Here is a 142,645-nt window from a genome sequence, read left to right as displayed (position 1 = left end):
TTGCAACAAAGATCCCGGTGCGTAAAGCCCCTGAGAATTAAGTCCTGCCCAGCATGTAGAGCAGTGTTCCCCAACCTGCAAAGGCCTCGGCACCGGGCCGCGGCTCTGTCTTCCCTCCCCCCCCCGAAGCGAGAAGCTCGCCAGGCCACAAGCAAATCGGCCGCCAAAGCGGCCGATTAGCTCGCGGCCCGGCGAGCTTCTCGCTTCGGGAGGGGAGGGAAGAGAAGCTTGCTGGCAGCCCGGAGGGGCTGGGAGGGGAAACCGCGGCCGCTGGCATGGCGGCGGTGCAAACACGCGTGCGTGGACTGCCGCACACGCGCGTTTGCACCCCTGCCGGGCACAAACGCGCATGCGCGGCAGTCCGCACATGTGTGTTTGCGCTGGGGCTGCTGCGCGTGCGCGGGCCCCCGGGTTGCCCTCTCCCACCATTTCGCCGCAGCGGTCCGCGGCAAGCAGAAGCTTGCGTACCGCTGATGTAGAGGACTTTTGCAGAACTTAGTTAAAAATGGGAGTACAGCATTCCAAACAGTAGGGGGAACAATGGAAGCTTTGTGTGGACACACATGTATTATAATCTGCATCTCCTCCACCCACATACGGCAGTAGTTAAGGGGTTGCCAAGAAAAGAACTAACTCGGTTCCTGATGTACACTATTAGTCTTCTCTGCTCACATGGAAAGCTTTCCACCTGTAATTTATTAGGTAGTTTTATTCCTTCCTTCTGCTGTAGCTTTCTTAGCCTCACAGAGAAGTTTACAGAGAAGTAACAACATTTTTTTTTTCTCACATGCTGTAGCAGACCTCAGCTTGGCACTTAGAGGTGTGCAGGTGGGGAAACATGGTATTTTTTGGATTTGGAGTTTCCTGATTTGGTACAACTTGAATCAACCAAATAACTGATACAGTATATCAGTTTGAAATCCTATACTATACTCACGAAAAATAAAAATGACTTTTTAGTGTATGGTAACACAGTAAATGTTGGGGGGGGGAAATCAAGACATGACAAGATATTAAAAATGAAGGAGTGAACATTCAGTGGTTGTCATATCAGTTTTAAGACTAAAGTAGATCATTAATGCAGAAGGGTAATGAGAGATGTGACTGAATTTGAACAGTTGATTACAAAACAAAACAAAATTATTTCCTACAATGGATATACAAGATATTACTCTAAATATAAAAGATTACTCTAGATCTAAAACAGATGTTATGGAATTTGAAATCCAAAATGATGAATATAAATGTACCCCAACAAAAGTAAATATTATCATATTTTATAGATAATGTTTTTAAAATTAAAATTAGCAGGGTGTTGGGGAGAAATGACTTTTGTTTCATAAACCCTATTACATAATTGTTTTATATAATAATTGTGATATGGAACTCCTTTTTCATTTCTATATCCCCTTCTCATCTTTACATTGTTTTCTAAAACACAGAAACAAATAAATAATTAAATGTTATTGTTATACTGTTATTTCTAGGCCGACCTTCTCTAAGTCTTGGGGCAGCTAATGACAATTAAGAATTCATACAAGAGATAAAACCATTTACCTCTAAAACTGTCAGGAGAAACGTGCTCTGTCACTAAAACCTGGGGACAGATGGATCATGATTTCAGCCCAGGCCTGGGTGGAGAAGAGAGGGGATGGCTGGGGGGCGGGAATTTAGAGGCTAATGTGTGTTAGCCTTGACCTCAACAACATGTCTGGTGGAAGAGTGCCAGCCAAAGGCTGAAAAGGCTCTGGCTCTGGGCAAGGTCAGGCACACTGTCTAGGGCCGGGGACCACCAACAAGTTGGCATTAGCAGAATGAAGCGCTCTTCCGTGGATATTCTTGGGGAGGCGGTCCTTCCTTCTGCTCCTTTCAGTGTCCTTACTACTGTTCCTTTCACTAGCTATAGACTTGTAAGAAACAACAGGTGCCTTTCTTTTAACATATGCCAGCATCCGAAATGTAGTAGCATCTATTCCTGCAATTCTTCCTGCCCCAAGCAGGAAACCTGATAAGAAAGAGATGGTATGAATTTGCTTTTCTCATGGGAACCATTGTAACGGAGATAACACTCTGGTTCTATAAAACATAGAACAGTAACTTCAACAGAAATTCAGAATGAACAGAGAATATTCCAAAACTTTTTATCTGGTACTCTCAATATTATTAGGCGGCCTTATGAGGTCTCAAGTGCAGCATATGCCATGTTTCCATTATTTTTGGGTAGATCCAGAGTCCTGTCTACAAAGTATGCAATATACATCGAGTGTTCCATTTTCTGTTGCAGTCTATTCAGTATCAGGGTAAGTAATAGCTACAAGAAGAAAAAATAGATTAAATCTGAGCATTTTGTTTTAATCTGTAATTTTATCAAGTTTTAAATTTAACTACTTTTATGTACTGGATAAGAGCCTCTTGTGGCGCAGAGTGGTAAGGCAGCAGACATGCAGTCCGAAAGCTCTTCCCATGAGGTTGGGAGTTCGATCCCAGCAGCCGGCTCACGGTTGACTCAGCCTTCCATCCTTCCGAGGTCGGTAAAATGAGTACCCAGCTTGCTGCTGGGTAAACGGTAATGACTGGGGAAGGCACTGGCAAACCACCCCGTATTGAGTCTGCCATGAAAACGCTAGAGGGCCTCACCCCAAGGGTCAGACTTGACCCGGTGCTTGCACAGGGGGGATACCTTTACCTTATTGATAATAATAAACAAATTATTAGGACTAACACTTTAAAAATGAGCTGGGATGAAAGAGGGAATGACTCTAGAGCGATAGTTATAATGTCGCACAATTCATTTTTTACTTCAGTTTTCTTTTTGTACTTGGTTAATTGCAAAGTTTCATGCTTTGAATACGTCTTTTGTTCTTCAGTACGTATTTGTACTCTTTATTGAAGAAAGTGGCAAACAGAGACTAAGGTGCTTTCTAGCTGGTGTTCTACTCTTTGTTATATTTATAATTTACTCATTTATATAGTCATTTATCTCTTACTAAATTCTAGCCATTGAGAAATTGAGGGAATTGATACTTCTAAAGAAAGTCACTAATAAAACTGTGCTTGTAAGACAGCAGTTTCAAAGCAGCTGAGCCAACTGACCTATTTGTGTGATAAATTTCTCTGAGACTAGTCACTGTGCTGATGATTATCATTAGGTTTCACTCCCTTTCTAAACAGCTTGTGTGACATTTTGTTCAAGTAAAGGCTCCAAGATTTAGCCTTTGCACTAGATTCCCCCCTTCTACTATTCATTGTAAATGAATTAGATGTGTATGGCAAATATTACAGAATCGTCCACCGGGAGGGCAGTAAAAAAAATCAAATAAATGAGCCCCAAATTTGTTCTCCATGATACTCACCAACACCTTTCCTAACACCCACCAAGAATTTTAGGAAGTAGGTGAGGCCAGGTGGGGCTCTAGCACAGCAGGGCTTCTGATTGGGCACTAATGTTTTGTTTTGCTATCTAGACTAAAAGATGTTGCAGTGCTTGTTTTATTCTGTGTCACCCCTCTTTCTAAGTACACCTCTTCTTCTTCTGTGTGTGTGCTTCCATCTCCTGTGGCAGTAATTGTGTGGTTGTGTCACCATGCTGTGACAGAATTCCAAAGATGTCCACAGGATCAAAAGCGTTGGGAACCTTGGTCTGAACATAGGGTCCTTTTTATCTGGGTCCTGGGCAAACAGGGTCCTGTTTGCAACTGTAAGGGAAAACTTGGTGATGCTATTGTAAACACAGGAGATGCCAAAAATGAAGATGAGATATGATACAGAGTTGCCAGATCCCCCCCCCCAAATGGGGTCACCTATTCCCAGCCACTGATCTACTGGTTAGTGGGGTAGACTTGCTTGGAGAAAGGAGAAGTCCTAGGCTGCCTCTCGGGTGTCAGACAGGAACTGATGTCACCACACCAACAACATCCAGGTAATGTTCTGATATTCAGCGGGAAATTCTATGGTTGGAAAACTGGGCTAAAATAAAATTCAATAGAGATAAATGTAAAGCTCTGCATTTAGGGAACAAAAATCAAATGCGTTCTTATAGAATGCAGGAGACTTGTCTTGGCAATAATATATGCAAAAAGGATCTAGGGTCTAACTAGATCAGATACTGACTTGGTAGCTAAACCAGATACAGCTAGACCAGATACAGCAGTGTGACTTGGTAGCTAAAAAGACAAATAGGATTTTGAGCTGTATTAAAAGAAGTACCGTGTCCTGATCACACAACGCGATTATACCACTTTTCTCTGGTTGGAGCTCATTTGGAATACCGTGCTGAATTTTGAGCACCACAATGGACGAAGGATGCAGACAAACTGGAGAGCACCCAGAGGAGGGCAATGAAGTTGGCGAGAGGCTTTGTGACCAAGTTGTATGAGGAAATGTTGAGGGATTTTGGTTTTTTAGCCTTGAGAGAAGATGACTAAGAGATGATATGATAACCATCTTCCAGTACTTGAAATGCTGTCATATGGAGGATGGAGCAGAGTTGTTTTCTGTTGCCCCAGAGGGTCAGACCAGAACCAGTGGGTTGAAATGAATTCAAAAGAATTTTCAGGTAAACTTGTGGAAGAACTTCCTGACAGAGCAGTTCCTCAGTGGAACAGGTTTCCTTGGGAGTGGTGGGTTCTCTTTCTTTTAATGTTTTAAAGCAGAGGCTAGATAGCCATCTGACAGAAATGCTAATTCTATAAATTTGGACTGATTGTGAGTGGGAAGGCAGGAAGAGTTGTGTCAATGCTTGGTTCTTGTGGCCCTTTCTTGGCGTGCCCAAGGAAATGCGGATCACACTTTGGGATTGGGAGGCAAATTTCCTCCAGGCCAGACTGACCAAGGATTCAAGCCTTTGGTCTATGGAAAACTACTGGGCAATAAAAACATACTGGCATGTCAAGATAGGGAAGGGACTATGGGAACAGTGAACATGAAATGACTTAGAATCATAGAATCATAGAGTTGGAAGGAGCCATACTGGCAGTCTTCAAGCAAAGGTTGGATGCACACATTTCTTGGATGCTTTAGGATGGCCTGTATGGCCCCTTCCAACTCTTTGATTCTATGATTCTATGATTCATACAGGCCATCTAGTCCAACCCCCTGCTCTACGCAGGATCAGCCCAAAGCATCCTAAAGCATCCAAGAAAAGTGTGTGTCCAACCTTTGCTTGAAGACTTCCAGTGAGGGGGAGCTTACCACCTCCTTAGGCAGCCTATTCCACTGCTGAACTACTCTGACTGTGAAATTTTTTTTTCTGATATCTAGCCTATATTGTTGTACTTGTAGTTTAAACCCATTACTGCACGTCCTTTCCTCTGCAGCCAACGGAAACAGCCTCCTGCCCTCCTCCAAGTGACAACCTTTCAAATACTTAAAGAGGGCTATGATGTCCCCTCTCAACCTCCTTTTCTCCAGGCTGAATATTCCCAAGTCCCTCAACGTATCTTCATAGGGCTTGGTCCCTTGGCCCCAGATCATCCTCGTCACTCTCCTCTGTACCCTTTCAATTTTATCTACGTCCTTCTTGAAGTGAGGCCTCCAGAACTGCACACAGTACTCCAAGTGTGGTCTGACCAGTGCCGTATACAGTGGGACTAGGACATCTTGTGATTTTGATGTGATGCCCCTGTTGATGCAGCCCAAAATGGCATTTGCCTTTTTTACCTCTGCATCACACTGCCTGCTCATGTTTAGGTTACAATCCACAAGTACCCCAAGGTCTCGTTCACACACAGTGTTACCTAGAAGCATACCCCCCACCCAGTAGGCATGCTTTTCATGTTTCTTATGAGAAGAACATGGGAACCGGTAAACCAGTAACATGTAAACAAAGTCTTCACATGCTGCCATGATGATCTCACTTCCTGTGTGACATTGGTGATGATGCCTAGGCCTTTCTCTTTCTCCTTGTAAGTTTCAGGCTCAGACTCAGGCAACCTTTATTGGTATACACAATCACAATCCAAGGAAACAAAATGGGTTAGACAAGACTACATTTCTGCACCAACAAACATAAGTAATTTATTTGGACCATGCTTCCAAGGGCATCAGGTCCCCTGGCAAATTTAATGGGATCCTTTTCTGAAAGCATTAATTTGAAGATGAGGGATTTTGAATTGACTTTGGAATTTAAAGCCATCAAATATGACCGGAAAGACGTTCGTTGGGAGGGAGAAGACTGGACATTCCAAAATAATGTGATAGTGCAGGGGTAGTCAACCTCTGGTCCTCCAGTTGTCCATGGACTACAATTCCCATGAGCCCCCTGCCAACGTTTGGTGGCTCATGGAAATTGTAGTCCATGAACATCTGGAGGTCCAGAAGTTGACTACCCCTATAGTGTGTTTGGGACTTTACAACAGAGTCTTTTGAAGGTGGGAATCTGAGGGAATCTTCCCCAGGACATACTTAAAGGAAAGGAGTTGACTCTGGCAAGAAGAAGGCCTTCCTAGCCAAATGAGAATCCAACTGATAAAGCAGGCAGGAATTTAAAGTTGGGTGAAATGCCCCAGAATTGGGGCGGGAACGGGGGGCGGGAACAGGTATTGCATGGGCTGGAAGATAAAATTTGCAGTTCGATATCCTCAAGTCTACATGACTTTTCATTCCTTCTTCTTCTCCTTCTCCTTCTCCTCCTCCTCCTCCTCCTCCTCCCCCCCCCTTCTCCTTCTCCTTCTCCTTCTTCTTTAGATCTATTTCCCGCCACTCCCCGTAGGCTTGTGGCAGGTCACAATAGTCTTATCCCCATTAAAATACCCATTAAAAGACTTTAAAAACAATCCCAACATGGCGGAAGCTCTCATTATTCCTCCCCCCTGCTATCAGAGCGGCAGGGAGGGTGGGGAGGAGATCTAACTTACTAGGTCCGGGGGGGGGGGAATGCTGGCACTCATTCGCTGACCCCGGCCTCAACCAAAAACCTGGCAGAAGAGCTCCGTCTTGCAGGCCCTGTGGAAAGCTGGTAAATCCCGCAGGGCCTGCAGCTCACCCAGGAGCTCATTCCACCAGGTAGGGGCCAGGACTGAAAAGGCCCTGGCCCTGGTTGAGGCCAGGTGCGCTTCCCTAGGGCCAGGAACAATCAGGAGAGTCTTCTTTGGAAGCTCACTGGATAACCTTTGGCCAGTATAGGATGCCAGGCTCCAGGTGGGACATAGGGATCCCCTGGAATTGCCAGTTATCTCCAGACTAGAGTCAATGCCCGTTGGAGTAAATGGATGCTTTGGAAGCTTCCCCCATGGCCTTGTGCCCTACTGAGGTCCTGTTCTGCCCAGGCTCCATCTCCAGATCTCCAGGAATTTCTCAACCCAGTTTTGGACCCTACCCCCCACAGGTGGCCAGGAGGGACCAGGTAACCCTAATCCTACACTCTCAGCCTAACCTGCATCGCATGGTGGTTGTGAGGATAAACTGGAAAAGAGGAGAACAACAGCTCTCGTGTCCCCATTGGGGAGAAATACAAGGCATAAATGAAAGACATAATTTGCGGCCCCCTTCCTCATCTTGCTGAATCAAGTTTTGCTCTCCTCTCCACCATGGTTTCCTCTCTCCCCCTTTCCCACCACTCCAGATCTTCTTTGTTTCCCTCTCCTAATTTTCCTTCTCAATTTGGAGCACCGGGTCCTTTAGTTTGGTAAATGTGAAGGCCACCCTGCATTAAATGAATGCGGCCCCTAGATGGAGCTCCATAACCAAGAATTGTTTTTCGTTCTGCTAGGCTCCTGTTGAAAAAAGACTAGGGAAGGCTGATTTTGGTGGAGGCCAGCATCCTTTCTGGGTTCTGTTTCTGAAGGATTCCACTTGTACGGAAACGTACTGGCTTTGAAGTCTACGCAAATGTACTTGCAAGTTATTTAAGCCATTTGGACAGAAAGTGTCCTGTAATGTAAGGCATAACAGAAGCTGTTCTACTGTAGCTTGATAGGAATCTAAAAGGTTGAGCAGTAGCAGAATATGTATCAAATATTAAAATGCAAATATTTATTTCAATACGTGTGCGCATATAAAACTTAAAAACAGCAACATATATCAGGCACTGTTGCACTAATCCAAAACACTTTGACACATAGATAAATGACAAGAAATATAACCAAATGCATTTCAGTCCCCCTTGGGGCCTTCTTCAGTGGTCTAATATTTAAATGCACTCTCGTGATGTAATAACGGGGACTTTAAGGTGGTAAACAAGATGAATGGAGAGGATTCCAAACTAATGAATGTATTCTCATGTTTCAGGCTCAGAGAGGACTTCTATAAGGGTTGCACTTTGAAGAATAAATATTCTAATTGGGGGGGGGGCTCTAAGAGCCAGTTTGGTGTGGTGGTTAGGAGTGTGGACTTCTAATCTGGCATGCCAGGTTCGATTCTACGCTCCCCCACATGCAACCAGCTGTGTGACCTTGGGCTCAACACAGCACTGATAAAACTGTTCTGACCGGGCAGTGATATCAGGGCTCTCTCAGCCTCACCCACCCCACAGGGTATCTGTAGTGGGGAGAGGAAAGGGAAGGCGACTGTAAGCCGCTTTGAGCCTCCTTCGGGTAGGGAAAAGCGGCTTGTAAGAACCAACTCCTCCCTTCTTCTTCTTCTTCTTCTTCTTCTTCTTCTTCTTCTTCTTCTTCTTCTTCTTCTTCTTCTTCTTCTTCTTCTGCTGCTTCTTCTTCTGCTTCTTCTTCTGCTTCTTCTGCTTCTGCTTCTGCTGCTGCTGACCCAACCTCTATTACTTGCTGTCAGGTATCTGCTAATGGCCCTCTAGTGATCCTTCTGCAAGGCACTGGGATCCCTGATCCTGTTTGTTACACTTGTAAATAACATGGGATGGGGAGAAAACTGCAAATCGGCCAAATAGAAAAGGGAAGGATCGATTAATTCGGGTAGGGAAAAGCGGCATATAAGAACCAACTCTTCTTCTTCTTCTTCTTCTTCTTCTTCTTCTAGAGCTATTTGGATACTTTTCATTAGTATGGGAGACTCTCCATTCATCTTGTTTACCACATGAGATCACCGGTGGTTGTCCTGACCACAGATGCCTCCTAAGTGGGATGGGGGGCTCACTGTTGGAAATATTCAGCCCAGGGTCAAGGATCCCCTTCTAAGTCTTCATCACACGTGAATTTGCTGGAGATCCAGGGGGTTTATCTAGCCTTAACCATATTTGCAGATATCCTTCAGAACCGAAGAATACTACTGCAGACCAACAACACCTCTGCAGTGTTTTATATCAACTAGCCAGGGGGGGCAACTTCCCTCAGTCCGTGTCAGGAGGCTCTGGGAGTGTGGCAGACAGTCTGGCTACCCCTGATCTATCTACGGCAGGGGTAGTCAAACTGCGGCCCTCCAGATGTCCATGGACTACAATTCCCAGGAGCCCCTGCCAGCATTCGCTGGCAGGGGCTCCTGGGAATTGTAGTCCATGGACATCTGGAGGGCCGCAGTTTGACTACCCCTGATCTACGGTATCTATAGCATATATGTCACTTGCAGCTTCCATTCTCGGGTGGAGACGGATGGGGCAAGCAACTGGCCTCTTCTAAATATTTCTTTTCACAATTGGGAAAGTGTCTGCCATTAATCATGAACTTTGACATTTTTATTTCTCCATTATTATTTTGAACTGCAGCCGATCTCAAAAGGACTGATTAGCTGTTTTAGCAAAGAATCGTCATATGGCATAATTTGGATACTATGACACGGTTTACTAATTTGCCACTGATTTACCTTATCTATCTATCTGTACTCTTATGATTCTCGTTCCATTTTGTCTGAGGGAGTGTGCGTGCCTGAACACAAAAGTTTACACCTTAAATAAATCTTTGTTGGTCTTAAAGGTGCTATTGGACTCAATTTTTTGATACGTTATATATAAAAACGCATAACAGATACTCTGATGACATGCGGAATGTTCCAAAGCCCCCAGACAGAGCCCCCCCCCCATGCAAGGAGACCTTGGAATCTTCAGCAAGCTCCCCCCTGCCAGCTGCCTCTACAAATTGCAGAGCCAAGCTTCAAGGGTCCTGTATGCTCTTTTGTGGACTGCACATTTCATATGCTGGTTCCTTTAATTATGGAAATTTGGGGAAACGGAAACACTGCCATATAGTTATCTCAATACTATTTTAGAGGGTGGGATGGGGGAGAGATCCTCCTGGCTGCAGTTCTAGAGGGGTCAACTTGTATCCCAAAGACCTCAGGTTTGGAGGGGAAAGGAAAGGGTGTGCAGATTTATTTTCAAAGCAACATCATGCTGTGCAAATGCACATACCAATCGGCTACTGAATTCACGCTCAATCCCACAAAACAGTGAACTTAAGGTGGGAGTTTGATTCAGTGACGGGACATCATCAGAACATAAGAGACCTGCTGGATCAGACCAACAGTCCATCTAGTCCAGCATCCTATCTTACAAACTGACCAACCCATTCCTCTGGATATCCCACAACATGGGAGTGCAGACTTCTAATCTGGCGAGCTGGGTTTGATCCCCCCCCCTCTCCCACATGCAGCCAGCTGGGTGACCTTGGGCTCGCGACAGCACTGGTAAAGCTCTTCTGACTGAGCTGTAATAACAGGGCTGTCTCAGCTTCACCCACCTCACAGGGTGTCTGTTGTGGGGAGAGGAAAGGGAAGGCCGCTTTGAGACTCCTTTGGGTAGAGAAAAGCAGCATATAAGAACCAACTTTTCTTCTTCAGTAATATCAGGGCTCTCTCAGGCCCACCTCTCTGACAGGGTATCTGTGGTGGGGAGAGGAAAGGGAAGGTGAATGTTAGTGGCTTTGAGACTCCTGATAGAGCTGTTCTGAGCAGTAATATCAGGGCTCTCTCAGCCTCACCTACCTCACGGTGTCTGTTGTGGGGAGAGGAAGTGAAGGCAACTGGAAGTCTAAAAAATTAGACTGGTCACATGCAGTCCAAACTAAAGCTGCCTTCAACTATCTTCTTAAGATCAAAGGGGGGGGGGCAGGTGCACTATCCTGGGAAGACTATTCCATAATTCTGGGAATGCCAACAAAAACGCCCTCTCTCATGTGCCTACCAAATGAATTTATTTGGTGGGGCAATCAAGAAGGCCTCTCCCTATGGTCTTCATTTCCATGAAGGAACTTATTAATAAAGATGGTCCATAAACCCTGGTCCCAAGCCACATAGGACATTAAAGCACAAAACCAACACATGGAATTCAGCTCAGGAGTAGATTGCTAGCTTGTCTAGCATATGATCCCAGTAGCTTGCCCCAACCAGCAGTCTAGCTGCAGCTTTCAACAGTCTTCAAGGGTAGTCCCAAGCAGGATGTACTTCAGTAGTCCGGTCTAGATTTAATTCAGGCATGCATCATTATGGATACATATGACTGACCGAGGAACTGGAACAACTGGAACAATATTCTTGCCAAAGCTTAGCAAAAGCTTTCTAAGCCACAGAAGCCACCTGGTTTCCTAAAGTGATTTCTATGTCAAGTAGCACTCCCAAGCAGCAAACTAGCTTTTCAGCCGGAAAGAGTTTTGAAGCATCTTTTTTTCAACTGCATGGGTGTATGTAACCTAGGAGATCCATAAGACAGGGACCATTTGTGATCAGCTCTTTTCCCGTACCCTATCATTGACGGCTTTTAACATTCTTTTCTGTAGCTGGCTGTGTTAATGCAGTCCTTGCACTTCATAAAAGGATACGTCAGATTTCCACTCAAGGGAAGAAAAATAACTACTCGAAGACTTCTGACATTCCAGTTCTATGTGTATAGATGCCTCTCTCATAATCGCTTCTGTGGTTTTGTTGCATTAGTCCTGCTCTGACCTTTTTCAATCTTTTGATCCTGGAGGAGCCTCTGAAGGAATTTTTCAGATTTTGAGGATTCCCGGAAGTGATGTCAGCTGGCCATGCCCCTGCCACACCCTCGGAAGTGACATCACCCCCTGCACCCTTAGCCCACATTTTTCTCCCTCCCCCTGATGAGAAACACCTGGAGATTTGGGGAGCGGACAGTGGAGTTTGGGGAGGGACCTCAGCGTGGTATAATGCTATAGAGCCCACTCTGCAATGCAGCCATTTTCTCCTGGGGAACAGATTTTGATCATCTGGAGATCCACTGTAGTAGCGAGAACTCTCCGGAGACCAGCTGGAGGCTGGCAGTCCTGTCAACCACCCACCCATCTGCTTGTCCAAATTGTCCCCTCCCAACCCTGCTTTTCTTAAAAAGGGGTGTTTGTGGGGAGCTCACTTATGGAAATTAATTAACTTATTATCACGTTCTGAGATCTCACAGGCTCTCCTAACACAAAGAGTTCAGTTGTAGTTTTGCAACGACTGTGTTCATATCCCCTCTTGATAAATAACAATAAAAAATAGCGCTTAAGCTCTGGGTATTTTTATTGCCTGTTTGCTATAAGCCAGAGGCTGTCCCTTTCATTATTCCAAATGCAATCTTTAAACCACATCTGCAATCGTGAGTTAAATTCCTTTTCTATGCTAAATGGGCTTATCGCTATGGAGTCACCAGTCAGCTGCCAGTGGCTGCTGCTCTCAGCTCAGAAAAACTGGAAGAAAGAAAGAGGATACTCATCAGACTTAATTTACTAGGATTCTCCACTTTAGCAACTGAAATAAATCAGTCTATTAGCATCATTAGGAGCAGATGTAGACTGTGCTGTGGAAACCAAAGCCCAGTTTACAAACCACCCTCCCATCTGCTGTCTTATAGTCAATTCATATTCCCATTGGTTTTGTAGATCTCTCATGACAGAATAGAAGCACATTAATTCTGCAATTGTTGTACAATAGAGATGCGTTTTTGCGAAGTATTTGTGTTGCAGTAAAGATTCAAAAGAAAATGAAGTCTGCTAGCAGATCAGAAATAAATAACTATGCTTAAACGCTGGCCGGCCGAAGCTGCCGATTAGCACCTCATGGCTGGCTTGAAAGTTTGAGGTACTGGAAGAAGGGATAGTTTTTAAATATTCTTTCTGCTTCTCGTTTACATTGTTCATTTGGATGGTGATGTTTTTATGCCTGGGGTTTTAATGGGATTTTTAATGGGGTTTTATTCAGTATTGTAACCCACCATGAGCCACTGGGAATGGCGGGCAATAATAATAATCATCATCATCATCATCATCATCTTTAAACAGCCCTGTGGCGCGGAGCGCCACGGACTGAATAAAGCAGTAAGGGCACTGTGGGAGGAGTTAGGGCGGGCCCTGTCCGGGATAAAAACTCGGAGGGGCCAACCAGGAGCCGCGAAGCGGCTCCTGATTGGCCCCTCCGAGTGTCCATCCCGCCCCAAGCAGCCAATTGGGAGCCGCGCAAAGCGCGGCTCTCTGTTGCCTGCTTCACCTGCACAGACAGCCACGGGTGAGTGGTGGGCCGCTCTGCCGGCCGGGAGAAGGCTCGAGAGAGCCTCGGGGGGGGGGGCGGGGGGGGCCTGGCTGCCTTCTCCCGGCCGGCGGAGCAGCCTCGGGCGTGTCAGGCGTCTGCCCGAGGGAGCCCCCGGGAGTCGCGCGGAGCGCGGCTGCCGGGGGCTCCCTGCCCGGCGGCCTGATGCAGCAAGAGGCGCAAAGCGCCTCTCACCGCATCAGGCCTCTGCCCGAGGGAACCCACGGCAGATGCTTCTGCTGGGGCCGGCCCAGGCGCTTCTTCGCTGCCGCCCCGGCCCGGCCCTGGCAGAAGCCCCTCCCGCCCACCTCCGACGTTCTCCCGGCTCCTGCCGGGCCGGCCGACTCCAGCGAGGACTGCAGCCGCTCGCCATCTGCTCGCCGCCGCCGAAAGACCAGGACTCCAGCAAGGACTTCAGGTACTCCCCCCCCATACCCACTCTCACTCCTGGGGGCTGCTAGCGCCCATTGCATTTCGGACTGCAATGGGCTATATTTCTAGTAATAATAATAATAATAATAATAATAATAATAATAATAATAATAATAATAATAATAATAATAATAGGTTCCCAAAGGCTGGCCACTGTTGGAAGTAGACTTGCAGGCTAGATGGATGGGCTCCTAGATGTACCAGCCCATCATTTTTATGCTCCTAAAAGTCCTCAGCATTGGACTCCATCCTGCTTATTCCTTAAGACTACATTCAGGAGGGCAAAATCCTATATATTCTCCATACAAGATTGTTCTTGGACCAGTTTTCTTTCTTTGATACAGCTGACACATGATTACTGGTTAAAAAGAAAGCCAGCTTGGTGCAGGGCTCTCTCAGCCTCCCCTCCCTCACAGGGTGTCTGTTGTGGGGAGAGGAAAGGGAAGGAGATTGTAAGGCGCTATGAGACTCCTGATAAAGATTTTCCAACCGAGCAGTCATATCAGGGCTCTCTCTGCCTCATTCACCTCACAGGAGAATCTTTCTTTCTCAGCCTCACCTCCCTCACAGGGTGTCTGTTGTGGGGAGAGGAAGGGAAGGCGAATGTAAGCCGCTTTGAGACTCTTCTAGGTAGAGAAAAGCAGCATATAAGGACCAACTCATCAGTAATATAAGGGCTCTCTCAGCCTCACTTCCCTCACAGGGTGTCTATTGTGGGGAGAGGAAAGCAAATGTAAACCGCTTTGAGACTCCTTAGGGTAGAGAAAAGCGGCATATAAGAACCAACTCTTCTTCTTCTTCTAATTGTTCTCTGCTATTGGACTAATTAGGACTGTGGCCGAACCGAACCTGAGGTCAGAAATTAAACAAATGTTGCTAAGCTTGACCCTGTCCCACACTTTCCATTTTAAAAAATGACATCTGGCATTACAAAGGCAGTGTGCTTTGCTTTGCCACCGTGTCTAGAAGACAGGGCAGGTAAATGGGGCTATTTCTCCCCCCCCCTTTTAGAGAGGAAATAAAGGCACAGAGGACAAAACTGCCCAAATCTGTTCCTTCTCTTTGCCCCATCCCTCTGAGGCATTTTAGCATGCAGTTCTCAGCAATTTCAAAGAAAATAGCCACAGAAGAATGAAAACACAAAGTTTAATTCATAATGACAATGTTAACTCACATCTTCCATTTTGCCACACAAGCAGGTGCAGCTTTCTTTTCCAAACTGGCGATGTGACGTGTGTGAGCCAGCGCTATAGTGAATAAAATGCTAGACCCTAAGCCCAGTCAAGATTTTGATCAATGTCGTGAGATTTCTGGTGCAGAAGATGGAGAAAATGAATCCGAATGAGTCACTCTGTCATGCAGATCTTGGAAGTTCAAGCAAAAAGCAATAAAATGAAATCACCTGGAGATTAAAATGCTACAGTCACAGAGCCGAAACAACCTGCTAGGCCTCTCTGTGGTCTTCGTTCAGGCAGAGGAATTGGGTGTGCTGTGACATCTAACTCCAAACTGATCCCTGTTGATGTTGTCCGTCCTTTCACTTATCTTCCTGATTTTCTTCCCAGTTTTCATTTCCTCCAATATCTAAACGCCCTGTTCAGCTTCATTTATCCAGAAATATGTATTATTTTTAGCTTAGTTATTTGCACTTGATATGCTCACTCCAGTTCATTCGTTAATGAATATATGTAACATTTACATTACATTAATATATATTATATTATATATATAATATATATAATATATATAATATATAACCCCCCTTCAAGGATCGCTGCCTTGTTGTGGCAAGGGGGCTTGCATAGTTCAGTGAAGCTATGAGCTATGCCGTGCAGGGCCACCCAAGACGGACAGGTCATAGCTGAGAGCTCTGACAAAAGGTGATCCACTGGAGAAGGCAATGGCAAACCACTCCAGTATCTTTGCCATGAAAACTCTATGGACAGTTCCAATAGGCATAACGATATGACGCTGGAAGATGAGCCCCTCAGGTCGGAAGGTGTCCAATATGCTACTGGGGATGAGCAGACGGCTAGTACGAGTAGCGCCAGAATGAATGAAGCGGCTGGGCCAAAGCCGAAAGGACGCTCAGTTGTGGAAGTAACTGGTGGCGAAAAGACAGTCCGATGCTGTAAAGATTTTTATTCCATAGGAACCTGGAACGTCAGATCCATGAATCAAGGCAAGCTGGACCTGGTTAAACAAGAAATGAGAAGACTGAACATCGACATTTTAGGAATCAGTGAACTAAAATGGACAGGAATGGGTGAATTTAATTCAGATGACCATCAGGTATACTACTGTGGACAAGAATCTCACAGAAGAAATGGAGTAGCATTCATAATCAATAAGAGAGTAGGAAAAGCAGTCTTGGGATACAATCCCCAAAATGACAGAATGATCTCAGTTCGAATCCAAGGCAAACCATTCAACATCACAGTGATCCAGGTCTACGCCCCAACCACTGCTGCTGAAGAGGATGAAATTGATCAGTTCTATGAAGCCCTACAACACCTTCTAGAAGCAACGCCCAAAAATGATGTGCTTATCATCATGGGGGATTGGAATGCTAAAGTAGGAAGCCAAAAGATAACCGGGATAACAGGCAAGTTTGGCCTTGGAGTACAAAATGAAGCAGGGCACAGGCTGGTAGAATTTTGTCAAGAGAATACAATGGTCATAGCAAACACTCTTTTCCAGCAACCCAAGAGATGACTCTACACATGGACATCACCAGACGGTCAACACAGAAATCAGATTGACTATGTGCTCTGCAGCCAAAGATGGAAAAGTTCTATCCAGTCAATAAAAACAAGACCAGGAGCTGATTGTGGTTCAGATCATGAGCTTCTTGTTGCAAAATTTAGGCTTAAATTGAAGAAAGTAGGGAAAAGCACTAGGCCACTCAGGTATGAACTAAATCATATCCCTGACGAATACACAGTGGAGGTGACAAATAGATTTAAGGAATTTGATCTGATAGACAGAGTGCCTGAAGAACTATGGACGGAGGTTCGCAACATTGTACAAGAGGTAGCAACTAAAACCATCCCAAAGAAAAAGAAATGCAAGAAATCAAAATGGCTGTCTGAGGAAGCTTTACAAATAGCTAAGGAGAGAAGGGAAGTGAAAGGCAAGGGAGAAAGAGAAAGATACACCCAATTGAATGCAGAATTCCAGAGAAAAGCTAGAAGAGATAAGAATGCCTTCTTAAATGAACAGTGCAAACAAATAGAAGAAAACAATAGAATGGGGAGGACCAGAGATCTTTTCAAGAAAATTGGAGATATGAAGAGAACGTTTCATGCAAAGATGGGTATGATAAGGGACCAAAATGGTAGGGACCTCACAGAAGCAGAAGAGATCAAACAAAGGTGGCAAAATTATACAGAAGAACTATACAAGAGCGAGCTTAACATCCCTGATGACCACAGTGGGGTAGTTACTGACCTGGAGCCAGACATCCTGGAATGTGAAGTCAAATGGGCCTTAGGAAGTCTGAGCAACAATAAAGCTAGTGGTAGTGACAGCATTCCAGTTGAACTATTCAAAATCTTAAAGGACGATGCAGTAAAAGTGCTACACTCAATATGCCAGCAAATTTGGAAAACTCAACAATGGCCACAGGATTGGAAAAGGTCAGTTTACATTCCAATCCCAAAGAAGGGCAATGCCAAAGAATGTTCAAACTACCGCACCATCGCACTAATTTCTCATGCTAGCAAAGTTATGCTCAAAATCCTACAAGCTAGGCTCCAGCAATATGTGGACCGAGAACTTCCAGAAGTACAGGCAGGATTTCGAAGAGGCAGAGGAACTAGAGATCAAATTGCCAACATACGCTGGATCATGGAGAAAGCTAGGGAGTACCAGAAGAACGTCTACTTCTGCTTCATTGACTATGCTAAAGCCTTTGATTGTGTGGAGCACAACAAATTGTGGCAAGTTCTTAAAGAGATGGGAATACCAGAGCATCTTATTTGTCTCTTGAGAAATTTATATGCAGGTCAAGAAGCAACAGTGAGAACTGAACATGGAATCACTGACTGGTTCAAAATTGAGAAAGGAGTTCGGCAAGGCTGTATACTGTCGCCTTGCCTATTTAACTTGTATGCAGAGCACATCATGAGAAATGCGGGATTAGAGGAGTCACAAATTGGGATCAAGATTGCAGGGAGAAATATCAACAACCTCAGATATGCAGATGATACCACTCTAATGGCAGAAAGTGAAGAGGAACTAAAGAGCCTGTTGATGCGGGTGAAGGAGGAGAGTGCCAAAGTTGGCTTGAAACTCAACATCAAGAAAACAAAGATCATGGCATCCGGCCCTCTCAATTCCTGGCAAATAGAAGGGGAAGAAATGGAGATAGTGACAGATTTTATTTTCCTGAGCTCCAAGATCACTGCAGATGGGGACTGCAGCAAAGAAATTAAAAGACGCTTGCTCCTGGGGAGGAAAGCTACGGCAAATCTAGACAGCATCCTAAAAAGCAGAGACATCACCCTGCCAACAAAAGTGCGTTTAGTCAAGGCTATGGTCTTCCCAGTTGCAATGTATGGCTGCGAAAGTTGGACCATAAGGAAGGCCGAGCGTCAAAGAATTGAGGCTTTTGAACTCTGGTGCTGGAGAAGACTCTTGCGAGTCCCTTGGACTGCAAGGCGAACAAACCCGTCAGTCCTAGAGGAGATCAGCCCTGACTGCTCCTTAGAAGGCCAGATCCTGAAGATGAAACTCAAATACTTTGGCCACCTCATGAGAAGGAAGGACTCCCTGGAGAAGAGCCTAATGCTGGGAGAGATCGAGGGCAAAAGAAGAAGGGGACGACAGAGACTGAGGTGGCTGGATGGAGTCACTGAAGCAGTCGGTGCAAACTTAAATGGACTCCGGGGAATGGTAGAGGACAGGAAGGCCTGGAGGATCATTGTCCATGGGGTCGCGATGGGTCGGACACGACTTCGCACATAACAACAACAACAACAACAATATATATAACATTTACATCAAAGCATTTCACAGGCATGTGTTCCATATGAAAGGTGCCCATTTTATCCATAATCATATTTTGCTCATATTGCATAAGAACAGCCTTCCGGGATCAGATCAATAATCCATCTAGTCCAGCATCCTGTCTCACACAGTGGCCAGCCAGGTCTTCTTGACAGCTGGCGACAGGTCACAGAGGCTGATGTATTGTTTCCTGGCTCTGGGATTCAAGGGTCTACTGCCTCTAAATGTGGAGATTCCCCTTGGTCACCATGGCTAGAAGCCACAGATAGACTTATCCTCCATGAAATTATCCATAGAAATATAATTGGAAGAGGCCTCCAGGGTCATCTAGTCCAACCCCCTGCAGATTGCAAGAAATTCACAACTACCTGCCCACCCACAGTGACCCCAATTCCATGTCCAGATGATGCTCCCTCCCCAAAAAACCCCCACAATCAATGGGGTTGAGGAAATTCATCTTCCGAGTCCTTTTACAGCTGTTTATCCCGGTGGCCATCACTTACATCCGCTGTCAGCAAATCCCACATTTAAATCATTCTGTGTGTAAAGTCGTATTTCCTTTTTCGGTCTTAAACCTATTGCCCATCAGCTTCATTGGATGCCCTTGACTTCTAGTATTTCGGGAGAGAAATGTCTCTGTCACCCCATACATAATTTTATAAACTTCTATCATGTCCCCCCACACCCTACACCCAGTCATTTTTCCTAGATTGAAAGGTTCCAATTCTCTTCAACCATTCGTCCTAGGGAAGGGGCTCCAACCCCTTCCTCACCTTAGTTCCCTTCCCCGTACTTTGTCCAGCTTTGCAAAGTCCCTTTGGAAATGCAGTGGCCGGAAGTGAAGACAGTATTCCAAAGGAGGCTGCACCATACAGGGACATGACAATATTGTCCGTGTTATTCTCCCTACCTCCGTTTCCTAGTAATCCCTAACACGGAATTTCCTATTCGCTGCTGCAGCACACTGGGTTGACACTTACACTGAGCAATCCACTGCAGCCCCTAGATCTTTCCCCCTCTTAGCCTCAGCAAGATCAGACTTCATTAGCCTGTTCTTGAAATTGTTTTTTTTTTGTTCAGGTGTGCATCACTTTACACTTACCAATACTGAACTTCCTTCGCCAAGTTCAAGAGTGCTTGCACTCTAAAGCTCACTCCTTGAATAAATCTTTGTTGGTCTTAAAGGTGTTACTGGACTTCAATCACGTTGTCCCAGTTTGTGCAAATGGGTCCTGTCCTCCCACTTGCACCAGTGGAAAATGTGTTTAGGTCTAATCCAGGAATTTGGCACCTTTCACTTGCTCAGAATACCGTGTTTGGTCATATGAACAGGGCTAGTTTGATTCCTCATGCCAGAAAGAGGCAAATAGCAAGAATATGAGTTTATTTTATCGATTTCTTTAGCGTTGCCTTAATAAGGTGCTCTTTCCTGCTGTTTCCAACCATGGCCTGTATTTCCAAATCTAACCAACCCAAGCAAACTTTTCAGGCTTTCTCTAGGAAGCCGGTATGTAGACTGGATGTCGTGATATGGATTAGAGCAGGGCTTAATAACTCATTCCTGTATGCTTCCGCTTCCGTGCAAATATTCTCTGTATCTCTTTTGCACGGTAGATATAAATGTGGAACAGCTCTATCAGGGCTGGGATGAGCCCAAGGTCATCCAGCTGGCTGCATGTGGAGGAATGGGGAATCAAACCCGGCTCTCCACATTAGAAGCTGCTGCTCTTAGGCCCATTATGCACAGAGTGGAAGGTCCGCGTTTGGGGTGGAATGGCAGCGGCTCAAATCACCAATTATGCACGCTGCAGGTGGCAACCGGGCGCAGAGTCAACGTATGCCACCGAAAAAGCTGCATTAGCGAGATGCAGAAGAAAGTGGAGTTTCCCGGGACCAGGGTGCAACCAGAAGCGGCTCTGGAGTAGCCGCGTGCATAATCGGATACTCTGGGTTTTGCCACCGTTGTGTTCCGTCCCGTGCATAAGCGTTTTGCTTTGCTTCTTCCTCCTCTGCATTCTCCATGCCGCCGTTTCAGCGGCCGTGCATAATAGGCCTTACCCACTACACCAGGCTGGCTCTGGGCGGACAGGGAACTCAGTGAGGTATACACCACGGCCTGCTAAGCGTTCATTTTCTCCAGGGAAACTGATCTCTGTAGTCTGGAGATGAACTGTAATTTCAGAGGACCCCCTTGAGGCTGGCACCTCTATTGCCTGCCATAATTAAATGGACCCTCCACGTTGAAAGATGATGTACGTCTGAATGCCAGCCATTGAAGACAGACAACATCTCCATGCCTGCTTCTGGATGTTCAGCGGGTTCAAACTGCTGTTGGAAAGAGATTGCTGGATAAGGCAGATGGTATGCTAATGCAGCAAGGGCAATGTCTATGTTTGTCGGTTTCAAAATACTATTTTTATCTTTCCTTTCTTCTTTTTTTTGTGAAAAAAGAACAACTTAGTCTGTAAGCCCAGCCAAAAGAAGCTCTTGCGTTGGTTTCCAGCTTGTTATTTAAAACCCAGTAATCCCTTAAATCTGGTCTATATATTTCTTCTTCTCTTTTTACTGGCAAGCCTGGATCATGTATTTATTTAGAGCATTTTTACCAGTCTTTCTCCAGAACAGGATTCAAGGCAGGTTACAAGAATAACACAAAAATTTACAATTATAAATCCATAAAGCCAACATACAGTATTTGCTGGCGTATAAGACTACTTTTCCCTCCTGAAAAACATGCCTCCAAGTGGGGGGGTTGTCCTATACGCCAGGTGCACTTCAGTTGGGATAGACATCGCTGCCCATAGTGGCCCATAGTACTGTAATGTAATGTAACAAACTCTATATTTTGAGTGGAAATGTTGGGGGATCGTCTTATATGCCCAGTCGTCTTATACGCCGGCAAATACGGTAGATATCTAATGAAAAAATCAGTGTTAGCGTCAAAGCTCTCCAGAGCAATTCTGTCTTGCATAACTTGCAGAAAGTTAACCACATCGATGCCTCGCTACCTTCAGGAGAGGTGTTCAACAGTAGTATGCACTGAATAGGATTAAGGCCTGCCATCTAGTAGTGACTAACTAAATTTTGGGCACCCCATTGAAGAGGGATGTAGACAAACTGGAGCATGTCCAGAGGAGGGCAACCAAGATGATGAGGGGTTTGGAGACCAACATGTATGAAGAAAGGTTGGGGGAGCTTGGTCTGTTTAGCCTAGAGAGGACACGACTGAGAGGGGATCTGATAACCATCTTCAAGTATTTAAAAGGCTGCCATATGGAGGATGGAGCAGAGTTGTTCTCTCTTGCCCTGGAGGGACGAACCAGGTCCAAAGGAATGAAATTAATACAAAAGAAATACCATCTAAACATCCGGAAGAAGTTCCTGACAGTCAGAGCAGTTTCTCAGTGGAACAGGCTTCTTCAGGAGGTGGTAGGTTCTCCATCTTCGGAAATTCTTAACAGAGGCCTGGATAGCCATCTGATGGAGAGGCTAATTCTGCGAAGGTTCAAGGGTGTGGCAACTTACAGTGGATGAGCGAGAGGGTTGTGAGTATCCTGCACAGTGCAGGGGGTTGGACTGGATGGCCCAGGAGGTCCCTTCCAACTCTATGATTCTATGACAATTTATGAACTACCATTCATAAGCACCTTTGAGTATGCTTTCCACCAGTCAGCTGTAACAATATTATCATTTAGTCAGTTTGCTAATCAGTAACCATGGGGGGGTTTGTAAAATGCCTTGCTAAACCCAAGGAATAATCCATCTATGGCGTCCCCAAATGTAGGTGGGTGTACCTGTGCCCTCCTTTACAAGAGCTCTTTTGGACCTAAGTCAGCAGTTCAAATCCTTCTCTTTCCACCAGATTCCTCTGCTTCTCTCTCTGGGAACTGCATTCTTTGCGATTACTGATTGCTTTAAAGTCTCTTTTCCCTGGTACCAAAGTCAAAATGACCAACCTGAAGTTTTCCAGTTCCTCCTTTTTCCATCCTGACGAAAAGCACCTTTGCTCATCTAGTTTCATGGTACTTCCAGTCTTTCTCAAACATGAGAGAGGTTTCAAAGGTTCACCTGGACATTTCTTTGGTACCCTACACCAGGGGTAGTCAACCTGTGGTCCTCCAGATGTTCATGGACTACAATTCCCACGAGCCCCCTGCCAGCATTTGCTGGCAGGGGGCTCGTGGGAATTGTAGTCCATGAACATCTGGAGGACCACAGGTTGAATACCCCTGCCCTACACTGCAAATTTAGCCAGCCCAGACAACTCATTTAAGATAGCTCGATATTCTGTGTTCAGTGCATTCGTCTTTGAGCTGCAATCTTGTCCTAAACCAGCCGTGCTGCTTTTACTACGACTACACCTTGGTTTTCATTTTGGAAGAAGTTAAGTCAAAGCAGGACTTAATTCTGCCCTCCCTTTGTCCATTCTTCATCCTCATGGAGCAGCATGTCTGCCATTTCCTTTCTCTTCTTACTTCAAACTTTCTTGAACTTCTCTCCCTCCTTTTGTTTTTACCATTTCACGCCAGCTCATTTTGAATTTTAGCTTTCCTGGCACTATTTATTTATTAAACATATTTATCAGCTGCCTTTATTGATTGACTGTATTTGTATTCCGCCCTCCCATAAGGCTCAGGGCGGTTCACACAGAACGTAACAGAACAATACAACGAACTCACTGATCATAATAAATGAATAGTAATATCAATGTACAGAGAATACCAGCATATAAGCAATTGCAAGCCAATTCTCTCTCCTTCCCAAGTGTTTTCAGTCTTTGGATTTCTGATACTGAGCTACTTGCTCATTCAAGATTGGGTGAACCTTATTATTTGCATGCCTGTAGCAGTTTTCTTCTGCTACCACAATTCTATATCTAGTTTCAAGGGGGAAGCTATATTGGGGTAAGACTCTCGGAATCTCATTCTCCAGAAATCATGTTTCTCTCTTTAGGTGCTACTGGCATTGAATCTCAGTTCTTTATCTAGGTGTTTCTTAAACCCACAGGGATCAGAAGCTGAAACAAAAACCCAACAGTAAGCCCATCTGATAAAAGGCCCATCTACAAATTTAAATGCTTGAAACATTTCCTTTTCCAGCATTCAGGGTAGTGACTAGGGTGATACAAGCAGTATTCTTGCCCCTGAGCAAGCTGTTTTGGGATTAAGAGTGGGACAGTCTCAGGACCACTGGAAAAAAGATACAGTCCCAAGCCTTGTCAGATTTCAGAGCTAAGCAGGGTGGGACCTGTCTAGTATTTGGATGGGAGACCAACAAGGAATACCAGGGTTCCTATGCAGAGATAGACAATGGCCACCTAAGGAAATTTCTTGCCATGAAAATCCTATGAAGTCATACCAAGTTGGCTGCGACTTGATAGTACTTCCCACTACCACCAGAAAGCTGAACACCTTGTTGACAAGTTGGTAAAATGCAGTACGGATCCTAATTCTGTCAGGTGGATCAATAACTGGTTGACAAATCGTACCCAGAGGGTACTTGTTAATGGTTCAGCATCTTCTTGGAAAAGAGTATCCCAAGGATCTGTCCTGGGGCCTGTATTGTTCAACATATTTATAAATGATTTGGATGAGGGATTAGAGGGGATACTTATTAAATTTGCAGACATCAATGGAATACAGGATGATCTTGATAGGCTCGAGAAGAGGACTAAACTGAATAAAATGAAGTTCAATAGGGAAAAATGTGAAGTTCTGCATTTAGGTAGGAAAAACCAAATACACCAATATAAGATAGGGGAGACCTGTCTTGGCAGTAACATGTGTGAAAAGGATCTAGGAGTCTTAGTAGACCATACATTGAATATGAGTCAGCAGTGTGACTCAGTGGCTAAAAAGGCAAATGGGATTTTGGAGTATCATGTCCAGATCACGGGTGATGATGGTACCGCTTTACTCTGCTCTGGTTTGGGTTCACTTAGAGTACTGTGTTCGGTTTTGGGCACCCCAGTTGAAGAGGGATGTTGACAAACTGGAACGTGTCCAGAGGGCAACAAAGATGGTGAGGGGTTTGGAGACCAAGACGTATGAAGAAAGGCTTTGGGAGCTTGGTCTGGAGAGGAGACGCCTGGAGAGGAGACTGAGGGGATCTGATAACCATCTTCAAGTATTTAAAAGGGTGCCATATGGAGGATGGAGCAGAATTGTTCTCTTGCCCCAGAGAGACAGACCAGAACGAATGGGATGAAATTAATTCAACAGAAATTCCATCCAAACATCCGGAATAAGTTTCTGACAGTTAGAGTGGTTTCTCAGTGGTACAGACTTCCTCGGGAGGTGGTGGGTTCTCCATCTTTGGAAATTATTAAACAGAGGCTAGATAGCCATCTGATGGAGAGGCTGATTCTGTGAAGGCAAAGAGGTGGCAGGTTACAGTAGTTGAGCCATTGGGATGTGAGTGTCCTGCATAGTGCAGGGGGTTGGACTAGATGACTCATAGAATCATAGATTCATAGAATCATAAAATAATAGAGTTGGGAAGGACCTCCTGGGTCATCCAGGCCAACCCCCTGCACTATGCAGGACACCCACATCTGAATCACTCAGGTTTTTCCTACCTAAATGCAAAACTTTACATTTGTCCCTAATGAACTTCATTTTATTCAGTTTAGTCCACTTCTCGAGTCTATCAAGATCATCCTGTATTCCATTGCTGTCTTCAGTTGTGTTTGCTACCCCTCCCAGTTTAGTATCGTCTGCAAATTTAATAAGTATCCCCTCTAATCCCTCATACAAATCATTTATAAATATGTTGAACAACACAGGACCCAGGACAGATCCTTGGGGTACTCCACTTGTCACTCTTTTCCAAGAAGATGCTGAACCAACTTGTCAACAAGAATATCATGTGGAACCTTATCAAAAGCTTTACTGAAATCCAGATAAACTATGTCCACGGCATTCCCCTGGTCCAGCAAGGCAGTGACTTTCTCGAAACAAGAGATAAGGTTGGTCTGACATGACTTGTTCTTGCGAAACCCATGCTGACTCTTAGACTTCACAGCTCTCAGTTCCAGCTCCTCAAGGACCGAGTGTTTGATTATTTGTTCCAAAATTTTGCCAGCTACAGATGTCAAGCTGACGGGTCAATAATTACCCGGATCCTCCTTTTTTCCTTTCTTGAAGATGGGGACATTTGCCTGCCTCCAGTCTTCTGGCACCTCACCTGTTCTCCAAGAAGTGTCAAAAATAATGGACAGAGGTTCAGAGATGACATCTGCAAGTTCTTTTACTACCCTTGGATGCAGTTCATCTGGCCTAGAAGACTTTGTTTCATTTAAAGAAACTAGGTGTTTATGGACTGTTCCAACAGTGATCCTAGGCGACCATTCCAGTCCCCCGTGTTGTGTTATGTTTTTGCCACATTGATCACTATGTCCCTCACAAGAGAAGACTGAGGAGAAATAGGAGTTAAGCAGTTCAGCCCTCTCTTCATCATCTGTTATAATTTCACTTTCTTGTCCTCGCAGTGGTCCTGTGGTGTCCCTATTCTTTTTCTTGCTTGAAATATAACTAAAGAAGCCTTTTTTGTTCTGTTTAGCATTTCTTGCTAGCCTAAGCTCATATTGAGCTTTAGCTTTTCTAACACTCCCCCTACAATTATTGGTTATTTGTTTATACTCATCCTTGGTAATAAGGCCTTCCTTCCGAAATGACTCTTTTGTATTCCTCAAATCTTCTGACAACTGCTGGTGTAGCCAACTTGGTTTCCTTAGGATGCTTCCACCTTTTCTTCTCAAGGTAATTGGTTGTGATTGAGCCTTCAGTATTTCACTTTAAAGAAACTTCCAGCCCTCTTGGACTCCCATCTCTTTAAGTCTTTCTGACCACGGGACTCTACGCAACATACCTTTAAGTCTGTGAAAATCAGCTTTCCTGAAGTCCAGTCTATTTGTACTGGGGTCTCTTCCAACTGTATCTTAACACCGCTCCGCGGGAGAGGTATAAATAAAACGATAAGGGGTGTGGGGGAGGGCTCGGTCCGAGATGGGGGGAGCAAAGATTGGCCCCTTGCCCCTGACTAACGAGTCGGGAGGCGTGAAGCGCCTCCCACCCCACCCACCCCCAACCTGGGCCCCCTTTGGTCGACAGCCGCCATTATGTGGCTGACCACCCACGAGGCAGGTAGGCAGCCGTCCGGCCAACACTTCGCCTTCCCCCCACCCTCCTTATCCCTCCTGCCACGTTGTTTTCACTTTCCTTCCTTCACCCCACCCCCACGCTCTGCCGCCGCTTTCCCGCACCCAGCCACCCACCCTTCTCTCTGCCGGACTCTTTCCGCGCCGCCCCCCCTCGCTTCTCTACCACACACTCTGCCACTGCCTCGACCCCACACTCCACCACTACTTTCCCACCCCCACACAACCACCCACCGACCCTTCTCTCCGCCAAACACTTTCCCCGCTGCCCCCTTGCTTCTCTACCCCGCATTCCGATGCAGCCGCCGCTTTGACCCCGCACTTCGCCGCCACTTTCCCACCCCCAAACCAGCCACCCTCCCTTCTCTCCTCCAAACACTTTACCCCTGCCCCCTTGCTTCTCTACCCCACATTCCGCCGCCGATTCGACCCTGTGCTCTGCTGCCGCTTTCCCACCCCAAACACCAGCTACCCCCCTTCTCACCCCCAAACTCTTCCTCCGCCACCTCCCCTCCCAACTTGCACCCCCACACACCTGCCCAGCGCATCCTTCTCCCCCTGCCCCATCAACCTTCCTCTCCACCTACCTTCCTGCCTGCCTTCATTCCCTCCCTTAGCCCCTGGGGAGGGGGGCCTCCCGCACCCAACCACTGACCCCTAGCGCCCGCTGTATTTTTCATACAATGGTCTTAATTTCTAATTATTCTATGGTTCTATGATCAGTCCTGCCTGTTTCCAACAGTGCACCCCTCCTCACCTTTGCAGATGAAGCAGCTGCCATCCAAAATACAGAAACACACCACTACCTTATAAGAAGAAGAAGAGTTGGTTCTTATATGCCGCTTTTCCCTACCCGAAGGAGGCTCAAAGCGGCTTACAGTCACCTTCCCTTTCCTCTCCCCACAACAGACACCCTGTGAGGTGGGTGAGGCTGAGAGAGCCCTGATATCACTGCCCGGTCAGAACAGTTTTATCAGTGCTGTGGCGAGCCCAAGGTCACCCAGCTGGTTGCATGTGGGGGAGTGCAGAATCGAACCTGGCCTGCCAGATTAGAAGTCCGCACTCCTAACCACTACACCAAACTGGCCAGGATTTCTCACCTTTTTTACCATTGAGAAACCCCTGAAGAATTCTTCAGGCTTCAAGAAACCCCAGGAGTAATGACAGCAGGCCACACCTGATTGTCCCACCACCACTGGAAAGCCACTGGAAGGCCCACCATCAAAGCAGCAATGGCCTGATCATCTCAGCCTACTGCACTGGAGTCACCACCAAAGAGACAAAGGCCCAGTTTCCTCCTCTTGTCCCCACACCCCATTGGATAGGCCCGCTGCTAAAGTGGCGAAGGCCCTATCACCTCCCCATCGTCCCTCTGGACAACCCCCCTCCCCGGGTTAAGAGTAAGTTAAAAACTTACCTTTCTGGAACCCAGTCACTCCATGGCCAATGAGCCTCAGCTACCAAGGATGTTTATGGCCAAGAACCCTCCCCCTTCAGACCATTTTGGGAGAGGGTTGGGTTAGCACAGGGGTAGTCAAACTGCGGCCCTCCAGATGTCCATGGACTACAATTCCCAGAAGCCCCTGCCAGCGAATGCTGGCAGGGGCTTCTGGGAATTGTAGTCCATGGACATCTGGAGGGCCGCAGTTTGACTACCCCTGGGTTAGCAGGACCATATATGGTCATCTCATGGGACATTTTTAAAAATCTGTAAAAGATATTTGTTTTAATTCTTTTTTTCCCTCCCCCTCAGGGGCCACAAAACCCCTGTGGAGAAACCCCGACATAAGCAAACAAAGCTACAATGCTTCTTTCGAGGAGTCTTTTTTTTATTAAGATAAATCCAGCAAAATTCCTAACAGTGGGTATATTCAGCGAACCTGCCTTTTTTTTTCTAAAAGAATTTTTTTTTTGTATTTCATTTAAAAACATGATTACACTTTCCCCCCTCCCCATTATTCTTCTTCTCCAAAATGTGACAAAATAAAACTACATTTGGGATACAACAAGATTTCCAGCTTCTTAGGACTTTTTTTTTTTCTCATGAAAATAGCTCACCTTCTTTATAAAAGCAACCCACAGAACCACCGGAATGTCTGACGCAATTATTTTGTGTACTTTTTTTTTTTTTTGGAGACCTCCCCACGTTAAGAAACCGTACAACACGTAACAAGGGTGAAATTAAACTCTGAAGTCTGCCTGACTTCCACACGAAGGGATTACATACTGACAGGAGTCAATAGCTACCACCACTGATTTTTTTTCCAGGTACCATACAAACTATGACAATCACAAAATTTTTAAAACAAAAAGATTTTTTTGTGTGTGTGTTTTGTTTTGTTTGTTGTATGTTTCAGTCCCAAGTAACAGAGATGAAGATGTTCCATGATTAAATTCATGCTAAAAAAACCTGCATTTATAAAATAGTTGATAAAAATATTCCTCTCTTAACAATACAGTATGGAGGTATGGGTACCAAATGACGGAAATGAACAGGGCAAAGTTTGTTACTCAGACTTGGCTTCCTTATCGTCGGATTCGTCAGCAGCTGGTGCCTATCAATGGGGGAGAAGGGAAAAAAGAGAAAGCCTGTTTTACAAGTGGGAAATATCCTGTTCTATTGTTTAATAGGAAGTGCCAGCTTCTATCTTTGGTACAAACAGGACAAAGCTAGATTGAAGTGAAAATTATACCTGGCTTGGATTAGATTCAGTGATCCATCAAGAGATCTTTCACAAATTCTCCTCCCCCTAGCAGCTCTTTCTGACCCTCATAAATTCAGAAGGGTACAGTGGGGAAAAGGGATGCAATTGCCCCTTGACAGATTAATTCCCCATAACAGCATCCTGACTGGCAAGGCTATTAGTCTGAGAATGAATGCTTTCAAATTCTGCTCACAATACTAAATGTGACCCTTTAAAAGAACAGCAAAAATGTGTAGTATATTCACAATACACCTTCAAATTCATAAACCCAAAACACACAGAGAAAACACAGCTCCACTCCCCTTCTATTATTGTGTCACATACACAACGAATGTATTTACATATATGCAAATCTGAGACTCATAGGGGATGGAAAGACTCACTTGACCTTTCTACCTTTCCTAAAATGCTCTTTCCACTGCAGCAGGTCAGATTTTAAAAGGCTTAATCCCCCCCCCATCCCTTTTATTTCGTTTCTAAGGGGAGCAGAATCTGCCCCCCACCCCATTACAGAGCCCCCTCCCTCAAATTTCTTTCTTCTGCAAGGCCTCTAATTCTAAAATGTTATATCACTCTTAAATCAGTGGCATTTCGAATGTGCAGTAAAACCACACTGCCACCCCTTTTAGGTGGGCCCGTTCATATTTTAACGCTCATCCACGTCACAGTCTTGCCTGATGTCAGGGGACAAAAATCTACCCTTGTTCCCAGACCTTTGGCATGCACAGCAGACTGAGAAGACTGAGGAGGCCAAGCCCTTCCTCCTTCACTCTGCCTTGCAGTCCCTTTTGAAATTATGAGAATCACATGCGTAGGGACCTTAGGGCAGTGACCAATAATGGCCGGGTCTCAAGTCCAGCCACAATCAGTGTCCCTCAGCATTCCAGGACACTTGAACTACATACTGCAGTGTTTCCCAACCCCTGGGGCGTGGACCGGTACCGGTCCATGGAGCCCTCGGTACCGGGCCGTGGCGAGAGGCACCAGCGGCTGCACCTCTCTCCCCGCCCCTGTGGCGCAGCACTCACTGCACCGGGAGCGAGCACAAATGTGCCCGCACCCGCGCCTCCCTCTCCCCACCCCACGGTCCCTGGCGTGAAAAAGGTTGGGGATCACTGTCATACTGGATACAGTTCTTCCTCTCCCAGATCACACAGCTGCCATGTACTCTACCTCGTTAGTTTTGGTATCTCCGTTTTCAGAGTGGTTTTCTTCTTTAGCATCTTCTTGCTTGGTTTCATCTTTTCCTTTGGCTCCCTTCTTCCCTTTTGTTACTTTTTTGTCCTCCTTCTTATCATTTGCTCCTTTTTCTTTCTGCAACAGCAATCCCGTTTTTGAAAATGTAAAATCAAAGGCGAATAAAGGAGATTGCATTCAAGCGTCAATCCATTTCAGAGATTAAGGCTCCACATTTTGAGTAAGATAATGGAGAGACATAATTTGCTGGGAAATACAGATTTTGTGCTGGGAAATGCAGATTTAAATAAGAATAACCACGTCTGGCTGGATAACAGCAAGTCTCTCTTCAAGTATCATGGCCGTTTTCATTAAAGAAAAGGTAGACTTATTTTTAAAATTCCACTTAAGAGATCATTTCTTATACTATAATTGTTTAAGCATTAAACACAGGGTGTTTTTCTACCTGGATACAGAAACTGTTCAATCTGTCACTGGTCAATATACTAAAGTTCACAATCTGCCCATTTAGTCTGCCAAACAATCCATGCAACAATCACCTCCAGGCTCGATCAGTGCAACTCATTCTATGAGGGCCTTCCCTCGACCCTGCTCTGGAAACTACAACTGGTCCAAAATGCACCATGGAGAGCCCAAATAAGACCTGTCTTTCGACAGCTGCATTGGCTTCCAGTCAAATTCCCGATCCAGTTCAAGATCTTGGTATTAATCTTCAAGGCCTTACATCATCTGGGCCCAGCCTATCTGAGCAAGTACCTGTCTGAGTACATTCCGCAGAGAGCACTTTGCTTAACTACTGCCTGGCTGAGGATCCCTGGTCATAAAGAAGTACGTCTGGCCTCAGCCAGGGCCTCGTTGGTAGTGCTTGGTGGTATAAACTCCCTGGAGAACTCTGGGCCTTGATGGAGCAAGACGGAGCTCTTCTACAAGGTTTATGGTTGAGGCCAATCGAGAAACAGTAAAACAGTGGCCTTGGGCTCACCACAGCACTGATAAAACTGTTCTGACCAAGCAAGAATATCAGGGCTCTCTCAGCCTCACCCACCACACAGGGTGTCTGTTGTGGGGAGAGGAAAGGGAAGGCGACTAAGCCGTTTTGAGACTCCTTTGGGTAGGGAAATGTGGCATATAAGAACCAACTCTTCTTCTTCTCTGTTTTTTACTATTTTTATTGATTTATTATTCGTTGTAATGCATTGTTGGAACTTGATCCTCTTGTTCACCGCCCCAAGACAGCGAGTCCAAGAGGGGTGGTATACAAATCAAACACTAAACAAATAAACAAACAGCAAAGATCAGCATGACCACACTGATCAGATGCCAGAGGCTTAAAACAGAACAAAAATTATTTGACCGGTTTCCTGAACATAATTAAAGAGAGGAGCAGTCCCTTTAGGCATGAACTGCAGGCACAAGACGCCCTACAGAGAAGAGGCTGCTGCAAATAGCACTGCTATGGGTGTTTATGGGTGCTACGATTAATATATTAATTTTAGAGTAAGAAGGCCTAAGCTGGAACTCTAGCAAAGTCAAAACAGGTGGAGTAGGAAGACTGTATTAAATATGATCTGGCCTACACATGCATGAGAACAAGGTGGTAGAATCTGGAAGTTAGAGACTGCAGGTGAAGGATACTTAAAAAAACCCTCATCTTAAAAAAAAAACCCTTCCAAATCAAATGAACACATTAGGGACAAATGTCCTGCCTCAGCCTTCTGTTTGTTCTGCTAATAGTCTATTTGCAGGAAATGTCTTTTACATAAAGGAACATTCAGAGAGATGACGTTGCCCCTCCCTTTTCAAACAACTGGAGCTGTGCAATCTCCTGCCCCATTCACGGCACGTAGAGACCAGTCCTGAGAGCCAGGCGTGTTCCATGGCACTTCATCTTCTGTAATGCGCAGAACATTCCACAAACAGCATGCTAAGGGCCCTTTGGCAGGCAAGTCAAAGTCAAAAGAATTCCCGGAAGACAAAAAGGTTTGAAAAATGCTACCCAATTATACTGGCGTTTCACTGATAACTCTGGTGGCTAACTCACTAACTAAACTAAATTTATTTGGTTGGTGGGTTAACTCGAACTCAGGAAAAAAGGCTCAATAATTTCAAAAATATTTTAGTTACACCCAGCATGTGAATTCAGCTGAAGCTTTGGCAACTGTCATCACCCCCCCCCCCCCGCAATTCCATATGCAACCTATCCAAATCAGTGGTCTTCAGCCCATAGAGATTCCTGAAGCCCTATAAATCTGCCATATTTGTTCTGCCACTTTTTGGAAGGACCTGCTGCACAGAAAGCAAGGGCACTTTGCCTTCTGAACTTCGATAGGGTTGTGAGTGTCCTGCATAGTGCAGGGGGTTGGACTAGATGACCCAGGAGGTCCCTTCCAACTCTTATTATTCTATGATTCTTTGCAGACATACTAGAAGTCATGGGAAGACAGTTAAGGCAGAGTCATTTGCCTCTACGATTCCAATCCTTGGCTTGTTTCTTACAGCAAAACCCCCCAGGACAGTCAGTTTGCATTTTCTGGCTCCCTTGGCCTGCAGCTCCTTGTCCTGACCATCAGAACTCTCCTTACATCTCCTCTGGCTGTGATGTTTCTCCACTAAGCCCCACACTAGACCTACACATCACCAATACTGATCCCAGAGTCTCTCAGAGAGCACTTCAGAGCACTCCCCACCCCAACAATCCCAGGTGCCAAATGTGTGGGGTGCAGTAGAGAGTTTGGCTATCTGCCTGGTGTACCCACCTTCTATCGCACCGGCCGACACCCTGCTGAACCTCCTGGTGGCTGAGCGGACTCTGCAGTTCCCCGGGCCGACTGTCCTGGGGGACTTCAATACCCATGGAAAGAAAGCTGGCTTCTCGCAGGCCTCATACCTGGGGTCAGGCATGGCAACACTAGGAGTCTCCCAATTTGTTTTGGGTCACACCTACCAAGCAGGCCACACACACACCAAGCCCGACATGCATGAGTCTAGTACAAAACCCTGGTTGAGGAAGCCTGACTTAAAGGTTAAAAATGAGTCCTTGGCCTTCAAAGATGAAAACCACCGAGTTAGATACTACATTTCTATCCCACCATTCCTTTCAGGAGCTCAACATGGCATAAATGGTTTCCCACTCCCTGTTTTATCCTCACAACAGCCCTGTGAAGCCGGCCAGGCTGAGTGACTGGCCCAGGATCACTCAATAAGCTTTATAGTACAGTGGATATTTGAACCCAGGTCCCCTCGATCCAAGTCTGACTTTCTAACCAGTTCATCACTCTGGCTTTCGTAAGCAAGTTCCGGAGTGCGGGCAGACAAAATATACTTGAGCTCTATTCTGGTTGGGACTTAAACAATGGCAAATGCGTTTAAAAGAATCAAACTACCGTGGCTCTTTCACAAAAAGCATGATTACTTTTAACCACCCTTCTGGAAGAGAATGAATGATTGTGTGGATTAGATAACACAGCACTGGCTAGTTATTATCTTTCTTGTAACCACCAAAAATAAATGGCCTCTAGTATTCATTTGTCAGAATCAGGGGTAGTCAAGCTGCCACCCTCCCGATGTCCATGGACTACAATTCCCATGAGCCCCTGAAAACGTTTGCTGGCAGGGGCTCATGGGAATTGTAGTCCATGGACATCTGGAGGGCCGCAGTTTGACTACCCCTGGTCAAAAAAATTTTTTTTACCTTGGGTGCTGCTTTTTTTGGCTTTGGCTCTGGTTTAGGCGGAGCAGGTTTCTGCAAGAGAAGCAAACAGCTGTATGAGGAATGTTGCATGTGAACACAGCCATTTTCTTTAAGTACAGAATAGATACAGACCTGACCATAGTCCCTCAATCCCCGCCCAACTGAAATTAATGTTGTCCAGGAGGATCTGTTGTGCTTCTGTGACACCCACAGAATTCAAGACGTCTTCTGCAAACCAAATGCCCAGTTGAACCAGTTCTTTCTTTCTTTCTCCAGTCAATTGGTTCGCAGTTTTGTTGAGCTTGTCAGCAGAATTTTGAGAAAAACTAGGGCAGTGGTTCTCAACCTACCAATGCCACGATCCTTTAATACGGTTCCTCATGTGGTGGTGACCCCCAACCATAAAATTATACAAGGGTTCTTTCACAGAAACTAAACCAAAACTGACCAATGACATGAAGATCCATTGTTCATGATTGTATATACATTGTTTTTCCCCCCGGGGTTTCTCAGTTCAGTTCTGCCTCTTGTCCCACCATGCTGATCTTGCTCTTTTCTGCTGCTCGACAGACGAATGCTCTATCTCAATCTACCCCGCAAGGCTGTTGTGTGGATGACGCCCCCTTGGCCAAGCTGCTTGCCCTGCTGTCTTGACCCCCAGTTGAGAACCACTGAGCTAGAGGGTGCCACCACAAAATGGCTGCCCCACCACTAATTCCCCTCCCCCAATATTTTAAAAAATCTTAAAGCTTAAATTCAGTGAAATATTTATAACAGGAAATGGAAGATTTCAAGTTTTACAGGGCGTAAAGAAGAATTTTCAGATAATGGTATATATTATCCACATTTGCTGGCATTTATCCAAGTGAAGAAAAAAATGGCTTACCATGTTTAAGTCTTCATATTGGGAAGTCCCTAAACCTGTGTACAATGAATGTTATTTGAGGTATGTGTGTGTGTGTGTTGAAGTGGAGGGGGGGAGTAAAGGTATTTCAGATGTAGCAGGTGCTAGGAGCTCTTCTCAGTCACGTGAAGAAATGGCATGAAAGGTAAGCATTAAGGGGACAGAGAGAAAGAGGAGCAGAGAACGGGAAGAGAAGCTAGTAAAAGGGGATACAGGAAAGAATAAATTGGGGTATGAACAGGATAAAAAAGGAAAGTTGTCAAGGGAAAGGGGAGGGAAGTGCCTGAAAATATCACATTCGCAACCATTAAATCAGGGGTAATCAAACTGCGGCCCTCTAGATGTCCATGGACTACAATTCCCAGGAGCCCCTGCCAGCGAATGCTGGCAGGGGCTCCTGGGAATTGTAGTCCATGGACATCTGGAGGGCCACAGTTTGACTACCCCTGCATTAAATCTTGGGCTCAATTTGGAAATCTAAATGCATCAAGATTTTGCCAACGGGCAAATTTGGAAGTCACAAACAGGCATTGGGGCATAATCCACGACATAGATTTGTCAACTGTTTGCAGGATTCCATGCCTCTCTTTACAGTATGAAACACAGTGAATGCTGCAGAGTTGCCATTTTCAGCATTAGGTGTGTCTTTATCCCAAGGTTGGCTTCCGATGTCACAGCTAAAATGAGATGCAGATCAGCAACTTCCACCTTAAGAGTGGAAGAGCGCCACACCATATCCTCTTTCACTCCTCCGTAAGAAGATGCTCTGCTTGGTAGGCACTACTAGAATCTACTTGTGTGAAAGCTCTCAAGTCGTCAGCAGCAACATATTGGAAACATTAACACTGAAAAAAAACCAAACCGATAGAGCTACTCACAGCGGATAACCTAGCGGATCGTCTCTTTGGCTGTGCAAAAGAAACACAAACAGTAAGTAAATTCGATTAAAACAAGGAAAAATTCACATTCCAAAATCACCTGCAAATTTAGTTAGGGGGGAAAAAAGCCCACTAAATTCACTGGAACTTTAGTGCTGCCACGTAAGGCGAAGGGCAAACGTTATAACTCTACCCACTCCAAAGAGGCCCCTAACTGGATGCAATTTAGGATGCAGAAAGCTTTGCACAAGTACATTCCTGGCATAAATCAAGCCCCCAGGGCACAGGTAGTCAAACTGCGGCCCTCCAGATGTCCATGCACTACAATTCCCATGAGCTCATGGGAATTGTAGTCTATGGACATCTGGAGGGCCGCAGTTTGACTACCCCTGCCCCAGGGCATAGCAAACAGCCCAGTTCTCAAGAGTTGTTGGTTCATAGGGAGCTGGGTGGACAGGAATGTGCAGCTAAGCAATTGAGATATGCTACAGTACCCCCCTGTACCCCCCTTGTCCATTCTTGTGTTGCATGGTGTAGAACAGTGGTCCGCAACCTTTTCTAGGCTGTGGACCGGCGACGGCGGGGAGGGTGATCGCCCGGACGCACATGCCATGCGCGGGAGTGCCGCAAATGTGCATTTGCGGCCGCGCATGGCGCAAACGTGCATGCACGGCCGTGCAGAGGCAGGGAGCCGCGGCCCAGTGCCTGGTGGTTGGGGACCACCGGTGTAGAAGACTATCCTAGCCCTGAATTAGATTCATTAGCCATTTTAAGGACGGTTGGCCCTGAGCTATTTCAGCAGTTGACAGTCACTGATGACACAGGACTAAGGTAGAGCATTGCCTTCGCTCCGATAATGATGCAGCTCTTTGCTCAGAAATGGCCACAGACCCTATTCGCTTCCAGTCCCTGCTAACTACTATGGGGGAAAGCAGCAGTAGGCTCCAGTTCAATGAGGGCCCATTCCAGCGCCAGCAAAGGAAACTCCAGGCTAGCCAGTGAAGACTCTCCAGGGCAGGGATAGTCAAACTGCAGCCCTCCAGATGTCCATGGACTACAAGTCCCATGAGCCCCTGCCAGCATTCACAATTGTAGTCCATGGACATCTGGAGGGCCGCAGTTTGACTACCCCTGCTCTAGGCTGTAGCCATTGTTATTATTTAGCAATAGCCACAATGCCTAATATATAACCATCAGTTGTACTAGAATTGTATTTTAAGAGTGCTGATGGTCAGAAAACAGCCCAAGACTATGTTTAAGAAAACTGCAGCTTTTTTTACATTCTCAGTCAGAACAGCTCTACCAGGAATCTTAAAGTGGCTTCCAATCGCTTCTTTTCCTCTTGCCACAACAGACACCCTGTGGGGTAGGTGAGGCGTAAGAGTGATCTGACATTAATACTCGGTCAGAACAGCTTTATCAGTGCTGTGAGGAACCCAAGGTCACCTAGCTGGCTGCATGTGGGGGAGCGCAGAATCAAACCCAGCACACCAGATCAGAGGTTTGCACTCCTAACCAGTACACCAAGCTGGCTTGGAGACCAATAAGATTTTTGTCATGCAAGGACTGAGGGATTTCCATTCCTATCTGTATCTGATGAAGTGAGGTTTGATTCTCAAATACACATCCCCCACCCCCAACCAATCATATTTGTCTCAAAACTGCTACTGAACTCAATTCTAGCTCTGCTACTATAAACAAACTTGGCTGTTCTCTGAAACCCACTTCCAGCAAGCTCCACTGAAACCTGTGGGGCTTCTGTCTGAATAGAGTTGCGTATGCCGCTGATTTCACAAGGAGTGCTTAAGTCGTTTGCACTGAAATGTACAAGATTTACGAACACCTATTAATTTGCTGGATGACAAGTGTGTCTTAATATCTACTATTTAAATGAGCATTATTGTTGTGGAGCCCACCCCTGTAACACAAGGGTGAGCAAACTGTAGCCCTCAAGATGTCCATGGACTACAAGTCCCATGAGCCCCTGCCAGAATTCGCATTGTACTCAATGGACATCTGGAGGGCCACAGTTTGCCCACCCCTGCCGTAACAAATGGATGGTGTCTGAATTCCCTTCTTTGTGAATGCCTCTGAGATTAATCAATCTCCTACTAGAAGGAGCCGGGTGCAGAAGAACAGAGGTGCATGTTTTATAATGAAACCATGTAAACAAACTTACCTCCTCCTTTACCTCACCTTCAGCTGCAGCCTATATTTTAAAAAAATGAAGCACATACAAAATGTCAGTATTTGCATTTGCATGTGTGTTTTCCCCTAAAAGGAAATGGCTGACAAATGCCTGCAAACAAATCTCTAGGAGTCTAGGACATCAGTCAACACAGAAGGCCCAGTTAAGACACAGAATTGATAGTTATTATTTTCAGCTTTACATGAAAATCTACGGGTGCAATGTCACCTCCACCTCGGTCTGCATTCTGTACAAGGTGTGGCGTAGTAAAGCAAATTCCAGAACCTCTGGCCGGCCGCTGACAGCTCGTCCTCCTTATTATGCCAGTGAGATCTTTGCAATGTCTCTCCTCCCTGTCTGGGACACAAGAAGCCCTTCCCGCCCTGACACACATTCTGCAAGACATTCGCAAAAGTTAAGGAAATAAAACCACAAGCTTGCTCCTCCCTTTCCCAACTGAAGTGTTGCTACCTAGAGGCAATTCTAAAGCTGACCTCCAAACTCCCCAAGCAAAGACTACAACTCCCACAATGCCCCCCGGCACACAATTTGTTTCTGCTTTACGTCTTGCGTACAAATCCGCCCCCGCCTTTTTTGAAAAAAAAAAGTTCCCGCCAAATTACCTAGAACGTTACAACAAGCTTGTTTTTCTTTTAGGGAGGGGGGGCAGACCAAGGGCATCATTTCCCCACCGCACCCACCAGGGGCATGCTCCAGAGAGGAAGCAACTGAAACGGAATTCGATCAAACTGAATTAGAATCGGCCGCGGGGGGGAGGAAAAGGGTGGGCCCGGGGGAAAGCACCATTGCATAAGCGACGCTTTGCCCCAAATCCCTCTGGCCGGCGGGATCGTTGCAGCTTTTGCTGGGGAAGCAACCTGTGCGCGACGCATGAATCCAATGCACGCATTAACGGCCAGTGGCTTTGAAGGGAGGGCGAGGGGCTTGATCGCTTTGCACGTTCGGCTTTCTTTGCAAGCGCTAAAAGCCAGCCGAGGGTGCCCCCTTGCAGCCCCGCCCCGCCAAAGTTCCCTGCAGGGCTGCTGGGAAATCCGCGCCTGGCCAGCGCTTTCCCTGCAAGGGCAATTTCCAAACTCTGCGCCGCCTAATGGCTCCGGATCTCCATTGCACAACCATCTGCTATGACAAGAAGTAGGAGGAAGGACAAAAAAAAAAGAGAGAGAAGAACAAAGGCAAACGCAGGAGAAAAGGGCCCCGCTCCGGCGCCCAATCTTGCAAAGACTGCACGGCTCCTGACCGTCGGGGCTCGAGCCGGGGTTCAGAAACCTGCATGGGTTTCGTTGGATGGCGTGGGGGGGAAGGCACGACGGCGGCTTGCGCGCCGTCCACGGAGGCCCCAGCAAGGCAGCGCTATGGCTGTTGCTAATCCAGCATGGAGCCCAGCGAGAGCGGCGGCGGCGGCGTCCAAAGCAAACAGCCCAAACTCAACTCCGGCCGGGTCTGGGTCGCCTTTTGCAAGCGTCTCGCGCCAGCATCGCCTCCGCTCGGCTGCATGCGCCGACATATTAAAATGCAAACACACACACGCACACGAAAACTACACAGCGAGCACCCGAGAGCGCGCGCGCGCAAATCAAGACATTTTATCTCCCTCTTCCTCCCCCCTCCAGCCAGCAAATGGGCTTCCTACTCTCGCCTCCCTCCATTTCTCTTCCCCGCCGCCGCCGCCGCCACCGATATATTTTGTTTCTTTGCTTACCTTTCTTTTGGGCATAGTTGGACCTGAATAGCTGCTTGCAAAACAAGAGAGACGGGTGTATATAATATTAAAAAAAATTAATGCAGAGAGCCCTCCTCCCAGAAACGATATAGATATATATTTAAAAAAAGCAAAAGCCCCACGCGCAAAAATTAAAAAAAAAAAAACCACCCAAACCCTCTTGGAACGGCTCTTCGTTTTAAGAGGGAAATAAAGAAGCTCTCCCTCCCTCCCTCCTGCCACACTAATATTAGAGACCCGGAGTTAAATTGCAGCAGAAACTGAACCGAAAAGAAAAAAAAAATTCCCCCCCTCTTTATTGCAAACAGTAAAATACACCAACACTCAACCAAACTGCATGAATGGGGAGCGCGAGATGGGTCCGGGCGCTGACTGATGCGCGCCTTGGCCAATCGCAGAGCCGGGCCGGAACGGGGGAAGGGGGGGGGTTGTGGGGCTTCGGACGAGAGGCGGAGCTGGACTCTTAGCGCGAGATAGACACCCGCGCGCACATCCCGGGCTACGGCGGCCAGACGTGCGCCGGGCGCTTGCGCCGTTTGCGTAACCCAGCGGCTCTTCCTGAATACGCTCCCCTCCCCGGCCTAATGGAGCAGACCGCGCGGGGGCGGCTTCCTCGTAGCCCTTGCGGCGCCTTCGTGTGCGTGGGGGGGTGGGGGGTGCGGAGAGACACTGGAAGGGCTGGTGGCGATCTCCATAACGCCCTTGGGCGCGAAGCACCTGGAGAAGAACGAGCGCGAAAAGAAGGGCGCTTTTTGCAAGCCACCCGGGCCCCCTCGCCTCTTTGCGCGGTGCAACGGCTTTGCAGCAGCCCGGGCTTCCCGCAGGAACTTCCCCGACAAAGTTACCCCCGGCCTGCAAGCGGAGGGTGGGGGGTGGGTGGGGTGCAAGGCTTTCTTTCCCCAGAGCCACCTGCAACATGGCTGCCCTGGCACCTTCCTGCCTTCCCGCTGCAAGCGGGTGGGGGAGGAGAAAGGGTGCAGCGTCAGGGGGGTGGGTGGGGGCTGCAACGGCCTGGACACTGTCCCTTCGCCGGAGGGGAAGGAGCAGCTGCAAAGTGCCACAACGGCCGTTTATGCACTGGGAACTTCACTGCCCTATCTCCCAGGCGGGGGGGGGGGGTGCATGGGGCCAAATGCTCCCCCATGTGGGTGCAGGAAGAGGTGGGGCAACCTGCCACGACTAAAAGTCCAGCCTGCAGCCCGGCATGAAACCCCCAGTGCATAAACGGTCGACATTGCGCAACCTCCCTTGGGAATGAGCTATGCATGCTCCTGGATGCCTCTAACCAGCGGTACAGAGAGAGACTGGCCAATCTCAATTAGTAGGTGCAGGTTTCCTTTTTTTTAAAAAAATAAAATTTGTTCTGTCTTAACGGATTCTCCCAGGCTTGGCAGCCTCCCAATAAGCGTGTTTACACAGAGATAATTGGGACTCACACCTAAACAAATATGCTGAAGTTTTGCCACCTGGAAATGCCAAATATGCCGAAGTTTGCCATTCAAGGAAATGGGGTGGAAGAAATGAAAGGCAATGTTGCACCTGGAATCTCTTGTAAGCAGGTTTTCTGGGAAAGGAGTTTTCCCAGATGTGTGTAAAACAAAATGGGAGTCCAATGGCAGCTTTCAGACCAACACAGATTTATTCAAGGTGTGAGCTTTCGTGTACAGCCACCCTTCCCCAGACAATGGAACAAGGATCATACGAATATCGATATAAGGAGAAAGTAAATTAGTTGCAAATTAGTAAATAGCACCACAAGTCCAAATATGCTGTTATGTAGATGTTCTATGTTCAGAATTTGTGATGTTGGTTAAATATGGATAGAACATTACTGACCTGTAATGCAATTATGGTTAAACTAGTTTCAAAGCCCCTTTATAAAAAGGGGCTTTGAAAGGGGAGCAGGGGGAAGGGTAAGGGATACAGTCCCACCCACCCCCTGTCCTAGAGCCTCCCCCCGAAAAGCGGCGAGTGAGAACGCGAGGTATACTCACCGGCTTCGCGCTGTTCCTGGCCGTTAAAGGCGCGGGCGTGGCGGAGGAGGCCGGGCACCATGGAGTAGACACGGGCCAGAGAGGCGCCTGCTGGCCAGCCCCCTCGCCGAGACTTCTCAGCGGCTGTTGGCTGGCTCGGGGGACGTAGCTGCTGCTGCTGCTGGGGCTGGTGGGTCCGGCTGCGGGAAGGCAGCTCGGACTCCGTCGCTGAGGTCCGCTCGTCGCGCCGTAGGTGGAGGCGAAGGTCCGTGGGCGAGGAGACGCGGGCCCGGAGAGGCGGCGGCTGGGCAGCCCCTTCCCCGACGCCTCTCTGCTGCTTTTCTATGGGGGACGCCGCTGCTGCTGGGGCTTGGGGATCCAGCCGCGGGAAGGGCGCGAGGCACTTCCTGTTTCGTTGTTCTCCGTCGGGCGGCGGGGCCTTCGTCGGGCGGGGTTTGTTTTCAGCGGCTCTGTGAGGCAGCGTGGGCGAGGAGACGCAGCCCCGGAGAGGCGCCTGCTGGGCAGCCCCTTGCCCCACGCTTGGTTTTCTTCGGCCTTGGGGGACGCGGCTGGTGCTGGGGCTCGGGGATCCGTCGGGCGGCGTTTTTTGAGAGTGTCTGTTGGGCAGCGGTTTTTTCTCGGCGGCTCTGTGAGGCGGCGGCCCCTGGGCAGCGAGCCCCCGACAGCCGCGCTCCGCGCGACTGCCGGGGTGCCTCTCGCCGCGTCAGGCCGCCGGGCAGGGAGCCCCCGGCAGCCGCGCTCCGCGCGGCTGCCGGGGGCTCCCTGCCCGGCGGCCTGACACATCGGAGGCGCTTCGCGCCTCCGATGTGTGAGGTCAGCGGCAAAGGAGCAACTGCGAGCCGCGCTGCGCGCGGCTCGCAGTTCCTGGGGCTGGGATTCGAAGGGACCAATTGGCAGGCGCTGCGCGCCTGCCAATTGGTCCCTCCGATTGTCTGTCCAGAGGAAGGGTCCAACCCGGACCCTTCCTCATCACGGACACATCCCGCCCTAGAACCCCTTAGCGCTTTATTTAGTCCGTGGCGCCCGTGGCGCCACGGGCGGTGTTAAGATGAAACATGCTATTTGGGGATTAATAGGTTGTAGCAAATTCTTTTTTGGGTAGTGGATGTAACAACTTTGCTAATCACCTCTTAAATTTGTCCAACATATTAGGGTGGGGGAGTGACTAAAAATTAAGCAATGTGTTTTATAGGTAGCTGAGAGGAATATATGGACTTCTTCGGCCTACAGATGATGTGGCAATGGATTATCCATGTCCCTTGCTCCCTGTCCCTTTCAACTTAAGATTCAAGTGGGTAGCTGAGGTAGCACAATAACACCAGAGTCCAGGAGCACCTTTAAGACCAACAAAGATTTATGCAGGGCGTGAGCTTTCGAGTGCAAGCACTCCTCCTCAGACTATGAACTCCTTACATCAGGGGTAGTCAACCTGTGGTCCTCCAGATGTCCATGGACTACAATTCCCATGAGCCCCTGCCAGCAAACGCTGGCAGGGGCTCATGGGAATTGTAGTCCATGGACATCTGGAGGACCACAGGTTGTAGCATAATAACATCAGAGTCCAGTGGCACCTTTAAGACCAACAAAGATTTATGCAGGGCGTGAGCTTTCGAGGGCAAGCACTCTTCCTCAGACTAAGCTCACCTTGAATAAATCTTTTTTGGTCTTGAAGGTAGCTCTGGACGCTGATTCCTTTGCCGTTAAGACATTTTAAAAGTATGCCTACTTTGAACATTTCTATTTGTCATTTGATTAGGGAATGGATGAACACTCCACCACGCAGCACAGTGTTTGGGGTGATCGTAAATCTCGGTCTGCGAAGACTTATTTTAGTGTGAGGCTTGTAAGTATGACGTTGGGGAGAATAGTAAGTGCAGAAAGAGCTCAGGGTAGTTGCAAGGACACTTCATTGAAGGTCAACAACCTGCCTCCTACCCTTTGTCACCATCGGGAACCAGCTTGGAGTAGTAGTTAGGAATACTAACGTCTAGTCTGCGGAGCCAACTTTGATTCCCCGCTCCTCCACATACAGCCAGCTGAGCTCGCCACAGCACTGATAAAAGTTGTTCTGACCTCAGCCTCACCCTCCTCACAGGGTATCTGTGGTGGTGGGGAGAGGAAAGGGAAGGTGATTGTAAACAGCTTTGAGACTCCTTTGGGTAGAGAAAAGTGGCATATAAGAACCAACTCTTCTTCAGTAATATCAGGGCTTTCTCAGCCTCCCCTCCCTCATGGGGTGTCTGCTGTGGGGAGAGGAAAGGGAAGGTAAGCCGCTTTGAGACTCCTTCGGGTATAGAATAGCGGCATATAAGAACCAACTTGTATACTCTCCCTCTGGGTATCGGTGAATTTCTTAGGCTATTTATAGACCATCTGAAAAGGATCCTTGCTACTGCATTTTGAACCAGCCAAGCTTTCCAAAATGTCTTCAAGGGGATCCCCGTGTAGCATAAATTACAGAAGTCAAGTTGTGATGTTCAAAGGAATTGAGAGGATTGCCAGTCCTTGAAGATCTGGGCTGGCTCTCTCCACAACATGCCCCCTCCTTTGGCCCTTGCTGCAGAATTGCAACAGGTGGCAGTTCTCTCCCCCACCCGCCACCCCCTCTGCCATTGAAGAGAAATGGGTAGAAATGGCTATTTCTTGCTGTTGACCACTGGGTGCCTTCTTCCCCACCTGTTGCCTGCAGAGGAAGGTGGTAGTCACATGCCTGAGTAGGGAACAGGTGGTTATTATAAAAGCGGTTATATAACACCTGGAAGAGCAGCCTCCACTTGCTCTCCTGCAGCCATTGTATATAGGGATTGTCATGGGTAAAGATAAGGATGTCTACAGAATTATACCCCCTTCAAGGATCGTTGCCTTGCCGTGGCAAGGGGGCTTGCGTAGCTCAGTGAAGCTATGAGCTATGCCGTGCAGGGCCACCCAAGACGGACAGGTAATAGCGGAGAGCTCTGACAAAAGGTGATCCACTGGAGAAGGAAATGTCAAACCACTCCAGTACCTTTGCCATGAAAACCCAATGGACAAGTTCAAAAGGCATAACGATATGACGCCAGAAGATGAGCCCCTCAGGTCGGAAGGTGTCCAATATGCTACTGGGGATGAGCAGACGGCTAGTACAAGTAGCGCCAGAATGAATGAAGCGACTGGGCCAAAGCCGAAAGGGCGCTCAGTTGTGGAAGTAACTGGTGGCGAAAAGACAGTCCGATGCTGTAAAGATTTTTATTCCCTAGGAACCTGGAACGTCAGATCCATGAATCAAGGCAATTTGGACGTGGTCAAACAAGGACAAGACTGATCGACGTTTTAGGAATCAGTGAACTAAAATGTAAAGGAATTAGTGAATTTAATTCAGATGATCATCAGGTATACTACTGTGGGCAAGAATCAGAAGAAATGGAGTAGCCTTCATAATAATAGAATAGGAAAAGGAGTCTTGATATAAAATCCCCAAAATGAAAGAATGATATAAGTTCGAATCCAAGGCAACCTTTCAACATCACAGTGATCCAGGTCTATGCCCCAACCACTGCTGCTGAAGAGGATGAAGTTGACCAGTTCTATGAAGCCCTACAACTTCTAGAAGCAATGCCAAAAAATGATGTGCTTATCATCATGGGGGATTGAAATGTTAAAGTAGGAAGCCAAAAGATAACCAGGATAACAGGCAAGTTTGGCCTTGGAGTACCAAATGAAGCAGGGCACAGGCTGGTAGAATGTTGTCAAGAGTCATAGCAAACACTCTTTTCCAACAACCCAAGAGATGACTTTACACATGGACATCACCAGACGGTCAACACAGAAATCAGATTGACTATGTGCTCTGCAGCCAGAAATGGAGAAGTTCTATACAGTCAGTAAAAACAACACCAGGAGGTGATTGTGGTTCAGATCATCAGCTTCTTGTTGCAAACTTTTGGCTTAAATTGAAGAAAGTAGGGAAAAGCACTAGGCTACTCAGGTATGAACTAAATCATATCCCTGATGAATATACAGTAGAGGTGACAAATAGATTTAAGGAATTAGATCTGATAGAGTGCCTGAAGAACTATGGATGGAGGTTTGCAAAATTGTACAAGAGGTAGCAACTAAAACCATCCCAAAAAGAAATGCAAGAAATCAAAATGGCTGTCTGAGGAAGCTTTACAAATAGTTAAGGAGAGAAGGGAAGTGAAAGGCAAGGGAGAAAGAGAAAGATACACCCAATTGAATGCAGAATTCCAGAGAAAAGCTAGAAGAGATAAGAATGCCTTCTTAAATGAAGAGTGCAAACAAATAGAAGAAAATAATACAATGGGGAGGACCAGAGATCTCTTCAAGAAAATTGGAGATATGAAGAGAACGATTCATGCAAAGGTGGTTATGATAAAGGACCAAATGGTAGGGACTTCACAGAAGCAGAAGAGACTAAAAAGAGGTAGCAAATTATACAGAGGAACTATACAAGAGCAAGCTTAACATCCCTGATAACCACAATGGGGTAGTCACTGACCTGGAGCCAGACATCCAGGAATATGAAGTCAAATGGGCCTTAGGAAGCCTGAGCAACAATAAAGCTAATGGTGGTGACAGGATTCCAGTTGAACTATTCAAAATCTTAAAAGATGATGCAGTAAGAGTGCTACACTCAATATGCCAGCAAATTTGGAAAACTCAACAATGGCCACAGGATTGGAAAAGGTCAGTTTACATTCCAATCTCAAAGAAGGGCAATGCCAAAGAATGTTCAAACTACCACACCATTGCACTCATTTCTCATGCTAGCAAAGTTATGCTCAAAATCCTACAAGCTAGGCTCCAGCAATATGTGGATTGAGAACTTCCAGAAGTACAGGCAGGATTTCAAAGAGGGAGAGCAAATTGCCAATATACGCTGCATCATGGAAAAAGCTAGGGAGTTACAGAAGAACATCTACTTCTTCTTCATTGACTATTCTAAAGCCTTTGATTGTGTGGAGCACAACAAATTGTGGCAAGTTCTTAAAGAGATGGGAATACCAGAGCATCTTATTTGTCTCTTGAGAAATCTATATGCAGATCAAGAAGCAACAGTGAGAACTGAACATGGAATCACTGACTGGTTCAAAATTGAGAAAGGCGTTCGGCAAGGCTGTATACTGTCGCCTTGCCTATTTAACTTGTATGCGGAGCACATCATGAGAAAGACAGGATTAGAGGAGTCACAAATTGGGATCAAGATTTCAGGGAGAAATATCAACAATCTCAGATATGCAGATGATACCACTCTAATGGCAGAAAGCGAAGAGGAACTAAAGAGCCTGTTGATGCGGGTGAAGGAGGAGAGTGCAAAAGCTGGCTTGAAACTCACATCCGAAGATCATGGCATTCGGCCCTCTGAATTCCTGGCAAATAGATGGGAAAGAAATGGAGGTAGTAACAGATTTTATTTTCCTGGGCTCTATGATCACTGCAAATGGGGACTGCAGCAAAGGAATTAAAAGACGCTTGCTCCTGGGGAGGAAAGCATGGCAAATCTAGACAGCATCCTAAAAAGCAGAGACATCACCCTGCCAACAAAAGTGCGTCTAGTCAAGGCTATGGTCTTCCCAGTTGCAATGTATGGCTGTGAAAGCTGGACCATAAGGAAGGCTGAGCATCAAAGAATTGAGGCTTTTGAACTCTGGTACTGGAGATGACTCTTGCGAGTCCCTTGGACTGCAAGGCGAACAAACCGGTCAGTCCTAGAGGAGATCAGCCCTCCCTGCTCCTTAGAAGGCCAGATCCTGAAGATGAAACTCAAATACTTTGGCCACCTCATGAGAAGGAAGGACTCCCTGGAGAAGAGCCTAATGCTGGGAGCGATCGAGGGCAAAAGAAGAAGGGGACGACAGAGAATGAGGTGGCTGGTTGGAGTCACTGAAGCAGTCAGTGTGAGCTTAAATGGACTCCGGGGAATGGTAGAGGACAGGAAGGCCTGGAGGATCATTGTCCATGGGGTCGCGATGGGTCAGACACGACTTTGCACCTAACAGGAACAACAGAATTATAGGTTTTTTGTATTATTTTACATCACAAATTCATATTATCCAAGTGATTAAAATCAGTTCTTTAAAAGCATTTCATTTCTTCCAAAAGAGGAAATTGGTGTTTTTTGCAGTAATCCCCACACATTCTCTTCATTGGAAAAAAGGGGGAAACTCCTTTCCGGTGGATTAGTTTGCTCCTAATTTTTTCCTTCCCCCTGCCCCCGGACTTCCACATCTCAGGAGGTTTTCTTGACTGAATTCTATATATTTATTTTATTTTATTTTAAATTATATTTCTATCCTGCCCTCCTGTAGACTCAGGGCGGTTTACATAATAGGGTAATACATTATAACTGTAATAACAATAATAATAATAAGAACTAGTATTGACTAGCAGTTACATAATAATTAGTAATGCAATATAACTTTTTCAGCCGGGATGGTCAGTTGGGGATCAGGATGTGGACGGATGTCTGGGGGGCCAGCTGAATGGGGATTAAATCTGTCAGCCTCAGTCAAATGCCTGGTGGAGGAGCTCCCATTTACATGCCCTTCAGAATTGCGGAAGGGCCCTGATCCCTTCAGGGAGATTGTTCCACCAGGTAAGGGCTAGGACCGAAAAAGCTCTGGCCTTGGTTGAGGCCCGATGTGCTTCTTTGGGGCCAGGGATCCGCAGCCAGTTGGTGGTGGTGGCAGAACGTAATGCTCTTTGAGGGGTATAGGCAGAGAGGCGATCCCTCAGGTATACTGGGCCCAGACCGCGTATGGCCTTGAAGGTGATTACCAGAACCTCAAGCCTGATCTGGAATTCAACTGGGAGCCAGTGAAGTTGTTGAAGGGCAGGCTGGATGTGGGACTTCCACGGTGTGTTTGTGAGGCTCCTGAATGCAGCATTCTGGACCAGTTGCAGTTTCCAGGTCAAGGTTAAGGGAAGTCCTGCGTAGAGTGAGTTACAGAAGTCCAGTCTAGATGTGACTGTCGCATGGACCACTGCAGCTAGATGTTCTGGGGCCAAGTAGGGCACTTATAGCTTGGCCTGGCGGGGATAGTAGAAAGCCTGCCATGCGACTCATCACCCGTGCCTCCATGGAAAGGGAAGCTTCAAGAATCACCCCCAGGTTCCTGGCGAAGTGAGCTACTGATAGTTGCACTCCATCCAGGTTAAGTAGGCATTCTTCCTCACTTGGACCCTTCATGCCCAGCCACAAGACCTCCGTCTTTGAAGGGTTGAGCTTCAGACGACTCTGCTTGAGCCACTTCATCACTGCTTCCAGGCATCTGGCTAAGGATTCAGGGAGAGAATCAGGGTGGTCATCCATCAGGAGGAGGAGCTGGGTGTCATCTGCGTATTGGTGACATCCCAGCCCAAACCTCCGCACCAGCTGAGCAAGAGGGCGCATGAAGATATTAAATAGGATAGGAGAGAGGACTGCCCCTTGTGGGACTCCACATGTGAACTGATGGCAGCTAAACAGTCTCTCTTCTCTGTCTGTGACCCCGGAGAAAGGAGATCAGGCATTTGAGGGCTGATACCCTCTCCTTACACACACTTAAATCTTTTGCACGTAAGACAGGATTGCCAACAAGATTGTGGAAAGATATCTGTACCTGTAATGAAGATTTAGTATGTAGTAATGGGTAGTTGAAGTTACTAATGGCATGAAGATTAATATTATAGAATCATAGAATCATAGAGTTAGAAGGGGCCATACGGGCCATCTAGTCCAACCCCCTGCTCAACGCAGGATCAGCCCAAAGCATCCTAAAGCATCACTTGTTAGGTGCGAAGTCATGTCTGATCCATCGCGGGCCCATAGACAATGATCCTCCAGGCCTTCCTGTCCTCTACCATTCCTCAGAGTCCATTTAAGTTTGCACCTCCTGCTTCAGTGACTCCAGCCACCTCATTCTCTGTTGTCCCCTTCTTCTTTTGCCTTCGATAGCTCCCAGCATTAGGCTCTTCTCCAGGGAGTCCTTCCTTCTCATGAGGTGGCCAAAGTATTTGAGTTTCATCTTCAGCCTTCTAAAGAGCAGTCAGGGTTGATCTCCTCTAGGACTGACCGGTTTGTTCGCCTTGCAGTCCAAGGGACTCGCAAGAGTCTTCTCCAGCACCAGAGTTCAAAAGCCTCAATTCTTTGACGCTCAGCCTTCCTTATGGTCCAACTTTCGCAGCCATACATTGCAACTGGGAAGACCATAGCCTTGACTAGACGCACTTTTGTTGGCAGGGTGATGCCTCTACTTTTTAGGATGCTAGCTAGATTTGCCATAGCTTTCCTCCCCAGGAGCAAGCATCTTTTAATTTCTTTGCTGCAGTCCCCATCTGCAGTGATCATAGAGCCCAGGAAAATAAAATCTGTCACTACCTCCATTTCTTCCCCATCTATTTGCCAGGAATTGAGAGGGCTAGATGCCAAGATCTTCGTTTTCTTGATGTTGAGTTTCAAGCCAGCTTTTGCACTCTCCTTCACCCACATCAACAGGCTCTTTAGTTCCTCTTCACTTTCTGCCATTAGAGTGGTATCATCTGCATATCTGAGGTTGTTGATATTTCTCCCTGGAATCTTGATCCCAATTTGTGACTCATCTAACCCCGCCTTTCTCATGATGTGCTCCACATACAAGTTAAATAGGCAAGGTGACAGTATACAGCCTTGCCGAACTCCTTTCTCAATTTTGAACCAATCAGTGATTCCATGCAGAGACCAGACCACACCTGGAGTACTGTGTGCAGTTCTGGAGGCCTCACTTCAAGAAGGACGTAGATAAAATTGAAAGGGTACAGAGGAGAGCGACGAAGATGATCTGGGGCCAAGGGACCAAGCCCTATGAAGATAGGTTGAGGGACTTGGGAATGTTCAGCCTGGAGAAAAGGAGGTTCAGAGGGGACATGATAGCCCTCTTTAAGTATTTGAAAGGTTGTCACTTGGAGGCGGGCTGGATGCTGTTTCCGTTGGCTGCAGAGGAGAGGACACGCAGTAATGGGTTTAAACTTCAAGTACAACGATATAGGCTAAATATCAGGAAAAAAATTTTCACAGTCAGAGTAGTCCAGCAGTGGAATAGGCTGCCTAAGTAGGTGGTGAGCTCCCCCTCACTGGCAGTCTTCAAGCAAAGGTTGGATACACAGTTTTCTTGGATGCTTTAGGATGCTTAGGGCTGCTCCTGCATTGATCAGGGGGTTGGACTAGATGGCCTGTATGGCCCTTTCCAACTCTATGATTCTATGCCCAGTTCTCACTGTTGCTTCTTGACCTCCATATAGATTTCTCAAGAGACAAATAAGATGCTCTGGTATTCCCATCTCTTTAAGAACTTGCCACAATTTGTTGTGCTCCACACAATCAAAGGCTTTAGCATAGTCAATGAAGCAGAAGTATATGTTCTTCTGGAACTCCCTAGCTTTCTCCATGATCCAGCATATGTTGGCAATTTGATCTCTAGTTCCTCTGCCTCTTCGAAATCCTGCCTGTACTTCTGGAAGTTCTTGGTGAACATATTGCTGGAGCCTAGCTTGTAGGATTTTGAGCATAACTTTGCTAGCATGAGAAATGAGTGCAATGGTGCGGTTGTTTGAACATTCTTTGGCAATGCCCTACATTGGGATTTGAATGTAAATTGACTTTTTTCCAATCCTGTGGCCATTGCTGAGTTTTCCATATTATCACTAACATTCCATTAATACAAAATTGCACAGACTAGAAACAGGTTTTCCACCTTATCTCTTTATGAATGAGATGTCTAAGAATCATAGAATAGAATCATAGAGTTGGAAGGGGCCATACAGGCCATCTAGTCCAACCCCCTGCAGTTAGAATAATAAATGCCACGGATCCGGAAGCTGTGCATTTTGGAAAGTCTGGAAATTTGGCTTGTAATGATTATATATAATATACTGACACAGAAAGAAGAATACAAAAAGAAATACATGTAGAAATTGTTGTGACTGCTGTGGGGAAAGGAAGGGAAGGGGATTGCAAGCTGCTTTAAGACTCGTTAGGATAGAGAAGAGTAGGGTATACATAACAATTCCTTTTGTTGGAATATTTTCATTGACTTTTGGAATACAAACTTCTTCATGGAAACTGGGGGGTGGGGGGGTGGGATTGAATCTGATGCAATGCTTGGACTTAACAACCAGGACAGTTGACAAAAAATATGGACTATATCAGAAAGAATTTTGTGTCGGTACAGTTGAATATATTCGTGTACTGTTTTCCAAAAAGCAGATAATCTGCATGAAATTTAAATTAAGATTAAGCTGCTGACTGTCTTACATAATAGCAACTTGGAGAGGAAAAGCACAATGAAGAATGCAACAAGGTCTGCAAATTACAAACGTGATCTAAAATATGATTGAATTATATATACCTAACATTTGACATTTTTTCCAAATCCTTTTGCAGTGGAACCAAAGAGCTTTCTTTCTTCATCTTCAGAGAAGGGCAGCAGTTGCCCCTAGCAGTTAGTCAGTGATGTTCAGTGGTCTTATCACATTACTAAACATTTCCCATTATTTATGGAGTTAATTGGAGAGGTAGAATGGTTTTTTGAAAATATTTTCTTTACAGATTAATTATTAATAAGGAATGAAGATGCTCAGTCATGCTGATCTTTTGGTAACTTGAAATAATTGATTTTGCTCTGATTCAGAATGTTTGACCTGATGGAGGGGCGAGTTGTTAAAATTACTAATTATGGCCTATATTTGTGTTCCCAGCCTCAAAAAGATAGATAAGGCAGGCGGCAGTTTAGCTTTCTTGACGCTAACTTGTTCTGCAACTTTGATGATGTTTCAGCTAAGAGTGGAAGATTGAATCCCTCTCCTAATTAACTGTGTACAATAGAGCATCTGCTTATCTATCAGCAGGTGGGCTGGAGATAAAATTGTCTCTGCCTGGCCTTTTGGACCAAGGAGTCCTTGGAGCTTAATGAGAAAGCTTCTGAGATTGCTGCCATTGCCCTGGAAGTCCTGTTGTCTTCTTTTCCAAAGTGTCTGTCTTCCTGGGCTTGCCACCAGTTTGCCTGGTTGGTTTGTCTTAGATTACGCACTCTAAAATTGTTCTGGTTAACTTTGCCAAATATTGCATTCTTTGTTCAAGTTCTTTTTTGTCAGGTTTCATTTTTGCAGTGGGTTCTCGTGATTGGCATTGCTGTAGACCAGCCTTTCTCAGCATTTTGACTGTGGAGAAACCAGTGGGCTTACTTCAAACACAAACGAGCAGTGGGATATCTAAATATAATTTCACCAAAGCCGAAGAAAAAAAGGAGAGTACTGGTAATTGGAGACTCCCTACTAAGAGGAATGGATCATCATGTGGCTGGGCCCGACCCCCTAACCCGAGAGGTGTGTTGCTTGCCAGGGGCGAAAATTAAAGACATTTCAGAATGGCTGCCCAAACTCCTCAAATCTATGGATCGCTACCCATTTGTGATGGTCCATGTGGGAACGAATGACATGTCCGTGAATACCATCGCTCCTATTAAAAAAGACTATCAAGATCTGGGGAGGAAGCTCAAGCAAATGGGGGCACAAGTGGTATTCTCTTCAATCTTGCCTGTCAAGGGAAGAGGAATGCATCGGGAGAGGAAGATAATGGAGGTGAATCACTGGCTGCGTAGTTGGTGCCGGCAGGAGAGATGTGGTTTCTGGGACTATGGGATAGGCTTTCTTGAAGAAGACCTACTAGCACCTAATGGACTGCGCTTGTCGAAGTTGTGGAAGAATGTGTTTGGCAGGAACCTGGGGAGATTCATCAGGAGAGCTTTAAACTGTAGCCACAAGGGGAAGAATACGTTCAATATGGTGAGTGTAAGGAAGGAGACTGATCAGGGGCAACCCAACTAGGAAGGCCAGCTCATAGGGGACCAAAAGTAAAAGGATTCAGATGCCTTTATACTAACGCCCAAAGCATGGGCAATAAGAAGGAAGAGATGGAACTTCTCATGCTGATGGAAAGGTATGATCTCGTAGGCATCACAGAAACTTGGTGGAATGATTCTCATGACTGGAATGTAATAGTGGATGGATATGAATTGTTCAGAAAAAACAGAATAGATCGAAGAGGTTGAGGAGTGGCACTGTATGTGAGGAAAGGGCTTACCTGTCAGGAAATTCTAGTGAAGGAGAGCATATCTACAGTGGAAAGCATCTGTGTGAAAATAAGCGAGGGGAAAACAAACAGTGCGGTGGTTGGTGTCTGCTACTGACCACCTGACCAACGAGAGGATGTGGATGCTGCACTTTGTGAGCAGTTTGGGAAAATAGCCAAGCGGCAGGACCTTGTAATCATGGGTGACATCAATTTCCCAGATGTGTGCTGGGAAATAAACTCTGCAAAGCGTCCTCAGTCATGCAACTTTCTGACCTGCCTGGCTGACAATTCATTTATCAAATGGTAGATGAACCCACAAGAGGTCCATCCATACTGGAATTAATACTGACCAATAGGTAAGAGTTGGTGGATGGGGTGAAGGAGGTGGGGACCCTAGGGGGAATCACAGAATCATAGAGTTGGAAGGTACCATATAGGTCATCTAGTCCAACCCCCTGCTCAACGCAGGATCAGCCCAAAGCAAATGTTCTTATGTTGTTGAGTGAGTCCACGGATGGGAATGGAAACCTGTCTCCAGAATACCATTACTAGCAAGAGATATTCGATGAGAATAGAACAGATAAGTTTTTTGAAAACCTGGAAGGGTTTCCCAAATGGATGGAAGTTAATTAATTTTATATAGTATGTATGCGTGTGTGTGTGTTGGCAATTTGATCTCTAGTTCCTCTGCCTCTTCGAAATCCTGCCTGTACTTCTGGTAGTTCTCGGTGCACATATTGCTGGAGCTTAGCTAGTAGGATTTTGAGCATAACTTTGCTAGCATGAGAAATTAGTGCAATGGTGCGGTAGTACTTTGAACATTCTTTAGCATTGCCCTTCTTTGGGATTAGAATGTAAACTGACCTTTTCCAATCCTGTGGCCACTGTTGAGTTTTCCAAATTTGCTGGCATATCGGGCGTAGCACTTTTACTGCATCGTCTTTTAAGATTTTGAATAGTTCAACTGGAATCCTGTCACCACCACTAGCTTTATTGTTGCTCAGACTTCCTAAGGCCCATTTGACTTCACATTCCAGGATGTATGGCTCCAGGTCAGTAACTACCCCATTGTGGTTATCAGTGATGTTAAGCTCACTCTTGTATAGTTCTGTATAATTTTGCCACCTTTTTAAAATCTCTTCTGCTTCTGTGAGGTCCCTACCATTTTGATTCCTTATCATACATATCTTTGCATGGGTTCTCTTCATATCTCCAATTTTCTTGAAGAGATCTCTGGTCCTCCCCATTGTATAGTTTTCTTCTATTTGTTTGCACTCTTCATTTAAGAAGGCATTCTTATCTCTTCTAGCTTTTCTCTGGAATTCTGCATTCAATTGGGTGTATCTTTCTCTTTCTCCCTTGCCTTTCACTTCCCTTCTCTCCTTAGCTATTTGTAAAGCTTCCTCAGACAGCCATTTTGATTTCTTGCATTTCTTTTTATTTGGGATGGTTTTAGTTGCTACCTCTTGTACAATTTTGCGAACCTCCGTCCATAGTTCTTCAGGCACTCTATCAGATCTAATTCCTTAAATCTATTTGTCACCTCTACTGTATATTCATCAGGGATATGATTTAATTCATACCTGAGTGGCCTAGTGCTTTTCCCTACTTTCTTCAATTTAAGCCTAAAGTTTGCAACAAGAAGCTGATGATCTGAACCACAATCAGCTCCTGGTCTTGTTTTTACTGACTGTATAGAACTTCTCCATTTCTGGCTGCAGAGCACATAGTCAATCTGATTTCTGTGTTGTCCGTCTGGTGATGTCCATGTGTAGAGTCGTCTCTTGGTTTGTTGGAAAAGAGTGTTTGCTATGACCATTGTATTGTTTTGACAAAATTCTACCAGCCTGTGCCCTGCTTCATTTGGTACTCCAAGGCCAAACTTGCCTGTTATCCCGGTTATCTTTTGGCTTCCTACTTTAACATTTCAATCCTCCATGATGATAAGCACATCATTTTTTGGCGTTGCTTCTAGAAGTTGTTGTAGGGCTTCATAGAACTGGTCAACTTCATCCTCTTCAGCAGCCGTAGTTGGGGCATAGACCTGGATTACTGTGATGTTGAAAGGTTTGCCTTGGATTCGAACTGAGATCATTCTTTCATTTTGGGGATTTTATATCAAGACTGCTTTTCCTATTCTCTTATTATGAAGGCTACTCCATTTCTTCTGAGAGATTCTTGCAAAAGTTGAACCATAAGGAAGGCTGAGCTCCTGGGGAGGAAAGCTATGGCAAATCTAGACAGCATCCTAAAAAGCAGAGACATCACCCTGCCAACAAAAGTGTGTCTAGTCAAGGCTATGGAATAAAAATCTTTACAGCATCGGACTGTCTTTTTGCCACCAGTTACTTCCACAACTGAGCGTCCTTTCGGCTTTGGCCCAGTCGCTTCATTCATTCTGGCGCTACTCGTACTAGCCGTCTGCTCATCCCCAGTAGCACATTGGACACCTTCCGACCTGAGGGGCTCATCTTCCGGCGTCATATCGTTTTGCCTTTTGAACTTGTCCATTGGGTTTTCATGGCAAAGATACTGGACTGGTTTGCCATTTCCTTCTCCAGTTGATCACCTTTTGTCAGAGCTCTCTGCTATGATCTATACATCTTGGGTGGCCCTGCACGGCATAGCTCATAGCTTCATGGAGCTATGCAAGCCCCCTAGCCACAAGGCAGTGATCCTTTAAGGGGGATACACACACACAATAATATGACCATATACGGTCATGTCAACATGCCCCTCCCCCCAAGTAGCCATTTATGGGCTTGGAAGAGGAGGGGCCCCAGGTGGGCATGTGCACAGCTATGCTTCTAGACCATATTTGATACAATTGTGCCACTTATGGAAGCTTGAATAATGTTTCAGGGGTTTCTCAATAGTAAAAAAGTTGAGAAAGTCTGTTTTACAGAATCTGCTTTTTGAGGTGAGGTGGTTGGCTGTGCAGTGTATCTTCTTTGTTCCCAGATTAGAGAAACACATTCTAAACTAAAGGTAAAGGTATCCCCTGTGCAAGCACCGGGTCATGTCTGACCCTTGGGGTGACGCCCTCTAGCGTTTTCATGGCAGACTCAATACGGGGTGGTTTGCCAGTGCCTTCCCCAGTCATGTTCTAATCTACCAGTCCAAATTATTATATTATACTCTTCATTACATTACAATCCACTATTCCAGTCTACTACTCCAAATAAGAAATAAATCAAGTTTAATATGCTGTACACTAAATTGCTGCTTTCCCTTTGCATAGGGACTAACAGAATCCACTTCAATGGATTTGAAGAAATGTCCATGGGCAGAAAAGCTTCTACCCAGAATAAAACTTTGTCGATCTTAAAGCTGCCAATGGACTAAACCTTTGACCTTTTCCTTCAGACCAACACGGGCAACCGCCTGAATCTAGCTGTGAGCTATGTTAGGCTGAGGAAGTAAAGGTAAAGGTAAAGGTATCCCCTGTGCAAGCACTGAGTCATGTCTGACCCTTGGGGTGACGCCCTCTAGCGTTTTCATGGCAGACTCAATACGGGGTGGTTTGCCAGTGCCTTCCCCAGTCATGACCGTTTACCCCCCAGCAAGCTGGGTACTCATTTTACCGACCTCGGAAGGATGGAAGGCTGAGTCAACCTTGAGCCGGCTGCTGGGATTGAACTCCCAAGCCTTATGGGCAAAGTTTTCAGACGGCTGCCTTACCACTCTGCGCCACAAGAGGCTCAGGCTGAGGAAGTACATCTGGCTAAAGATCACCCACTGAGCTTCTATAGTGTGAATGGACATTCATACCTGGGTCTCCCTGAGCCTAGTCTCTTACGAGCTATATCACATAGTCTGCCTTTACTGTTTCATATTAGATACGATGATGCATCAAATGTGCCGGCCAAGTGTAGGGAAGTGTAGTTGATTTAAAAACAACTCTTGTCCTATTGATGGTGTTATCTGTCCAGTCGTGTCGGACCCTTGGTGATTCTAAAGGAAAGTCTCCGCCATGCGCCCCTGTCTCTGACTGCTTCTTTTAGTTGGTTCCTGGTCATCTCTGTATCGGCTTTGATCGTGTCGAGCCAGCAGATCCTTTGGCGACCACATTTCCTTTTGCCGCTTGACCATGCCGAGCATTAATGATTTTTCTAGTGAGTTTGATCGCATGATGTGTCCAAAGTAAGTGAGCTTTAGCCGTAATATCTTCCCTTCTAATGACAGTTGGTTTGCTCCTCTCTAAAACTATCTTGTGTGTAACTTTGGCTGTCCATGGTATTCACAGCATTCGTCTCCAACACATAATTCGAAAGCAGCTATTCTCCTCCCGTCTTCCTTCTTCAGGGTCCAGCTTTCGCCTCCATAGGTTGTTATGGGGGAAATAACGACGTTGACTAGTCAGCACAATTCTGTTTTTTGTTTCTTGTTAGCTGTTTTAATGCATTTCTTCAAACAGGCCTCTCTGAAGGTTTGGTGCTGCTCCAGTAGGTGTCCCTGTTTAGTTACAAAGTAATTCTCCAAGAGGACTCAACAAATTCACAGATATTTTATTTCCAACCCCTTCAGAAGACTTTTGATAACGTTCTTGAAGCAGAATGCATAAAAATAATTTTCAGCCCTTTTCACTTTCATTAAGAATTGGGTTTTATACCTCGCTTTTCACTACCTGAAGGAGTCTCAAAGCGGCTTACAATCTCCTTCCCTTCCTCTCCCCACAGTCACCCTGTGAGGCAAGTGGGGCTGAGAAACCTGCTCTGTGCAAACAGCTCTAACAGGCCCAATGTCACCTCGCTGGCTACATGTGGAGGGACGGGGAATCAAACCGGGCTCACCAGATTACAAGAAGCCACTCTTAATTATGACACAAAGCCGTTTCAGCTGGAAAAATAACACATTATTTTTCCCAATTAGCAAGCATATTTTTCATAGGGCTGCACCTGTATGGACCTCAGAACAAACCCCCTTACATATACTGGGGTGGATCCAACCATTCTCCAGGTAGCCTCTCTCCAACCTGAGGGAAATTAAATTGCTCCATCTTAACTTTGGCAGAAAACTCCTTAAGATGGAGTTTTCTGCCAGTGGACTGTTAAGAAGGGGTTGGATCCACCAAGGAATGTGGAATGGTGTAATGTATCGTATCTTAGAAGCTAAGAAGGGCTGGCGTTTGAATGGGAGACGACCAAAGAAGAGTTGGCTGAGGAAGGCATTATCAGTGCTTTGGCAAGCCCAAGGTCACCTAGTTGGCTGCATGTGGGGGAGCACGGAGTCAAACCCCCACAAACCCCTAACCGCTACACCAAGCTGGCTGTCTGGTAGTCTCTTGGGGCCATTCCGCACAAAGACCAATGTTGCCAATTGCTTTCACAAAGCAGAAACGCTATTTTAAATAGTGGAATCTCGACGTTCTGCATACCTGCATTTGTAGTGGAATCCAGGAGCGTTTCATTCGTTCCCCACAGGTTTCCGGTCTCGCAGGAATCGCTAGAAAGGAAGCAATTTTTTTCTGTGCTTGTTCCCACCCCTGGCCGTCAATCAAACGGAACAGCCAATGGGCGGTTGTTATCATGCTCCCGAAAAGCTCCTTTCCCTTTAAGCACAGGTTTAAAAACACACACACACACACACACACTGCAACGAATATGCGTTGATTCGTTGCAACGGAGAGACCCAGCTGGCGTGTGAGCTGGCGAGTCATCGTTACTACGCTCCCCCAAGTGGACCCCCCCCCTGCACGGGCGCGATTTTAGGCCAAAATTAAAGGGAACTGGCGAACAGGGGGCTGTGTTGTGCTTGGGGACTTAGGGGAGCTTTAAAGCACTTCTGTGGAGGGACTGTAGCTGGAGAAGCCTCGCTAAGTGAATGAAGCCTCGCTGGTTCGTTGCTTTCTCCGCTCCGAGGAAAAAAAATGGTGATCGCTTTGCTGGAAGTTCGGAGGAGAGCCAGGGGGAGGGACTTTGTTGCAACCACTACAGTGAGAACGCACAGGTCTTTTTCGCAAGTGTTGCAGGTCTACTTTTCCCGATTCCCCGAAAATCGCTACAACGAAGCAATTTTGGCGCTAGTGTTGCAGGAGTGTTGCAGATTGCTCACGACGTCATGTGGAACACAGTTTTAGTGGTGAAAACAAAATGCAAGACTAGTGCTATATTAAAGTCCTGTGGAATGGCCCTTGGTGTTGACTTCTTGACTTGTTGATGACTCTGCTAATTGGGCACTCCTTTCAGTGCAACCCGTGGCTGCAGGAGCTCTAGTTGCTACTCAGACTGTGTTCAGCAACTACTGTAATTCAGGGCTGCTTCTTTGTAGCAGCACTCCACCTGACTCACCTGGCCCGTAGAGTTAGACTGGCACCAAATTCACCTCCTTCCCTCAAATATGTAGTGCTTACATAATAGGAGGTGTGTGTACAATGCTGCCTTCTGCCATCAGCCCATTGTTCTGTCCATCTCAGTATTATTTATTTGGACTGTCAGCAGCTCTGGAGGATCTTGGAGAAAAAGAAAGTGCTGGCACCTCAGAATCATCAATGAAACTATAAAAGATGATGAAGAGAAGGTTGAATTGCTTAATTCCTATTTCTCCTCAGTCTTCTCTTGTGAGAAATCGTGCTCAATGTGGCAAAAATATATCACAGCGGGGATGGGGGGCGGGAATGGTGGCCTAGGATCACTGTGGGGGCAGTCCATAAACACCAAGGGCTTTTTTGCATATCATAAATTCAGCATCATGCTTACCATGAGAAGATGCTATATTCCAGCTGTTCTGTATGACATCGCCAATCTCCCGCGTCTGGCCAGCAAGCTGCTCACTGCATCCACCATTTTAAACTGTGAGTTGTTGAATCCCCAAAAATGGATTCACCAATCTAAAAAGTGCCATCACCCGACGAACAACCAGCAGGCCACCAGCAACTAACTAGGCATGTTTACTACCCCCTTAAGCACCACAGGTAAGGTGGCCAACTTTACCTGTGGTGCTTAAGGGGATAGTAAACATGCCTAGTTAGTGAGGGATATAATTTAGTATATGTACTGCCGATTTACCCCATTATATATTTGACTGCTTACTTTACACTCAACCCAGGGCCAAATTCCTCAGTGAGATCTTATGGGGCTCTAACCTTCCCTCTGTTGTGGACAATCTATCTTCTATCTGACCATGTTGATAATGTAACATATAAAGCCCCTCTATTTGCTTTGGCTGCGAGGAAAATAAGGGCTGACATTATTACCGTTAAGGCAGGCCCCTAATACACTTGCACTTCTGTAGTCATGGATGCTGTTTCAGTTCTTTGGTCTTAAATTTTATATTTTTATACAGTTCCTTTTATTTTCTTCTACTGTTTATAAATTTGTATTTTATATTTTGTAAAGGCCTATGGCTATATACAAATAAAATTTATTTATCTATCTAGTGAGCCTCTTGTGGCACAGAGTGGTAAGGCAGCAGACATGCAGTCTGAAAGCTCTGCCCATGAGGTTGGGAGTTCGATCCCAGCAGCCGGCTCAAGGTTGACTCAGCCTTCCATCCTTCCTAGGTCGGTAAAATGAGTACCCAGCTTGCTGCTGGGGGCTAAACGGTCATGACTGGGGAAGGCACTGGCAAACCACCCCATATTGAGTCTGGCATGAAAATGCTGGAGGGCGTCACCCCAAGGGTCAGACATGACTCAGTGCTTGCACAGGGGATACCTTTACCTTTTCCTTTATCTGGTGAGGGATATCTGTACTTTCCTCTTTGGGATGGCTAATCTGCTTCCTCATTTGTCTCATTTGAGACTCTCTTTTACTCCCTGTCAGACACGTAGTTAGAACCCTTAATTTTCTCACTATATATATCTAGTAGTGTAACAAAAGAAAATCAGCTTTGCCAATGCCAATGATACCCCACAGCATGGTTCTCGACTGGGGGTCAGGACCCCTTTGGGGGTCGAATGACCCTTTCACAAGGGTCATGGCAGGGCAATCAGCTTGCCTAGGAGGGGGGCACCATCCACACAACAGCCTTGCAGGGTAGATCGAGATAGAGCGTTCGTCTGTCTGGAGCAGCGGAAAAGAGCGAGATCGGCATGGTGGGACAAGAGGCAGAACTCAACTGAGAAACCCGGGGAAAAACACAATCATGAGTAAAGGATCTTTACTCCATTGGTCAGTTTCAGTTTAATTTCTGTGAAAGAACCCTTGCATCATTTTATGGAGGAACTGTAGTAAAGGGTCGTGGCATTAGGAAGGTTGAGAACCACTGGCCTTGTAAAGGCCTATGACTACACACAAATAAAATTTATCTATCTAGTGAGGTTTGCTGCCAGTCCCAGCAAGCAACACTGGCCTCACCAGACCAAAAGTCTCTGCAAAGGAACTGCTCCCTCGTTCAGAGTGTGTTTTGCGAAGCCAGCCTGTATAGAAAAGGATTCAGCTTAACCTTCTTCTTTGTCCACATCCCTGGAATACTGGTGCCCAACAAGCGGATAAGTGGTCCACAATGGTGCAGTCCTGTACATACTTCCCTAGGAGTAACACACAGAATTGGCTGTAGCTCCTTCAGTTTCTTCAGATGAAGTGAAACGATCCACTGCATTTGCAAAGGAAACATAGAAGGCTGCCAAAAATAAGTCTCTCTCTCCACCCACCCACTCCCATCAGCATATTTCCTGTTTAGGAAAATCAGACGTTTCTGGTGATTCCTAGAAGTTCTGCTTCTGGAAGGGCCAGCGTTAGATCATCTGCCTCACGTTCAGGGGTTCTCAGGTGTGAGCAAGATGCCTGGGCCATAACAGCTGCAGGACAAGCAGAAATTCGCCTGGTGAAGGAAGGGTTTTCCAGCATTCCATTCCCAGATGGGTTTATGTGCTGAACTTCTGCTTGGCACACAGTTGTTAAAAGCACAAGGATGGCCTGGTGGTAGACAGGAAAACACTATGCGCATGTCAAGACAGATCTCATTAGATCCACTTTGCAAGGAAGAAGATTTGGTTTTTATGCCCTGCTTTTCACTGCCCAAAGGAGCCTCAAAGGGGTTCCCATCACCTTCCCTTCCTCTCCCCACAACAGACACCCTGTGAGGGAGGTGAGGCTGAGAGAGCCCTGATATTCCTGCTCGGTCAGAACAGCTCTATCAGGAGTCTCAAAGCAGCTAACAATCTCCTTCCCTTTCCTCTCCCTACAACAGACACCCTGGGACATAGGCTGAGACAGTTTCTGCACTGGGAACTTTGCTCCCATGCAGGAGCACAAACCTGGCGTAGATGAGGTGCACCAGGCTACATGTTCCCCCTTGAGGGAGCAGAAAGAGGTGGGGCAACTTGCCCCATCGCAAACTCCAGCTTGCATCCTGGTGCAGAGCCTTTATTGTGGAAACCATCTGAGTGCCCTGATATTACTACTGGGGATTACTGGAGGCCCTGTATAGCCTGGAAAAAACAGAGTTTGGGGAAATCTGCATGGTGATCATTTATAATTCATGGAGAACTCATGGCTGCACCTGGAAGTCGGCATCTCCAGGTCCTGGGGAAGTGTCAGAAGATGAAGTCAAGTCTGCCATGATGCTCCCAGGGGGACCTTGGACCAGTCCCTCTCTCTTAACGTACCACACTGGCTGTTCTGAGAATAAAGGAAAGAGAGGAAAACCAGGCTCCTGGGAAGAAGGGCAGGTAACTAGCACAGTACACAAAGGTATACCCAATCGACCCCCAACACACACATTTCCGCTGTCATCAGGGATGAAATCAGAGTCCAGGGGCACCTTTAAGGCCAACAAAAGATTTATTCAGGGTGTGAGCTTTTGAGTGCAAGCACTCTTCCTCGGACTATGAACTCCTTACATGACAGTGGGGATATATAGCAAAAAATCAATTCTGTTACATTAGTAAACTGCGTTACACCTCCAAATACAGCCAATGCTATATATCCCCACTGTCATGTAAGGCAGGGGTAGTCAACCTGTGGTCCTCCGGATGTCCATGGACTACAATTCCCATGAGCCCCTGCCAGCAAATGCTGGCAGGGGCTCGTGGGAATTGTAGTCCATGGACATCCGGAGGACCACAGGTTGACTACCCCTGATGTAAGGAGTTCTTAGTCTGACAAAGAGTGCTTGCACTCGAAAGCTCACACCCTGAATAAATCTTTTGTTGGTCCTAAAGCTGCCCCTGGACTCTGATTCTATTGTGCTACTTCAGAGCAACACGGCTACCCATTTGAATCTATCCATCAGCGATGAAGGCAGCTAAGAGATTAAAAGGATATACATTAAAAAAAAAATCCCCCACAGCCCTTAAAACCAAATGAAACCGCCAAGTTAAAAGAGCCAGTCACACACAGGGCAGGCAGGCAGGATCACGAGGTTGCCAACTCCAGGCTGAAGGCCTTGGCCAGGCGCCGCTCTCTCCTCGAGGCCCGGGAGGCACCCAACGAGGGAGCCCGTCCAAGCGCAGTGTGGTTCGCGGGCCGCCCCCACGGGCGTCGGGGGTAGGGGGGGGGGTTGCGTGTGCGCGCGCCCTGAACAAAGGAGCCTTTCTTTCTCCCTCCCTCCTTCCCTGCGTGGAGCACCGCTGGCGTGGCCAATGGCGCCGCGCCGCCCTCCCTTTGGCTGGGAATTGGATCGAGGGCGGGTAGGCGGCTGGCTTCTTCCGGAGCTGGGAGCGAGCGGTTTCTCCGGGCGGCGGCAGCAGCAGCAGCAGCAGCCCCGGGCAGGAGCGCAGGAGGCGGGGCGCGGGGAGGGTCCCTCCTCGCCTTTGCGCGCTCGCCTCGCTCCCTCCGGCCACTTCGCCGCCGCCGCCGCCCGAGCAAGGAAGCGCCCGCCCGCCCGCAGGATGGTCATCAAAGTCTACATCGCGTCGTCCTCCGGCTCGACCGCGGTGAGTCGCGCTGCCCTGCTTGGTGCGGCCCCCTCCCGAGTCGCCCCGGGAAAGTTTGGGGGGGGGGGCATGGCGGGGACGCCGCTTGCAAGGAAGGATGGGGAGGGCCGCCGGGCTCGGCTGCCTGCCCCGCTGGGAATGCCCGAGTGTCCAGCGGCGCAGGGAAGAATGGGTGGCAGCTTTCGGCAGTCACAGCTCGCTTCTTCAGGGACAGCCCGAATGCATCGGTTCGGCTTCCTCGATGCTCGCGGACTCTTCGGGCTCTTGTCTCCTAATAAGGACTTGCGGAGGCCGGGTGAGCCCCGGGTAGGCTCTGCCATCGCTTTGCAAATGCCGATTGTGTGCGGTGGTGTAGGGCGGGGGGAGGGCATAATTTTGCTGCTGGGTGTGGGATTAAGCTGGTAGGGGTTGTCAACCTGTGGTCCTCCAGATGTTCATGGACTACAATTCCCATGAGCAAATGCTGGCAGGGTTCATGGGAATTGTAGTCCATGAACATCTGGAGGACCACAGGTTGACTACCCCTGCACTAGAAGCTGCTGGGACTGGCTGCCACCCTATCAGCACGTACTGACGCTTTTTACCTGGGAGTCAAAACTATGAAGCACGGTGGGACTTCTTTCATTGAGGGCATCACTCCAAAAAGTTTTCGCTGGTAGCTGGAGAACAAACCAGGGCTTTGATCTAGAGCGGTTTGGGAGGGGTCTGCCTCCCTGGAGAAGCTGCTTGAACCGCCTTTTGTCTGGAACTCTGTGAATGGGACCCTGCTGGTATTAGAGCATGTGCAGAGTTCATGGCCGCCGCTCCGAGAAGCATGGTTCTGGATGTAGGGAGGGAGGATCTCTAGGCTTGAAAAAAGCAGCTGTGGTCAGTCTCTCTCTGTCAGGAAACCTGGTGGGTTGGTTGATTTCATTCCTCCCCTCATGGTGGTCTCCATCAGTTTAGTTTCGGAGGGTCTCCAGAACAGCTAGGACCAAGCCCAGCAGCCCTTCGAGGCCAGCAAGTTCTCCAGGATAGAATTTTTCAAGAGTCCCAGCCCTTGTGTCCGACACCAACTTAGGGCCTTTCCCTCTCCCATTCTCATCACAATCCTATATTGTGAGGCTGAGAGAGGGACCGGCCCAAGATCACGCAGGGAACATCCCGGCTCCTAGCCCATCACTCTGACTACGAGGCTACACTGCAACACTGTTGTTTTTTTTTTCAATAAAGTACAGAAAGGCTTCTCTCTTTCCTCAGGCGTAGAGCTCCAACATGCCTGCCTCCTCTCACGGCTTTTGTCTCTCGGCTGCCAGATTCCCCACCCCCGCCCCTGTCTTTGCATCTCTTCTCAATGTTCGCTCATGCATCTCCCCTTTCCCCAAAGCGCTCGGAGCTGCCTGGATGAAGTTCCCAGGCCACCTTCTATTCTGGTACTGTCCAGGCACAGGTTTGTGAAACTTCAGCAGGGCAGTGATGTCATCTGCACCAGAGCCTTGGCTGGTAGCCAGGCGTGGAATTAGGGAAAGCTCCGAGATTTAGCTGGGGAGGAGATTGGGCTGCTGGGAAGGAGAGGAAAGGTTTAGGGCAGGGCTAGTCAAACTGCGGCCCTCCAGATGTCCATGGACTACAGTTCGCAGGAGCCCCTGCCAGCATTTGCTGGCAGGGGCTCATGGGGATTGTAGTCCATGGACATCTGGAGGGCCACAGTTTGGCTACCCCTGGCTTAGGGCCTGTTCACACACAGCTATCCTGTGCCTACTGGAATAGGCAGCAGCTTGGAGTCGGCAGGGTGCTCAGCGAAATCCAGACAGGATGCCCCACCGTTCGTCCGAGGAGAGTGACTAGCTGTTGTCAGGCCTTCCTTGCAGAGAGCAGACAAAAAGAAAGGCTTCTTTGCATTCAAATGTGGAATTCAATGTCAGAGGATGTCAGGATGGCCATGGGAGTAGACAGCGTCAGAAGGGTTAGGCACATTAGTGGAGAAGAAGTCTGTCAGTGGCTTCCACCCACAGTGACTAAAGGGAACCTCCATGTTCAGGACGTGCCAGTGGCACGTTTAAGACCAACAAGGTTTAATCCTGGGTAAAGGTTTTTGTGTAAGGTGCCTCAGGATTCATATTTTATTCTGTTGCTTCTGGCAAGCATGGCTTACCCACCTGACTCCCATCGCTATGTTCAAAGGCAGTCAAGACACTGAACTCCAGAGCCAGGAAGCGACATTAGGGAAAGTCCCTGTTGTTGGTTCTCCAGAGGAACAGGCTGGCTACTGATTTAAGTGGGTAGCTGTGTCGGTCCACAGTAGCACAACAAAAGCGGGGTCCAATAGCACCTTTAAGACCAACAACAGTGAAAGCTCAAGGTGTGAGCTTTCAAGGGCAGGCACTCTTCCTCAGACTAATGAACTACCATCATGACCACTGTTATGATGGTAGTTCATGAGGGCCTGCCCTCAAAAGCTCACGTCTTGAATAAATCTGTTGGTCTTAAAGGTACTATTGGATTCTGATTGTGTTTTGCCCAGGTGCTATCGGACTTTGATTTGGTTGGCTACTGCAAGGGTAGTCAACCAGTGGTCCTTCAGATGTTCATGGACTACAATTCCCAGGAGCCCCTGCCAGCGAATGCTGGCAGGGGCTCCTGGGAATTGTAGTCCATGAACATCTGGAGGACCACAGGTTGACTACCCCTGGGCTACTCTGTGGGACAGAATGCTGGACTAGGTGTCAGACGCTTTTAGTTCCTAAAAACACCCCATGTAAGAATAGGGGCTCCCCATCCAGGAGATAATCAACCCTACTCTCACAACGGGAGAATTTCCGGAGGGGGGGGGGCTACAAGAAGCAATGATATGCACACTTTGAAAAAAACATCTTTTGACCCACGAGAGCCCAACAACTATTGACCCATCTCATACTTAACATTTATGCGGGAAAGGGCTGTCGCGGACCAAATATCGGCATTCCTGGAAGACACTTCAGTGCTAGACCCATCTCAGTCAGGTTTCCGGCCTGGCCACGGGGTAGAGACAGTGCAAGACATCGTAATGGGTGACTTCTGTTGCCAGGTGGACCGAGGGAGGTCGGTGCTGCTGGTACTACTAGATCTCAGCCGTGTTCAACACAATTGATCATAAGCTTTTCAGTGGCTGATCTCATTCCTCCAGCGTCTCAGGCAGAGGGTAGCCATAGGAGAGAGATCATCAAGCTGCTGACATCTCACAGTTTTTTTCCAATATCTTCATATCTTCATGCACCATCTTGCCCAACTGGTACAGAAGTTTGGGCTGGAATGTCAGCAATATGCAGATGACACCCAGCCCTTCCTCCTGATGGATGGCCACCCTGACTCTCCCCCAGAAGCATTAGCCAGCTGTCTGGAAGCAGTGACAAGGTGGCTCAAGCAGAGTTATCTGAAGCTCAATCCTTCAAAGACGGAGGTCCTGTTGCCAGGCAGGAAAGGACCATGCGAGGAAGCGTTCCTGTCCACCCTAGATGGGGTATAGCTCTCAGTGGCTCACTCCACCAGGAACTTGGGCGTGATCCTGGACACCTCCCTCTCAATGGAGGCTCAGGTCAGGAGAGTAGCTCAGCTGTCATTCTCCCACCTTCCCCAAGCCAAATTACTAGCGCCCTACGGGGCCCCAGAGCACCCAACCACAGTGGCTGCCAGTTGAATTCGGGATCAGGCTAAAGGTTTTGGTAATCACCTTCAAGGCCATATGCGGTCTGGTCCCAGTGAAATCCCCACTCCCCCCCCAAAGGCAGTGGGGTTAAAATGTGCTTCTTCCCGGGATACTCTGCCCCCTAAACTCAGGAAGCACAAAGATTGGGGGGGGGGGGTTACTCAAGGTTGAGGTATCCTGTGTATGATCAGATGAACCATTACAGGGATAGTCAACCCGTGGTCCTCCAGGTGTCCATGGACTACAATTCCCATGAGCCCCTGCCAGCAAACACTGGCAAGGGCTCCTGGGAATTGTAGTCCATGGACATCTGGAAGACCACGGGTTGACTACCCCTGAACCATTACACTGCCTCCCCCCCCCTTGTTTTTCGCTTCTTTCTTCTAGGCCTGGGGTAGTCAAACTGCGGCCCTCCAGATGTCCATGGACTACAATTCCCAGGAGCCCCTGCCAGCGAATGCTGGCAGGGGCTCCTGGGAATTGTAGTCCATGGACATCTGGAGGGCCGTAGTTTGACTACCCCTGTTCTAGGCTAATTACAATCTGTTTCAATTGATGATACTGTCTAAGGAGGGTTAGAGAGCAGTTAGGCCTCCACTCTCCAGGCACTGTACCCCTGACAACTCTTGCCTTTCCTGGAACAGTTATGGGGGGCAGAGGATGCTTTTCCCTCCCTGCACCATGCAATTAACCCCGAGGAGCACCTGTATTTCCCACCAGCGTACGGATTCTACACAATGACCGGCTGTTGTTAGCATAATTAAATGGGTCTTATGCTTGGCATGCATGCCAAAGGCCTTGGCTTTAAAATGGGGGGGGGGGTGACTCTTGTATGAATAACCTTGTAATTAATAGTGAGGTATGAGAAAAGTAGCCAAAGGGAAATGCTTTTAAAATGCACTGCTTTCTCCCTTTTCTTGGCAATGCAATTTATTCAAAAGCGGACGGCGAAACGTTGCTCAGAATCTTCCTGTCTCTTCTAGTGCCCCGTGAAAATGTTTTCTGAATAAGCTACACAGCAACGGCTGGCTGGGGCGGTGACTCATGGACCACAAGAGAAGCGGTTTCTGCTTCCCGCTTGTGCAATAAGCCTGCCTTCCTCCCATGCAGAAAGGCACTTTGCAGCCTTTGCAGGAGGAGCATCTGGCCAAAAATGTGGTGACGTTGGAATCCAGCAGTCTCTGAACAGATGGGGATTGCGCTGCTTGACACCCACAGAGGTCATTGAGCAATCCACGTGGCTGGGAAGGGTCTATAGCAGTGGTCCCCAACCTGCGGTCTGTGGCCCGGTGTCGGGCCGCGAAGGCCAGGGCGCCGGGCCACGGTTCCCTCTCCCCGCCCCCCCCCCGCAGTAAAAAACTTCCCCCGGCCACAAGCTTGCGGCCTGGGAAGCTTCTTACTGCGGGAGGGGGGGGAGAGGGAATCAGCGCCGCGCATCGCGCATGTGCGGCCCGGCCGCGCATGCGCACTGCGTGGGCGTGCATGCGCGCTGTGCAGGTGGGGCAGTTGCCCTGCCGGTCCCCAGTCGGAAAAAGGTTGGGGACCACTGGTCTATAGGAAACACCCATAGAGCTCTACATGTCTCTGTCTAAAGGAGCTCATGCCAATATGCCTTCCAGATGTTCTCCCAAATGCATGGGACAACACAAGAAGGGAGGTCATTCAGAGGGGTCTCTATAGAATCTCCTTGGCAAAGGGGTGCGAATTCCAAGCCATCAGCCGGCCACATGTGAAATTGTGTGTGCGTGTGTGGGGGTCATTTCAGACAAGCAAAGAGTTTGTACAGATAAGACGCTGCATCCAACACGCACGCAGAACTGGGAGTGCACATCTGAAGGTCTCCTGAATCTGCTGCCTAACTGCCATATTCAGTATCGCATTCAGAAAACATGATAGAGTGGAAACTTTTTTCATGGTGTGGCCGGAGGCGGTTACTGGCAGGCTATTTTAATAGTTGGCTGTAGTGGTCAACATAACCGGTTTCCACATTGAGGAAGTGTCTTGAGGAAGAAGGTGATCAAGATCTGGCCGCCTTTTCTCAGCAGAAATGGTTGCTAACATTTGACCCAAAAGGACAGGCAGGAATGGAGGAGCAAAATGCTTCTGCATCTCTTCTTCTAAAAAAAAACAACAACAAAGCATCTGCTCCAGCAGAGATTTTTGGCTACAGGCCCTCAGGCCTGCCCCCAGCTGAAATGAAGCTTAAATCCATGACTGCATTTGCCGTATTAGTCTCTCTCCTATGCCTGCGCTGTGTCTTCGTCTCCACTCCCCCTGCATCTAAATTGAGATGGATGCTCTTTGGGATCAGGATCTGACTTACTTGTGTGTTCACTTGTAAAGTGTTGCCTGTTTTGATGGCGGCAGATATCCATGCATGAACTCATTGAGGCCTGCACCCACTCAAAATCACCTCTGTTGTCTTTGGAGGGTTCTTACCGAATAAATAACGTTTGGGATGGATTCCCTGTTGTGTCACAAGATTACTCCTCTCCGTTTAGAAAATCCCCCAGGGAGGAGAAGCAGCCAGGTATCTTCTCCCATTTGGCTGCTGCCATCCCACCCACCCTGCCCACCAGCCCAAATTTATTACCCCAATGGGTAGAGGGGCAATTTGTGTTCAATTTGTGCCAGACCTTGCGGCTACATGGAAGCGTGTTTGGCCTTATCCTGGGCCAGGTGTGTCCTGGCCCCCACCTGGTGGAATGAGCTCCTGGAGCAGATCTGGGCCTTGTTGGAGCTAGAACAGTTCTACAGGGCCTGCAAAAGGGAGCTCTTCTGCAAGGCTGAGGTCAGTGACAGCATCTGTTGGGACCCCAAAACCCCCTCCCGTTCTGATACGCCCATTAATCTCATTGCAGGCAATCTGTGGGGTAGTGACTGGAAATTTAACGTTAACAGTGATCAGACTTTCAATTGTTGCTGTTGAGGTTGTTATCGATTGTATAGTGACCAAACTTATATTGTTTTTGTCACACAATTTTCTTGGCTTCAGATACTGACTACGAGTCTAGCCAGCCACTGGTATCGTGTCTCCTGAATTCACTGAACAGTTCTTGTTTGCAATAGCTGAAAAGGAACCTGGCAGGGGGCAGCTGCTCAGGTTATGCTTTCCTGGTATCCACAACAGATTCCCTTCTCCTGCACTAGATCCTTTTCCTGACATTGCTAAACTTGAGTGCTGATGGTGTTTTTGTGCAGCCCTCAAAGTCTCTCTCAGTGCAGTGCAAAGTGCTGTTCAGTGATTGAGCAGAGTGTGCAGGAAGCTAGGAGACAAACTAAACAACAACCCAGCCATTGTAGCAACAAGCATTTGTACCACTCTTAAAATTTTGTTTAGGGATTGTCCTGGCCCCTTTAAACTCTGTCTGCCACTAGCAATGTTTTTTTTTACGTTTTTGTTCTATGTGTTACTACGCAGTAGATGTGCACCTGGGTATTTTGCTTTTTCTGCCTGAGTACTTGGCACAATGAAATGGCATCAAAGACTCCAAAATTCCAACAGAACAATGATTATATTAATAATGAATGTATGGCTCAGGGAATTTGGCAAACGGTGGCTGTCCTTGTCTCAATAATTGTCTTGCCAAGGTCAGAGTTTTTTCAGTGCTAGGGCTGGCTTTTTTACACTGGGTGTGGTGTGAGTCACTTCTTGTTTTCCCAAAACTTTAATAGGCTAGGCCTCATCCCATGAGGAGCAGATTTCCTTTAAGGGTCAGACAGGTAAGGAGGTTTTGTTAGGTAGGCTGTTTTTGCCGAAATAAGTATTTGCAGAGCTCCTAATCCTTATTCTTAGGAACATGTGGTGGAAATGCAATGGGATCAAGCTGGTACTTGGTAAATTGTGTTGTGTTTCATGAAATCACTTAATGCCTCTAGGGTCTTGTGTACAGTCACTTTCCCAGTCAAATACTGGGGATATTACATCTCTACCTCTTAAATCTTATTACACCTTAGGCTATCCTATGAAATTACAAAAGCTACCATGTCGATGACAGCTTCCTTTTTGGACTCCATAATGGTATCATTTGTTAGCGAGGCCCACATTCTTGAGTTATTGACTCTTGCCTTTTTTGCATTATACACTACTAGGGACAAAGCCCGTTGCATTCAGGAATACAGTGGGCACTAGACTGGGGGTAGGGGTGGGTGGAAGAACTCTACAGATGGGCTCTCCCTCCCCCCAGGACCTGGAAAAGCTGCAGGCTGGAGGCCCCTGAAATGGGAACTCATCAGCAGGGGCAGCTCTGATGCAGCAGGGATCTGCTGGAAGGAAGTGGAAGGAGGAGGGAGTGGTCAGGGGTGGGGGACGGAAGGCGATTGGCTGGCCGCTAGACAGACAGGCAAGCCAGTTGGAGGAGGAGGCACTTAGGGGTGGGTGTTGAGTGGCACAAGCCATGAGACCAGCTCCTCCTCCTAGCCCTTACCAGAAATATTAAATGGAATAAGTAGCTCTTTAGTTTCTGAAATCTTCTTGGAGTGTTTTTAGAGCATGCCTGTTACCATCTGAAACTTCCTTACTCCAAACCAGACCGTTGAATCATCTCATTTGGTATTGTCTATTCTGATTAGTCTCAGGCAGAGGAAGATCTTTCCAGGGATTCTTTAATAGGTTTTGCTAAAAGAGTTACATCTGGGACCTTCTGCATGTGATCTGCCATTAAGCTGTGGGTCCTCCTTTGAGGTTATGGTGTTGGAAGGGGCCATACAGGCCATCTAGTCCAACCCCCTGCTCAATGCAGGATCAGCCCTAAGCATCTGAAAGCAATAATTCCTATGCATTCATATGCAATAATTCCTCCTTACCCTATTCTGCCATTTCTGTAATAACTCAGATATATCTGAACATATAGGTTAGGTCAATACTTTATCATTCAAAACATCCGTTGCTCAAAAATTGGCGTACAACACAGAGATACATAGCAGACAGCTTTTGGAGAGAAACAAATATTTTCAGATGCCCGATGGAGGTATTTTTTTTTAAATTGCTAAGAAACTAACAGCCGTGTTGAAATCCAGTACATTTAAATGCTGTTTCACTAATCTCAGTATCATCAGTGTTATTGTAATTAAACTCAGGGCTGTGTAGAAATTGATACGGTTGTTCTCACTGACCTGTGAAATGAATGAGATTTTTCAAAGACTGATGTTTCTAGATCTTATGGCCAGAGTGTTCTCTCTGTTTAAAGCAAACAAAATCTTTTGCAGATCTTCTCTTGGAAGTCCTTCATCTTTTAACCTTTGCTAGCTGGTAGCACAGGCCTAAGTTCTTCAGTTGAGCTGTATGTCTCCCTGGGGTCCTGTCCTTTAAGTGGGACCTGGAAGTAAGAACTCCATTGCCCCCCTCCCCCCTCCCAGCTTCTGGAGCCAATAGGATTTCTGTTATCCTCTGGTTTGGTAAATCGTAGTTCTAGTATTTTTCTGGCTGTGTCCTCTTACATGAATTCTCTCCTGGGCATTGATGAAGACTGCCTGGTTTTGCAGGTGAGTGCACAGAGCTAAATCCTTTCTGTGAGTGTGACAAAACATTTAGCCTGGATGAGGGAGACTCTTGATTTCCCATCCGTCTTTGACAGCCTGCCAAGGTCTGGGAGCTATTGAATAATATTTCCCCTCCAAATAAGGTAGGCTTGTCTCCCCCCCCCCCCCCCCCCCCAGTCTGTGAGTTACATTCTCTCACTTGAATGGATTCATTTTGCCTTCTGCAGACAAAGAAGTGTGTGTACTACACTTTTAAAAATGCGGGGTGGTGGGAGAAGAACACCGTGCCCTTGCCCCAAATATGACTTCTGCTTCGGTATAAATTATGAACATTCCTTGGGATTTCTTATCACGGGCCAAGGTAGAACCAACCTGCTTTCCTTCACAATACTCCTCCCAAAGTTCTAGGAACATCTGATATGAAGAATATTCCAGATCTGTAACAACAAAAAAAAAAAAAAGGGGGGGGATCTGGAGGAAAGTGCTGGATGCCTGTGATCTCCAAGAATAAACAGGTTCTGTGCAGGGATATTGTTGGGGTGGGCATGCAAGCACACTATTGCATCAGCAAGGAGGTGGTCTAGACTCAATTTCTGTTGTGAGATTGTTTCTGCGGACAGAGTGCCCTCATGCACAGCTAGCACATGAGGGATAGAGGTGCAGATGGTACTGAGCAGTATTTTCAGTGCCCAATGGTCTTCAAGACACAGGGGTTGGAGTCAAACTTGGTGTTCTCATAGAATCATAGAGTTGGAAGGGGCCATACAGGCCATCTAGTCCAACCCGCTGCTCAACGCAGGATCAGCCCTAAGCATCCAAGAAAAGTGTGTATCCAACCTTTGCTTGAAGACTGCCAGTGAGGGGGAGCTCACCACCTCCTTAGGCAGCCTATTCCACTACTGAACCACTCTGACTGTGAAAATTTTCCCCCTGATATCTAGCCTATATGATTGTACTTGTAGTTTAAACCCATTACTGCGTGCCCTTTCCTCTGCAGCCAACGGGAACAGCATCCTGCCCTCCTCCAAATGACAACCTTTCAAATACGTAAAGAGGGCTATCATATCCCCTCTCAACCTCCTTTTCTCCAGGCTGAACATTCCCAAGTCCCTCAACCTATCTTCATAGGGCTTGGTCCCTTGGCCCCAGATCATCCTCGTCGCTCTCCTCTGTACCCTTTCAATTTTATCTACATCCTTCTTGAAGTGAGGCCTCCAGAACTGCACACAGTACTCCAGGTATGGTCTGACCAGTGCCGTATACAATGGGACTATGACATCTTGTGATTTTGATGTGATGCCCCTGTTGATACAGCCCAAAATGGCACTTGCCTTTTTTACCGCTGCATCACACTGCCTGCTCATGTTTAGCTTATAATCCACAAGTACCCCAAGGTCTCGTTCACACACAGTGTTACCTAGAAGCGTATCCCCCATCCAGTAGGCATGCTTTTCATTTTTCTGACCAAGATGCAGAACTTTACAATTACCTCATTTGCCCATTTTTCCATTGTGTTCAGATCTTGTTGAACTCTGTCTCTATCTTCTGGAGTATTTGCCAGTCCTCCCAATCTGGTGTCATCTGCAAACCTGATGAGTAGTCTCCCCACCCCTTCATCTAGATCAGTGGTCCCCAACCTTTTTATCACCGGGGACCACTCACGGGGGACCACTCACCGCCTTTTACTGAGGCCCAGTCGGGGGGGGGGTAGTTTACTCCTCTACTCTCAACCACTGCCCTAACGCTCTCTGATCGCTATGGTAATGTTTAAACATCCCTTCAAAATAAGATACAGACATGCCACAACAATGAACATAAGGAACATTTTATTTTCATGGAAATTTTAACTCATGAGAAGGCATCCTTCGGGGGCCCACCTCCAATTAGTTGAAGGACCACATGTGGTCCGTAGCCCACAGGTTGGGGATCACTGATCTAGAATAAATATGTTTAAAAGTACCGGGCCGAGCACCAAGCCCTGAGGTACCCTGCTACTCACCTCCCTCCAGCCTGATGAAACACCATTGACAACACCTCTTTGAGTGCGGTTCTCTAACCAATTCTCTATCCACCTAACTATCTGAAAATCCAGATTGCAGTCCTTCAATTTATCCATCAGAGCATCATGGGGAACCTTATCAAAAGCTTTACTAAAATCCAAGTAAACTACATCAACTGAATTTCCACGATCCAGCAAACCTGTTACTTGGTCAAAGAAGGAAACCAGGTTGGTCTGACAGGACCGGTTGGAGACAAATCCATGCTGACTTCCTTGGATCACCAAATTGTCCTCCAGATGTTTGCAGATCGCGCCCTTTAATATCTGCTCCATTATCTTCCCCACAACAGAGGTCAGACTCACTGGCCTGTAGTTTCCCGGGTCATCCTTCCTCCCTTGTTCTCGAGCAACCGAAATCTGTGCTCACCCTGGAGTTTTGGGCATGTGTGTAACAATTGCAGAATGAGTCTCTTCATGGACACAGGTGTGCATTTGGGGCTCTGGCTGCCTGCCTTCTTTAATGTCAGTGCTTTAGAGCAGCGGTCCCCAACCTTTTTATCACCGGGGACCAGTAAACGCTTGACAATTTTATTGAGACCCATGTGTGGGGGGTAGTCTTTTGCCAAGGGACGCTGCAGCCTGAGCCCCTGCTCAGCTTGCTTTCCCGCTGGCGCCTCTGACTTCCTGCCGCCTACTAGGGGGTGCTGCCAGCAGCAGCTGCGCAGTGTCACACCGAGGGGGAGCCCCAGCCCTGGCGGCCGCTGGAGAGCACCAAACTGAGCTGGCGGCAGAGTGGCAGGGCAGCCCCCAAGGCAGCAGCTGGGGAGGAGGACGAGGAGGAGCCACGGCCCGGTACTGAGTGATCTATGGATCGGTACCAGCCTCCGGACTGCGGGTTGGGGACCGCTGCTTTAGAGCAGTGGTTCTCAAACTTCCTAATGCTGGGTCCCTTTAATACAGTTCCTCAAGTTGTGGTGACCCCCAACCATAAAATGATGCATTCTTTTACAGAAATTAAACCGAAACTGACCAATGGCGTGAAGATCCATTTTTCATGATTGTATATAAATTGTTTTTTTCTCAGTTCAGTTCTGCCTCTTGTCTCACCATGCTGATCTCACTCTTTTCCGCTTCTCCAGACAGACAAACGCTCTATCTCGATCTACCATGCAAGGCTGTTGTGTGGATGGCGCCCCCCCCGGCCAAGCTGCTCACCCTGCTGCGGCCCCTGTGAAAGGGTCGTTTGACCCCCTAAGGCAGGGGTAGTCAAACTGCGGCCCTCCAGATGTCCATGGACTACAATTCTCAGGAGCCCCTGCCAGCATTCGCTGGCAGGGGCTCCTGGGAATTGTAGTCCATGGACATCTGGAGGGCCGCAGTTTGACTACCCTTGCCCTAAGCTTTGCCTCTCTACCAGTGAGCATTCTGGAGCACCATCTGCCTAAACTGATCCTTCTACTTGGATGTCTCATCTCAAAATCATTGTATTCATGACGGCAATTCCTAAGGAGGTATTATGCATTACTAAATTGCTCATTTTTCCTTCTGTCTCCCTCCCCTTAAATTTTTTGTCACTTACCAACATCCTAAAGCCTTAAACCAGGGGTAGTCAAACTGCAGCCCTCCAGATGTCCATGGACTACAATTCCCAGGAGCCCCTGCCAGCATTCACTGGCAGGGGCTCCTGGGAATTGTAGTCCATGAACATCTGGAGGGCCGCAGTTTGACTACCCCTGCCCTAAGGTGCAGATAGTACTGAGCAGTATTTTCATTGCCCACTGGTCTTCAAGACACAACCCGTCCCCCAGGTTGAGAACCACTGCTTTAGAGGACGCCTTGGTTGCTGTGACTTTAGGTACTTAAAAAATAAGAGGGAAATGGGGCATCTGGCAGGCTATGTCCAAATTCCATGTGTTCAGTGGGGCTGCCACTCTGAGAAGACAAAGGGTGGCTGTGTTCCTTTCCCCATGCTGAACTGCAGCAGTTAATGGATAACCCTGGCTACAAGCAGGCCCCCTGGCCACTGGGGAAGCTTTGTCGGTGTTTACTTTGGACCAGATGAATGCCGTTTCAGAGGCGAGTCAAAGCCAGACATTGTTTGCATGGTTCCACAGACTGCCAAGGGTTTCTTTCTCCTGAAAGGCAGTAATTGGGGTTATGATTGTGATGATTTGGGTGGCGGTTTGTGCTTTGAGACAAGCATGGGGCGGCCCTTGGAAGGCACGGTTTTGAAATCTGATCATGTTTCTGCCCAGCAGACAGAAGCTGGTGGTTTCCGTGGTTCAGCCTTGCTGCTCTGTTTTGCAAGGGAAGGGCACCAATTTCGTCACTTGAGATTAAAATAACTTGCTTTCCTATACTGATGTGGAACAAGGACATGCTCGGTGCTAAATTCTCCCCTGGTTCTAGGACTCCATCCTTGATGGGTGGTTCTCACCGCTGGTGCTAGGGAGGCAGGCCTTAAATTTACTTCCTCTTCCTGTCTCCCTGGTAGAACCGCCCTCATCTTCAGTTTTTCTCCTGCCTGCAGGGAGTGCGGTTGTGTGAGCATTAGCTCTTCACCTTTTTTTATAGAAGCTAGATTAAGACTGTTAGTTGGAATTTCTATACTAAAATCCTTCTACTTCTTTTCCTCTGTATCTTTCCCTCCCAGTTCATAGTTAATGTTGCCAGGTTAGAGTTTAAAGTTTAAAAGTTAGATTAATAGGAAATTTACTTACTGTTCAGAATGGCAACAAGTGTTTTTCAAGATGATTATTTGTTGGAGTCTGATCTCCCAGGCACGCATGGAGCTGCCGGTGGAGCTACGGGCCCGGCAGATTGCGTTCCATCGGGAACCTTACTGACCGTGGCAGCCCAGCAGCAGCCCGAGAAGCCTAGGAAGGCTATTTGCAAACCAGCCAAAAGGCTGCGTGGAGAGAAGTGTGAACGGGCTAGCAGAGGCGTTCTGCCTAAACAAACAAGCTCCGGAGGCAATTCTGACTGCGTCATGATTAGCTCTGCAGGGAGCTTTGGCCTTGAGGGCAGCCATGTGCCGAGCTCTGAGTTGCACGTGGGGGAAGGAGTCCCCCTAGTGGCTGAATGCCAAAATGACTGCACGAGCTCTATAATACAAGGTGAATCCCAAACCTCTGTTGGCTCTCTGGGACACCCATAGCCTGGCACTTCTTCTGGAGACAGACCTGCAAATGTGAGTGAAGGGCTGCCTGCTGGCATGTCCTCTGAAATGTTCAATTTTATGAAGTGTATGTTAAGAAACGAAATGAATTCGTTTTATCAGCAGAGGTCTGCTTTAAATGTGCCTTCTTTACCGCCTAGGATGCTGCATCCTCCTGTTCAATATTATTCCCCATCGCATTCTGTTCACTATGAGCAGGTTCCTCAGTCCGTTCCCACCAAAGCGGCTAGAAAGATATGCTATAATTTACCTATGTCCTCAGGATCGTCTGTGAGCGATCCAGAAGGTGAGTTTTTGATGGATGAAGAACAGGGGACACAGGCGATGGAGGAAGATATTCAGGTCCCTGAGTCAACTCAGAGATTTTGTAAAGAGGAGGATTTTCAAGATTTATTACAGAAATGTATTGTGGCTTTAGCCCTTATTACAGAAATGTATTGTGGCTTTAGCCCTTATTCAGCCAGAGGCAGCTGAGGCACCGCCAGAAAAAGATATGAAGCCTAGAGTGAAAGGTAAGGAAGAATTTTTTCCTCCTGTGGAAGTCGTACAAAAGGTGTTTCCTATGCTTGAGTTTTTTGGAAAAAAAAAAAAAAAGATTAAGGCAGAATGGCAAAAACCTATGGCTAACAAGCAATTTCTGGCATTTATATATATATATATATAAAAAAAATGTTTTTACAAACTCTCAGACTATGTGGAAGAGTTTTACAGACATTTCTGGTCGATGCACCAGTCACGGCCTTGCAGTCACAGGGTCTGGTTTCTCAGAATGGTGAGGGTCACCTTAGAGACCAGATGGATAAAAAGGAGATTTTTCTCTCAAAAAGGCACATGAGGCTGTAACTATGGCCATTAGAGCCTCGTCCACAGCTTCCATAACGGCTAGGGCTTCGATAGTCTGGACTGGAAAGCTGGTAAGATTAATTCCTGAAGCAGACAAGAAGTCTACTGAAGGTGTATCACGACTGTTAAAGGCAGTTTGTTATTTAGCAGATACTACTTTGGATGCAGTTATTTTTGCAGCCAGGGGACTTGCGTCCTTGGCAGCTGCTAGGCGTGGTCTTTGGCTGAGGGCCTGGCCTGCAGACAATCATTCCAAATCCATTGTTATTGCCTACCCCTTTCAGGGAGATAAATTGTTCGGGGATGCATTGAATAGAATTTTGATCGAAACCCGAGATAAAAAGCAAATGATGCCAAAGTTTGTTAGACGTGGTAATGATAGAAAGTTTCAAGGCTTTTCTTTCAGATCACAGAACACCCTACCAAGATTTCGGGAGAACAGGAGAGGATCCTGGGGGAATAGTCGATATTCCCTTCGTAGGGGACGTTACTCCCGATATAGCAGACAAGGCTTCAACAGACAGGAGAAGCCGGACAGGGACTCCTCCCAGAATAAAGCATGACTCCCTAGAAGACAGGGAGATTCCGGTAGGGGGTCGTTTATCATTGTTCCCTTACAGATGGTTGAAGCGCAGTCCGTCTAATGGGCTGCAGAGATAGTTCAGGTTGGTTACAAAATAGAATTTTTTGCAATTCACCCCAACAGGTGTCTGGTGTCCCCATTAAGCGCAAATCGGCTCAAGAGAGAAGCTCTGCTAAAAGCAGTCCAACATCTACTAAACATAAGAGCAATAGAAATAGTTCCTGCAGAGGAACAGAGAAAATTCTGTTTACAGTGCCAAAATCAAACGGGGATTGGCGTCCAATTCCATTTGTGGCATTACGCCAGTCAGGCGTGTTAATACATCATTTTCGGACGACCTCTTGATCCGAGCGTCATCAGCTCAGGAATCAACATCACACACAGAGAGAGTGATTACCACTCTGAAGGAATTCGGATTTCTAGTCAATCTGGAAGAGAGTTCCATGGTTCCTACCCAGTGCTTTGGAGCATCTGGGAGTTTTGTTGAACACGAAAAAAAAAAAAAAAAAAAAGGAAAATTGGTTTTGCCAAACAAAAAGATCAAAAAGACCAGAGATCTGGTGGGGGCTGTGATACGAGAAAAATCAACTTCACTTATGACACTGGCAAAACTCATGGGAGTTCTGGTAGAAACACGGAAGCATTACAATGGGGGCATTTCCACCTGCGTCCTTTACAGTCCCTTCTAAGGCCATTTCAGGAGAAAATAACAGCCAAGTCAAACATCAGAATCAGGTTGACTCCTGCCGTAAGGAGCAGCCTCTTGTGGTGGCTGAAGCCAGTGAATCTTGGTCAGGGATGTTTTTTCGTGAATAAGAATTAGTCCTATTCACAGATGCCAGTCTGTTGGGGTGGGGAGCCACTCTGGAGACTAGGCATGTTCTAGGGAAATGGTCAGCACAAGAGAGGGAGTTTCCAATAAACCTATTGGAAATCAGAGCAATTCGACTGGCCTTGGTACACTTCCAAATCAAATTACAGCAAAAGCATGTCCTGGTAAGAACGGACAATGTTGCAGCCAAGGCTTATTTAAACAAGCAAGGGGGGACGAAATCTCCCTCAATTCACAAGGAAGCGTCACTGATTTTACAATGGGCAGAGAAGACTCTTCTGTCCCTGAGAGCAGAACATATCAAAGGGATCCTGAATGTACAGGCCGACTGGCTCAGTAGACAGGAGATTTCCGAAGCAGAATGGTCCTTGAATTGGGGTGTATTCAAAATGATTGTGGATCACTTTGGCAATCCAGTGGTAGATCTATTTGCCAGTCAGGAGAATGCGCTCTTACCTCAGTTTTTCACCAGGTTTGCTCAACTCAGAGCAGAACAGATAGATGCCCTGACGGCTCAATGGCCGCAGGGTCTGTTATATGCATTTCCTCCAGTCCCAATCATTCCCAAGGTACTCAGAAGGGTCAGACAGCAAGGGGCACAGGTAATCCTGGTGGCTCCTTATTGGCCACGCAGACCATGGTTTGCAACAATCCTGCGTCTAGCGGTGGGGAAACACCTGTCATTACCGGTAATACCAGATTTCTTGACACGGGCCAGTTTGGCATTACGAGCCAGGCTGGCTACAGCTGACCGCGCGGAGACTGAACGGTCAGCTCTGCTAAAATGCAGCCTTAGTGAAAAGGTGACTAGCACCATACTGGCGGCCAGAAAACCTTCTACTGTTAGGATATATAATTATTCTTGGAAGGTATTTGTCAGGTGGTGCAGACAAAAAAAAAAAAAAAAAAGGACCCTTTAAAGACTGGGTTATGGGTCATCTTGGAATTTTTACAAGGATTGGATAAGGGTTTGAAACCATCCACATTACGTAGACAGGTGGCAGCCTTGGCGACAGTTATTCCAAAGGTTCAAGGGTTTCCCTTAGCCAAGCATCCTCACGTTACTAGGTTTCTGAGGGGAGCCACGGTAGTTTCTCCCCCAGCCGTGCATCGTTTCCCAACTTGGAGCCTGAGTGTGGTACTATCAGCGTTGCTGAGACAACCTTTTGAACCTTTACAGGATATTTCATTGAGACATTTGCGACTCAAGGTTATTTTCTTAGTTGCAGTAACGTTTGCTAGACGAATTTCAGAATTAGGAGCTTTATCCATTAGGAAAGATCTTTGGGTGTTCTACAAAGATAAGGTGGTTTTGTGGACAGATCCTATATTTAGGCCCAAGGTGGAATCTAGATTCCACAGGATGCGGGAAATCAATTTGCCTACATTCTTTCCTGACCCTAAACATCCTAAAGAAGTTTTGTGGCATAGATTAGATGTACGAAGGGCCCTCAAGGCATTCCTTATACGTACGGAGCCATTTAGGAGATCAGAGTCAATGTTCATAAGCATTTCTCCGCCTAATAAAGGGGAAAGGATGTCTACTGTGGCTATTGGAACGTGTCTCAGGGATTGTATTGCTGAAACATACAGTTCATTGGGTAGGCCTGTGCCCTCTGGCATTACAGCGCATTCAGTTAGGGGGGCTGCAACAAATGCTGCCATGATAAATTCTGCCTCTGTAGAACAGATCTGCAAGGCGGCTACCTGGTCTTCAATTTCCACCTTTATTAGGCACTATAAGCTTAGTATTCAATACAATACAATACGTTTATTGGCATAAAGCAGATTAGGAGGCTATACAAAGATAGTCAAGATGCATCGGACAGTTTAAGTTTAAAAAACTGAGGACAGAAATTTAGCCATATAAGCTTAGTGATTACAGTGCAGCGGAGGCTGCCTTTGGCAGAAGTGTTCTTTTACAAGGCTTAGATTCAGACGACACAATCCCGCCCGGGACAAAGTAAGCTCTTGCATATCCCATCAAGGATGGAGTCCTAGAACCAGGGGAGAATGCCCATTGGCACTTACCGTGAAGGGTACTTCTCCCTGGGTTCTAGGACTCCATCCAGCCCTCCCTGGGCGTCGTCTGAAATTTAGTCCAGTTATAGTCATTATGGGACAGGAAAAGGGGGAATATTGGAATTTAGTTATTCGGAACTGTTTTTTCTGCTTCCTCTTCCACTATTTCATGTTCTTATTATAAAAAAAAAAAAGAAAGAAAGAAAAGAAAAATTATTACAGAGAGTTATGGTTACGGTAGTTTGGAGTATTGTTTCTCTGAGCTTTGGAAGGATCACAACTGAAGATGAGGGCGGTTCTACCAGGGAGACAGGAAGAGGAAGTAAATTTAAGGCCTGCCTCCCTAGCACCAGCGGTGAGAACCACCCATCAAGGATGGAGTCCTAGAACCCAGGGAGAAGTACCCTTCACGGTAAGTGCCAATGGGCATTCTGTAGTCTCAGTTTACAAACTGAAACTGATAATTGTGCCCGGAATTTAGTATGTTTTTGTTTTGAGGGCTGGTTTTTCCTCTTCGGATTGAAGCTGCAGTTGCTTCCTGAAATTTCACAAATTTTGGCACATGGGATTTCATAGGGTTACAATCTTCTTTTGCCCCTCCAATTCAGTATTGTCTACTTGGGCAGCTCTTCAAGGTTTACTAACAGTCTCTCCCCTCCCACCCCACTTGCTACTTGATCATTGAACTAGAGATGCCAAGGGCTGAACCTGGACCTTCTACGTACACAGCAGGTTCTGTGCCCCTTACCCACAGCTCCCATGTTCCAGCATGGATGAAAGGTGGGTTGTGGTTTTGACAAGGTTGAGGACTGTTCCCATCAGGCACTGCCTGTTCCACCAGCATTTGGATGGGCCCAATGAGTAGTAGAACAACATTGAGTGTCCATCTCCCCCCAACCCCCCCCCCCCCAGAGCCCTCCTCTGGAATGAGAGAAGCATCTGAAGGCAATGGCTGATAAACACTGGTGTTGTAACGGAATGATCTGAGTTGCACATTAAATGTTTAAATTGTTTTTATTTGTTTTTATGTTTTATATGTATTACTAAGGGCCAAGCCTGTTGCATTCAGGAATACAACGGGTACTATATTGGGGGGGGGGAGGGTGGAAGAACTCTGCAGATGGCCTCCCCCCAGGACTTGGAAAGGCTGCAGGCAGCTGTTAGGGAACTCACCAGCGGGGGAAGCTCTCATGCAGCAGGGATCTGCAGCCTCCAAGCCTCAGAGGGAAGTGGAAGGAGGAGGGGGTGGTCAGGGGTGGGGGACGGAAGGCGATTGGCTAGGTGTTAAGCGCTGAGTGGGTGTTAAGCACTGAGTGGCCCTTAAGCCATGAGACATGCTCCTCCTCCTAGGCCTTACCAGAAATATACAGTGGAACTGATGTAATGTTTAAACTGCCACGAGCCAGCGTGCTGGGAGGGGTGGTCATATAAATTGTCTACAAGGTCACAGAATCCTAGAGCGGAAAGGATCATCCTAAAGCATCCAGGATAAGGATCAGTCCAGCTGCTGCTTGGAGACAGCCAGTGAGGGGGAGCTCCCCACCTCCTGAGGCAGGCCATTCCACTGCTGAACTACTGTGGAATTTCCCCCCCCCTGATATTTAGCTGATATTGTTCTCCATGTAGTTTAAACCTATTCCTGTAGGTCCTCTCCTCTGCTGCCAACAGCAGCTTTTCCCTGCCCTCCTCCAAGTGACAACCTTTCAAAAACTTCAAGAAAGCCATCCTGTCTCCTCTCAGCCTCCTCTTCTTCCAGGCTGAACATTCCCAGGTCCCTCAGCCTTTGCTCCTACGGCTTGGTCCCCAGGGCCCAGATCATCCTCATTATTCTCCTCTGCACCCTCTCAGCAGAGGTCTTCCAGATCACCTATTGCCTGGCTCTTTTTAACTGGAGATGCCAAGGAGATGCAGGCCAAGGAGATACATCCCTTTTTAGCTGGAGATGCATGCCACGCAGAGGCTCTTCCACTGAGACAGAGCTCCTCCCTTTGGAATGGCATTGCTTTTGGTCTGTGGACCCAGTAGCATAGGTCTCTATGGCAGAGTCGGACTAATAGAGAACATCTTCCAGTAGTGCCACAAACTTCCACTGACCTGTGTCCCTCCTTGCCCAGCTGCTGGGGTGGTGGCCTGTGTGGTACCTGGGCAATAGCTGGTGTTGGAATATGCAGTATGCTGGATTCAACAGCATATGAAGAATATCCTACCAGGGTGTCAGGCCAGGTATCCTGGGAGTCTCCCTTGTCCCTCTGAGATGTACTGAGGTCATAGCCAGTTCGGTGTAGTGGTTAGGAGTGCGGACTTCTAATCTGGCATGCCAGGTTCCATTCTGCGCTCCCCCCACATGCAACCAGCTGGGTGACCTTGGGCTCGTCAGGGCACTGATAAAACTGTTCTGACCGAGCAGTGATATGAGGGCTCTCTCAGCCTCACCCACCCCACAGGGTGTCTGTTGTGGGGAGAGGAATGGGAAGGTGACTGTAAGCCGCTTTGAGCCTCCTTCGGGTAGGGAAAAGCGGCATATAAGAACCAACTCTTCTCCTCCTCCTCCTCCTCCTCCTCCTCGTGGTGATGGTGGTTGAATTCTGACATACTTCTGCTTGACAATAAGGGCTACAGTGGAAGGAATTAAGAGTCTGTTTTCTTGCTTGAGAACAAAGGCAGAGCTCTCTTAATGCAGAGTGAGTGGCTTTCACGCTGGAAGTTAGTTTTATTATTTTGCTCATTGTATGCACTGTCAACTCCATGCTGTACTGAATAAACAAATTGCTTTTGTCTCTACTCCTAATACAATTTGTAAAAATCCCTTGGAGCTCTGTGTGTTTGCACGCCTAATGCTGGAGATCCCTTGGGTCTAGCAGATTTGTTCCTTGGCAAAGAGGCATCGAGTTAGCATATTTAGATTAGGAATTTCCTGGTGTTTTCAGATAATCTCCTCCTGTGTCCTGATTGGCTCAGATGGAGACTTCCTGCTCCTCTGAGCACACCTGCTCTCAGCATTCCTTCCACAACAGTTAGTCAGTTAGACAGAACTCTCTCTCTCTCCTCTCCTACTCATAAACTTTGTTTTTCTTCTCAATTTTACTTTTCTAAGCGGCTGGGGCTCTGCTGTCTTGCATATTTAAACTCTGCCAACGGCTGGGGGCAGCTTGACTTCTCTTGGGAGTGGGAGCTCTGGTAGAAGGTGCCAGAACCAGACAGCATGTGTGATTGAATGGGTCCCTTTGGAAAAGGAAGCTGCCAAACAGCTGGTCCGGACGGTGGCGGAGTTGGCAAAAGGAGGATTTGGTGGTGATAATCTTCTGCACGTTTGGAGCTGAGGCCATGGTGGGGTAGCAGGAGTTGGAGAGGGGGCTAATACTGAAGAAAGGAGAATCTATTCCTAACCCAACCCTTATAACAGTGATAATAGCACAGTGATCGGGAACATACATGCAGATGTCACATGTTCAACTTGCCGAAACCTGATTATTGTCTGGTTGACTAATGCAAGGCTTGTGTAATTCAAAGCCAAAGGTTTTTTTTTTTAAGTCTTTCTAATTAATTCAAACGACTTGTTTATTTCCCTGGCACGCACTAGTTCTTAGTCCTCTTAGATCTCAGCAAGAGGGAGCTGTTGGTGGTTCAGAAATATTTGGTTTATCCCCTGGGAGAAGCAAAGGAAAAAGCCAAAATTGTTTCAGAAGCGCTTTTTTCACTGTTGTCGATGTGGTAGCCCTTAGATGTGACAACGTCTGTTTGTTCGTTTCTAAAATAATGTGCATGGAAGAAGTGCCTTGTGGGTAATTTCGCTTCATGAATAATAAGCAGAGCTTCTGCTTGAAATGCTTGTTTTATTTATTTATATTTGTGGATTTTTATCCTGCACCATCACCTGACGGTCCCAGGACGGATCGCAACGATACAGAATCAAATATTCTGAAATACATTTTGAAAAGTTTAAAATATATCAACTCCAACCTCCCTCACGCCCAGTCAGAACAGCATCCAGAGGAAACTAGCCATCAGATATGTGGGTTTTCCCCAAGTGCAAAGAAACTTACAATGTAGGTGCCTGGCAAATCACCAGTGGGAGGATGTTCTGAAGCCTGGGGCCACCACAGGAAAGGCCCTCCTGCATTTCACGGCCGATTGCGCCTCTGAGAGATTCGGGACTACAAGAAAGCTCCCATCCTGAACTGGGTGCACCTTAACTTCCTGGACCCGGGACCCCTCCATCTTGTTTGAATTCAGTTTATTGATCCTTATCTAGCCACTGACTGCCTTCAGGCAGTGATCAGGCATCTCAACCACCTCACTTGAATCACAAGGAATGGAGAGGTAAAGCTGGGTGTCAATGTCAAAACATCTTTATTAGAGAAATATACAGTCTTGCTCCAGGACATTTTGGCTGCCTCTACCTCCTGCAGCAGCTATTTTGTGATTGGGCATGGAACCCTGTGTCAAAGTTCCAAAGATGCCCTTCAGGCTGAAAAATGTGGGGGTCCCTGCTTGATTATTAGGAAAGAAGTAGTTGGGGGAGCTGCCCCATGGAGCTTACAATATAGTAAGTACAGGCAGCTCAAGAAGGTTAAGGGTAGCCAAGGCAGGAAGGAGAGTTGGAAGCAGACAGAGTGCATATGAACAGGTGTGATTCCCTTCCATTTAACCCAGCTTCTGAATTCTTTTGTCTGGTATTTATTTTTTGGTAAGACATCAAGGTATGTGTTTTTGGGAAAGCACGGTGGTGCTGGAGGCAGAAGAGCTGCTTCATGGTTCTGGGCATTAGTTTTATTACACTCCGTAGGAAGAGGTTGGCTTAACTAGTATAAAACTCCCAATATGTTAGAAAGATGCTCCTCATTGTTTCAATATACATGCCCTTTGCACACAAGTATGGCTTAGCACGCCAAAGTTGACCATACCAAAATGAGGCTGGCTGAGGCCAGCAATGTATCGACTGCTCTCCCTTGGCTGTCTCCTTCCAAAAATCTTCGGACTGATCTCCAATCCCCATCCTCGATAGTTGGCTAATTTTGGGGGGGTGGGTGAGATTCTTCCCCCATTTTATATTCTATTCCCCTTGGGCTTTCTCTTCTTTACACTCATCCCTTGTTTAAAAAATTATTTCATAAAAGCAAAATAAGGCCACAAATTATCAGACATGATGTAAAATTAAAAACACTCAAAACAAAATACTGATATAACTTTCTAACATTCTAATATGTCAAACTCCAATGGTGAGAGACTAAAAAACCCAGCCCCATCTTTCCCCCTGTCTTGATATAATTTTCAATAAATGTTCTTTAAATGCAAGCCTTACTCTAAAGTTGAATCCTTTAGACACAATAAAGTCCCAGTTCTGTTCAGGGCATTCCCCAATTTTTTAATTACATTTCATCTGACAGTCATAAGAACTTTTCAAACAATTTAGTACTAAGATGGAATACATTTCTACCTCTTTCTACACGTCATAACTTTACCGGGATGAATGTTGCAGGAATTGTTTCAGCCTGCCAAATTACATTTTGGCCCTGATTAGTCCCGAGGAAAGCTGCCTTCTTTGTGTAAAATGTATGTGCAGCTTTGCAGCTTCGTTAGCCGGAAGGCCTGCTTGACATTTCTGACTCCCTGAAGAAACGCCAACTGCCTTTCGTTTACCTTTCTGTCCAGCTATTTGGAAGCAGTGCTGTCTTTGCAGCAGAAGGGAACTCTGCTCCTCTGTGAGCAGCAACTGAAAAGGTTCTGATTGGAATGCATTCAGCTCTAGTTTTGTTTAACAAACTGCATTGCAACAAATGATCTTACTATGAAGAGCTCTCTGCTTTTCATCTACGGTCTTCTGAACTTGTCCTGGAAACGTTAAACCAAGCATGGCATTGAACAAAAATTGGGATTCAGAATAAAATAACAGGATTATTTGTTTACTAGCAATTAAGCCCGCTGTATAAAAAATACAGCGGGCGCTAGCGGGCAGTGGGTGGGTGTGGGAGCCCCCCCTGATGGGCCCCTCCCTCCCCGAAGGAAGGAAGGAAGGAAGGAAGGAAGGAAGGAAGGAAGGAAGGAAGGAAGGAAGGAAGGAAGGAAGGAAGGAAAAGGGGTAAAGAAAGAGGAAGGAAGGAAGGAAGGAAGGAAGGAAGGAAGGAAGGAAGGAAGGAAGGAAGGAAGGAAAAGGGGTGAAGGAAGGAAGGAAGGAAGGAAGGAAGGAAAAGGGGTGAAGGAAGGAAGGAAGGAAAAGGGGTGAAGGAAGGCAGGCAGGCAGGCAGGCAGGCAGGCCTCCCCCCCCCAGGGCCACATTGCAGATTAGGCTGGGCGGCCGCCTACCATCGTTGTTGGTGGGCAGGCAGGTAATGGTGAGTGCTGGCCAAAGGTGGCCCAGGTTGGGGGGTGGGCAGGTCGGGAGGCGCTTTGTGCCTCCTGACTCGTCAGTCTGGGGGCAAGGGGCCAATCATTGCCCCCCTATTCCAGACCGAGCCCTCCCCCACACCCTTTACTGCTTTATTTATACCGCTCCCGCAGAGCGGTTACAGATAGTATTAATCTGGCAGTGCCCCCCCTCCCCAGTGCAGCAAGTTTTGGTGGAAAGCGGACCGTGAAGAATGAAGTGGTTCTCTCCCCCCTCCCACCCCCACCTCCACCTTGTGGATCTCCCCCTCTCAAGCCACGTTTTCCCAGGCTGCAATCTTGTTGTGAGTAACCATGATGAAGTTTCAGACTATGTTTGGAATTTCACCCCAATTGTCTTCTGGGTTACAGTTTTACTAGGAGTAGAATCTTTTGTCACAGTTGACTAAGTTTGCAAGCAATTCACAGAATACCATGGTGTGTCTTAATATCTAAACGAAGATGAGAGGGCAAGAGTTGGCTTTTGTGCCTGCTTTTCCCTACCCAAAAGAGTTCCAAAGCAGCTTACAAAACCTTCCTCTCCCCACAGCAGACCCTTTGTGAGGTAGGTAGGGTAGAGCTCTGACAGAACTGCTCTAAGAACATCCCTAAGAGAACTGTGACAGGCCCAAGGTCAGACCGCTCAATACTTGCGGGTTTTATCGCCTTCATTTAATCCAAGGGCTTCGTGGTTGGCTGTGTATTCGGAAGTTTAGCCTGCCTTTGGGTTTTGGATTATTGGTGGAAAGGCCTATTAAACAGCTGAGACAAATTGTTCTCTTTTTCTCTGCCTCCTGACACAGCTTTTCTCTGAGACGTTTTCCCACACCTTTTGCAGGAGTGGTTTAAGGATTTGTGCGGCCAGAAGCACCAGAAGGCAGTTTAAGTATTTGCAGGGCTCTAGCAGAGTCCAATTGCAGTGGGAGCTGTCAGGCTGGGGACAGAGGGGCTCCCCACACTGGAAAGGGGTGTCACTCTGTGGTCTTTAAAGCAGGAAATGCGGGGAGAAAGGCTATGGCCTTGATCCGTGGCGGGAAGGCACAGCGGGAGGCCCCCATCACATCCTACATGTACTACATCAGGGGTAGTCAAACTGCGGCCCTCCAGATGTCCATGGACTACAATTCCCAGAAGCCCCTGCCAGCGAATGCTGGCAGGGGCTTCTGGGAATTGTAGTCCATGGACATCTGGAGGGCCGCAGTTTGACTACCCCTGTGCTACATGGATAAACTGACTCTGACCTTTTGAAAACATCTCATCAGCCTTGAGAGAGAATAGCAGCTTTGACATGCTTGTGCACATTGGTTCTGCTGTCCATATTTTTAAAAAGTTCTACTTCACATGTCTCCTCTTTGGCCTGCCATACACTCTGAGCCTAGCCTACCTCACAGGGTTGTTGTGAAGATAAATGCCAGGAGGACAGACTGATGCAAGCTGCTTTGGGTCTTCCTTGTGGAGAAAAGGAGAATATAAAGTGAATGAAATAAAATGGTGCTCCTGGGAGCGTACAGGAGACTAAAAAAGGCCAAAGTGCAAATAGCATAGTAACGTCAATAGCAAAGAAGCACGGAATAAAACAAGTAACCCTGAACAATTCAACCCAGTAAAACCAGTCAAAGCATTAGAAGAAGAAAATAAATCCCAAACCAAGCCAGTGATCGGCAGAATACAGTTAAAAGTGAAATGTTGGCCGCTCCTAGAATGGACGTGGCCCAAAGCCCTGAGCTTAAGGAGAGCCAGCTTGGTGTAGTGGTTAAGAGTGCCATCCGGAGGACTGGGTTTGATTCCCTGCTCCTCCTCCGTATGCAGCCAGCTGGGTGGCCTTGAACTGGACACAGATCTCTCAGCCTCACCCACCTCACAGGGTGTCTGTTGTAGGAAGAGGAAGGGAAAGTAACTGTAAGCCACTTTGAGACTCCTGATAAAGCTGTTGTGACCGAGCAGGAATATCAGAGCTCTCTCAGTCCCACCTCCCTCACAGGGTGTCTGTGGTGGGGAGAGGAAGGGAAGCCGCCTTGAGACTCCTTTGGGTAGAGAAAAGTGGGGTATAAAAACTACTCTTCCCTCCCCCCTTCCTGCTGCCCTGCCCCATGTGGCTTACACTGAAGCAGACATTGATAAACGCATCAGTCAGGAGAATTTCAGCTGTGGAACTCTCTGCCACAAGAAACTCATCTAGCTCCCTTACTCCTGGCTTCCCAGAGATCTGAGTCTTTCCTGTAATCAACGTCACTTGGTGTGCTCACATTGACATTTTTTCCTTGCAGCATTCCTAAGAGCATGTACCAGGGGTTGGCCATTGTTTTGGCCTGAGAGCAACAAGCAAACACACACCTCTACCAGCAATGGTATTGGTGTGCAGTGGAGTATATTCAGCCCCGCACAAAATGAGGGAGCATTTTGAACCAGGTTGTACCCAGAGCTTTGGGGACTCATTGTAGACTTAGCTGGCAGTTGTGCAGGCAGGTTAGACTTAGCTGGGAGTTGTGCAGGCAGGTCTGGGAGGCAACAGTGATGTGCATAAGCCATGCGTGTCACCCTCCCTCACTACCTGCTCCAGCAGCTAACTAATTCACTGGAACTGCATTGTGCATGCGCAGAAAGCGAAGCTCCGAGGTACTGCTTACTGGCCTTGCCATCCATGTGAATGGATCAAGTGCCGTCTTCATCTACAAAATCTTCTGTAGAGTTTCTCCTTTTTTTCTCCCCCTCTGTTTGCTGGCTAATGCAGGGGATGGTGTCTCTCTGTAGATTTTGGTGCTCAAGATAAGGCATTTCTAGGCACTCATCTGCCCACCATCTTTATTTGATGCTTTTCTGGGCAGCTAAACTTGTTGTGTTCCAAGCTGGAGCAAAAGCAGCTGCAGGTGGCCTAGCCAGAACGGGTGATTCTTGTCTCCAAAAGCCACTGCCTGAGCATGAAGAAGCTGTAAGAGCAGTAAGTGCCCATTATTGAAAATATCTGCCTTCTGCCCGACATCTTGCAATGCAGAGCAAAGGGGAAATGTTTGCAGCAAATATTTGGATGCTGCTGTGAATGCACGCATGCACTGCTCAAAAAGAAGTTCTCAGAAAATGTCAGCACCAAACTGAGTGGACTCAACACCCAAATAGTGGGATTGCTGGAAGTCCTTCACAGATTAGCCATGAGAAGCATGACTCCCTCCTTCTTAAAAAGTGGCTAGAGAGAGAGAGAGAGAAAGAGAGAGTGGGTGGGTGGGTGGGTGTGGTTTTGAGGGTTTCCCCATACAAGAGAAAGGCAATGGGGGAAAAATAGTTTATGCTAAAGCAACTTCCCCTCTTTATAACTGGGAGAAAAGTCCCTACTGTCAGTTGTAAGCCATTCATTTGATTGGTAGCCGCCTTTAGCTTATTAAACTGATTTTAATCTGTTGGCAGGGATGCTTGCTCTGTTTTTTTTTTCAATTCTAGCTTGGCTCTGATGTGTTACCTGAAATGCAGGTCCTGAAGTGGAGCTCTTGCCAGCTTCTCCTGCTCCCCTCTCTAGAAACAATGCAGGCAGAGAGAAAGGAAGGGGGCTGGACTTTCAGTGTGCTTGTTTTGGAGGGCGAGGATAGTTTGTTATGGGTGGAGGAGGCATTTACGGGTCTTTTTACGAAAGTCAAGGGAGATACTCTCAAGCCGAGAAGAGTCCTACAGCATTCGAGCTGCCAGATTTATATTGTGGAATAAAGGTAAAGGTAAAGGTCTCCCCTGTGCAAGCACGGAGTCATGTGTGACCCTTGGGGTGACGCCCTCTAGCGTTTTCATGGCAGACTCAATACGGGGTGGTTTGCCAGTGCCTTCTCCAGTCATTACCGTTTACCCCCCAGCAAGCTGGGTACTCATTTTACCGACCTCGGAAAGATGGAAGACTGAGTCAACCTTGAGCCGGCTGCGGGGATTGAACTCCCAGCCTCATGGGCAGAGCTTTCAGACGGCTGCCTTATCACTCTGCACCACAAGAGGCTCTATTGTGGAATAAGTACTGGCAAATTACCAGTGATGTCAGCTTTGACTTTAAGAAGAATCTTTGAAATTGATAGTTTTTAGTTGTTCAAATTTTAATCAGACCTGGGTGCCAGGAGAGGGATCGGCCCTCTTGTGACTGACTAGGGATGCCAGTCCCCAGGTGGGACCTGGAGATCCTTGGAATCACTGCTCATCTCCAGGCTAAAAAGATCAGTTCCCCTGGAAGCCTGACTTGGAGGGTGGATGCCACAGCACTGTTTTACTCTTGAAAAAGTAAAAAAATGGCCCAAATTGTTAAATGGTGCATTTTAAAAACATGTGCTTTTCAAAAGTAAAAAAAAAAAAAATTAAAACTGCATGGGGGAAAAATTCAAGAACCACAGTAAGACTCAAACTCATAAAGTTGTGGTTGTAAAGCAAGTGCCTTACTATTTGAGCCACCGTAGCTCGGCTGATGTTCATTGTCTGTGAACCATATTCAAAATATTCACTACAAGTTTAAATGTTTTTTGAAATGAAGTGCCTCTGTACAATCATTTTTAAAGAAAGAAATCCCAGTGTAAAATGTCCCCCACACTTAAAAAAGACCACAATGAAATCAGAGTCCAGTGGCACCTTTAAGACCAACTAAGATTTATTCAAGGCGTGAGCTTTCGAGTGCAAGCACTCTTCCTCAGACTTGATAAAGCAGCATAACTTGGAGGAAGCACTAAAATGGATCCAAGGAGAGTCGAAAGGGCTGCTCCTGCTAGAAACCAACCAATCGGCAAAGGCCAATCAACAGATCAAACAAAGGGAGTGGGAAAGAAAAAGGTCTCAGCAAATCGGGGTGCAGATTTAAACTTTGCGCTTTGGAGGAGAATATGCAAGAAATAAGAGAGGTGCAGAGTACAGGAACAGATGCAATCAGGATGTGGATTAAAGAGATAGTGTTTCAGTAGAGTAAGAATCAAAATTAAACTGCGAGTGTAGAGAAGAAGGAGAAGGAGAAGAAGGAGAAGAAGAAGGAGAAAAGAAGAAGAAGAAGAGTTGGTTCTTATATGCTGCTTTTCTCTACCCAAAGGACTCTCAAAGTGGCTTACAGTTGCCTTCCCTTTCCAGGTCTCACTGCTTGCTTCTCTCCATTGTGAGAACTGTTGGTTTGTTCCTACTCTTTGCAACGGACCAAGGTTCTGACGCAGTATAAGTCAATTTTTTGTGTATTTCTTATGCCATTATGTTAGACTGTCGTTGTGGGAAGCTGTGCGGGGAGCTCCTCCTGGCTGAAAACGGGGCAACAATATAACCAGGAAACTGAAACTCAGTCAAGGGTGTGTCCGGCGTCCCTGTCTTTGTCAGGAGTGCATGCTGGAGATGCACCGCTTTGTACTATCTCTTTGCTAATCTGTATACAAGGAACAAAGTATGGCTCCTGGCAATTGGGCAAGCAAACAGACAGCATAGTTTTGAAATGGTGTCAGATCCCCCACGCAGACGCCCTCCCTAGCTCCCCAAGGCTGCTTTGTGAAAGCCTCTTTCAAAACCTGAGCATTTTCCTGGCTACACCCTCTGCCCAAGAAAATGGGATGCCTTTAAATTCCAGTGGCTTGGAGTAACCAATGGCTGGTTAGATTCAAGTTTGTAGCCATGTTGGTCTGAAGTAGCACAACAAAAATAGAGACCAATAGCACCTTTTAAGACCAACAAAGATTTATTCAAGGTGGGAGCTTACGAGTGCATGCATAGAGTGCACTCTGTGCATGCACTCGAAAGTTCATGCCTTGAATAAATATCTGTTGGTCTTAAACGTGCTATTGGTCTCTATTTTCAATGGCTGGTGTAAGCATCTTCAACAACCCAAGAATGTTAGCGAAAGACATCCTTTAAGATGCACTTTTGTAATTTCCTTTGGATAAGGTTTTAGGGCCAAGCCGTTGCAGTGTGAATCAGGGATTGCACTTCCCGATGTTTACGTTTGGGTCATTTCAGGGCCATAAGATAGAGGGGCAAAAAGCATTAATACCGTTAGAAACCCTCCATTAATTATTTGTAGGGGAGAAATGCAGGGGAATGTAGTGAATGCTTACCTTACGTAGTCGTTATATTCTGGCCCCTCCATATGACATCACCAACACCCAGGGTCTGGGCAGTAACCAGTTTATTACATTCTCCATTTTAAAGCTCTAGTTGGGGAATCACATAAAGTGGATTCCCCAATCCATTTAGTGCTTAGCTAAGGGAGAGCAACCAGCAGAGGGAAGTTATGGAGGCTAAAACATGCTTAAAGGCACCTGCCTCATCCTGCTCTCGCATCCAACTCCCTCTCCCTTGTTCCCAGAGATGGGAATGTCTTTAAAAAATTGGCTAACTTCCTGGAGCAACAAATAGGTGGACAAGCGTGCAGGCGATGCCAGAAATAAAATATATATATTTTAAGTTGTAACACAAAGCATGCCTCTCAAAGCTTTTCTCCCCCCCCCCCCATCAGGAATGATATTAATTTTTAAATGTCTCAAAGGACTCGTGATCCCATAAGGGGTGGCGTTCAAAAAGCACTATGCATCTATGATTCCATGCATTGGCATTCCACCGGAGAAGTATGCATTAAAAAAAAATTAGTGGTCATCGCGGGACCTTTAAAATATGGAGAAAGGGGATTGGTTGCCTGCATTGATTGACAGGCGGAAGCACAACGCGTATAAGGCGCATTGCTGTCTTCCGCCATTTGCAGCAGCCATTGTGGAGGGTGAGACGTGCAAAAAGGTGCAAAGGCGAGAAAAGGTGAGGAGGGGCTCGGAAGCGTGAAAAAAATTTGTCGCTTTGCCATTCAGCTGGCGTAACGCTTTTTAAACTGATGTGCAGAAATGCCCCAGGTATGGATAGCCCAGGTCCTCCTAGACTCATCAGATCTCAGAAGCTAAACAGGTTCAGCCCTGAGTAGTACTTGGATAAGAGCAGAGAACACCAAGGAAGTCCAGGTTGCTCTGCAGAGGCAGGCAACGACAAACCAACTTTGTGCCTTGCACTTTCCACTGTAGAAACTGTTTCTGTCCTGCCCCTGAGACTAATGGCAAGCATACAAAACTGGGTAAATGTCTCCTGGGTAAATGTCTTAAGGAGGGTGGGAATGGACCCTTCCATCATATTCCTGACCTGAATCCCCTTTCCCAATGGCTGCTCTTTAAAACTTGGCTCCATGTCCAGGTCTCCAGTTGGAGAGTTGTAAAATCGTGAATGGTCTTACGCTGAGTGTTCATGTACCACGAAGGATTGAGAGAAGAAGGACAGAGCCACTTAAATGAAGGGCCTCTGGCTGCGGCTAGTAAAATCTGTGCCCTTTTGAAACCAAAAGTTTTTAGCTTCTGTTTATCTGGGGCACGCTGGCTAGCTTCTTGGCCAGCTTAATAGATCCCTTGTTCTAGCCTCCGAAGCGCAACAGTCATTCCCAGCTGGACGCTTTGCAGCCATGCTCTTTTGACTTGGAACAGCAAGAACATTCCTAGTGTTCTTTGGAATGTCAGGCCCAGCAAAACATGCCGACAGGACCTCGGACTGGCTCTGTTCCCTGCAGAGAAATTAATTTGCCTTGGCGGCCGTCCGGCATTCCTCATTATCACCCGATGGCTGTTGAAGTGGGAGTCTGTTCTGAGGGTTGTGAACAGGGGTTCCATCCCTTTTGAGTGTGCGAATGCTGCAGGAGGCACCAAGAATGCCCTGTGCAATCCAGTGATGCACCAAGAATTAAATGTAGTCTTGTGTTCAAGAGAGGGTGCATTCTTCATGACCCCTCCCGCCCCCAGTCATATTCTACCTATTTTATTGGCAGGAGGTTTAAAAGGGATTGAAACTTTGTGAGGGTCATGGAGTTGGGAATTGTGTTGGAATTGGAGCTTTGTGAAGGTCGGGCTGGTCATTTTCGTGTGGTTGAGGGCCTATTTGCACATTATGTGTGTCCTCTGTGGCAGTGGTCACCAACCCCCGGTCTGGGGATCAGGACTGGTAAAATTGTCAGGCGTTGACCGGTCCCCAGTGATAAAAAGGTTGGGGACCACTGCTCTATGGGTCTTTTTGACAGATGTGCTCAGGGAGATCTGTGCTTGGAACCAAATCCCTAAGGTCTGTTTTGATAGGGACGATATCAGGGGAAAAGGGGGGGGGGTGTAATGCTGTGAAACTACAGTAAATAATGCCTCCAAGAGAGCAAGCGTATCCCATCTGCATAGGGAATGAGCAGAAAGGTACCAGGTTGAGCCACGTTGGCTGAAATCCTTCCTTTTTCTCCCGCCGGATTGCAATGCCAGAAGTGAGCCTGGGAGAAACATGTTGGTGGGGACAGGCAGCTAAATCTGGAAGAAGATTCGGTTTGTACCCCTTTAGTGCTGCAAATGGGATCTGACTTGCTGCCTGAAATATACAGGGCCCTGTCTTCCCTACCTTTTGTGATGGGGGATCCTTCTCGTGCAAGGGGTGTATTATTCTCCAGTTTCCCTACCATGTTTTGAGCACTGTCCCCTATCCCTGTGTGGGAGCTGGACAGATCCCCTGAATTGGGGTGTGGGGGGATTGATGTACAGTCTAAAGCAGGGGTAGTCAAACTGCGGCCCTCCAGATGTCCATGGACTACAATTCCCAGGAGCCTATGTCAATGTTTGCTGGCAGGGACTCATGGGAATTGTAGTCCATGGACATCTGAAGGGCCGTAGTTTGACTACCCCTGTATGGTGCAAATAGGTAAAAGAAAAATAATAAGAAGAGTTGGTTCTTATATGCCGCTTTTCCCTACCCGAAGGAGGCTCAAAGTGGCTTCCATTTGCCTTCCCTTTCCTCTCCCCACAACAGACACCCTGTGAGGTGGGTGAGGCTGAGGGAGCCCTGATATTCTTGCTTGGTCAGAACAGCTTTATCAATGCTGTGTAGAGCCCAAGGTCACCCAGCTGGTTGCATGTGGGGGAGTGGGGAATTGAACCCGGCATGCCAGATTAGAAGTCCGTACTCCTAACCCCTACACCAAACTGGCTTCATTACTCTGAAAAAATGCCACAGGATTTAGTAAGCAGAGGTATGAAATCCCTCCAATGGCACATGAGAACATTGTCTGCCTGCAGAACTATGCTATATTTAATTCTATTTTAAAAAAAAAAGCTTTCTGTTCTTTCTCAAGTGCAGCTGGCTTTTTGGAAGAGGAGGAATAGTGTGGGGGTGGGAAGGAGAGATGTTTAAAAAAAAAAAAAAAACCCCTTTTTCTCCTCTGCTGTTCTCTTGCCAAAAAACACCACCCCCAGCCTCTTTTAGCAGCCTTTCTTTTTTTGGGGTGGGGGTGATAGAAGGCCTCTCTAAGATAGATAAGATAGATCAGGGGTAGTCAAACTGCGGCCCTCCAGATGTCCATGGACTACAATTCCCATTCGCTGGCAGGGGTTCCTGGGAATTGTAGTCCATGGACATCTGGAGGGCCGCAGTTTGACTACCCCTGAGATAGATAGATAAGAGGCCTCTGTAAATTTCCTCCAGCAAGGGCTAAAATCACCTGGGCGGGTACCATTCCCACTGAGTACAGGAGCAGGCAAAGAAAGGGTTAAAGAGCCGGTTCCCCAGCCCTGTTCCGTCCCTCCCCGCATGAGCGGCTGCATTTGGCAGAGAAAAAGTGTCTCTTAAAATGGCTGCATCGAGATTGGCAGAGCGGAGATCCATCGGGCTCCAAGAAGCATCCCACCACGAGAGGCGGCTCGCCTGTGTGTGGCTCCAGCTTCCTGTTTCCACACCTCCTGCTTTGGGGGGATCTCGGCTACCTTATTTGGAGCTCTGTATGCCAGTCTGCTGACCTCACATCTGTTTAGGGGAGGATTGGGGTGTTTTTGACTTGCCCATATAAGGGAAAGCGGCTTGAGGCCGGAGAGAGCTGCTTTTCTCACAAGGAACAGCTGCCTCCTCCCAGCCAGTCTCCTAGCGACCAGAGGTGGGCAGGTGTAAGATTTGCATCTGGGAGCAACCTTCAGGAGGGCAGCAGGAAGCTAGGCGGTCCTAAAAGCCACCTTTCAGGCAAAATGAAAGTTGGGTCCCAGGGCACCCTAAAGAAGACCAACCAAGTATATGCTCTCGTGTACATGCACACTTCCGCAGAGGCATTGAAGTGGAAGTTACCCATCCATGCAAATTGGTAATAGGGTGAGCCACAAAAAGAGCATACAGCATAATACAAATGTTTTAACAGATTCAAGGACCAAACGTGAATAACATGCTTAGTTTATTTGGTGACAATGTGTTTGGGTTTAATTCTGGGGCGAGGGGAGAGACACATATTGAGGCAAATAAATATACCGAAATTGGAGGTTGACGGGCAGATGTACCCTTCTTAACTGTGTAATGCTTAGAGCAATTATCCGAGACCCTGTTGTTACGCTCGGTCCGTCTTATCTTAGGCATGGAGGTAGCTAACAGCATCCTTTACTATCGACTGCTCCAATTAAGAAATGTCGTAGGAAAAGGCAATAAGATAAGGAGGATGTATGGCCTTTCTTGGTGAGAATTGAATGAGATTAGCATATGTAGTGAGATTAAGAAACCATCCTCTTTGTGGGGTGTGTGTGTAAAGTGTGGACAAGTTGCAGCTGACTTTTGACAACCCTAGCAAGGGTTTTTCAAGGCAAGAGAGAAGCAGAGGTGGTTTGACCATTTGCCTTCCTCAGTGCTGACCCTGCTTTGCTTCCAAGGTTGAACGAGGCTGGGCTACCAGACCAGAACCAATGGGATGAAATTAATTCAAAGGAAATTCCGTCTCAGCATCCGGAAGAAGTTCCTGACAGTTAGAGCGGTTCCTCAATGGAACAGGCTTCCCCGGGAGGTGGTGGCTTCTCCATCTTTGGAGATTTTTAAACAGAGGCTGGAGAGCCATCTGACGGAGAGGCTGATTCTGTGAAGGCTCAAGTGGGTGGCAGGTGACAATGGATGAGCCAGAGGGTTGTGAGTATCCTGCATAGTGCAGGGGGTTGGACTAGATGACCCAAGAGGTCCCTTCCAACTCTATTATTCTATGATTGTACCTCATGCCACCATCGCTCATGATCCTACTCACAATAAGCTAAACGCAGCAGGATAGACCACATCCCCTCATCAATTATCCATGTAAGTTTGCAAACCATTTTGTGCAGTGCAACCCTATTGCCTGCACACAAAAGCCCTCTTGAAAAATTCAGGTTTCTCTGGCTTGCGGGAAGCCAGGAGAGCAGGAACCTGCTTGACCTCCTTGGCCAGGCCATTCCCCAAGGCAGGGGCCACAACGGAGAAGGCAGTAGTTGATCGTGCCCATTTCCAGATTGGCTCCTACAGAAGCCCCCCTGCTCATACGAGTAAAGCTGTAGTAGTAGAACATAGATTCAAATGGCTAGTTGTGTTGGTCTGAAGTAGCACAACAAAAATTGAGTCCAACCGCACCTTTAAGGCCAACAAAGATGTATTCAAGGTGTGAGCTTTAGCGTGCAAACATAGGAAGGTGCTATGCAAATAAAAGGGGCCAAGGCCACATGATGGCCAATTCCTTAAATTGAACCCGGTCACAGAGGAGTAGCCAATAGATTGTGTGCAGAATGGGAGTAATATGTTTGCAGTTAACAAGTCTGTCACCTGGTTGTGGCTGTCTGTAATATTTTGACCAGGGGCCAAGCCCGTTGCATGTAGGAATACAACAGGTACTAGATTGGGGGTGGATGGAAGAACTCTGCAGATGGGCTCTCCCTCCCCCCCCAAGACCTGGAAAGGCTCCAGGCAGCTGTTAGGGAACACACCAATATGGTCAGGGGTGGGGGATGGAAGGCGATTGGCTGACTGCTGGAGAGACAGGCAAGCCGGTTGGAAGAGGAGGCACTCAGGGGCGGGGCAGCCACCCTGAGTGGGTATTAAGCGCTGAGTGACACTTAAGCCATGAGACATGCTCCTCCTCCAAGGCCTTACCAGAAATATATAGTGGAACAGATAAAGAAAGGCAATCCATGTTGGATATCCACCTAGGGCAGGGCTATGTAAGATTTGCCCTTAAACGACAACAACAAACCCACAGAAAAATCCTGTAACCCATACCTCATGCATATAGTTTTTAAATTGTGCAGCCGACATCAGACCTAGTAGCTCCCAGTCTGAGCTTTTAAACGGAGTCCTCCGAATTCCGTCCTCCTCCTGCCCCGAGTTCACTTGGAGGTCTTAGGCAAATAGGGCTCTTTATAATACAGGCATGATGATTATAGCCACTGACCTTTTATAGCAGGGATAGTCAAACTGCGACCCTCCAGATGTCCATGGACTACAATTCCCATGAGCAAATGCTGGCAGGGGCTTATGGGAATTGTAGTCCACGGACATCTGGAGGCCACAGTTTGACTTCCCCTGTTTTATAGTGTCAGGGCTGCAACACGGTGATAATGTGACACTTCCAAGTATCATCTCTCTATTCCAATGTTGCTGGGGGAGGGGGGGGAGGAGGAATGCCGAATGCTTCCCCCCTTGCCTAACAGCTGTGCACATCTGGTCTTGTCTTGGGCTTGGCGGTTCTGGCTGGCCTCTTTTCTAAGTGTGGGATTTTTTTGACATTTCCTGTAGCAAAGAAGGAAATGTTTAGATAGTTCAAGGTCCTGTTCTGCCTGAAGAGTTCCAGAGGGTGTCAAATCATCTACTGACTGAGTAATGCAGAGGCATAGAGAGCTGTGATTATTTATTCGAGGAAGCACACTGGTGTGCTGCAAAGATGTGCACTGGACAGTGGGCACCCAAATGGGGAGCATATGCTCAATGTACATGCATCCCCACACATTCCAAAGGGCTACAACCACCAATGGTGGGGTTCTAAACTTTCCTTGGGGAATCTGCCAGCCTTCTACCACATCTATGGCTTCCATCATGTCTCCACGCATAGAATCATAGAATCATAGAGTTGGAAAGGACCTCCTGGGTCATCTAGTCCAACCCCCTGCACTATGCAGGACACTCACATCCCAATCGCTCATCCACTGTAACCTGCCACCCCCTTGAGCCTTCACAGAATCAGCCTCTCCGTCAGATGGCTATCTAGCCTCTGTTTAAAAATTTCCAAAGATGGAGAACCCACCACCTCATTTGCAAGTCCAGCTTCCCAAATTTAGGAATAAGTGTGCCTGGACATGAAAGCTTAGGCCCAGAATTAAACTTTGTTGGACTTAAAAGTGCCACTGGACTCAGGCTTTGTTATGAAGGGCCAATGAAGATACTTGGGTTACTGATTTGGAATTCTTCAGCCCGTTCTTGCACATGCTTTGAACACATTTGGCAAGCCTGACTTTCTCTGACCTTATATCCTTTATCCTCCTCCCCACACACACACACACAAAAGAATATCCCAAGAGGCTGTGCTCCAGTCTAAGAGGGTCTTCCATTGGAGGGAGTTGCCTTGGGCTGGGTTGGAGGAAACCATCCAGGTTTGCACAGCAGAGTGATGGGAGACAGTCCTGTGCTTGCCAGTTGTCAGTAGGGAAGGGTGACATCAGAAGGTAACCTCCAACATGACTCTACTTGCGGCTTTTCCAGAGGCTCTTGGGAAATGGGACGCCAGACTAGATGGGTCACTGCTGTGATTCAATAGGGAAAAGTCTCCTTCCTGAGCAGAAGGGTGATAGAGGACCAAGCTGTTCTCCATTTCAGAGCAAACCTCAGGATAGTTTGCCCAGCCAGCCAGCCAAGCTCTTCTGTATTTACGTATGTTCATTTTTTATATTTTAAAATCCCCTTGCAGTCTCATGCAGAATTAAAACTTGAGTGTGGCATTTTGGCATTTTGAGCAACATACATCAGACTTGGCTGAATTTGTTGAGGAGCAGCTTTGCACTGCAGAAACAGATTGTTAAAATGTTGCTGCCCTCTTTGACTCTTGTCTTACCTACCTTGAATCTCCCACTTCTGAAGCCCACCAAAGGACCAGCTCTGAGATGTGTATCAGCCTGATGCCTTGAAGTCTGGCAGTTTTCCACCTAAGCCTACTGACATACAATGGAGAGTAAAGCTCCTAGGCAAACATCCCTCCCCTCCCACTAATCCAGAGGTCTCTGTGGAATGTGTGTCCGTGTCCGTGTGTGTGTGTGTGTGTGTGTGGGGGGGGGGAATTTGTTCTTCCTTCAAGCCAGAGTGTGTACCTATTTGTTTATTTTTGTGCCCTGTCCAGGTTCTTCAATGCTTATTTCAGTGCTTATTTGTTTTGAGATGTTTATGCTAATCATTTTAAACAATTTTAGCAATGTTCTTTTTAACAAATAACAATTTCAACTTTTGACTGGTGATTAGAAAAGGCATTTTCAATTTCAGAAGATTCTCTTGCTGATATGCTTATTGCAGCGTTCTCAGTTTCTCCTGATTGCTTTGGATTATGAAGGGATTGGAGTAAAACCTCTCAGAAACGAGAGGCACGGGGAACAAGGTGCATGCCAGCAGTGCCCCCTTGGGCTTTCCTCTGGGACAGAGTCCTACTGTCCTTTGCACTCAAGAATCAGTACGTCATTTCTACCATCCCCGGAATTCCTGCCATGGAATCCGTTCACTCATGTGGAGCCAACAGTTGGAAATGAGTGGGGTGTTTGCTTTTTGCAACAAGGAGTCCTGAGGCTTGTTAAGGACACTAGAGACTTTGCGATGTGAGGAACAGGCCCAGGATCAAAGGATTAGTATACGGTGGTCAGAGCCCAAAAGTCAGAACTGGGAACCAAAGACGGCATGTAGTTCTCCAGAAGAGGAAGTGTTTCTGGTGTGCCCCTCTCAAACCAAGCAGAGACGTGACCCTCCTTTGGTCCTGGCCATCCAACATCAGATTTTCTTCTTTTCACCCTGGAAATCCTGGCAGCAAATAAGCCTCATTCATTCATTCATTCATTCATTCATTCATTCATTCATTCATTCATTCATTCATTCATTCATTCATTCATTCAATATACTGCCCTCCCCAGTAGCTGATTTATCTTTCTCTTTTCCTCTCTTCCTCCCCATGTTCTAGATTAAAAAGCAGCAGCAAGACGTGCTGGGCTTCTTGGAGGCCAACAAGATTGCATTTGAGGAGAAAGATATTGCAGCCAACGAAGAGAACCGGAAATGGATGAGGGAAAACGTCCCTGAAGACAGCCGGCCGGCCAGTGGGAACCCGCTACCCCCTCGACTCTTTAATGACAGCCGGTACCTTGGGGTGAGAGCCAGACCTCTGTTATGTCCCTTGCATATCACTGAATGCCTGATTCTTTTAACTGGAGATGCCGGGGATTGAACCTGGGAGCTCCCGCATGCCAAGCACAGATCTGCCACCACTAAGCTGCAGCCCTTCCCTGTCCTGATCTAAACCCATAGGGCAGCTTTATCTATTCCTGCGTGTACAGAGCATCCACCCAACGTTAAGTCACTTTGCTCCTGTTCCCATTCCAGCGGCGGCCGAAATGTAGATTGCAGGTCCCTGGGGCAAAATCCTCAGGGGCCTGAGCATGCATGTCGCTCGTTTGAGTATCACCCATGGTGGTTATTGTATAGATAATGACAAACAGGCACCTCTCCTTCAGAATCCTAAGACAGGTATCTTTACTGTGGAGCGTTGACACAGTAGGTGTTACCTTGTATCAGGTCTGCTCTGAGTAATGGGTTGGCCATTTAAGTGGCCACCCATGTGATAAGGTTTCTGATCCTAAGAAATTCCAGTCTTGACCTCTCCCCTGCCCACATGCCTCCCCCCCCCCCCCCGTCAATCCTGAAACTTTACGGAATGTTATCTTGTTGTTTTGTAAGACGAGACCCTGCTTTGATTTCTCCACTGGAATGCAGTGAACCCATGAAATCCTGTGCCATTAATGGCTGCTCCTTCCCTGGCTTCGCCTCCTTGCTCAGTAGAACGTGTGCAGTGAGCATTCTGCTGTTGTCTGGGGTCTTTCTCTTAAAATCACCCCTTCCCCCACACTTTAAGGGACAACTTGATTGGATCATGAAGTACTGCTGGGAAACTGGCTGGAGAACGGGAAAGTTATAAAAAGAAATCTTTCTCAATTGCTTTTGCAAAAAATAATAAATTCCGCTTCCTTCATCTCCATTCGGGGTCTGTGTTGCAAATACAGAATCTGAATTTAGCATGGGAAAGCATATGGTGTGTTACTTTAAAACACATGCTGCGTATTTATTGGCAACAGGGTGTATGTACTGTATGGTATCCACTTGTACTGCCTTTCCTCCCTAAGATATCATTAGATGTTTCAAGTATCAGCTGTCATTCTCCCTGTCTTTTTTCTTTTCTTTTTTTTTTCTGGGCCCCAAAGTGCATTCACAGTGCTTGCCCTTTCTAGGAGCCAATCTAGAAGAGGACATCCCGCAGAGACTAAATGCACATTTACTTCCCCACTTAGCTTTGCTATTCAGTGAGCTCACTTTTTGTCAGTCACATAGAGCAGTGATCCCCAACCTTTTTATCACCGGGGACCAGTAAACGCTTGACAATTTTACGAGGCCCCGGGGGGTAGTCTTTTGCCAAGGGACGTCGCTGCCGCCTGAGCCCCTGCTCCACTTGCTTTCCCGCTGGCGCCCCTGACTTCCCACCGCTGCGCAGTGCCATGCCGAAGGGGAGCCCCAGCCATGGCGGCCGCTGGAGAGCACCAAAGGTGAGCCGGCAGCAGAGTGGCAGGTCAGCCCCTGAGGCAGCAGCTGGGAAGGAGGATGAGGAGGAGCTGCAGCCCGGTACCGACTGATCGACGGACCGGTACTGGTCTCCGGACCGGGGGTTGGGGACCACTGACATAGAGAACTTTGTTATTTATATAGTCACATTTTCCAAAATATTCTTATATTAATAAAGGAAGCATAATTAAGTCCAAAATACATTACACAACAGGCTCGAATGGTCTTCCTGCAGCCTCCAAATGCATTCAGGTATGCACTGTTAGGCGAAAGCCTTGTCAGCTGAGTGGGTGTTGAGCTGCTTTCAAAAGGCCAGTGCCTAAGTGTTCTTGAACGTCCTTAGGAAAATCCATGCCATAACCTGGGGGCCTTCATCAAAAGTGACCTTCCTTCCATTTCTTTTTATTGGGCTTAGCCCTACCTGGAACTGTCTTGTTGTTTGTGCCTTGTAGTTAGTGCCAGTGAGTTTGTGCCTTGTAGGTACTACCGTTATTCAGCTGAGGAGCCTTGCACACTCCTTGCCCCTGGGCCGGGCTGCTTGACAGCAGTATTGTAAGATCCCGCTTGGGTATAAGATCCCCTTCTGGTGAATGCCAGGTGAGAGGGGTAGTTAACTCAGGGGCACTGGAGAGATGAGAGCCCCAGAGTAAATTTTTGCCTCCAGCATGTCAGCGAAGGGAAGTCTGTCGGAGAAAGCATTTGACGCCCTACATGTTGATAATAAAATGTTTTTGCTAAAGTTGCCATTCCATCTCTGTTCCAGTTTATTTTTGAATCTTTTACATATAAGTTGGTCACATAATCAGAGAGTTGGAAGGGGCCATGCAGGCCATCTAGTCCAGCCCCCTGCTCAACGTAACCCTAACCTGCCCGCTTGCTTCCCCACTCCTTGTTTGCTCCGTCCGCTCTCTTCCCTAGCTCACCTCCTTTGCTTGCTTGCCCCGCCCGCTCGCTTCCCTGCTCGCCTCATTTGCTTGCTTGCCCCGCCCGCTCACTTCCCCGCTCGCCTCATTTGCTTGCTTGCCCCGCCCACTCACTTCCCCGCTCGCCTCATTTGCTTGCTTGCCCCGCCCACTCACTTCCCCGCTCGCCTCATTTGCTTGCTTGCCCCACCCACTCACTTCCCCGTTCACCTTGTTTGCTTGCTTGCCCCGCCCGCTCGCTTCCCCGCTCACTTCATTTGCTTGCTTGCCCCACCCACTCGCTTCCCTGCTCGCCTCATTTGCTTGCTTGTCCCGCCCACTCTCTTCCCTGCTCGCCTCATTTGCTTGCTTGCCCCACCCACTCACTTCCCCGTTCACCTTGTTTGCTTGCTTGCCCCGCCCGCTCGCTTCCCCGCTCACTTCATTTGCTTGCTTGCCCCACCCACTCGCTTCCCTGCTCGCCTCATTTGCTTGCTTGTCCCGCCCACTCTCTTCCCTGCTCGCCTCATTTGCTTGCTTGCCCCACCCACTCTCTTCCCTGCTCGCCTCATTTGCTTGCTTGCCCCGCCCGCTCGCTTCCCCGCTCACTTCATTTGCTTGCTTGCCCCACCCACTCGCTTCCCTGCTCGCCTCATTTGCTTGCTTGCCCCGCCCGCTCTCTTCCCCGCTCGCCTCATTTGCTTGCTTGCCCCGCCCTCTCTCTTCCCTAGCTCACCTCCTTTGCTTGCTTGCCCCAACCCTCTCTTCCCCAGCTCACCTGCTTTGCTTGCTTGCCCCGCCCACTCACTTCCCCGCTCACCTCCTTTGCTTGCTTGCCCCGCCCGCTCTCCTCCCTGGCTCACCTTGTTTGCTTGCTTGCCTCAGGGTTGAAGTTGCAAGTGCTGCTGTGCACCTTCCCTTCCCTCGCAGGTCCCGCCTGTGAAGAAGGCGGAGTCTAGGCAGGCGTGGTACATGGTGGAGGGGCGGTGCTTGAGCTTGGTGAAGGCCGGGTGGCCAGGCTGGCAGAGCTGTGCCGAGTGCCCACTTTGCATCTGGGCACGGGACTATTCTGCCAAAGGCGGGAGAGTCCCGCGAAAAGCAGCACTAGCAGTCACCTTAACCTTTTCTCAATTTTTTTACCACTTGAGAAACCCCCTGAAACATTATTCAGGCTTCAAGAAACCCTAGAAGTGATACAATCATGCAGAATATTATTGGGAAGCATCGCTGTGGACACGCCCACCTTGGGCCCCTCCCCTCCCCACCCCCTCCAGGCCCATCATTTGCCATTTTGGGAGGGGAGGGGGGGTTGACATGACAGTATATGTTTAACAGATCTTAAAAATTTATAAAATATTAACTCCCAACCCATTCAGGGAACCGAGAGCTGTGAAGAAACCCCAGGGTTTCACAAAGCCCTGATTGATGAAGCCTGGTGCTGCCCCCCCCCCCTCCTCAATCAGTTCTCTTCCTTCCCCCACCCCGCGCTGTCACTTTCCAAATTCCAAGATGTGCACTTGATGAATTTGCCTAACATTATGCGTTTTCTCTCTGTTTCAAAGGATTATGAAGCTTTCTTTGAAGCTCGGGAAAACAATGCTGTCTACGCATTCTTAGGCCTGACAGCTCCTCCTGGCTCAAAGGTACGTCCTGTATTTAATTTCTGTGGCTCTAAGTCCGGTTCTCACAATTGTTTGCTGATTGTTGGGAGGTGTCCAAACTTTGCTGGCAGACCCCGATTGTTGTAAACATACCGGATTGTAGGATGGCTCAAAAGACAGAACCCCCACCTGGTTTGCATCATCAGAAGGAAATAAAACAGATAGGAGGTTGGGGGCGGACTTAATATTTTTTAAAGTATTTCTTTGAAGGATGTACCTTGTGCAAAGAAATTTCTGCATACCCTTTGAAGCCTGGCCTGTCTTTTGTGATAAATGTCCTTAGTTAGACCTGTCTTATAAAACTGTCTAGGCCACTTAAGCATTGGGTTGATGTAGAAAACTGGGGAAACTATTCCTTGATTATGCTAGGATGAGACAAGACTTTCTCTCTAATCCAGTGCTACCTAAAACAAATATTTAAGCATCTCAGAGTCACTGGATTCTACCCCCTCCCGTGCCAAATTGTTTCTCTAGCAGCCATCAGGTCGTCAGAGCGGACATTAATCAGCTGGATTCTGAATTGCTCAGGATCCCAAAAATTTGAATAGGAATCCTGAATTGTTTTTGAATGTTCTCATAATGTAACTGTAGCATTTAAGTACACTCATACCGGCCAATTGAGCAAGGAGATATGAATGTTTTTCACAAGACAAATTCAAGGAAAATAGTTTCATCCCTGGCTATTTATTTATTTATTTATTTATTACATTTTTATATCACCCTCCCTTGTGACTCAGGGCATAGATTCACAAATTCTCAGGCTCCATTATAATACGAGGTACAATACTGCAGAAATTAAACTCAGTAACTTGTATCAACGTTATAAACATTTAAACTATTGGCCATATCACCAGTTAACGTCAATGATTGCTTGTATTTATGTATTTGGTGGGCGTATCTGGTGAGGAGGGGTTCCGGCTAAATAGATCCTCCATGTTCAGAGGCAATTCATTGAGTTTCTGGAGATCAGCAATGGGGGACTTGGACCTCTCTGCCAAAGATGGCTGGTTGGCCACCCTAGGGAGTAGGAGGCTGAAAGTAGAGGGATCTGAAGTCTGTTCCAGCAAATGTTGTTTTACGTCTGCCACTTTCAAGTCCTCTTTCAAACTCAGATTGTGCAGTGAGCCAGCAATTCAAGCCATTTGTACCCACTCCCCCCCCTCCTGCACAGCATAATGCCTTCCCTCACTCGCACCAATGGCTTGTGGGCAGGTGAGAGTCCTGGATGGGCTGGTTCTGACCCCCGGGTCAGTTGTTTAACACCTCTGCTCTAAACCTTATACTCTGGATGTCTAGTTGGTCTTGAAGGTGCTACTGGACTTGAATCTTGTATTCAGCCCAACTTTCCTCATGCATAAAATAGCTCCGAGGGACTTTTTGTAATGATGGATATTGCTATAAGTTCCACCTTGGTGGCATTGCTGTTCAGGTGGGTTCTGCCCCAGTTTTCCTTTTCTTCTCTAGCTGCACGTGTCCAAGCTGCTAACGTTTTGCTAAACAGATTTTATTGATTGACAATGTATATTCCCATTGTCAAGATGGTCAGTTCATAGTCTGAGGAAGAGTGCTTGCCCTCGAAAGCTCACGCCTTGAATAAATGTTTGTCGGTCTTAAAGGTGCCACTGGACTCCGATTTTATGATGTTGTTGATGTTTCTTTCAGGAAGCAGAAGCCCTTGCAAAGCAAGAAGCATGATTCCCCAGCTCCCAGTCTCTCCCTGCCTAGAGCCTTAAATATTCTGCAAAGGGAAGCTTCCACAGCTTTTTCTACAATGGCAAAATTGTCAGTACTTCAAGAAACATAGGAAAAGTTTCCTTTTATCCCCTCAAATGCCGATTGCTGGGCACAGCATACAATACAGCGCCAAGACAAAAATTTCAAACGTGAGCTAATGACAGTGGGGCCAATAAGTAATCTTTTGATTTTTTTTCAGTCAGGATGGCATCTATTTTGGCAGTTGCACTGCTTTTTGTAAACTTGCCAGATTACCATATTTTGCTATTAATAATGCCAATTTATAACTAGAAGAGTTGTTTTTTATAAACTGCTTTTCACTACCAGGAGTCCCAAAACGGCTCACAATTGCCTTCCCTTCCTCTCCCCTCTCCCCTGTGAGGTAGGTAGGGCTGAGAGAGCTCTGACAGAACTGCTCTGTGAGAACTGCTTTGTCAGGACTGTGACTAGCCCAAGGCCACCTAGCTGGCTGCATGTGGAGGAGCATGGAATCAAACCTGGCTCGCCAGATTAGAACACCACTCTTAACCACCAAACCAGCCTGGCCCTATAGATCCAAACGGTTAAGGAAGGAGGCAGAAAAATTTCCATGAAGAAGCCCTAGTGCCTGAACTTCATCAAAGATAATTGAAAATTTGTTTTGAGGGGGGGATGCTATGGTGCTGTAGTGTAATATAATAGCTTGCTGAGATTACAGTAGTTCTGGGTATTTTTTTCCTGTGTTGTAATTTTTGTAGTTCACAACATAGGCTCCCACGCCCCAAAATGAAATGTTAAGAGGTTTTCACTGAATTGACCTATATGTCGGGATTCCAGAGGCAGCAAGCCAGTGCTTCACTTAACTGTCCTTGTAGGATCCAAATGCACCAATCTGTGGTCTTCTGCAAGTCCTAAAGCTTTCCATGTAACAGTGTGCAACACTTTGCAAAGCAGGAAGGAAACAGGTCTAGCCATTCCAGATAATAAAACTTGTGCAATTTGGCAGCTGTACAGTAACAGAGAGATGGACAACAGGGGCCACGTTCTGAAATCGTCAGAACGAGTCTTGCATATCCACCAACATATATCTTGCAAAATGTTGCGTTGTTTCAGTGTTGTTACTGGCGAAGTCGTGTCCAACCCATCGCGACCCCATGGACAATGATCTTCCAAGCCTTCCTGTCCTCTACCATTCATAGCTTCTCATTAAAAAGCAATGTCAAAGGCTTTTTGAGATAGTGTTGATATCATGTTGATGGAGAGTGGGCAAATAGCAAGAATAGGGCTAAACCCAAAGGAGATGCCCTTCCAAACTGTCCTTTCGCCTGCTGTCAAACAACCTCACAAATGACTTTATAGAGACTAGAAAGAATCTCGAATACATTTACCCATTAGAGTGTATTTGATGTTTGTTGCTAGTTTATTAGATTTTCCTAGGTGTATTTTGACTCAGATTCATTCCAGTTCATGAGACTGACCAGAATTTTTGAAAAAAAGCACTTTTTGAGAGTTGGGCTTTCTTTTCAGAAACTTAAGTGGTCTGTGGTCATCTTAGCAGTACTTTTCCTTAGCTGATGAGCTTGAGGAATTCATTTCCTGTACTTTGAAAAGAGGAAAAGCTGGAAGAGTAACTTTTCCAGTTAGCCTGTGCTTTCTGCCAGAGATTTCATATAATCTTTTGCACTTTCCAAAAAAAGCCTCAGTAGTTAACTATCCTAGTTTATAAGTGCTTTAATCTATCAGGAACGGAAACAGGGTCATCTCTGGGCCAGTTCATGCTACATGGCTTCTTGGACCTTGGTATCTCTGAGGACATCACAAGCACGCTCAGTTTGGATCGGATCCTGCACTCCCTTGCCTTCTGCTGACCACATAAGGTTCTCTTCTCCACTTCATGTTTGCAACAGGTTTCTGTAACATCTGCATTGGACTACTGTGGCTACCCCTTGACTGTCAACCATAGCCCGGCAAACCAGATAAAAATAGTATCAGCCCTGGGGGAAGAGGGCCTTACTAAATTCCAAATGAAAGCACCCTCTCTTTGTAACCAATAAACTTCCAATGAATGGCTGGCTTGTGTTTTTGTATCTGCTGTGAAATATTAAAACCTTAAATTAAGTGCACTGTGAACTCTCCTGAGATAATGCAGCTTCTCCCAAGCAATCAGACAGACGTCAGAGGGAGGGGAACAAATGAGAAGCATCAAAAAGGTTCTCAGTTGACAGCCAGTTTAACAAAGGCAGCTGACCACCTCACTGCAAAAGAAATCAATTTTGGTAATTCCCAGGACAACAACCTGGAAGGAGTTTGCTGATCTCTCTCTTCACTGTCCTGCTTTATAACAAAAAAATAAATAAAATAAGGTAAGATTGCCTTATCTGTTAGCTTTCGTTGTATTGTTGGAATAAAGCAATATGGTTTTCAAATATTGCCTTTTGTATTTCCTTTTCCTTTCAGTCGAAAATGGTTTCTTAATTTCAAACAGAAACGTCATTTTAACAACGCAAAAAAGCAGCTGTGTTTTGAGTTGAAACATCTTTGAAACCTTTCAATCCATTCCAGAGGGGGTTAGTAGCATTAGTCTGCTTCAGCACAAATGTGCTTAAGAGTTTTAACCATAAAACCCGGCCACTTGCTTCTGGAATTTTAGAAGTAGGAACATAACTAGATCCTGTACATGAGCAACTGGCTTCCACGTAGCAGTAAATTATGAAACTGAAGTGACTATTAAGCAATTTTAAATTAGCTGGAGCACTAAAATGCAATCTCCAGAAGCCAGCGCAAAACAGGATAAGCTGTTTAAGGACAAGTTTAAGGACACAGCAGCAGAGAAGAGGCTTCAGGACTATGTAATAATAGGGAGGGGAGAAAATACATCCTTCTTTGGTTTGAAAACTAGAGAGTTAATATATCTTTATGACCCAGTTTTTTCACACACACACACACACACACACACACACACACACAGTTGAAAGATCTTAACACCTACAGAATGCCCTTTCTGCACTGGGCACTCCCTCACAGAGTAGCAGCCTCTTGGGCAGAGAGGAGTTTGTTTTCATTATTTTTTAACCTTGTAGACACAGGGTAGGATTGCTTTGTAGAGCCTAAGCCCAACATGTGCCTTGTGTGGAAAAATCTCGCTGGGAAAGTGTTGTGCCTGGTACATTGTTCAGCATGCCAGAATTCAAATTGGGGGGGAAGAATCACTGGGGAAACATAATGGTATTTTTGTATGCCTGTTCTTTATTCCCAGCAAGGAAATACCTTGCTTTCTGTTCCTGACCTTTTTCAATAAAGAGATTCCTTTAGATGTGTCTGCTTATTGAGAGTTCTATGGGGATCTGACAGACTATTATACCTGACAGTTGTAGGCTGCAGTTCAGCAGTTGAAGAGCAAAGAGCTAGTTTTTTTTCCAGCATGCAAAAGATCTGCAATATTGGCTACAGTCTTAGCTGTAGGAACAGACCAGTCTGTTGTGTGCATATTAGCTGCTCCAGTCACTTCACTGCACATTAATATCTCCAGCACACACTTGGGGTGAATGCCTATCAGTTTATAAAACTGAGGCACCTAATTTTACTACAAAATCTGGGCAAACTTGCTGACTCGCATATAAGCCGAGGGCGGGAAACCCTCCATCATCCCAGGCTCTTCCATCCAGCCTCCTCCCCCCCCCCCACGAATACAGAAAAGTCAAGACGATGAATAGCTGCTGGATTTGTACCCCGCTTTTCACCCACAGAAACCAAATGAATAGTTTGGAAGAAGTGATTAAGAAGAGGAAGAAGTGAAGGCAAAAGGGGAAAAAATATCAGAGTCCCTCAATCAAACCTACAAGCTGCCAGAGCAACGGTGGGCTGGCTGGAGCAGGCTCTTATTTCAATTACTGTATGTACCCACGTATAAGCCGAGGAGGGCTTTTTCAGTGTGAAAAAAGATGCTGGAAAACTAGGCTTATACGCGAGTATATAGGGTTCACAGTAGTTAATTATAATATTCTTTCCCCACTTTCAGATCATGAGAGTTAACAATAGAACTAATTTCTGCTCCACAACTTCTGCTCCACGTGAAAATGACAGGCCAGTGTTGTTGGGAGTGTGCACACTTCATGGGATGGTGTGGAGGGGGGGTGGGATGTATGGAAGGTTACATTTGCCACTCTTTGTAATGTCTGAAGTCTCTGATGTTTTTGCTTTCGCAAATGCTGTTTTAGTCAGTTAGGATCATATCTTCAAAGCTGCTGTCCAGACTAAGGAAGAGGAAATATATTTCAGGTGAAAGCCAACGCCAAAGTTCATAATGAGTTAGTCCCTTTAAAAAAAGGAGGGGCGGAAGCAATAAATAGAGACTCCATTCCAAGATCATGGAAGCAAGAATAAAATATTGTCTATAGTAGCGATCCCCAACCTGTGGGCTGCGGACCACATGTGGTCCTTCGACTAATTGGAGGTGGGCCCCGAAGGACGCCTTCTCCCCCCCCCCCGGCCCTTTACTTCATCCCCCCAGGCCCTTTACAACACACTTTGGGTGTCATTGTCTCCCATCACTCCCAGATGGGATCATCTCATTGCAGAGAAACAAGCTCAGGGTTCCCATTGATTTGTCATTGTCATGAGTTAAAATGTCCATAAAAATAAAATGTTCCTTATGTTCATTGTTGTGGCGTGTCTGTATCTTATTTTGAAGGGATGTTTAAACATTATCATAGCAATCAGAGAGCGCTAGGGCAGTGGTTGAGAGTAGAGGAGTAAACTACCCCCCCCCACACACACACACCGGGCCTCAGTAAAAGGCGTTGAGTGGTCCCCGGTGATAAAAAGGTTGGGGACCACTGGTCTATAGCACAGCAAGCACTTTCTGCCTAAAATCTGCTGGTTGCATGAAAGAGAAACCTGAATCATGAAAGGGGGGGAAATGGTAGAAACCCCTTAATACCTGCAGAATTTATGCCTTCTAATATATTCATGCCTAACTGAACAACGTATGGTAGCCTGTTGGGCACAGTTCAGGCATCATGCCAAGCAGTGCTTTGCTGTAACCATCATTTTAGTGGTTCAGAGCTGTTTGTCTATCTTTGTTTTGGGTCTACTTGGAGCACCTATTTCCCTGGGACAAAAGGCAAAGCAATGGCCATAACTAGAATTCCTTACTTCAAGCATCTCAAACTGTTGTAGACAAGCTTTCTTCAGACTGCGGTTTCTGACTAGGGAGCCAGCTTCAGACTTTGGCTTGCCAGCACACAGTTTAAGCTAAGCTTCCTTATGGAGCTCATTGCCCTGTAGATGCAAGAATAAACATACAGCCTCTTGCTGTCCTGAAAGGAGACCATCTAATATGAGATATCCAGGGTAACAGCCCTTGGCAAAGCAGGAGGCACTTGGCATCCAAACTCTACACATCCCTAAGCCCTTTCTTGGCTTGCCTCAAAATATCAGCTGAATAAAATCTGGTGTCCCTCTAACATACTCACAAAATAACACTTTTGTTTTTGAGAACCCTTTTTATGTACTGCCCTGGGCAATATCTGTAGACAAAAATATCCTTCATAACTATAGTTTTGGGTAAAACTCAGTCTTTTTATTAACATTCTACAGGAGCAAAATTTCCGTCTCCAATGTTTTCTATAGTTTATAATTTCCCCAGTAAGACGCTGCAGACTGCGCTGAACACCATTTCATGGCAAGGATCTTTGAAAAGCAGCACTGCAAAAAGCTTGTTGGGTGACTTGGAGGTGGTTTGTCTGGTGCTTGAAATGACTCTCTTCCACATGCAACTTTTTATCTAAAGCATCGGGCGAGTAACATGACACAGACGGGCAGAAGCAACGTGGCATCCCCTCTTCAGATGGCAATCTCTCCCCTCACTGTCTTCTCTATAGTTGCCATCTTCAGGAACTTCCTAATCTCCTCGGTTTCAGTGGCTTCGTACAGCATCCGAGAGTCCTAAAACACATTAACTACATATTAGTTGGAACTACCTCTCACCTCCTACCCTCTCCTCGCCCCCCCTGTGTTTTATTCATTGAGGTATACTTGCTACCTGGGCTACATCAGCCCGGCAGGGATTCTCCAGTTTGTATTTATCTCCAGTGCTACAGTGAATGCTGTTTCCCCTTCTGTGCCACTAGAGGTCTTTTTGGTGGGGAGGGAGGACCAGTAATTGCTATTGCCATTTATTTATTTTATTTATTTAGCCTTCCAAAAGGTGCCCAGTGGGGTTGCAGAGGAAATGGTCCTGACTCGGCTGGGAACTTGGCAAATGCACAGCATCCCCTGCAGATGGTTGTGGCCATATGCTTGAGCTGAAAAGCAAAGCAAACTTGGGAGTGAGCAAATGAGCATACAGGAGAGGAGGAAAAGAAGACTTAAACACAACTAGAGAATGATGCGGTATAGATGCCCCCACCACCCCAAAAAAGATCCAGTTAGAAAGTGAAAGCAGAGATAAACCTATGTGGTTGGAGCCTCTGAGAACCAGTATTTTATTTTACTTTAACTTGGGATTCAGATTTATTTGCAATACAGCTCCAAGCCAGCCATAAAACTTGCACAACTTTTAAAATTGTATTTGAACCGCAAATAAATACTTTCAAACCAAGCGTTTAAAACAGAATTAAATTAAAACATATCAGGATTAATACTGTACCTAAAGCAGGAGTGCCTTGAGCCAGCTGGCTGGGAGTGGCAGTATATAAGCTTAATAATATAAATAAATAAATTTCCAGTAACATGGCTTTGGCATAATTTGTGTGTCACAGCACAATATTTGGCTACCTGTCTGGAAACTTCAGATAGGTTTCCAGACAAAAGTGCATCTAGTCAAGGCTATGGACTTCCCAGTTGCAATGTATGGCTGTGAAAGCTGGACCATAAGGAAGGCCGAGCGTCAAAGAATTGAGGCTTTTGAACTCTGGTGCTGGAGAAGACTCTTGCGAGTCCCTTGGACTGCAAGGCGAACAAACCGGTCAGTCCTAGAGGAGATCAGCCCTGACTGCTCCTTAGAAGGCCAGATCCTGAAGATGAATCTCAATTTTCACCTCATTAGAAGGAAGGACTCCCTGGAGAAGAGCCTAATGCTGGGAGCGATCGAGGGCAAAAGAAGAAGGGGACGACAGAGAATGAGGTGGCTGGATGGAGTCCTTGAAGCAGTCGGTGCAAACTTAAATGGACTCCGGGGAATGGTAGAGGACAGGAAGGCCTGAAGGCTCATTCTCCATGGGGTCGCGATGGGTCAGACATGACTTCACACCTAACAACAACTGGAAACCTAAGTGTTTCCTCTGGAAAGGAGGCTCTTAATTCTCCCTCAGTGCCACTGGGAATGATCTTAGTGTGAGCTCCCACATAAAATGAATATCTGAAAATGCCCAATGGACTCCAATTCCCCACCTCAACATATACAGATTCTTCCTGCTTTTGGAGTCTTTTTATAGCACCCCTCAAGCAATGCAGATGGTAAAACAGAGCACCTCACAAGAGTAAATGCCCTCCTGTGGTTCTTAATCTCCAGAACGGACAGATAAGGTGCTGGTTTCGGGATATATGCTGGACTCAGGCAATCTAGACAGGTATAGTTGGTGCTCTGTGTCACTAACCCTTTCTTCTGAGAACCACTATGGGACTGTACAGCCTCTCATACTTGAGATGTGGGAATGCTTGTGTTCAAATTGCTGGGTAACCTTGTGCTCAGCCTTTCATATACTGTAGAATTGAGCCATGTCTGATTCCCCAAATTCCTTGGAAGAGGTTTTTTTTTTTTAATTGACATTTTCCCTTCCACTGCATGGGACTGTGGAATCAGACAGCAATCTCTGTGTATTACTTGAGCCTGAGTTAAACATCACCCTGGTGAGACATAAACACCCCACTAAGGGACTTTGCACTGGCACAACTGTCTCGCTTGAACTGTGCACTGCCCCTGGAAAGCAGCCAGGCTACAATCCCAACACTGAAAGATAGTATTGTTCCAATATTAAAACAGGAATCTATCCCAATGATACAACCCTGAAGCAGCAAATGTTAACTTGTCACATGCCCTGTTATAGAAAAACCTCTGCTTTACCGGGAACAGCTCCCCTCACTCTGTTCTCTCATAGGTCTTACGCTGATTGATGTAGCTCCTACACAACAGTAGCAATGCTGTCTTGCTAGCTTATGGGAACCGATGTGGCCGTAGCTGTTGGGGCGCATGGCCTAACCCAGGGGTAGTCAACCTGTGGTCCTCCAGATGTTCATGGACTACAATTCCCATGAGCCCCTGCCAGCAATTGCTGGCAGGGGCTCATGGGAATTGTAGTCCATGAACATCTGGAGGACCACAGGTTGACTACCCCTGGCCTAACCGACATACTGATGTCCAGGCAGGTTGCTCCACGACGTGGAGATCTTCTTATTCTAAAAACAACTGACTTCTTACCCCACAGTATTGCTCCCCATTAAAGATCTGCGGAGGTATCGCATCAGGGTTGCCGGCTTTGTCCCTCATTTCTTGAAGCAAACTTTCACTGATGGAGACATCAACTAACTCGTACTTCATGTGGTTTCCATCCAGAATGCGAAGGACTTCTGACTGCCTCTGTTTCACCTGGGCAAACAAATGCTCCTTTTTGAGGTTTGAAACCTTTTCACATCATCCCAAAACGATCATAGCAATCTTTCTTTCTTTCTTTTCTTTTTTTTTGCCCACTCTCCCTTCAAAAATGTTCGATATACTCCCCTAATATTTGATTCTCACAAAGGCTCCCAATTCTGGCTTGGAAAATTCTAGGGGATTTTTCTTCCCAGGGGGCCAGCTTGGTCTAGTGGTTAGGAGTGCTGACTTCTAATCTGGTGAGCCGGGTTTGATTCCCCGTCCCCCACATGCAGCCTGCTGAGTGACGTGTTCACCACAGGACTGATAGAGCAGTTCTGACAGAGCTGTAATATCAGGGCTCTCTCAGCCTCACCTCCCTTACAGGGTGCCTGTTCTGGGCGGAAGGTAACTGTAAGCTGCTTTGAGACTCCTTCGGGTACAGAAAAGTGGCATACAAGAACCAGCTCTTCTTCCAAATTTGAGGAAGGGAGGGGGGCTGGGGGATGCCTTGGAGCCTGCACAACAGGTCTGCAATTATCTCCAGGGGAAGCTGAGCTCCCTTGTCTTGTGTTAGGGCTGCAAAATTTCCAGGTAGTGGCTGTTATTAAAACCGATTTTTGGGCAACATATCATTTCACATGGAGAAAATGGCCACTTTGAAAGGTGGACTCTATGGAATCGTACCCCCGCTGTAGTCCCTTTTCTCCACAAACCAACCCTCCCTGTGCTTGACCCCTGAAATTTCCAGGTATTTTCCAACCCTGAGCTGGCAACCCTAGTCTACAAATCACTTAAACTGTGTGAGACATGATGCTGTCAACACTATCCTCAATCTAATCAGAGTCCAGTGGCGCCTTTAAGACCAACAAAGATTTATTCAGGGCTTGAGCTTTCGAGTGTCATGTAGGGAGTTCTTAGTTTGACGAAGAGTGCTTGCACTCGAAAGCTCACGCCCTGAATAAATCTTTGTTGGTCTTAATGGTGCTCCTGGACTCTGATTTTATTGTGCTACTTCAGACCAACATGGCTACTCATTTGAATCTAACACGATCCTCAGGCTGAAATGTCCCTGGCCCAGGGGCTGCCCCTGAGTAAAACAGGGATCTGTCACAGATTTTGGGATTTCCAACTCCTGCTTGGGATATACCTGGAGATTTGGAGGTGGAGTGGAAGACAAGGTTTGGGAAGGGGACGGACCCCACCAGCGTCCAATGCCATAGAAAAGGGGACTGTGTCTTCCAGATTTCCAGGGACTACAATTCCCATGAGCCCTTGCCACCACCTGCACAGGCTCATGGTAATTGTAGTCTATAGACATCTGGAGAAGCCCATAAACTCTCTAAAGCAGGGGTAGTCAAACTGCGGCCCTCCAGATGTCCATGGACTACAATTCCCATGAGCCTCTGCCAGCAAACGCTGGCGTTTGCTGGCAGAGGCTCATGGGAATTGTAGTCCATGGACATCTGGAGGGCCGCAGTTTGACTAACCCTGCTCTAAAGCGTCCATTTTATCCAGGAGGGCGGAACTCGGTCCCAGAAACGGGACGCCTCAAGGTCCCACCTGGAAGTTGGCATCCTTAAAAATCCCCCTCCTCTGTCCTTGGCCGTGGGTCATTTCCCTTTCTTCCAAGAGAGAAAAGCCGAAGCATCCGTCCCCCCCACTTTACGTGGCCGTATCCCTCCGCCCTCACCTCCCTAGACCCCGTAACGCTGGTGTAATAGACCCGGATGCCGGCCATCTTTGCAGCCATCGCCCGGCAAGAACAAAAGATCCGCCCGCCCGAGCCACTTTCCCCCCCCGCGGTTGCCATGGAAACCCAATCGCCGGAGGCAGCGCCTTGTCGCCCTCGCTTACCGATTGGCCGGTACGGCTCTCACTCGACGCCAAGGCCCGCCCCCCTCCCCTGAGTCTTTTCTCCGTCTTTGGCGCCCCCACGCTGGCCTCCGGGCTGGAAATACGGCACGGGCGGGCGCAGGGCGAAAGGTTTAGGTTTTTAGGTTTTTAAAATGGCTCTTCCGTGTTGAGCTAAGAGCTTTCCGAGCAAAACCAACAAGCCCACCGTGCAGCTGAATTAAGATTATAGTTAGTGCCTTTTATTATTTAGACCAGGGGTAGTCAAACTGCGGCCCTCCAGATGTCCATGGACTACAATTCCCATGAGCATTTGCTGGCAGGGGCTCCTGGGAATTGTAGTCCATGGACATTTGGAGGGCCGCAGTTTGACTACACCTGATTTAGACAGTGGGAAAGGACATTGATTCTTATAACTGCATGACCTTGTTGCAGGCAGAAAGTCATCCGATGCAGCTTCTCCATCACTTTTCCCCCAGGCTGAGAACAGGGGCCCCTGTAGGAATTCTGCCATTCCGTGGATGGATAGAGCAGCTGTGTAAAGGCAGTGTTGTGGCCAGAGCAGGCATGACCAAACTCTCCAGACTGAAGAAGAAGAGTTGGTTCTTATAATGCTACTTTTCTCTACCCGAAGGAGTAGAGAAATAATACATTGCATGAATGTACAAGAATTGTGGAAGGGGGACATGGCAGAATCAACTAACCAAGGATCTTCGCATCATAGGTTCATGCATAGGTTGTGGGTTGGCAGGTGAGAGCTGCACAACCAGCTGAGCCATGCATCAAAATGACAGTGCAGCTCAGCTGCTAAGAGAAAAATGCCTGACATGGGGCCAGAAATGGAGGAAAATATGTGGAACTTAATTCTCGCTCTTCCCTACTGCCCAAGCACACCAGCTGTAGGAGGAGCATCCAGGCGGACCTTCCATCCACAGCCACGTCACATTCTCCCCTTTTGAACCAGATCAAGGGATCAGGACAAAACTCTCCCCAACAGGCCTTGCTGTGCTCAGGGACTCTGAGAAGAAAGCTTAGCATAACACCTGAGCATGGCCACTCCTGAGCATTTGCTCATTTCCATGCAAGGATCAGAAAGCTTCTGGAATTACAGCTGGTCTACAGATGATAGAGATCTGTTCCCTTGGAGAAAACATTCCTTTGGAGGGTCGGCTCTGTGCAGCTGAGGCCTCTTCCCTCCCCAGCCCCCACCCATGATGCTCCAGAAATGTCCCAACCAAGAGCTGGCAGCTCTGCCACTGTTTCAGGACATCTTTCCACTTCTTTCCACCTCCTTCCACACTTAATTTTGTGGTATAAAGGTAAAGGTATCCCCTGTGCAAGCACCGAGTCGTGTCTGACCCTTGGGGTGACGCCCTCCAGTGTTTTCATGGCAGACTCAATACGGGGTGGTTTGCCAGTGCCTTCCCCAGTCATTACCGTTTACCCCCCAGCAAGCTGGGTACTCATTTGACCGACCTCGGAAGGATGGAAGGCTGAGTCGACCTTGAGCCGGCTGCTGGGACTGAACTCCCAGCCTCATGGGCAAAGCTTTCAGGCGGCTGCCTTACCACTCTGCGCCACAAGAGGCTCTAATTTTGTGGTATGTAGCATGGAAAAGCAAAGGGAACGTGTGTTTGGAACTTTCCCCATGCATTTTCCCACTGGTAAATTTGAGGTCTATCATCACTCAGGGAGTTAACCATCTTGAAGTTTTGTGGACCAGCCAATGAATCGATTAGTGGCAAATCTTGCAGTTGCAGTTCTGAAACCTTCCTTTCTGGTTATTTGCAGTCCTGAAACCTTCAGAATGGTTATTTGGTTCTGGTTTGGGGTGGGTTTCTTTTTGTCGTACATCAGCTTGTCCTACACTAGCTTGGTGTAGTGGCTAAGAGTGGTGGCTTCTAACTTGGCAAGACAGGTTTGATTCCACACTCCTCCACATGCAGCCAGCTGGGTGTCCTTGGGTTAGTGACAGTTCTGTTAGAGTTATTCTCATGGAGCAGTCCTGTCAGAACTCTCTCAGCCTCACCTACTTCACAGGTGGTTTGTTGTGGGAAGAGGAAGGGAAGGTGATTGAAAGCTGCTTTGAGACCCCTTTGGGTAGTGAAAAGCAGGGCATAAAAAACAACTCTTTTCTTTTGCCACAGATGCAGTCCACTTAAGACTGCTTCCACATAGAGACTCCCTCGACACTACATTGAACACTGGAAGCCCCCAACTGAAATGGGAATATTGTCCTGTCAATGTGCTTATATATTGGGACTTCCCCCTTTAAGCCATATCAGAGATAATTCTCCTTTCATCAGCTCATTCCTTAATCTTGGTATCAGTATGGACCTATAACATACTACACCATTTAGTAAAACTGGAAGCCTTTCTCAGTTTAAGGAAACGTATTCCAAATAGGAGTGACACTTGATCAGCACAATAAAATCAGAGTCCAGTGGCATCTTTAAGACCAACCAAGACTGATTCAGGGCATGAGCTTTCGAGTGCAAGCACTCTTCTTCAGACTAAGAACTGACCATCATAACAGTAGGAATATATAAGCAAAAGTATATTTTGCTTATTTTGATCAGCAGATTGCCCAAAGTACAGTCCAAGAGCAAAGCAGATATGTTTAATTGAATATTGGGGGATATAATTAGCTACTTACATCACCAAAAAAATGGATTGTACTGAGCGTGTCCAATTCTGACCAATGAAATACTGCACTGCAGTTAACATTTGCACAAAACATGCACCAACCGTAAGTGGAAGAGACCACCTTTTTTACTTCATGGTGTATCAAAGGAGGAACATGAATTATGTGGGGAAGTCAATACAATACAATACAAAAACCTTTAATGGCATCCAGGATAAAAAAAACAGCATACAAAATTAATTCATTGACAGGTCTATAAAACAACAACAACAATAATAATAAGAGTTGGTTCTTATATGCCGCTTTTCTCTACCCGAAAGAGGCTTAAAGTAGTTTCCAATCGCCTTCCCTTTCCTCTCCCTACAACAGATCCCCTGTGAGGGAGGTGAGGCTGAGAGAGCCCTGATATTCCTGCTTGATTAGAACAGCTTTTTCAGTGCCGTGGTGAGCCCAAGGTCACCCAGCTGGCTGCATGTGGGGGAGTGCAGAATTGAACCCGGCATGCCAGATTAGAAATCTGCACTCCTAACCACTACACCAAACTGGCTCTCAATAAAAATTGCTGCGGACCAGGGAACAGTAGGTACAAAAGCCTCAGAACCAGAACCCGTTACTACTTTAGCTTGCGGGCCATAACTATAAATAAAAACTTGGCAACCAGTTCAGTGGTCTCTGAGCAGTTATTAGCTAGCAGCAAATTATGAGACCTTGCATCTGCAACATCAGGGGAAGGTAAAAGTGGGAGAATCAGATCATGACGTTGACGGTCATACACATTACATCACAAAATAATATGGAAAATTGAGTCCGGTTCTATACGACAATACCTGCAACTTCTTTCTTTATGGGGACTTTTCCCATACCTGCCTTCAAGCAGGGTTGTTTGACCCCCAAAGGAGTTCTGACCCCCAGGTTGAGAACCACTGTGCTAGTGGTTTGGCTGGTCCGCCTCTTAGTACGTTTCAAGGATGGTATTCTGGTTTCAGAGGGAGGCCCATAGATTTTATTGGCAACTAGTTCATTCTGGCCTCAACTAAATGCCTGGCTGGAAAAACACAGTTTTGGAGGCCCTGCAGAACTTGGATAGTTCTGTTAGGACACAGCTCTCAGCCAGCAGCTCAGTCTACCAGCTGGGGCCCTGGCTGAGAAGGCCCGGGCCGAGGTCAGATGGTACTTTATTCAGGATGGGAACCACCAACATGTTGTTACTGGACAATCTTAAGGTCCTTCATGGGCAAATTGGGATAGTCCCTTAGATATGCATGGCCTCCAAGGTTCTATCTTGTATCCGAATTAACTGGGACTTGGAAAAGGGAAGTCGCTGAATCAACGTCTAAAGGATCTCAGTCATCGTGTTTGTGTGCACAGTTCCCACCCACATGAACTCTGATAACTTTGTGTTTATATCTAGAATTGCTCTGTAAAACAAATTTTGCAACAGAACTTGGGCAAGAGCCAGCAAATGTTAAGCACTTCTGTGTCACCTCTTGCAACCAGTGGATCTTGCAAAGGCTCTGTCCAGGTTCTATCATGTTTCTTGTATTTTGCTGGTCTGGGGCATCTACTTGCTACCCTGTTTTCACTCTTTATTGCTGGACAAATTAGCTTTTCCATGGTGTGCACACCCAGGCAGACGCAAAATGTTCTTTTGTGAGAATCTGGAGAGACTGGCAGATTGAATTTATTCAATTAGCTTATTTTATTCATTTACTGCCCTTTATATTATAACACCATTATTCTCAGACCCTCACAGTGTGACCAGCCTCCAGATGGGGATTAGAGCTCTCCTGGAATGACATGTCCGTGAATACCTTTGCTCCTATTAAAACAGACTATCAAGATCTAGGGAAGAAGTTCAAGCAAATGGGGGCACAAGTGGTATTCTCTTCAATCCTGCCTGTCAAGGGAAGAGGAATGCGTCGGGAGAGGAAGATAATGGAGGTGAATCAGTGGCTGCATAGTTGGTGCCGGCAGGAGGGATTTGGTTTCTGGGACCATGGGATAGGCTTTCTTGAGGAAGGCCTACTAGCACCTGATGGACTGCACTTGTCAAAGTTGGGGAAGAATGTGTTTGGCAGGAACCTGGGGAGATTCATCAGGAGAGCTTTAAACTGAAGCCACAAGGGGAAGGAGACGTTCAACATAGGCAGCCCAACCAGGAAGGCCAGCTCATAGGGAACCAAAAGTAAAAGGATTCAGATGCCTTTATACTAATGCCCGAAGCATGGGCAATAAGAAGGAAGAGCTGGAACTTCTCATGCTGATGGAAAGGTATGATCTAGTAGGCATCACGGAAACTTGGTGGAATGATTCTCATGACTGGAATGTAATAGTGGATGGATATGAACTGTTCAGAAAAAACAGAATAGATCAAAGAGGTGGAGGAGTGGCACTGTATGTCAGGAAAGGGCTTACCTGTCAGGAAATTCTAGTGAAGGAGAGTATACCTCCAGTGGAAAGCATCTGGGTGAAAATTAGCAAGGGGAAAACAAACAGTATGTTGGTTGGTGTCTGCTACCGACCCCCTGACCAACGAGAGGATGTGGATGCTGCACTTTTTGAGCAGCTTGGGAAAATATCCACCCTTGTCATCATGGGTGACTTCAATTTCCCAGATGTGTGCTGGGAAGCAAATTCTGCGAAACATCCTCAGTCATGCAACTTTTTAACCTGCCTGGCTGACAATTCAATCTATCAAATGGTAGATGAACCCACAAGAGGTTCAGCCATACTGAACTTAATACTAACCAACAGGCAAGAGTTGGTGGATGGGGTGAAGGAGGTGGGGACCCTAGAGGGAAGTGACCATATCCTCATAGAATTCCTTTTGAAATGGGGGGGGGCAAGGAAGCTTGTATTTACGTACGGGTGGTGCCTTCCAGGTGGGACCAGGGAATCCCCTGGAATTACAACTAATCTCCAGGCTATAGAGCTCAGTTCTACTGGAGGAAATGGATGCTTGGGAGGGCGGATTCTGTGGCACCGTTCCCCATCTATGCTTTTCATAGATGATTCTCTTTGAATTGTGTTTATCGTTGCTCTTTGCCCTGGATCCTGCCTTCGTCAGGAGAAAGATGGATGACATAAGGATGTTCCTTGGTGGAGTATCAAGTGTAGGGCTAGGAACGAGGAGACCCCATTTCAAACCTTCCCTCTGCCATGGAAGCTTGCTGACTTATCTGGGGCCAATCCCACATCCTCAGCTTAATCTACATCACAGGTTTGTTGTTGTTAGAATATGCAAGATCCCTACCCCTTCCCTCCCTCCCTCCTGTTGGTGCCTTAGCCAGCCTGTTGCCTGTTCCTAGGAAAATTAGCTGCAGGATGCTTGCTGTGTCTTTGATGCTTTAGAATTTTCTGAGTTCCTGGTGTAAAACCTCTAGTTTCCTTTTATCCTGACTGCCCTTTTGAAGATAAAAGTCAGCAACTATACTTTAGACCAGGGGTAGTCAAACTGTGGCCCTCCAGATGTCCATGGACTACAATTCCCAGAAGCCTCTGCCAGCAAATGCTGGCAGGGGCTTCTGGGAATTGTAGTCCACGAACATCTGGAGGGCCGCAGTTTGACAACCCCTGCTTTAGACTCTGACATAGAATGCAAGCAATGGGAAATGTATATTGAAAAAAAAATTCAAAACAAAGATATCATTATAAATATTAAGGATGGCTCTATATTTCATAGATATTTGATATTGTGATGCAACACAAGTTGCATATACGGGAAGAAAAGGTTAAGAATTTTTTTTTCTTTGTCAGTAGAGTTGGAAGTCTTTCTAAAATCACATGATACTTATTTTTATTTTATTTTTTTCCTCTCTTACTATTTTTCTCTCTTCTTATATTTATTTGTTGTTCTGTAATTTGCATGTAACTTTTTCTGTATTAATAAAAATTTAAAAAAGAAGATAAAAAGTCAGCAATGAGACGTGTAAATGGCAGGAATTCGAAAATCAAAGGCGGGAAGGGGGTCTGGCAGTAAAACCTATAAGTAGCCTGCTCTTAGCAATAGATCCTTTTCCCAATCATGATCATAGAATCATAGAGTTGGAAGGGACCTCCAGGGTCATTTAGTCCAACCTCCTGCCAAATGCAAGCAATTCACAACGGCCTGCCCCCTCACAGAACAGCCAGCCTTGCCCAGGCATACCACCCTGGAGATAGCAAGTGGCCCCCCTCACGTTCCCAAAAAGTGGCAAAGGGTAGTGCTCAGAAGGGCTTGCAGTGGGCAGGGTGTCTGCATCTTGAAAGAGCTGCTGCCAGAGGGACGGAAGGGGATCTGCAGTGGCAGCCCCCCCTCCCCAGCCCTCCTCAGTCACAAATTCATAGCCCCCAGAGACTGCAGGGAGTGGGGATTTGGGCCTAGTGATCCACAGGATGGGACTGGCAAAACTTCCTGAGCATGCACTTTTTTTTTTGCTAGGTGCTTCCCGTTTTCCCACAATTATGAAACCACCAATGTGGAAACATATTATCATTTGCATCATTCATTGCTTAACATTACTAAAAATGTCATATCCTCTTTTCAGTGGTGGGTCGGTGGAAACTGGTCCACATTACTTCTGTATTGAATGTATAAAAGGCACGCCACTTAGCTTGCGACACAAAGCCAGTGCATGCCTGGAAAGTCCGGATGAACATCAAGACAAAGGAATCCTCTGCTTTGTGGGGTATACGAGCGTTTTCGTAGCAGATTTACGGAGCACGTAACGGCTGGCCATTTGCTAGGTAGGTCTTGTGAATATTTCTCATAACTTATTCCAGAAATCTTTAAACTTTTGTTCTATTGAAATTTACACAGGTTGGAATCCAAAGAGGAAAGAGTGGGGCTCACAGGTTTGTATATATTCCGATGAGTAGCCGTGTTGGTCTGCAGGCACTCTTCCTCAGACTAAGAACTCCCTACATGACAGTGGGAATATATAGTTTTGGCTAGGAATTTTCATATGGCTATATTTGGATGTGTGACACAGTTTACTAATGTAACTGAATTAATTTTTGCTATATATTCCCACTGTTATGTATGGAGTTCTTGGTCTAAGGAAGAGTTCGAGGCACTTAAATGCCTTAAATCTCTTGCCCCTGTTGAGCAGATCTTTTTTCAGGTAAATTTACCAACCGTCCAGGTGGAGCCTAGGGCACTCCAGGAGCAGCAGCTGACCTACGCTACAGAGATCAGTTCCCCCTGGAGAAAATGGCGGTTTGGAGGGCAGATTCTATGGTATTATACACTGCTTATGTGCCTCCTTGCCCCCACCACCAACCTCCCTAGGCTCCACTCCCCGAATCTCCAAGTATTTCACAACCTGGATCTAGCAACCCTACAAAGTTTTTGTGACTGGGGAAAGTACTTGGTACAGAGGTTCCCCTCCTAAAACAAGCAAACTCTGGAGGAAACAGCACATAAGAATGTCCAGTCCAACACTGTGTCACACAGTGGCCAAAACCCAGGTGCCATCAGGAGTGCCACCACTGGGGCCAGAACTCCAGAAGACCTTCCACCTTCCCAAACCACCAAGAAAACTACACAATATCACTGCTTCAGATTAAGGGTTCCATCTATAGCTACTGAAAGTCCTCTGCTTCATAGGTGGATTCAATCTCGAAGCTGTCTATGCTTGAAGCTTCTTGTGGCAGTGAATTCTCTGTGTTAGTTACTCTCTGTGTGAAGAAGTATTATCTTTTCTAAACCTACTGTTCATTCATTTTATCGAGTGCCTGCAAAACCTTGTATTGTGAGAGAGACAAGTATAACTTTCTCTGCCTTCTCTTTCCCATGCATAATGTAAACCTCCATCACGTCACCCCCTGAATCCTCATTTCTCCAAGCTAACGAACCCTAAACTTCTTCTTCTTCATAGGGAAGGTGTTCCACCCCCATAACCAATTTAGTTTCCCTTTTCTGCACCTTTTCCAGTGCTGTAATATCTATTGTGGCCAGAACTGTACACAGTATTCCAAATGAGGCTGCACCATAGATTTATACAGGAGTATAATGATACGGACTGATATGTTTTCATTCCCTTTCCTAATAATTCCCAGTGTAGCATTTGTCTTTTTTATTGGAGTCGACATCTCCAGGGAGTCATCTGCCATGACTTTAAGATCTCTCTCTTGGTCAGTTACTGTCAGCTCAGACCCCATCAACGTATATTTATACTTAGGAGTCTCTCTATGTGTGTATGCATTTGTGTGTGCGTGTGTGTGCATGCAAGGGCTGGAACACCCCCCCTGCTTCACTCATTCGTGACAAGGCACTTACTGCTGTAGGGGATAGGGGTGATTCTTCCCTCCTCCCATTCTTGGATTTCTGGATTCCTCTTCCCTCCTCCTGAGGAGGAGTGCAGAGGTCATTCACAGAAACCTTCTTGGATGCTTTAGGATGCTTAGGGCTGATCCTGTGTTGAGCAGGGGGTTGGACTAGATGGCCTTGTTGGCCCCTTCCAACTCTATGATTCTATCAAACTGAGAGAATGGGAGTAGCTCCTCACAAGGGTGCAATGCCCCAGAGCACCCCTCCCAAGCAGCCATTTTCTCCAGAGGAACTGATCTCTGGGCAGATTCAGGCATGGAGTCAGTGACATGGAGCCAAGCCAGGCCTCCTAATGTCCAGAAGTGTGGACTTTCCCCCCAACCCCTAAGGCTGGCTGCCTTGGCGTGTCTGCCGACTGCATTCCCTTCCGTTCACCTTGACCCGGTTTCCTAGAGCCATTGTTACAAGGGCCTTGCTACTAGTGGGTATAAATGCCATACAAACCACTATCCCAAGCAGCCGTTTCCACCAGTTGAATTGATCTTTATCACCTGGAGATTGATTGTAATGGTGTTGAGATGTCCAACCCCCACCTGGAGGACAACAACCCTATTTGTATTTGTATTTGTATTTGTATTTAGGTTTAGGTTTAGGTTTAGGTTTAGAGATACCGCCCTCCCCGGAGGTTCAGGACAGTTAACAAGAAACAATCCATAACATATAAATGATCATAACATTAATACTACTAACTGATAATTGTAACAGTGCAAACAGGTCCAGGAGCAGAGTGCATTGATAGAGTTCTGGGAGGGAGGGGTCAGGGGCCCTTCAGATGTTGTTGGTTATGCCTGGCCTCAACCAAATGCCTGGCGGAGGAGCTCCCTTTTGCAGGCCCTGCGGAACTGTTTTAGCTCTGTCAGGGCCCTGATGTCCTCCGGGAGCTCATTCTATCAGGTGGGGGCCAGGACAGAGAAGGCTCTGGCCCTGGTCTGGGCCAGGAGGGCTTCTTTAGGGCCAGGGACCAGCAGCCGGTGGGTGGTGGTGGAGCGTAGAGCAATTTGAGGGGCATAGGCAGGGAGGCGGTCCCTCCCAGGATATCACCAGTTACCCCCTGGTGGTTGGCCAGCCTTTCCGGGAGACTCCCACGCTTCTATTATTTGGCCAAAGAATGGGCAAAACAGAAATACTCTGGAGAGTAGTTTTAATCTAACAGGGCTATATTATAACAGAATGATCACTGTGTGAAATGACATTTTCCAATTGTTGTATGTCTCATCCTGCTGCATCATCTTCTACATATGAAATATGATTTTCTTCATGGGTTAACATATCTTGTCTAATACTTTGTGCTTTTTTTCCAGACTGCTGTAATCTCAGTCCCGTGACATCAATTATTAGAGGTGGCCTCCTACGGATTGTGTTGATTTATCCCGGCCCACCCAGGAATACAACACGACTGTATGGGACACTGGGGAGAAGGATGGAAATGAGGATGTCCTTTCCTTTTCTGAAATGACTTTGGGAATTTTTCCCAGGAATCTCCTGTCCAGTCTCAGTTAGGTAGTCTCTGTCCCTCAACTGCGATGCTGGCAGAAAGCCTCTTAACCGGGGTTGCATACAAAGATGGGCTAAACAGATCCTACAAATGCCAGGAACTGAAAGGAGCTGGAGAAGGCGACTGGCAGAGCCCGCTCATGGACGCCAACAGCAATGTCCGTACCAAGCACAAAAAACACGTGGCTAAGAAGAACCCAGAGTCCTGCCGGACGGCTGTTGATAATGACGTTCCCCTGGAATGTTCTGCACAGCAATCCCCTGCAAAAGGATATCGCAATAATCCTCTTTTGGCTGCTCAGTCAGCCCCTCTGTGTATACCCAGAAGGGAGCCACACTGTGAAAAAGAGTTGGATTTGTATAGGTCTTGGTCAAATCAAAGTCTTTATCAGCAGTACCCTGATCTGTACATTGGAGGAGATCACATCGCTGACCATAGGTGTGATTCGGGTTGTATCATGGACCAAACGGACGATGAACCAATCATGGGTCCCGTCCTGTTCTCAGAAGACCTCCCATTGGGCCAGTCGCCTCTCATGGAGCCTTTGCACCAAGGCAAGGCTGGAAAACCCTGGGCCAGCGATGAAGCTGGGGAACGGAGCATAACTCTTCACAGGCAGCCTCTTTCCAACTCGGTGATCAACAACTACATGGAAAAAAAGGTCCGGGAACTCTATAAGCAGTTTCTGGATGACAAGTTGACCAGGTGCAATTCCATCACGCATGTCCTGACCACAAATCTGCTGAGTCACACCGGTGAGGTGACGGATCAGCAGCCCTGTGACCAACAGGGGGAATCAACAAATGCCAAGAAAACTCTCTTCCATTCTCGAGGTCTGCTTGGCTTGCCAGATACCAGTCGTGGGAACAGCTGTGAGTGCAGCACTCCTAATCTACAAATCTCTGGATTGCCTTGAAAAATGAACCCCGCTGTGATGCAGCATGCCCCAGGACTGAAATACTGGCTTACAAAAAAGACTGAATTGAGCCAGTGCTTTATGTAATGGTTAGAGCAGAGGTCTCCGGCCTTTTTGAGCCAGCAGGCCCCTTTAGAAATCTCGCACAGGGTGGTGGGTACAGTCACAAAACGCCTGTCATAAGAGGGAGCGAATTGCAAAAAATGTCTGGGAGCTTGTGCATAACTCTGACTGTAGCTGGATGCATTTGAATACAAATGTATTGTTTAAAAATATTTTCTCCTGTATGCCCAACTATGTCTCTTGGGAATCTAGCAGCCTCTCTGAGATCTCCAGTGACCAATCAGAACTTTACTGGCCGCATCTACTTTTGAAAATCGCTTGGTGGGCACCAGGAAGGGTGTTGGTGGGCACGTGGCAGCTACGGGCACCATCTTGATGACCCCCAGGTGAGAGTGTGAGACCAGTTCCCGAGAGGCCTGGATTTAAATCGCTGTTCAACCATGGAACTCATTGAGTGGCAATGGCCAGCCTCTATCTGTCAGCTTAGCCTACTTTGCAGGACTCTAGGGAGGATGCAATAATGTACAATATACTGTAGCTCTGTTAATGAAGGGTAGAGTAGATTTTGCTTGAACATGGTGTTTGTTTGCCTTAGTGGACTTTCAGCAAAACCAGGAATTGATCAATTGCTGACCTTCAAATATGTGGTTGCAAATATCTGGCCATTGTAACCTGGTCATGCAAAATCTGTTTTTGATCTCTGCAGAGATTTATTTAGTTACTAGGGGCCAAGCCTGTTGCATTCAGGAATACAACGGGCACTAGATTAGGGGGTCGAAGTGGAAGAACTCTGCGGACGGCCTCCCCACTGTGACTTCATATTATCCAATGGAAATAGTTGCTCAACGCAAACCAGATGAAATTCTACAAGAGGGATTCAATCCAAGATGAGGTTGGGGGTGGGGGGAGAGTAAGTGGAGGGAAATAGCTGCTATTGCTATTCTGCAAACTTTTGCAAGCTGTCTGACAAGATCCAGGGGAAGCAAAACATCATCTTCAGATCAAGTTTCCTTTTTCTCATGCAACAGTCTGTCACAAGATGCAGAAACCAGCCCTTCTGGGAGTAGAGTACCCTTTCCAAAGGCAGACGGGCCCCTTGCATGCAGCCCAACATATTCTGTTTGGGAATGATTTCTAGGGCCTTCTACTCCTATAGGGGAAACGTGCTGTGGGTTTCATCATTTGCAAAGCTAAATATCAGGAGTCTGGTGATCCTGATGGAAAATCCCCTGCTGCTGATGACTTTAACCAGTTTTTTTTTTTTTAAGTCTCAATTAGTGTTTGCAACATTGGGCTTTCACACGTTTGGATGGTCTTGTAAATATATCCCTTCCTGTCTAAAAACCTAATATTAGTAAAGCACTCACTGACCAGAATAACTTTTTGGGGGGATTCATTGATATAGCGTGCGCGCACCCACACGTTCTCCCTACTGTGGTGCCTGTTGTGGGGAGAGGAAAGGGAAGGTGATTGTAAGCTGCACTGACCTGATTTTTGATGCCTCGGCTCCATATCAGGACTGACTCGAATTCTGCACGGATTTCCTGTCCGTTTCTAGGAGCTTAATGCAGAAGTGTTCTGCATTGAGGTACCCTTTTCGCAGTAGCCTTGCTGACTAGACAACAATGAGGAAATAGACCTTTGATTGATATCGATATATGAAAGGGGAAAGGCTTTCAAAAACGAGAAATGGGCCTCGGAACAACCGTGTGAAAAGGAACGTCTCATTAACTCCAAAGCTGGAAAAAAAGAGGCTGTCATTTCTATGCTAAATTAACTTCTTAAAATGGAAACTTTTGTTTCTAACTAAAAATAACAGAAGATTGATCTCAGGGAGTAAGCTAGAGAAATGAAAGATCTGGTCAGATGACAGCCCCGGTAGGTTCACTACTGCCTTTTGCAGTATTTCAGATGGACATTAAAGACCCTCCAGAAGGCATAAAGAGGCAGCTTCCTCCTCTCCTCCCCTCCCCTCAGGAGGCAGCTTGCTCCTTCCCTCACATTTCCTCTGAGTTGAAAGATTCCAGGAGGCCAGGGCAATATACTCGCAGCAGGACATGTTCTGCCTTCTCTTCCACCCAGCAAACCTCTGAAACCAGCAGGAACTTGGAGGTGGGGAGCTGGTTTCTTATTAGCCCTTCTTGGCTGAAGACTCCCTCCTGATTGGGGCTAAAGTACCATGTTGGGCCATTCATGGCTGAGGGTCATCTCATATTGGGGAAATATTTCTGAGGTGGCCAATCAGGTAGGGAGTAAATTGTCTACATGCAATTTGAACTTATGGGCCCTCATTGCCAGAGTGCAATTTGAACAGATTGGCCCGCATTGGTTACCAACCTGAATCTTCCTTGCACATAACACATTTTGACATGTTTATTTCCTTCACTGGAATTAAATGCAAACAACTAAGCTTGTTTTGTTCTGGAATCTCTTAAACATTTTCACTGTATTGTATGTTAAATTACTGCTCACCCTCTTACCTATGTGTAGGGGCTGGTAGTACTGCTTAAATTGTATCTGAGGAAGTGTGTATGCACATGAAAGCTTCTGTCCTGGATAAAACTGTGTTGGTCTTAGAGGTACCTCTGTTCTATTGCTTCAGACCAATGGGGCTACTACCCACCAGAATTTCCCTTGCACATTGTGATTGTGGTTTTGTACCACAAGAGGGCAGCAGACAACAAGAACAAATGATTACTGATTTGATTTTGACCTGGGCAGAGTCTACACTTACTTTGTTTATTCCATTGTCAATCCTGTTGAAATCAGATCGATTTGAACTCGGGTCCTCCTCCCCCCCCCCCCCCATTGAAAGAGAAAAGTGTTCTGCACTTGGTTAGGGCAGTTCAGAAGGTGGGGGGAGCCAAGCCTCTTTCTTTCTTTTCTTGAAGGGGGGGGGGAGAGGATCAAAGAAGGCAGAGGAGGGGAAAAATCCAAGACCGACAGAAGTTGAGAGAAATTAGGGGCTTCCCCTTTAAGGCAAGCTTGTCAAATGACCAGCTTTGGCCAATCAGGGGTTCTCTACCACAGAGCAGAGGCTAGATTCAAAACAGCCTGCTTTCTCAATCCAGATTTTTAAAATATTGAGTATTAAAAGCACTCTAAGATATCACCACCTCATTCTCTGTCATCCCCTTCTTCTTTTGCCCTCAATCGCTCCCAGCATTAGGCTCTTCTTCAGGGAGTCCTTTCTTCTCATGATGTGGCCAAAGTATTTGAGTTTCATCTTCAGGATCTGGCCTTCTAAGGAGCAGTCCAGGCTGATCTCCTCTAGGACTGACCAGTTTGTTCGCCTTGCAATCCAAGGGACTCGCAAGAGTCTTCTCCAGCACCAGAGTTCAAAAGCCTCAATTCTTTGACGCTCGGCCTTCCTTATGGTCCAACTTTCACAACCATACATTGCAACTGGGAAGACCATAGCCTTGACTAGACGCACTTTTGTTGGCAGGGTGATGTCTCTGCTTTTTAGGATGTTGTCTAGATTTGCCATAGCTTTCCTCCCCAGGAGCAAGCGTCTTTTAATTTCTTTGCTGCAGTCTCCATCTGCAGTGATCTTGGAGCCCAGGAAAATAAAATCAGTCACTACTTCCATTTCTTCCCCATCTATTTGCCAGGAAATGAGAGGGCTGGATGCCATGATCTTCGTTTTCTTGATGTTGAGTTTCAAGCCAACTTTTACACTGTGCTCCTTCACCCACATCAAGAGGCTCTTTAGTTCCTCTTCGCTTTCTGCCATTAGAGTGGTATCATCTGCATATCTGAGGTTGTTGATATTTCTCCCTGCAATCTTGATCCCAATTTGTGACTCATCTAAGCCCGCCTTTCTCATGATGTGCTCCGCATACAAGTTAAATAGGCAAGGTGAGGAGGAGGAGAAGGAGGTCAACGGTGTTCAAGAAGAAGCCCGTGGGAGATTCTTTGGCATTGCCCTTCTTTGGGATTGGAATGTAAACTGACCTTTTCCAATCCTGTGGCCACAGTTGAGTTTTCCAAATTTCCTGGCATATTGAGTGTAGCACTTTTACTGCACTGTTTTTTAAGATTCTGAATAGTTCAACTGGAATGTTGTCACCTCCACTAGCTTTATGGTTGCTCAGACTTCTTAAGGCCCATTTGACTTCACATTCCCGGATGTCTGGCTCCAGGTCAGTGACTACCTCATTGTGTTTATCAGGGATGTTAAGCTCGCTCTTATATAGTTCTTCTGTATAATTTTCCACCTTTTTTCATCTTTTCTGCTTCTGTGAGGTCCCTACCATTTTGGTCCTTTATCATGCCCATCTTTGCATGAAACGGTCTCTTCATATCTCCAATTTTCTTGAAAAGATCTCTGGTCCTCCCCATTCTATTGTTTTCTTCTCTTTGTTTGCACTGTTCATTCAAGAAGGCATTCTTATCTCTTCTAGCTATTCTCTGAATTCCGCATTCAGTTGGGTGTATCTTTCTCTTTCTTCTTTGCCTTTCACTTCCCTTCTCTCCTCAGCTATTTGTAAATCTTCCTCAGACAGCCATTTTGCTTTCTTGCCTTTCTTTTTCTTTGGGATGGTTTTAGTTGCTACCTCTTGTACAATGTTGCGAACCTCCGTCCATAGTTCTTCAGGCACTCTGTTTATCAGATCTAATTCCTTAAATCTATTTGTCACCTCTACTGTATATTCGCCAGAGATATGATTTAGTTCATACCAGAGTGGCCTAGTGCTTTCCCCTACTTTCTTCAATTTAAGCCTAAATTTTGCAACAAGAAGTTGATGGTCAGAACCACAATCGGCTCCTGATCTTGTTTTTACTGACTGTATAGAACTTCTCCATCTTTGTCTGCAGAGCACATAGAGCAAAAGTTAGTTTTAGAGAGAAGCAAACCAACCATGTCATTAGAAGGCAAGATATTACGGCTAAAGCACACTTATTTTGGACACATCATGCAATCAGACTTGTTAGAGCCACCTCGAGCCTTTGGGGGGAGGTGGGATATAAATAAAATAAAAACAACAATAACAATAACAACAACAACAACAACAACAACAACAATAATAGAAAAATCATTAATGTTCGGCATTTGTTTGGAGGAAGTAAAACAATAAAGCCAAGCATCCATAAAGTCCCATAATCCAGCAGGGGGTCCGGACACATTTGGAAATTCTACTTTCTGATGAAGACAGGCAAAGAATCAGAATATGCCAAGCGATGCCATTGCTAATTGGCAATAGAAACTAGCTCCACTGTCTTTTCATAGCAGTGTCTGCCTTATGTTGGGGCCTCTAGCTCTCCCGGAATTAACCTGATCTCCAGATTACAGGGATCCATTTTCCTGGGGAAAAATGGCTCCATGGCAGGGTGGACTCTATGCCATTACCCTCCACTGAAGTGCCTCCCCTCCCTAAATCTAGTGAGAGACCAGATCGGTGAGCATTATATATGTTTCTGTAAATGTAAACAAGTGAACTTATTTTTAGCTTCTATCCAGTGCTCCTGAGTCTCCAGGGAGTTTCCTTCTGGAAGCTGATACTGCCCTCTCTCAAGGCATGCTAAAGGTGGAATCTTATGTAGTGGGGCAGGGCAATTCCCGGCCTTTCTTTCTTTCTTTCTTTCTTTCTTTCTTTCTTTCTTTCTTTCTTTCTTTCTTTCTTTCTTTCTTTCTTTCTTTCTTTCTTTCTTTCTTTCTTTCTTTCTTTCTTTCTTTCTTTCTTTCTTTCTTTCTTTCTTTCTTTCTTTCTTTCTTTCTTTCTTTCTTTCTTTCTTTCTTTCTTTCTTTCTTTCTTTCTTTCTTTCTTTATTCTTCCACCACTCTAAGTGGCAAGGGGTTCAACAAAACTGGCAGCAGAGATTCCAACAAGTGATAACGAAAGAAGGGTCCATTCCCAAAAGTGGGTAACAATATTTAAAACATGAATCTAAACATTTTACAGTTTTCCTGATACTTCAGCTAAAATTTCCCCAGACAGGTTTTTTTTTGTAAGGAGAATCTTCCAACTCACTTCATCTTCAGCAGTGAGGCTAGCCTTTATTGGTGGGTGTTAATTTTGGCCCCAACCATAATCTTGACGGAACAGCTGTCTTGCAGACCCTGCGGGACTGATTTAGCTCCCACAGGGCCCTGATCTTCTTTGGGAGCGCATTCCACCTGGTGGGGGCTAGAGCAAATTTCACCTCTTTGGGGATGAGGACCCTGAGTAAATGTTGGTCCAAAGACCATACTGCTCTTTGGGGATTATAGGGGAGGAGGCGGCCCCATAGATGGACTCTTCCTTGCTTCTGCCAGTTTCAGAAATCATAGTCACTTCATCCCATGTAGCCACTACTGAGGTGACAACCATAACCAGGGGGTAGGGGTGGAATTAAAAGCACAGGGAGAAGCTAGCTTCTGTTAAGGCTGCCAAACTCCAAATGGGACCTTGAGCTCTCCAAGAACTACAACCAGTCCATGGATGACAGAGATCAGTTCTCCTGTTTTAGAGGGTGGACTCCAGGGCTTTATACCCAACTAAGATGCTTCTCCGCCCCCAAACACCACCTTTAAAAAGAAAAGTAGTGTACCATCTCTGCTGAAATTGTGAATTTATGCCAAAAACTTATTGGTGTGTGAAAGGGAGGGGGAGTGTTCCATGATGAGAGGGGGGTGATATCCTTTAAAATCAGCAGAACCAACCAGGGTGTAAACTGCACGGAGCTTTTATTCCAATCCCAGGTTGATTCAGTCCCTGCCATCTACATAGAATGCGATTTCCGTTTTGATTTTGGGCGATTTAAATTTTCCTTCTGCGGCAGGAAGGATTGATTCGGAGTGACAAGTCACTTTCAGCGTCCAATCAGGGACCAATATTCAGGTGTTATCAATCTGATATCACTTGACCCGCTGTAACAAGAAGGTCAAGCTCACATGCCAAGCGATGCCATTGCTAATTGGCAAAAGCTGAGTCCTTATTTTCAAAAGTCCATTCCTGGGACTAGCTGGTTGTTCTCATCTGCAAGTGTGTTATAAGTAGGAATAGCACAGCAATACTGATAAGAAATAACTTAAAGGCACATCACAAAATAGGCCCACTTAAGCAGGCCCCAAATGAAGCCTGACCCAATTTTTTTAGCAAAAGGCAAAATGAACATGCTGTTTTTCCCACTACCATTGGGATCTATCCTCCATAGATTTCTCTAATCTCCTTTTCCATACCACCTTGAGCCCAAGTGGCCAAATATTAGGGCAGCGAATTGTACAGCACCTCCTCCCTGCCACCCCCTACCAGCCTTGGGACTCAGCTGGTTAATCCTGCCAAGGGATGAGCTGTCACTGCAGCGCTAAAACATAGATGGGGAGGTGAAAGTGGCAGCCTTATTTGCATACATAATGATATTTATGTTAAACAGGCCGATTGAGCGCACGAACGTCAGCAAACAATGTGGGAAACGAGGCATCTGATTAAAATTACATGGTGCATATGGAATGTTTATGTTTTTGGAGTCTGTGTAGATGTCTGCGGATAACAACTTGGAAGAAGGGATGCAAATCAAACTTCTTGGGTTGCTTATTATGGGTTGTCGAGGCAGGAGGTTACATTAGACGCTGTCTGGCAGCCCAAAATAAGACCTGGAAACGGGGGGAGTGTCATGAACCCCAGTTCCTGAGCCGAGCTTAGTGTGGTGAGCTCCTGGGGGGGGGGGCACACACAATGTAGAGCCATACAGGATGACGGTAAAGACCTGAATATTCAGGATTATAAGTGACAAATGTTCAGGGGCTCAAGAAAGGAGGGAGGCCTTCTCAAGATCACACTGTCCTGGATAGGGTTGCCAACCTCCAGGTGATATCCAAAATAGAAAAATTTGACCAGCTGGCTATCAAAAAAGTAATCTGCTTTTTGTTTATAATTGTCGCAATTTATTGGAAAAAAATGAATAACTTCGATAATTAATATTCAATAGATATTATCTTCATATCTGTGATGTCATAATTATAAGCATGAAAATATTAATCAAACTACAATGTATAAACACAATTTTTTTCTCAGTAGCCTGTTTTAACTGGCAGGAGCCAACTTAATGATTGCTTTGTTAACGTGCTTTGCTCTGCGTTCACACAGAAAGTTTTACTCTGGATTTGTATATTTTCTCACAGAAATACTTGATGATATTGAGACACGACTCTTTTAAAAGTAGGTGGAAGTTTGTTAGCTTTATTTAAACGAATATTACACATGTAAAGACTTACTAATATTTTGTAATAATTTATTTTAAATAAAACCACTGGGAAAGAAGAAAACATTGAAAACGGGCTATTGAGAAAAAAATTGTGTTTATCTGGAATCCGTTTTGGTTTTATTTATGCTTCTATGCCTATAATTACAGCATCACAGATAGGAATATAATATCTATTGACTATTAATCATTGAAGTTATTCATTTTTTCAATACATAGGAAAAATTATAAACAAAAGCAGATTACGTTTTTGATAGCTAACAGGTCGAATTTTTCTATTTTGTATATTTCCATTCGACCAACCTGCAGGTGGTTTGAGAGAAAATGGGAGCTTTCCTGGAGACAATGACCACTTTGGAGACTGGACTGGCATCTGATCCCGATGAAGTCCTTCCCCTCCCCAAACCCCAACCTCTGAAGGCTCAGCTTCCCAAATCTCCAGGAAATTCCTAATTTGAAGAGGGCAATCCTAATCCTACAACATATTGAGGTGATTTATTTGAGTCTGCCTGGTGGGGACTGAAAATGGAGCATCCTTACGTAGGCGCTATGAACAGGATCTTGACAGTAGATCTGGTGTACCTGAAACTGCTGGATGCTGGGAGCAAAAGCAGGAATCCCTATTATCTTTGTACTCTGCTGGGACATCCCAGAATCTTTTGGGTGGAGATTGCCAGAAACAGAACCGGGCATGAAATTTTGACGTTTGAGGTCAGATCTGGAAAAGCAGTTTTGGGATGGCACTGGGAGACTGTCTAAACCTGTGATTCCAGATTTGTTTTAAAGTATTGTCTCTTATTGGGGCAGCTTATAAAATAATACTGGGCTCAAGAATTCGTGTTAAACTGCTGCTAGGAGCACATCTCTGTACAGCTTCCTGGATCTATTTCTGGATGCATCATCATATTGATCCAGAAATTATTGACTGAGCCGCTCAAAACAAATCATCACAAAGCTTTAACTGTAACACCCATCTCCCCTCCCCCCCCCCGCCCCAGCTCCCAATCGTATTGTAAGTCTAAAGGTGGCACAAATAGACCGGGAAATCTGTTAGGTGAAGAAATTAAAATTGTACCCTAGATCTATTTGTCTAACTTACTCAAGCTAAAATGTGTGTGTATGTATGTATGTATGTATGTATGTATGTATGTATGTATGTATGTATGTATGTATGTATGTATGTATGTATGTATGTGCCATCCAAGATGCAACTGACTTGAGGTGACCCCAGCAAGGTTCTTTCAAGCAGAGTTTGACCATTTCCTTCCTCTGCAGTTTTCCTTGGAGGTCTCCCTTCCAAGCACTGCACCAGCTTAGCTTCCAAGGTCTGGACTTGCAATTAGCAAGTAATTTGTTGAAGTCAGCCTTGAAAGGCTACTGTTAAGCTAAGCAGCTGAGCTTTGCCTTTGTGCTCGCTAGTGACATCAAGTGGCCACAGGTAAGGTTGCAGAGAATTCTGAGCCACGTGCTCCAGGGATTCCGTTGTTTAAGGTGCTTTGCTTCAAGAAGAGCAGCTCCGTGTGCTTTGCTGAAGCAAGGAGCAGCCATCATTAGGCTCAGCTCTTCAGTGGCTGTGCTCCTTTCTCCAGGACCAGACACAGAG

At 46.6% G+C, this 142,645-nt stretch overlaps 4 protein-coding genes and 1 long non-coding RNA gene across 8 annotated transcripts; 2 read left to right on the top strand and 3 right to left on the bottom strand.

Moving 5' to 3' along the window:
* Positions 1 to 28,764: 28,764 nt before the first annotated feature.
* On the bottom strand, positions 28,765 to 40,709 carry HMGN5 (high mobility group nucleosome binding domain 5). Of its 4 annotated transcripts, none has more exons than XM_077307550.1 (7): positions 40,583 to 40,709; positions 40,240 to 40,270; positions 38,511 to 38,540; positions 36,332 to 36,361; positions 34,550 to 34,600; positions 30,835 to 30,975; positions 28,765 to 29,511 (listed from the first exon to the last, which is right to left on the bottom strand). In XM_077307550.1, the coding sequence occupies exons 2-7, from the start codon at positions 40,252 to 40,254 to the stop codon at positions 29,464 to 29,466; spliced, it is 315 nt and encodes a 104-aa protein (XP_077163665.1). In that variant the 5' UTR covers positions 40,255 to 40,270; positions 40,583 to 40,709; the 3' UTR covers positions 28,765 to 29,463. The 4 variants fall into 4 exon arrangements, with proteins under 4 accessions (XP_077163665.1, XP_077163666.1, XP_077163664.1 ...); XM_077307551.1 differs by having other exon boundaries at positions 40,590 to 40,647; XM_077307549.1 differs by lacking the exon at positions 40,583 to 40,709 and having other exon boundaries at positions 40,240 to 40,576.
* A 24,132-nt stretch (positions 40,710 to 64,841) lies between these two features.
* On the top strand, positions 64,842 to 113,427 carry SH3BGRL (SH3 domain binding glutamate rich protein like). Its single transcript, XM_077307388.1, has 4 exons — positions 64,842 to 65,158; positions 105,077 to 105,262; positions 109,190 to 109,270; positions 110,951 to 113,427. Exons 1-4 carry the CDS (start codon positions 64,865 to 64,867, stop codon positions 110,981 to 110,983), a joined length of 594 nt encoding a protein of 197 aa, XP_077163503.1. The 5' UTR covers positions 64,842 to 64,864; the 3' UTR covers positions 110,984 to 113,427.
* On the bottom strand, positions 70,558 to 79,446 carry LOC143822700 (uncharacterized). Its single transcript, XR_013226236.1, has 3 exons — positions 79,023 to 79,446; positions 74,676 to 74,740; positions 70,558 to 70,939 (listed from the first exon to the last, which is right to left on the bottom strand). It is a non-coding gene; the product is annotated as an uncharacterized LOC143822700 (long non-coding RNA).
* Positions 113,428 to 116,572: 3,145 nt separating the features above from the next.
* On the bottom strand, positions 116,573 to 121,367 carry LOC143822732 (SH3 domain-binding glutamic acid-rich-like protein 3). Its single transcript, XM_077308233.1, has 3 exons — positions 121,267 to 121,367; positions 119,421 to 119,588; positions 116,573 to 116,947 (listed from the first exon to the last, which is right to left on the bottom strand). Exons 1-3 carry the CDS (start codon positions 121,324 to 121,326, stop codon positions 116,846 to 116,848), a joined length of 330 nt encoding a protein of 109 aa, XP_077164348.1. The 5' UTR covers positions 121,327 to 121,367; the 3' UTR covers positions 116,573 to 116,845.
* A 7,242-nt stretch (positions 121,368 to 128,609) lies between these two features.
* LOC143822937 (TLR adapter interacting with SLC15A4 on the lysosome-like) lies at positions 128,610 to 135,433 on the top strand. Its single transcript, XM_077308652.1, has 2 exons — positions 128,610 to 128,796; positions 131,683 to 135,433. The coding sequence occupies exon 2, from the start codon at positions 131,905 to 131,907 to the stop codon at positions 132,790 to 132,792; it is 888 nt and encodes a 295-aa protein (XP_077164767.1). The 5' UTR covers positions 128,610 to 128,796; positions 131,683 to 131,904; the 3' UTR covers positions 132,793 to 135,433.
* The last annotated feature ends 7,212 nt before the right edge of the window (positions 135,434 to 142,645 follow it).

Source organism: Paroedura picta, chromosome 13 (genome assembly GCF_049243985.1).
Source record: "Paroedura picta isolate Pp20150507F chromosome 13, Ppicta_v3.0, whole genome shotgun sequence".
In the NCBI taxonomy this organism is placed as follows: domain Eukaryota; kingdom Metazoa; phylum Chordata; class Lepidosauria; order Squamata; family Gekkonidae; genus Paroedura; species Paroedura picta.
The sequence above is the reverse complement of the archived record's forward strand: the minus strand, read 5'-3'. Positions and strand labels throughout refer to the sequence as shown.

Excerpts from the sequence above, each read along its gene's own strand:
- SH3BGRL (XM_077307388.1), top strand. The coding sequence starts at position 64,865 with ATGGCGCCGCGCCGCCCTCCCTTTGGCTGGGAATTGGATCGAGGGCGG. Across the intron at positions 65,159-105,076 it reads CGTCCTCCGGCTCGACCGCG|ATTAAAAAGCAGCAGCAAGA; the intron begins GTGAGTCGCGCT and ends CCCATGTTCTAG. Across the intron at positions 109,271-110,950 it reads CAGCTCCTCCTGGCTCAAAG|GAAGCAGAAGCCCTTGCAAA; the intron begins GTACGTCCTGTA and ends TGTTTCTTTCAG.
- LOC143822937 (XM_077308652.1), top strand. The coding sequence starts at position 131,905 with ATGCTGGCAGAAAGCCTCTTAACCGGGGTTGCATACAAAGATGGGCTA.
- LOC143822732 (XM_077308233.1), bottom strand. The coding sequence starts at position 121,326 with ATGGCTGCAAAGATGGCCGGCATCCGGGTCTATTACACCAGCGTTACG. Across the intron at positions 119,589-121,266 it reads GCGTTACGGGGTCTAGGGAG|GTGAAACAGAGGCAGTCAGA; the intron begins GTGAGGGCGGAG and ends TTGTTTGCCCAG. Across the intron at positions 116,948-119,420 it reads ATGGGGAGCAATACTGTGGG|GACTCTCGGATGCTGTACGA; the intron begins GTAAGAAGTCAG and ends AATGTGTTTTAG.
- HMGN5 (XM_077307550.1), bottom strand. Across the intron at positions 30,976-34,549 it reads CAAAAAAAGCAGCACCCAAG|AAAGAAAAAGGAGCAAATGA; the intron begins GTAAAAAAAATT and ends TTGCTGTTGCAG. Across the intron at positions 29,512-30,834 it reads GAGATACCAAAACTAACGAG|GCACCAGCTGCTGACGAATC; the intron begins GTAGAGTACATG and ends CCCCATTGATAG.